A 107140-nucleotide genomic window follows, 5' to 3' on the forward strand; every position below is an offset into this window, starting at 1 on the left:
AATTTAAGGTGTTGACATGACACCTTATTTTTTATTTTTTATTCTTTATTCTTTTTTGTCATTTTTTTTCAAAATTTTATATTTTAATTAGATAGATTTGTTAAGAAATCCAATGAAGGTGTCAACGTGACACTCCAATTTATTTTTTTTATCTTTTTTTAGTTACATAAATTTTGCAATAAATGAACCAATGAATTTGGCTTTTTTCTCTATTTCATCTCTTGTTTGTATATTCTAATTAAAAAAATTTTATAATAAATTGTGTAATTGATAGAGATGACAACAATTCATATCTAATAAATTTTGATCCATCATAATCTGTTAATGAATGATTTTTTAAATTAAGATTAAGTTGAGATAGATCAAGTTTTTTATAAGATACAATATTGGACGGATGCCTGTTTAGGGTGTTTTGTCCAAATTCATTTAAAAAAATATATAAAAAATATATTTTATTATTATTTTAATTTTTTATTTATATATTTATATTATATTAATAAAATTATTATTTGATATTTTAATTTTAAAAATTAATATTTTAAACTCAATTGGAGTGTCTTTGCAATACTTTTTATGAACGCTTTTTTTTATATTCATATATCATTTTTATATAATTTTTTTATTTTTGTCTTTTTTTCATTTAGATAAATTTTACAAAAAATATTGATAAATAAAAATGACAAATAAAAAAAAATTTTGACCCGTGATAACATACAAATATCCATCTAATCTAATATATGAATGTTGTATATTTTTACTTTATAGGTGTCAATCCCATTAAACTCCTTTTTCTTCCTTTCCTTTTCTTCTTCCCTTCTCGATATCCATCTCTTCCCTGTAAAAAAATTTTAAAGTCCTTATCACACCCATCTACGTACCCTTCCACCCACAAACACCATTATCACCCTTATCACTTTTTAATATAAATGCTGAATTAAGGCAATTTTTTTGGTCCCAATCTAGTTCTGATCGTGGCTGGAGACTGGAGTGAATATATGGCAACAGGACCACGTGAATGTTCCAGTAGATGCATGTGCTTTCGCGTGAACCTGATATCAAATTATAACTACTCAAAGCATCAACCGACATAGCAAGAGCTCAATATCCAAGACATTAATATACATTTTATCTTCAACCATAGGAAGCAAGATACGTAGCACGTTATCATTTATCTTATACCACATATCAGATACTATAGCATTTTAGTTTTAGGGCACAATTTTTTCTTTTTTACAAGATGGAGTGCTACGGTTGGAATATATATGTATTTGATTAATATCACTTAAGCTAAATCGAAATGACTGTTTTAGGGCACAAAAAAGGAAGGACAAAACTTAGATGAAATTTTTTAGTGAAGTTTATGAAATTTTTTTAAAATAATTATTTAATAAAAATTTTAATATTAAATTTAAATTGATAAATTGATAGAATTCAATATAAAGATTAATAATTCAATAACATTTTTACTAAAAATATATATTTAAAAATTTTAATTTTTTTTAAAATTTTACACATTTAATCTATATAACAAAAACTTTCACTTTATCAATTTTAATTTTAATTTTAATTTTATTTAATCGGTTTTAATAAAAAAAAACTTCATGAATTTCGTCTAAAAAACTGTCTAATTCTTTTCTCATAAGGAAATCAGTTGCCAACGACTCTGACCTTTTTTAACCTACAAGTGCTGAAAAGCAATACAATTAGTAGCATTGCTAATGGTATAACTTGTTTTCTTTTTTTTTTTTAATTACTAATTTATTATTATAATTTTTTATATTCATAATATTTTTCCATGGTTCATTGTGAAGATTAAAAGTTAAATGTTTGTACCTGTACGCATATTAATTACAATAATAAAAGTTTTATTACAAGAACAAGACCAGTCAAGAAACATATATAATAATCAATAAATGGAATTGTAAACACTTAAAAACCTATTAGCAAAGCAATGGCAAAAACATCTCAACTACCGAACTAACGCTCTTAAAAAGGGATAGGCTAGAATAAGTTTTACTAATTTTGACAATTAGTATAGTAACGATTTTCAGGGCCGTTAGACGAATTTAAAAACAAAAAAAAAAAGTGTTATCAATCTTTTTTGATTAGGTGCAATTAGTCACCTATTAAAATTTATCTTTTTAATAAACTTTTAAAATTAATTAAAATTTTATCAAAAAATTTAATTTTTGGGTCTGCAAAATAATTTGGGTTCGAGAATCAATTATGTATAGAGAAGAATTAACACTCCCACGATGTCCGTTTAAAACGGTATCAATTAATTATGTGTTATCATTTAATTGTGACTAAAATGATCTTAGTTTTGGTATTTAAAATTAAATTTTCTTATTTTTTATTGAAAAAAACATATTTATTTTCTTAATATTTTTTTATTTTTAAAAAATAAATAAGAACCTTACGTATTGAAAATTTTTCAAAAACATTCCAATACTTTAGTAATATTAAGAGAAATTTTCTCACCTAAGGAAATTTTAAGAATCGTTACTCAAAATTCTTAAAATTCCTATCAATGATGGCTCATGTTTATTTTCAATATTTATAAAAAAAATAAAAAATATAATATCTATAATTTAAAATCAAATAATATTTTTTAAAATTATCTTTTATACTAAGAAAAGAAATCGTTCTCAAAAATTAACCTAAATGCTCCAATACATTAGCCATATTTTAAATAAGTTTTCTTATCTAAAGATTCCTAAAGAATCATTATTCGAACTTCTTTATAATCATATCCTCGGAGATTTCATATTTTTTTATAAACATTACAATTTAAAATCATGTAATAATATAATTATTTATAAATAAGTTTATTTCCTAAAAAATGTACTCTTATAAATCTTTTAAATATATTTTATCTCTTTTTTTTTAAAGAAAATTATTCAAATTAAAGAAAATAAAAATAAAAATCTTTGTATTGAAAAGATTTTCTAAATATTCTAATACTTTGGTAATTTTTAAAAGTCTTTGCTTACCTAGGGAATTTTCAAGAATCACTACTCGGACTTTCTGGAATCCCATCATCGAAAATTTTTATTTATTATTATTATTATTATTATTTAGTTTTTATGCATGCAATAATGCAAGAATGATGATAAAAATAAATTTACAACTTTTAAAATTTCTCAAACATTTGAATTTTCGTATCATATTTCTTTTTATTTTCATCATTTAATCATAGTGACAATACTTATCTTAAAATATACCTATTTGGTTGTTTAAGATTTTATATAAATATGTATGCAATTAAAAGAACATAAAAAGAAAAGTAAGAGATTTATCAAAGTATTGGACTTGACCCTTTGAAGAAAAAGGCCCAGGATTGTTCAAGGCAAATCTGAAGTAGGCTAGCTGGTTTGGTAGATCCAGCCCCAGAACGAGTTCGAGTCGGGTCGAACCGCTTTTTTAGTCAAGCCGAATTGATCCACTTGGATTTTTTTTAAACTCAATATTTTTAATTTATTTTCAATCTATTCCTTAAAAAAAAAAACATTTCTTTTTCATAAAAAATGAGCCGTCCCTTTCAAAAACTCACACCCAAATTTCAGCAATTTCGCTATCGCTCCTCTTCCCCACTGTCGCCATTCATTTTCCTCTTTAGTCTTTCCCTTTATCCTCTTCCTAAATCTAGCCTCTATTTTTCATTTTTTGTTTTTTTTTTATAAATTGAAATTGACCTTTTTTATTTTTTTTTTTTGCAATGTGGCGTTGATGTTAAGTTTCTCCAGGGGAGGATTGTAGCTCCTTTTTTTTTCTTTTTATTTTTGGCTTTGAATAGTTGTAAATGGGTTTTTTTTTTTTGTTTAGACTGGCGTTAGGTTGGTAAATGTGGTATTTCAAGGTTGTGATTATTCCAAAGAAGGGGCTTCGAAAAGATAATAGAGGTGGTTGGTGAATGGACTATGCTTGGTATTTTGGGTTTGGTTGTGGGTCAACGTTGGTGATACGATGATGGATTTTTTGTGGTTTAATTGGGTATAACAGTGGGTTTTTCTTGGCAGAGTGTCTTTTAATAATGTTGCAAAGGTTACAGCTGGGGCTGGTACGTGCGCTTGGTGGTCAGTAGAGGCTAGTAGAGAGGTCGATCGATTTTGGTAAGTGCCAACTGGAGCTTGAAAATGGTTTAGCATGGGCCAAGGCTGGGGGGTTTTGAGACTTTGTGCAAGGTTAAGACTTATGCCGAGGGGTTTAAGGACCCGGTGCAAGGCTACAACTTGTGCTGGGGGTTTAGGTATGGAGCCGGGTGCTTTGTGCTTTTGTAGATAGCCCTTTTCGTCTGTACTTACACAACATTTCTTGATTTTTTATTATCAGGCTTGAAAGAGACCTCTTAGGCCTTTTAGGTTTTGGGTAGGCTTACCCTAGTGGATGATTTAGATTTTGAGCCCAACTGAGAGCTTATGTTGTTTGGCTTTTGAACCAAAACCTGTGACTTACTCTAATATGGGCTACAACCCAGTTTTAATTGTTATTATAATTTTCATTTTTTTATTTTTTTATTATTTTTTTTATAAAAATAATTTAAAAAATGACCAAAAAAAAAGAAAGAGAAATGAAATAAAAATTTTTTTGGTTAATCCTGAAATCATGCTCGTAAAAAGTTAAAGATTAGAAACAAAATGCCTTAGATCAAATCACGTTTTTAAAAAGGCCAATGAATCAATAAATTAAATCTTATCAAACTATTGAAAGATTTAATATATTTTTTAAAATAATTTTACAATAAAATCTTACTAAACTATTGAGAGATCTGCATCAAAGTAAATCTTATCAAATTATTAGAGGATTTTACTAATTATTTTTTTAGATAAAATATATTAATGAATCTGACGATGGGACCTTTTTAAAGTGAGCCACTAGTCTTCATGAATATTCTCAAAGTGAGAAAATTAATTTAAATTGCTACCAAACTATTAGAGTAATTTCAAGATCAATTTTTAATATTAAATATTTTGGTAAATCATAAATATGGTTAAGGCTTGGATAATTTGAATCAAATTGGTACCATTTTTTAAATGGGTGCTGTAAAGGTACCATAACCTTCCTCACATGTAATTGTATTTCTGAACCATAAATCTGGTTTCATAGATCAAAATCTACAATTTAAAGATAACTCCTCTTTAAATGGGACAATATCAGTTAGGTGATCAATTGCACCTAAACAAAAAAGATTGGTGCTAACTTCTAAGTCTATATCTAACAATAAGTTCATGGACCTTTACATTATGACAGCTTCATTCCGGGGCTCCTGAAGGCTGTGCACTGAGACTAAAAGATGAAGGTATGGAGGGACTGGCTTGTTGTAGGGTTGAGAGATTGTGAAGGGCACAAAAAGGTGTAAAGGGTGCTGATGAGGGGTTGACAGGGTTTTGGCAAGGTTAAGATGGTGCGAGCTATTTGGGGCTCTATTGGTGTGGGTTGGTCAAGACTGTGATTGTTAGGTTTTGGGATGGTGTAATGGGTACTGGGTATGGCCTTGTGTGGTGGAGGTAGGGGTTGTGAATGCTAGGTAAGTTCTGGTGAAAGTGAAAAGGAAAGGTTGTGGCCGTTGGCTTAGGTAAGGTCTATATTTGCAACTATATGCACATTAATTACAATAAAAGTTTATTACATGCTAATATTGTTTTTGAGTGTTGGAGAGAAATGGTCTTGTGACTATGTGTAAGAAAGCTTAAACCAGCAACAAAAAAATACATCAAGGGATACGTTGATTCTTTAAAATGTGTTTTGATGTTTAAGTCAGTAAAATGTCATATAAGAAAATTCATTTTTATCAACACTTATAAGTGCTAGTAAAAAATTAAAAAAAGCTTCGATATTATTGTCATCAACAATTTTTTAACCTTCGATTGATCGACTGTTAGGAAAGTGTTAGTGATAACTTTTTGACACTCAAGCTACTAGTGCTAGAGTTACACATTTATTTGATGATTGAATTTTTTTTCGATATTTTAAACTATCATTATAAGTAAAAACTTTCAAAGATATTTTAAAATCTCCGTAAAAGTCACATTTTATTTAAAATTTTTATATTTATTGAGTGAGTTATATTAAAACTTAAAATTAACCTTAAAAGTCTTATTTTATTTTTTAAAATAATTTTCATATTTCTAATGTTTGTACCCAGTAAAATTAAAAAACAATTCATAACAATTAGCAGAGAATAAAGGTATGAGAAATGAAGGTCTGCAAGTCCCAACTTTTGCAATTTCTAGCAAAAGAACATTTTTAGATTATGTATTTCCCAAATTTTGCTTTCCTAACTACAAAAAAATAATTAGCTAACATGTGTATCACACTTGAAGTATTCAAGCATAGTTAAATAAAGATAAAAACCTTCCAAATTTCATATCAATAGAGTGATAATATCATGATTCATAAGTATTAACATCAACAAAATTTAGTAGCAGTGCCATTTGTCAATGTTTACAAACTGTTAAGAACATCAAATAACCATCAAAATTAAATTGCAAACTGATACCAATACCATTACAAATAGAAAAACTACAGGGCTTAGCATCTAAATCAAAATTTTCTATTGAAAGGATTTAGGGATAGTGATTTGTGCCTGATACATGGTCAACAGAAAAAACTATATCAAGGGGAAAAAATATAGCTATAGATGATCACAACGAAATTTATATATATATAAAAAAAAAAAAAAACAATGGGTTCTGGACATATCTTGGTTATAAATTACATACTTGGTAATCTTAATAGTCTAATTTATTGACCAATCATAATTTTCTGTAAAATCATAAGAACCTATATCAACTCTAATAAAAGCATTTACATTTACCTAGAATTTAAATGTTAATGATCCTAACATAAGTTAGTTTAAATTTATATTATATCCTATAGTTGAGATTAATACTACCAGTAGTTATGACTAGAAAGTAGAAACCAAAAACCTCTAAAAAATTTGGATATCTTGTCATTAACACAGCAAAAATCCATTAAAAATAGGCATGTTGGACTTTAAAGCTCCTTACCAAATGTGTAAGGGATAGGTTTTTTGTCATGAAAGGAGCATCCTAAAATAATCCTATCAACAACCAAGAAGTTATCAAGAAGAAAAGCTTGCCTATGTTGTTTTTTCAGTAACTTCTCTTTCCTTTAAGTAAAAGAAAGAATAAGATTAAGAGAGATTTTACTTTAAGATAAGGGTAACAATTCTGAGGTGTTGGTTAATGAGACCAAGAAACTTTTAGGTACCTTATGTTCTTTTTTAATCTCAAGAAGCATGTCATTCTTTAACTTCTTCCCTAGTGAAGCCTCTGTTTTATTTTTACTAGCAAAAGTTTCACTTATAGTAGCAAATGGACAAGATAATATGAATAATAGATCAAATAAAAACTAAAAAATCTTTGCATTTCTAGCAAATAGCAACCATTTTTCAAGTCTTATAAGCAAAAATCAGTCTCTCTATCAACAGTAGATGGATGGAATATCTTCTTCTTTCAAAGTTTCATATGTCAATAAACTTTACATGAATGACCACATAATAACAAATATGATTAATTTCCAAACACCACTAAAGTTTATGCTAATGATAATAATCTAAGATTATAACTTGAAGGTCTTGACAAGGTGATAGGCAAAGCAAGCTATTCCAAAGACTAGACTTATTATCTCAAAAAAAATCATTTTGTTATGATCCTCCCTCTAAAAAATGCTAAGGTATAATACATTGGGAACTCAGCATTGCTGAAATGCATGGATCAGAACTAGACAATGTCAACTTTAACTATAGACATATACTCTAACAATAATCCTTATCTATTAGATAAACAAGAATGAATTTCTCAACGAATTTCATACAAGTAAGCAAGGTAGTAACTCATCAACTTAAATTTCTTGTAGATCAGTATGCTATCATCCTTATGTTTGTTATTGCCTTCAAGAAAGGCAACAAGAGATAAGGAAAAAACAAAGAGCCATAGCAAACATGCCTAAAAACAACATCACCTAAAATCATCTGTGGCCTGTTTCCTACTTTATATCTAACTTTAGAAGTAAGAAGAATCACAAACATACTCTTCTAAAGCCTATGCAAACTACTGAACACCTAGTGCCCTGCTCCATAAAGTTAATACCATACTTTAAACCATCATCCATCTCTTTTGACTATTTCTTAGCTCTAGTGAACTCCAAACCACTTCAATTCAAGGTTAGTAGGTTCAAAATTTTCAATCTAAATTAAAATGACTAACATCATGGCTTTTGAAATAACAATTTTTCAACAATAATTTTGTCGCACAATTACAACTCCAAACTAAAATCTAAATATAAAAAATGTTCTTTCATTATCACTTATCAGTAATGTTTTAAGAGTAATAAATTTATGCCAAACTTTAAAAAAAAATTAGCTTATTAGTTCAATTGATTAGAGCATTATGAAGGTCATAAGTACAAGACCTGCATACTAATAAATCAATACAAACTTTTAATACAAACTTGTATACTGATAAATCAATATAAACTTTTAACACAAAAACTTATTCACTAAACCAAAAGAATTCTAAATAAATAAATGTGGTGATTCAATTCAAATGTTAGACAATATCATTTCAAATCCAGTAGTGTTCCTTGAATCAATTAATTAAACAATAGGAATATTCTAATTGCTAATTATATATATCCAGCCTTTTTGTTATAAACAGATAGCTTCTGAAGCTTCTTAGTAATGGTATTTTGCTATACTACATACAGTGATCATCAATTTCAGTGCACATAAAAATCAATTTTATTTTCTTTTTTTCATTAAATGGTCAAAAAAGAAGATGTATTTTATAAAAAGGTGTATGTGAACTTAATTCAACTTCAAATCATCACAAAAATCGTCAAAATGGCTCTATTGAGGTTATGTAAAGTTTTCATATCTATAATGCAAGATTAAGCATTCAGACATCTCCAAGTATAAAGTAAATTAAAATCTTGAGTTTGAAAAGACCATAACATAGAAGAAAAACATTTCATAAATAGATTACTCCATTATAGGTAACTCCACAAGAAAATCAAAAACTAACTTGTATCAAGTCAAGCATAGCTAGTTCAGTTTCAGAACTATCAAATACAAAGATAAAGTAAATAGTAGTAAAACGCTTGTATACAAGGCGCGACTGTCCTATAAGCAGAATTCAAAAACAATTTAATAGAGTCTATAACAAGCAAAAGTCAAAGAAAAATGTGGAAGTTATTAACAAGATTCAAACAACAAGTTTAAATCAAGAGGAGAAAGTTATGAAAATTAATCGATTTCTAACCTTAAATGAAAAGGAAATAAAAATTTAAATTAGTAATAAAAAAAAGAAAAAAAAAGAAATTACCCGACCAAAAATTGCTTCATCCTCTATGAAATTGCTTCCATTCTTAACTCTATTAGACAAGACTATTAAAAGATTAAACTCGAAAATGAAATCACAAATCACAACTCTATAGAAATTTATTAGTAAGACATATGGACCGTCAATTCCAAATCACAATCAAAATGAGAAGAGAGATTGATTTTAGTGATACATGTTTCGAAATGACATTGACGAAGAAGATGACAACGATTAAGCTGAGAAGAAAAATCAAGGATTTTAAAAATAAAAAACGCAAAGGTTCAGCAAAGAGCTTTAAACCCATTAGAAAAACAAAAATAGTAAGAACATAGTGATTCGACAATACCTAGCTAAATAAATTGAAGAAATTGTAGCAGAGGAAATTGTAATGACATTGACAATGATGGTGACAATGGTGGCAAAGATTGGTAGTGTTGATAGTAATGGAGATTTTAAGGAAATTTGAAAAAGAAAGAATGGTGAGAGTGATAGAGATTTCAAAAAATTAGAGGTGGTGAGATTGCTAGGGATAAGAGCAGGGAGATAAAAGCAAACATAAAAAAAGGGGGGGGGGAGCGGGGAGAAAGTGGATTCACAAGGATAAAAGTTTAGAGCGGACAGTTGGATAAAATCACAAAGTAAATTTTTAAAATATTCTATGTGATTAACGTTTAAACGAAAGTATCCTCTTATGTTTAAAATATGATATTTAATTTAATTTTATTATTTACCCAAAATTGTTACTTTTTTAGTTTTTTTTTTCTTCATCTAAATTCATATTCTCTTTCTAAAAATTTATATTTTCTCTCTAAAAATTTATTTTCTTTCCCTAAAACTAAATTAATTCTCTCTCTAAACCCAGACTAATCTATAAATAACAATTTTTCAAATCATCAAAAACTTCACACCACCACAATCATTACAAGTTCACATCACAACCAATCTTCACGTAGGTGATCACTTCAATTTTGCTTATTTTTTAGCCTTAAAACGGCACGATTTTATGGAGACTTAAAGCTTCAAAATCCATATCCTTCTGTTTTAAGCTTTTCTTTCTACAGTTAAAATTTCAATTTCTTTCTAATTCTCAACTTTCAATAGACAAGAACAAACTTAGCAATCGATAGCTTTTTGCCCTTATCACATCCATATGAAATTGTCGGCCATCACCTATCACCATCGGCCACCTCTTACAACACTGAAACTCTTCACATCCCTCTCTCTTTAAACTTTCAAACCTTAAACAAAAAAATTAATGACCCAAAAATTGGTGTCGATCTACCGCCCACCTCCTACTGCCCACTTCATGCGCGTTATTCAACAGTTTTTAAAAACCCAAAGCAAATCCTCTTCTTCTTCATTTAAAATTTCCTAAGTCTCCAGCACAAGCATAGATCAAAGCACTAAATAAAAATTGCAACCATTTTAGAATTTTCTTGCCTAGGTGGTAATTTCTGATTTCTGTGATTGAATTTCTAATTATGGATTTTTCTCTAAGGTTGTTTGCTAGAATTCTGGTTTTATTTCTAAGTTGTTCTATTGATGAATTCTTTACTTATTTTTATTGTGGGATTTGGCTTTCTGGATTGATTTAATTCTTAACAACTTCCTTTTTGATGGTAGCAAAATGGATATTTTCTTATGGTTTGAAAGTTATTGTTTATGAATTGATCTAGGTTTAGAGAGAGAATTGATTTGGTTTTAGAGATAACGTATGAATTTTTAAAGAGAGTATATGAATTCAAATGAAGAAGAAGGAAAAAAATAAAAAAACAAATTGTAAGGTAGATAAGTGTTACATTTTAAACCTTAGGGACACTTTCATTTCAGTGTTAATCACAGGGTATATTTCTAAACTTAGCCCTAAAAATTAAGTTATTATGAGCTGTTTTAATTAGGTCAATAAAATAAAAATAAAAATAAAATTATTGGCACTTTTATAAACTCTCACAATTTTAATGCTCCTAAAATTAAGAATTTTTCTAATGTGTTTAAAGATTTAATAAGAAAGAACGTATAAAGTAAATACTAAGGAAGTTTCAAGAGGAAGAATACTTAGTTTATACCTTAAACCTTCTTTTATCTTATATATGAGAGAGAGAGCAGCGATAGGACTAAAATAATTGACAGTTGATAGTAAGTTTATGTGGAGCTTGACGTGGGCGATTATTTAATGATTTTAAGCAAGAGTGTGTTGCATTTATTAATCCTAGGTAAGTTGAAGGGTAATCGGTTCTATTTTGAAGTGATGCCTTGATGAGACATTAGTGAAAATAGTTGGGCAAATTTGGGGATATCAATGGATAGGGTATGAGTAAGGTAAAGCATTCTCTATTCCTATCATTAGATTTTATATTATATACATCCTCGTACTTAGACCGAACAAATGTTTTAAATTTATCTTATCTCCATCCCCGTAGATATTTAATAGGTAAGAGTAATCCCTATACCCATAACTTAAAAAAAATAAAAACTAATTTTTTTTAATTTTTTAATTTTTATCTTGTGTATTTAGGTAATTTTTGTAAATATATATTAATATATATTTTTTCAATAAAAATATATTAATTCTAATTAATCTAAAATAATAATTTATATTATGTAATAAAAAATTTATTTACTAAATATATATATAAATATATATGTAGAGTACGGGTTTAAGGTAGGTATTATATTACCTGTCCTTAATAAAAATTTAAAATAATACTCATTCCCATAATATAATACCAATCTCTATCTCCATTCGGATAAAAAATTAGATTCCTCATTAAATATTGATAAAATTGACATCCCTAGACAAGTCCCTCCATAGCAAAGACAAACTTATTCTATAGCGACGAGTCTAGATATCAACCATCATGTGTGGTGAACAATCAGGTGTGCGCTGACTTAAACAATCATAAAAGTTAACCTTGTGGAAGTAAATAGACAACATTGCAAAAAGAAAAAGAATCAAGATAAAGAGATAATAATCAATAAATGAAATTGTACACTTAAAAACCTATCAGCAAAGCAACAGAGACAACATTACAAATACCAAACTAACGCTCCAAAAAAAAGGAGACTAGAATAAGTTTTAATAATTTTAACAATTAGAAATTTTCATCTATTTTCTCAATTTAATAGACATAATAATAATATTTAAAAAATCATTACTTTACTTTCATAGAAGATAAAATCGATAATTTATTTACATTTTTAATAAAATTCACTGGCTTTTTGAGTACTAATCCACTTTTTATTTAGTGTAGAAAATAAAATTGAAAAAAAAAATATCTCCAAAATCGGCAAATAAGATTTGATGATCGTTTAATGGTAGTTTTATTTTTTTAAAAAAATTTAAATTAGCTAAATATACCAACAACTAAGATTTGATTTAGCAGCTATTACCTTATTTTTGAACGATTAATTCCAAGATTCGAATAATATATATATATATATAGAAAGAAGATAAAAACCACTACCATATATTATTGAGTTAATTCAAATATAATAATTTCAATTTATTGAATAACTTTGCTAGATTAATAAATTTAGTCTCATTACATATTAAATATTACCTATTTTAATGTTCTTATGAAGTCATGTTTGGTACACAAGATTATAATAATATATAGTACGATGATATTATGAATAAAATTAGATTAAATAATATTATTTTATTTTATATTTTATGTGTGCAAAGATTAAAATAAGATAATTTATTTATTAATCAAAATTAGTTTTCTTTAAAATTTATACAATTTAAATTATTGATATAATTTTTAAGGATATAATAAGATATGTAAGTTTAAAATTATAGATTAAAAATAATCATCTCCACTTTAAGAGGATTGAATCATCTTATATCAAAAGGATAATAATCCTCATTGTAATTCTATCCCTTTCAATTAGATATAAATAAACATAATAAAAAATGATTATATATTATTTTATCTATCATTCCATGTATCAAATACCATAATGTGTTATATGCTGCAATTTCGACATGAAATTTTATGAAATTTCTCTAATTAATCCCTCAATAAAGTAAACAAAAAAAGAAAAACGATAGTAAATATTTGCTTTCTTTTCATTGACAAGTTTGGTAGGAAGATGGAAGAGTGGAAGGAAGAATCATTTTCTTTCTTTCATTGTTTGTTAAGTTAAAATATTGAAAAAAAAAAAAAGTAGAATATATATTACTTTGCTATTTCATCCTTTGTAAATTAAGAAAAAATAAAAAATAATGAATAATCTCGTAAATATATATACATGATTCACATCTTCCTTTTTCTTCCCATTAATATTTTTAATTTGGAATAAATTATTTTTTAAATAAAAATGACAATTTTTTATTTTTTCTTTCAATTTTTCTCTTTTACAAAGCATTAATAAGAATATTTCCTTTTTATTTTCTTACCCATCTCGACCCATCATTTTGCTTTTGCACCTTAACAAGCAAACTTTAATAGTTCGTTTGAATGATAAATTTTAAATTTTCAAAGAATTTACAAATGCATCATTTCAAAATATTGGATAAATTTTTTAGAAGCAAATTTTAAATATATAAATTTGATTAGATAAAAAAACTTAAATGGTGATAAGCATAAACATAGAAAAAAATCGAGAAAAATATACAATATGAATATCATTAAATTTATTAAAGTCTATAAATATTGCAAATTATATGAAAAGAAAAAAAAATGAAATAATTTTTTGTGATTAATATTAAAAAAAAATAAAAGTAGCACAAAAAAGGAAACACAATAAATTTTACTATCTTATTGAAAATCAAAGAATCCATAAATTTTACCTTTTCAAGTAAAATTTGAAAAGAAATTCTAAACCTTCCAAAAGTAATGTTATGTTAGATCAAATGTTGAAAATGTTAAATTCATTATTCAAAATGAAAATAAAATTGTAATTTCAAATTCAGTATATTAATCTTAACAAACCCATATATTGAAATAAGTCTTTTTTTTTAATCAAGTAAAATTTTTAGCTTCGAATATTTAGGGACAGAGTATATAACTGACGATGTCGTATCTTTCTCAAAACTGGAAGAAAGTAAATTGTTTAATCTCCAAAAGTTATGGATATATTATTTGTGAAATAAATATAAAATTTTCTAAAGAAATTCACATTCCTCTAACCCTCAGTCCAAAAAGGAAGAAATACACAAAAACAAAAACTTCGTTTCATATTAAACAAATAAAAAAAATCTAAAAACGTCAGTCCAGGGAAATGAGAAAATAAAACTAATAAAATTCACTCGGTAAGGGATCAAATATGCAGTTATTAAATACAAAAATGGCGCATACGGTGATTTCTAACCTTTCTATGATCTATCAGTTGTTCACCCGAACATACATAACTCATTTACACAAACTTATTTTTTTCTCATGAAAAAATAACTCATCTTCTATCATTGTCCTCCCCAGATTCTAAATTTGGATTTTCGTCTTGGCCGTTAGGTGATTTCAAGTTCTCACTGTCCTGAATATTGATCTTATTCCCTTCAGTCTTCACCAGCTTCCATATTAGCTTCCTATTTCGTTTTGGCTTCATTACCAGAAAGCTCTTCAGGAGTTTGAGCATCAACTTTGTTATCAGTACTCTCCATTCGGTGCTTATGATCCTCGATTACATCGACTGATCCTTCAGCATCTTCACTATGTCAAGGTTCAGTTGACGCTACTGGGTTGTCCCTTCTCTGCTTATCGTCCTCCATCTCTACAGATGATTCTTTCACCTCTTCAACAACTTGAAGATCAGACAATATCTTCTCCTTGTCGTTAATCATAGCACCTGTCACTTCACTCTCTAAGCTCGATACTAGTTCCTCTTCTCCTTCTTGATCTTGATTTTCATGAGGGTCAGTAACAGGGTTTGATATAGCATCAAGTAGCTCCGTCTTTCCTCTATCACCTGTACCATCAGATATTATTTCAGTTGCAACCTGTGGATGCTCTGCATTTGCTATATACATATCATTGGGATTTTCTGAAGACGAATATTGTTGAAAGTCAACAATAGCGATTTCAGAAGCAGCAGATATGTTCTCATCAGGGTCTGGTTCTTTTGCAACATTCTCAACTACAGAATCATTTTCAGCTGTATTCTTTGAGGCCGGAAAAGATTGGAAGGTGTCCCAATCATCTTCATCCTCTTCACCTTCTATGTCATCATTATTGGAGCTTATGGGGGTGGCTGATGGAGATAAATCTCCTGTTTCACTTAGCTGTTCAAGCTTTACTTGAGTGGCTGATGATAGGGCATTGTCCTCTCTTCTCCCTACCAATGGCACTGGTAGTTTAATCTCTAATGCTGGTGCTATGGATTTTGGTTGTGCTACACTGTGGTCCTGTGTTACAGAAGCACGAATAACCCCCTGAAACAAGAATGGTGATTGTCAAATGGATTATTCCTTCATTAAACATCAATACTTTCCAAACAAATTCAGCAATGTAACTTTACAATTATAATAGAAATTAAAAACTGCAATATCAAACAAAATTTAGGGCAACAAAGACTAAAATTGCTGGGTGAAATCCAAAAACCCCCCTTCATATTATCCTTAAAAGACACAAACCCCCCTCTTGTTTCAAAATGTAAACTCCCCCCCCCCCCCCCTTGTTGACCATCCTTTTCGTTAGTCAACATTAGTTCTTTGAGGTCCATTATAAGCTCATTTAAGAAGAAAGCAAATTAACTCTTTTTAAACTAAAATGCTGTCGTTTTTCATGAGCTTGTAAAAATTTGTAAATTTAAAGAAAAAGAAAATTTTTTTCTTTCAAGTCTTGACTCTTAATGTCACAAAGAAGATTATGTAACATTTTTTTTTAACACCAAAAATGGTTTAAAAATAAAATATAAACAAACCCATTAGTGAAGAACTACATTTTTTTTTTTTTTTTGCAAAAGTTTTGATAGCCAAACAAAATTAACAAGTTAAGCAATCAAATAACATTGGATTCAATTACATCAACCCTAAATTAAGCATAAGTAAATCTGCCATAGAATTAAAAAATAGAGCATAATATATAAGTAATATAAAAGCAATTTTAAAATCTTTTTTCCAATATCAAGTCGCATCACATAATTTAGGCAATCATAACTACCAATATTCATTTTCTTGACCAAAATATTCGTCTTATGGGAGTTTGCTATAGATGCAAACCCATTATAATTTTTAGCCATCAAGCAAGTCATAGCCAAAAGTTCAGATCCATCTTATCCAGATGAGGGACAAAGACAACTAGTTTTTATTGTTTACACGAATTATCATTTATTGAAATTTATGTATCAGATCATGAAAAGTTTATTATTGAAATAAAGATCATGAAAATAAATAAGAAAAGCTTCAAGAAAACTCATGTTAGAGAGAGAAAGCCATTATGAACATGATGAGGCAAGGAAGGAGGGAAAGAAAATGAAATTGATAGGTGGTAATACATACATAGGAAGCGAGATGAACTATGATGGGCAAATTGAGTTAAAAGAGAAGTTCTCTTGGTAATGGATGAAGAGATGAAGATTGAAGAGAGATAAACAACGAAATGTTAGATGAGTGAAAGAGAAAAGAAAAGCAAATAAAGTTATTTAATATTTTAAAAATAATAATTTTAGGTTTTTTTGTAAAGAGAAACAGGGGCAATTTTAGTCCAAAAACAAAGAACTCAGTTTCATCTTAAATGAATTAGCTGTAAGCCATACAAAAGGCAACGGTTAACTAACAAAGAGAGATGGTCAAGGGGGGAAATATGCATTTTGAAACAAGAGGTTGGGGGGGGGGGGGGGGGGGGTGTTTGTCTTTTGAGGATAATGTTAAGGGGTTTTTTGGATTTCACCCTTAAATTGTCTATTTCTATCAATAATGTAATTTAGACTTGAGGTAATTCTTTAATATTCTGAATCCATTGCTCTACCAGAAACATGTTGAGAAAATGTTTTGGTGCAAAAAGCCATCTGGTTCGAACTAACTAGACAATTAACCAAGTTGAGCAAAGTTGAAATTTCAGCTAAACGTCAGAACTGCTCTCATTTTCCGTTTCTTTCAAATGCCATAGACAAACTTGTCATCTATATAGAAGAAAATAGCAAGAAAAGCACCTGGAGTTGCTGTCTATGCATCTCAGGCATTGCTACCAAGACATCCTTGAGATGACCAGCAGAAGATGGAATTTGAGCAAGACGAGAAACAATCCTCACAGCAGTGTTTCTTATGTCATTGACTTCCTGCCAACATAATCATAAATAAAAGATTGTTTGAAACAACAATGGAACTAGCATTTCAGATGTTAAAGGCTCTCAAAAAATATTACCAGAGAACATTTATCCTCTGATGCTGAGAAGATCATAACAATAGTTTCCAGAAGGAGACTCATGAACCCTCTCTGGGATTCGCACCCTTTTGACACTGTTTGGAGAAGCATTAGGACTTGTAAGCACTCCCCAGCAATAGTAACTGATTCTTTAGTCATGGGGTTCTGTCACCAAATGACACAAATCATCAGCACACTTATTAGCAAGTAGCAACACGGTTTAAATTTTCGGAAAAGAATAAAGGGTGCACCATTAATGTGTTTTGGATTATGGTGAGAATCTCCCCAACCAGCTCTCCAATAATGAATATAATGTAACTGTGGCCTTCCATAGTGCTGTTTTTCTGCACCACGCTTTTAAGCACCTGCAACCCAATAGCCTGTACCTGTGCCCCAAAAGTTTTTGATTATCAGTCTTCCACTCTTTTGCAAATAAAAACAGGCATGTAGACCTAGATGTTTAAAAGGTTACATTACCTGTAAATTTGAGTCAGTTAGTATAGATTGCATACAATTAGTGCAAAATTTAAACACCGAAAAATAGATAGGATCACTATCTTTGTTGCCTTCTAGACATTGAATTTCATGCATTATCTTGGGCAACATAATGATCTGTTCAATAGAGAATGCAAGCTTCAATAGCAATAGCTTGCGTAAGTCAGATCTCTTATTCTGCAGCAGATGAATGCCTGCAATGCAATCCTTGGTCAAACCAGCAATCTCATTTAGAGAAGTGCATAAAATATTTCTCAGGTGGACAATGGCGTCATCACCAAGGTTAGGAGCATCTGCAATATAAAATTCAATTAGCCTCCATGCGGCTATATATGAGTCAACAGCCTAAAGACAAAATCATTTATGATATATGTCACAATGTTATTAATCTAACCAAATTGTCACTCCTATTTGATATATGTGACAATGCTATTAATATAACCAGAACATTGTGCTCCTTTTCAAGAATATTTGTGGAAAAACAAAGAATCAAATGAAATGCGGTATTCTTCAATCAACCAGATGATTAATATTGGTAAGCAATAGATACAGCATAAGCACAGAAAAGTTTTTATTCTTTAATTATTGCTAATTCCATGGGCTTACATATTCAACATGATTCTTTGAATATCACTGACCATTCTTCTTACTTCTATACAATTTTCCCTTTCACCTAAAATATTTACAGCATGACAACGCATTAGTTACAAAACTACTACGTGGTAGCAGTATAGTTTTCTCTTTTCAATCCTGAGACTTCGTAGAATCCCATTTGAGAACTTTATTAGCAGCAATTCAAATGCCGGTAACTTTAAGAAACCCCAGAATGATAGATTCGCAAATCCCCCTCTCCAGCAATCCACCCAAAAAAAAAAAAAAACAAACAAACTACAACAACAACAAAAAACCTTTTCAGCCCTAGAAAGGATAAATATTTTCCTGGTACATTGATGGGTGGTACAATCAAAATTCGAATATCTAAGCACCCAAATCAATTATCCACATAACATGATTTGATGTGTGGATCCTAGCTTAGTTTTACGAGACAACTAATGTTTAATTTCAAAGAAGTAACAAAAATATTCACCAATAAATCTAATGAATATTAGATATTAATTTCTAATACCATAATTAAATCATCTTAATGACCCATGAAGAAACGGGTTCAAAATGTAGGTGTATATCTTAGAAATGTGAGCAGAAAAAACAGGAAATTGCTCACCATCGATGAGTTTCTTCAACAAAGAATTGACACTCTTCACAAAATCAGTAACTTTTGATAGGGATAGCTCAGTTGAAGCTTGTCTTATGAATTTGTAACCAACCATCAGAAATGCCAATGCTACTAAATTCAGTTGCTTCTGCATCTTCACACAATGTGATTCAGTGCTGAGATGACTTAGCAATTAAATATAAAATAACCAACAAAAGTGGCATAACACCAAAGATAAATATCAATAAAGAAACGAGCAAAAATTTTATCATAAGACGAAATCATATGGCATACTAGAAATGTGAACAAGGACGCCAAACGCACTTTTGGTTCAAAACGCGTCATTATTGTCTTTGCAGCAATAAATAGTGGTGATATTAAATCCTCCCAGTTGGCTTGATCAGGTGAGATTGCACTAGCACTGAATGCAGAAAAGAAGAAAATGATTGCCCAAGGTTACAATTGTGAATGTGTTTCACTAGCCATCTACTAAATTACTTAAGAATTAAGATACCGTGGTAAATGTTATACCAGAGAAAAACTCTAAAAAGGCAACCCAAACAAAGTTCCACCACCAGATAAGCAAAATTTTCTGCTTCAAGGAAATCTTCAGGGCAGTTGTGCACAATCTATTGAAAGAAATAGAAAATTGAACTCTCAGCATTACCCTATAATAATTAAGCATTTAAACTTATCCAACTAATTTCTGAGAAACTAACATATCGGCATTGGTTACACAAAACAAACAAACTTTGAAACCTGATAATAGAAGGCAATTCTAATTATGTCAAGGAAGGAATTCAGTAATGTAAGTACCAAAATGCAGATTAAAAAGGAATTACAAAAAATTAACATTAAATAGTTTTTAGCAAAATATCTCTTCAAGAAGATTGAATTTATGCATGACAGTAAAGAAATGGGAATTTAATAAGGAAAACACATCCTCATAAGTCAACCAAGAGTCATATATTTGACCACTTGCATAAAATGATTACGGGCTCATTTCAGTTTGGTGAATGCTTTTATCCAACATGACTACCCCAAAAAATTAAATAAATAAATAAAAAAACAGGGAAGCCTTTATGATCATCAAATTTGACGCAAAAACTTGAGTTGCTTTCAATTGAACTGAGGGTTACCTGGGATAGAACAGATATTGCTAGACTGTTCCATGAATTATCCATGTAGATAGAATAAGAGAAAACCTGCTTGGATTGGATATGACAAAATTGTTAGTAAAATTATTTGCCAACCTTCATAGAAGGAATCATCATACCACAATGGTCATGGTTAAACTGAAATTAGAGCAGCCCAAACTAAGTATCTTGTTTGACATTGCAATGCAGATTTTGAATAACTGATAGATACCTTTTGCCTTCATATATAAACAAATATACATACAAACAAACACACACACATATTGGTTTTTAAGCCTAAATTGATCTGATACCATATTGTTTGGGAAAAAGTACAGAGTCTACCAATGTGGTAGTCTCTCATGTATTTTTATTAGAACATTAAATAGTACAAATGATTAATATACCCATTAACCTAAATACTTAGCATATGAAAACTATCACACAATGTCTAATGCAGCTCCTCAATTTTTATTTGGTGTAATGTGATCTTCAAACATGCACAATAGGAGTAAATGCTGTCTACTAGATGTCACTAGTGATGCTAATTTGTAAGCTATCTACTTTTTTTTTATGTGAAACTGCCAATTTTTTCTTTTGGTTTTCCATTTCTTTTCTTCAGGGTAAAGCTAGCCCTCTCCTTTTCTGTAATTCTGTCATAGTCAAAAAATTATAAATCGAGTCATGCAATCTCAAAGGACCAGTCACCATCTATGAGGCACCCTTATTGGTAAAAGAACTATCAAAGCCCTTACTGTCATCAAAATTATCAAAACCCAAAAACAAATACCACCATCATCCTTGCATACCCATGAAAATAAGTCAAAACTATGTCGTAACAATTAATCTATGGAAATGATAAACAATAATAAATCATCTTGATATACATAATTTCTCTTAGGATAGTTGTAACGTCAGCACAGAATAAATTCAAAAGAATATAGGCTAAACCAATTGCATTGGCACCCAAAACAATTTCCATCAAAATGTTGCAACTTGAAAGCAAGCTTATAGAATAAAAGACTGTTTTAAGTAGCACAATACATTTTCCAAGAATTTGAAGTGGGAAGCAAAATAAATGCATCGTCAGAATTCCGTTTATTTAATCTAGAAACTGACTAATAAACAGATAAATAAACTACGAAACCATAATGTAAAAAAGCACCAAGTAAATGCTATCAAAAATGAAAATAAACAGGAAATGGAGAGAGAGAGAACACAACCTGGAGCAGTTCTTCACAGATATTCACAGTAAGAAAACCAGCCAAGAAAAACTTCTGAGTTAAAAGAAACTGGAACACTGGCAAAACAATTTCATAAAACTTCAAGCCTGGAGAAGTCATGTCCTCAGCTGGAGAATCTCCATCATGTTTTGCTCTACTTGAGGCTAATGGTATAACTTGTTTACAAAGGGCTGGATTTTGTCCCTGAAATAGAACAAGCAAGGCAAAGCCCCACAGAAACTGGTATTCTTCAGATTCCAGTTCAACCATACTGTAGCCAGATACTAAGCTATTTATTGATATATTTTCAGTGCCAGCTTCTGAGTTTCCTTTCCTATCAACATTCTTTGGAACTGCATCCAGAGCAAGTGCCTGCAAAATAACAGGCCAAACTTCTTCCAAACAAGGCTGCAGCTTTGATGAGATCAGAAGTGATTGAATTGCATCAAGCAATGAATTCCACTAAAAGAAGTGAGCAAGAAAACAAAATGTTAAAAAGCTATATTTATTATATATTACACAATGTGTGTGTGTGTCTGTGTATGTATTCTACATCCGTCAAAATTAACAGGTTCACAACCAATTCAGCTTACATTTCTTTTGAGATTTAAGTGCAAGCATATACAGCAATAGTCCTTCAAAAGCCAGATCCAGTACTTCCCCAGAATGCTTGAACTTCTTGAAAACAATGGTAATAATGCTAGATACTCATCAGGAACCCCAGCTTGGTGTCTCCTCAAGAATGCATAAGTATAACACTTGAGAGAGGCATGAGCAGCTAGAAGTCTTACCTTGATCTATTTTAAATTTGGTAAATTAGTAAGAGCTTCATCTTAGTAAACAGCCATACTACAAGCATAAAAAGCAAAAAAAAAAAAAAAAAAAAAAAAAAGGAAGAAGAAGAATAGAGGACCTCCATTCTCTACGAGTACTAATAATGTCAGAAGGATCTTTTGTAGAAAGTGAATTCATCTTTCTGCAACCAGCATACCTTACATGAGACCCATTCTGCAAATGAAGGATAATATAGGTCCTTGAAGTCATCCAGTGGACGTGATATTAGTGAAAATATGCGTTTTACTGCAGCTTGATCACCGCTAATTATTCCACTTGTCATTATCTGAATTTGCAACATGTCACCACATCCATATTTATGTCCATAATATATTTTTGCAAATAATAAAGTAAATCTGCAAATGCTCTCACCTTAGTAGCCAGCATCAGACCTGCCTCCAAAAGAATAGGGCCAGATGATGTATCCAGTGCAGTGCGAACAGCAGATAATAGTTGTGCCTTAATTTCATAAAGATTTAAATAATTACTAATCCCCGAAATTCAACTCATTTAAACATACACATTGCATGATATAATAGCACACTGAGATCTGACATCCTTAGAGAAGATACTAAACACTGCAACTCAATGAGCTTACTTGATACTGTTCTAGTAGAACGTGTCCTGGAAGCTCAGGGTCAGGAACTGTTTCAAACTGAGAAAAAAAAAAGGTCAAATAACTGAAACAAATTAACATTGAGCATTCAATAACTTATCCCTTGGCAATCCTTAAAATTTGAACCCCGAGAACTCCGAATCAAAAGTTATGAGTTCTAAATGCATCCATTGCTACTTTACATATTTGGAGACTCTTCAAAAATTAATGCCAAAAGAAGTACTGGTTCGGAGAACAAATAAAAAGAGAATATTTGTCAGTACAAATAAAGTAAGACATATTACTTAGCGAAATAAAATGTAAATGAGGAATATTGATATAGCTCAAAGTGTATCTATTTTATGGCACTAAATATATATTCAAGAGCTCAAACTGGTATTTAACAGAAGAAAATTAACTAATTAAATGTTAGAACTAGCATTCACCAAACTTACCTTGTCTACAACAGAACTTAGAAGTCTGACACCAATTGGTCGCATGTTTTCAAACTGAATTGTGCTTATCTATGAAAAATAACATATAGAAAAATAAAATGTCAGCTTTCAGACAAATTTCATGACATTACTGACAAGATGTCTACAAGCTAATGATTTTTTATTTAGAACCTGATAAGCAACCGATATTAGCTCTTGAACTTGGAGGACTAGCCAATCACCAGAGGCTTGTCCATTTGCAACTTTTATCCTTGCTAAAGAGAGATCAAAATGAGCAGGATTCTTTCCCACAGCTTCCGGTAGATAACTCAAGCACCTATAAACCAACAAGTTATTTAACTAAAAAGATCTTATTACTGATACAAAGCCAATCAGAAAAATGGCATTTTGTTCAATATATTACAGATGCATTTTGCAGGTTTTATGGGCTTACACATTCATGTTTGGTTTAAAGTTATGGCCCAGATTATAACTTCAAAACTTTTTTTTCCATAGAAATCATATCATTTGGGTTCCATGCTGAAAGCAAAGAACTTTAGAAGATATAGTCTACTTTAATAGATTTTTACAATGAGACGGCTTAAAGGCAACAGAATAAATTCCATTTTGGATCCTTTAAAAATATCTATGGTATTATTTCTCACCTAAATACTATATTTTCATTCAGCATAAACATAAACCATTGGTTAGAATAATGACATTCTGCAAGCATATATATTTTGAGAGCTGGGTATCTTTCAAGAGCTTTGCCTAGATATATGGTTTTGAACTTTTAGATGAAAGCAGTACAGGACAACAGCTGTGTGGTCTGTCAGTAGAGTGTTGGACTCTTAGTTCCAATACCAAGGTTTAATCCCAGGCAGCCTCCTCAACTATGAGAGAGAGAGAGAGAGAGAGAGAGAGAGAACAAGCGGAATTAAAACTAGACCAATTACTTGGTTCAGAATGCATTGACAATCAGAGAATCATGGCAGGGAAAAAAAGATTAGCAAAATGTACAGATAAAGAAGATTCACATACTCGGCAGCGAAAACTCTGGTTCGGTATCTGAGGTGCTTTTCTCTATTACGACCAACAATAGAAATTTCAAATGCGTGACCTTGAACAGACATGTTCTTAGAGTCAGAGACCATGTTTTCATCATCATCTCCAAAATTCAATCTTGAGTCACCATTAACAGAATCATTTGCAGAACTAATCTCAGCAGTTGCTCTTGTTGACATAGCAAGGACCTGGGCAAAGTAAGAAAATGAATTCTTCTGGTACTACTTTACAGAAACAACTTAAAAAAGAACAAAAGACAAAATATGCGAACAGCTCATCAACTTTCATATACCAAAGAAATAGCAATCATTCAACATGTCACAAACTCTTTGCAAACACCGTCATTCAACACAATGGGATACCACAAGAGGGCATATACATGCAAGACAAGTTTCTCTTTACCTTTTTCAACAAACATCAAACTCATTATTCCATGACAAGAATCTTTAAACTTGGCTCCAAAACTTACACAGGCTAAAAAGATTTCTTTTTTTTTTTTTGGTTTCCAAAAGGGACCACATAACCTGTGATTAACAGAAATCCCTCCCACAAGAAAGTAATACTATGTTGGAAGAAGGCATTTTCAGGCCTTAAGAAACATATGGCTAAATGCCTCACATATCATACAACCAAGCCATCTGACTTACACCCTCCCAACTTTGTTTTAAAGCACCAATTGCCTGAAATAACTGATGACAAAAGTGAAAGTTCAACTTAAGTTCCACATATTGCCAACTTTGACTCACTTTTTTGATAAGTGAATAAAACAAAATCACTAATTAGCTCAAGGGCAAGCCAAGTACAAGGAATATTTTTACAGTACACAACACAATAAATTCTAATGCACTCTGTACCACCAAGCACCATTGCCAATCAAACAACCCACTTTTTCTTAAAAGCACTTTATAGCAATCCCTCCGTACAAACGCCCCCCCCCCCCCCCCCGAAAAAAAAAAAGAGAGTACAGTAAACTTAATCAATTTTCTCCTACCTGTACAAGAATATACACCCTTCCAAGCCATGATACCTTCTCATAGAGCCTGTTAAGACCCAAGAGATATTGGCATCACAAAATCAGGCAACCAAATCTTTTTTGCCCAAGAATAACTTAAAGATGGAGATGACTGATTTAGCTGCAGCCTTACTCAGAAAGCATGTATTTGGATGAATTTTTCCCCTTTTTGAAGATTATCAAGGGTCAAAATTCTTAACAATGCTTCCTATGCAAAAAAGGCTACCTTGGTAATGGCTTGTCCTCCAATCTGCTTTCCAAGGGAAATTTTCTCCACTCTTGAATTCTCCTCATCAATTCCTATACAAGATTTTCACCCTCAAAGAATCTTCTACTGTTAAGTCTCCAATCCATCTAGTGCATATCTTCCAGGAAAAACCCCACCTTGTTGCAGAGCAATTCAAAAGAACTTAGAAAAAGCCTCCAGTTCCCAACCTTCTGTTTTTCTCAAGAAATTCACATTCTAAGCCAGCCTACCATTAGACTTGAAGAACAAAAACACAGAAAAGTGCTCTTATCCTCTTGAAAATTGATCAGAGGCCATCAGATTTTTAGTCTTACTGACACTTGATCAAAAACCATCAGATAGCCAATGTTCAAATAATATCTAAGAAAGCTGCATTTTTCAACAGGGACAACAATTGACAAATGAACAAGGACAACCTCAGTTTAGATTATGCTAACAATTTGCACAGCTAACATATAAAATCAAGTAACTGCTAACTCAGGTATGAGCTTAACAGTTCAAGTTTCCTTTCCTAGCTAACCCACTATAGTAATTTTTCCAAATTCATTGAACAAATTTCACTAAATTTACAACAGCACCAGTTATTTAAAACCTAATTTATATTACAACTTTTACAAGCAATTAAATGCAGATATAGAAAACCAATCACAATGGATACAGTTATTGCATCAGAGTGCCTTAAGCATCTTTCTCCTCCAGCAGTGTTAGACAAACTTATGTATATATACAAAGATGCCATTAGCATGCAGCCACAATGTGCGGACTTGCAGCCAGAGATAGCACCAAGCAGAGTTGGAGGAGAATGCCAATAGGACAAAACTCAAAAAATGGCTTCAAAATACAACCACAACCAATCTCAGGTTAGTAAATTCCATCTATCCATAAATTGATATAATTCAATTCTATAAGTTTGCAATGAATATTATAATTACAATAGAAAAATAAAATTTCTCTATACCAAGTTTTCCTGAATAACTGAAGAAATGACCAAAATCAACTCTCCAACAAACACTTGATGAAGTAGTGAAGACTCAGGAAAGCATCTGAACCTTGTAGGCATTTAACACAAAAATTGCATAGTAGCACTAATTTAGTCCCTCACATCAGGATAAACTGCAATGATCTGCTAAGCTTTAGTTTGTGTAACTACTCACCGGATTGGTGATTGAATGGATGGTACCATCTTTCATCCTAAACATAAGGGAAAATCCTATTAAGTTCTTTTGTACTTACATGAAGAAAGGAAACCTCTGTCTTAATTATTGATATTCATCTGACAGAGAGAGAGAGAGACCACAAGAGAGGCAATGAAGTTGCCCAAAAAATAAAATAAAAGCAAAAAATTGACAAGAAAAAGCATATCACCATAGCACCAATCAACTTTACCAAGATGAACCACACCCGCCTATTGACTACCCCATGGCATCCTACTTCAAATGCTAATATGACACACCTTTTCCATACACATCTTCAAGATCTATATCAACATCCAAGAAAAACCTCCAGAAAGAAGAAAATACTCTAAAGAGGATCTCACAACCGTTATATGTATTCATATCTTAGATAATATGGATATAGAATTTTAATTGCTATTAGCTAAGTTATTAGAAGAATAAAATTAAACAAGCATTTAAAAATCCCCTTAAGCATCGACAGAAATATAAATATCAGTGGTTAAAAAAACTAATGAAAATGAATAGAAATCTGGTAATCGTGCTTCTGGAACCAGACAAACATCCCTTTAACCTTAACATGGAGAACAACGATAACAACACATAGTTCTGTATCAGAAGATATTAATGCAGCAGAGAAATATTGCATCAATTAAACGCATAGCATTCATTTTGGGTTGGATATGGCAAAATATTTGGAAGAGCAAAGAACTTACCATGTTACGACATATTGATATCCAACGAGAAGGACGTGAAGGGCAACATACATAAAGAAGTCGCATGATTGTACCATGGATTAAATTCCCTATCCTACAAAAAAAAGAAAGAAAATAATAAGAAAATGAAGCAACTCAAAAACTGAAGCCTTACATAAATGAAAATACTATGTTACAATGGCATTGAAAACTAACTATTGTCCCCTCCCAACCGCCCACCCTCTTTTCTTGTTGCTTTGTCCAAAACCATGAATAAATAAATGAAACAAGCAAATGTGCTCACCCATTGACACATGCTCACATACACAACACAAAACAAATAGCTAGATAATCTTTCTATTCCTAGCAAAAGGAGAAATTTCAAACAGCATCATTGGCACAGCTTGATGATTGAAAGTGGTACTATCACCTTATATTTGAGAGGGCAATAGTTTACTATATAAAAATAACTGACACATTACAAACGCAGTACACTTTTTTTGCACATTTTAGAAGGTAAAATGGTTCATAGATCAATTTCACAGATTAACACATCTGTTAAAAAGTTTTCTGCCCTTTCAGGTGGGATTTAGATCACCTTTCAAGGCAATCATCTAAACAATCTTGGTCATCTAAGATCATCTAAACAATCTTGGTCATCTAATATCATCGTCATGTAAGATCATCAAGTTCCTACCAAATGGTGATTTAATCACCGATTATAGATCACCTTGGAATTTGGGGTGATCACCTCATACCAAAGACCACAGACCGCCGAAGAGAAATCAAAAGCCACTGGCTAGATCCTTTCTACCAAAGTTCTCTGGTTTTCTCTTCGGTCCATTCATATGACCCTCTTATTCATTTTGCTACTTCAAGAGAAAAACTAGTTCATAGCAAATTCAATGGATATTTAGAATGTTATGCATACTATATTCTTTGTCTTGCAGCATGTGTTAACAAACTATATCTTGAAAAAAAAAGATGCAATGAACAGGAAAGATGATAACAAGGAAATCTCATTAATAAAAAAGATAATGAGAAATAACAGAAACTTTGCTAATGGAAGACATGTAACATATAAGTGAGAATAAATATGAAGGAAGTTCCTGAGTTGAATAAGAGTCCAACTCATTCGAAACATGTAGATGTAAGATCGACTCATTGGGAAACCAACTTAAACTCTCATGTTAGACAAAAGGTATAAAGAGAGGAAAATACAGGAAAAGTAAACCATTTTTAAAGCAATTAACACATTTAAAAGTAGATAGAGAAGAAAATTGCAATAGCATGTTGAGAATACTAACAAAGAAAAAGAAAACAACATAAATAAACACGTTACAAACATTAGAAAAATATAGGCTCTACCATTCATGCCATTTCAAAATTCTGATAATCAAAAACCAAATTAATATTTAAATGGGTATTCTTGACATACTCTGAATCAGTTTCTTCATCTAGCATTTGAAATAGATTATCTTCTATTTGTTCATCAATGATAGAAACCTACAAAGGATCCCATAAACACAAAAATTCAAATAAAAAAATACAAAAAACAAAAAAAGAGACGAGGCATTAGCAAATGAAAATATAAAAATGGGGAGACACATGACTTCACTACTCACAGGGTCTTTCTCAATGAGATGTCGTAGGGTGGAGACTGCAAGATGCCTTAATGTAGGCTGTTTCAAAGAAAACCTGTTTTTAATAGCAGATTGGACAAAAAACCTAAGCTATTTCCTTGAGAACTATCCATGTAAAGAGGAAAGCACCTGTCTTGATGACAGAGTTAGCAGAAGAGTTTGGACATGGGAGTGCACTGAAGCAGCAAGTGGAGCAAAAAGGACAAGCTGTTGTGTAAAACGAACACTCCTGTAAGATTGATAGCCTATTAATTATCATCCATTACGAAAGTAGAACATAAAATTCTACCAAATGTCTAAATCAACCCAAGCAATGAATGCACGGTAGAAAACTGAAAGAGCAAACATAGATATAGGAAAATTTTCAGGACATACTCAAGTAATGTAGCTATTTCTTGTGAGGAACTAATCTCTGCAACAACAGACTGAAAAAAAATTCATCATATGTTCATCATAAGTTCGAGATTAAATGGAGGGATGCAATTATGTACTGATCTAATTCAAGCATACGGTAGTCTACCAAAATGTAAGCCCTATCAAAACGGAATTTCAGAGATGAAAATACCCTGCAGCGTGAAAAGAAAATGCTACCAGGGGCAAGCTCAGGGCCAAGAACGGCAACAATTGCATTTATAAGGCGTCCCACACCTTGCTGGAGATCAACCCTACCATTCTCCTCAGACAACAAAATCTCCAAAGCAAGGCCAAGTGTTGCCTGCAAATTAAGAGGGAAAGCTAACAATGTGGGAAGAGCAAGAGAACATTGTGAATCAATGAAAATATCTGCCGAAATCCCACTGCTAATCATCTATTTAAAACCAATTGGAAATAGGTGGATAGACCAATATGAATATACAAGGCCATAGCAGACTTTAAATTTACACAATTTGGGATAACACAACTTAATACTCTGCTTCATGTCCAGCCTGATACTAACAACTAAAACAAATGAATTTAACAAGTGTGGAAAAAATAAGGGGCAATAAACAACCTAAAACATATGTAAGGGCAAGAAATTTCATGCTTCAATCAAAACGTATATAAAAAAATAGTTTAAGAGGTTTTCGTACACTGAGGCTTTCAACAAATATTACCACACCTAACTCTAAGACACCTCCTAAACTATGGGTAAAAGATATTGCAAACGGCACGGGTTCCCATCAATATCTGCTTTTTTGGAGTCACTCAAGAATCAAGAGTCATGAATTTGATTACCTGGACATGAGATACAAAGGACAAGCCAGCAGCTTCAATAGTCAAAAGAAGTCCATGCAAAGACCAGATCTGTAAGCCAGGGATTGCACTTTTAGCCAGCAAAGAAATTGAGCTTACAGTTGTAGGCACTAAAGTTGAAAGTGCCATCCCTCCAGCACTGCAACAAAGCTAAAAAATTGAGTAAGAGCATAAACCCCTCTATATTTAAGATATTGCAAACTTCCACATAAACCGTCATCAAAGATAATAAAAAATGGTAAAATAAGATTAACAAGCCTCTAACTATGGCATTCTATCTAAAGTACAAAATGGAAACAACTGTGAAATGTGGCAATACCCCAAGTGATGATTAATAAAGGAAACCACTTCAAACAAGAAATGAAAAACTAAAACAGTTTCTAACAAGCTAAACCACAGATAATGCAACTCATTAAACAGTTTTACCACAAGCAAAACAATTTCTGAACTTGAACCATTATACAAAAATCAAATCACTAATTCCCACAATATAGGTAGCAACCAAGTTGACAAAGCTAAGCATGAACCTCATTTTAGGCATCCATTAAACACTATCACCACCAGCAAAGGTATTGTGCAATACATCGTTATTCTTTCACGCCCCAACGGATGCAGCGACTGACATTCAATTGTAAAACCTTAATTTGGATTCAATAGGAACCATAAATTGATTACTAACATTGGATTAAATGAAGTTAGACCATACAATGCTAATACACTAGACTTCCAAATTGACAACAAGAAATCAAGCAAATTAAGATGATTAAATTTAATGATTAATGGAAGTTTTTGTAACATAATACAATTTAAAATCAGTAGTAGGGACTCAATTGAAGAAAAAAAGAACTGTGAAACAATAACAAATATACTCCAAGAATTATTAGTGGAGCTGAGATAAAAAATAATAATGGGGCTAAAAGTGGAATTAACCAGACTTGAAAACAAGAGTTTCTAACAAGCCAATCCGAAAAAGCAACCCTAGAGCTATAAGTTTGCCTTCCCTCAAAATCAAGTCACGTTCAACCCTATGTGCATAATTTGGGATCTCATCCAGATCATATTTTGTAACCCAATGACTTTCTAGTACAATCTCAAAATTTTCAAAAAAAAAAAAAATTGCAGTTCAAAAAATTTAAACTCGGTTAGATATAAAAATTTAAATTTTATACTCTTTAAATTAGAGCCATTGTCTCCTTGAGAATTTCACTTTGAGTCCACTGCCCAGTGCCCACTTCCATTAAAATTTTATTTTGTGGATGATAAATTTAAAATTAAACAAATAAACCTTACACCTATCTTCACTTTTCAGTTAGAACCTACAACCCACTTTTTGGACAAAGAACTCAGACATAAAAACACTCGTTTGCAATCAAAACGCTACCAAGCGTATGAAAATAATGATTGAGACAAAGTTCTATAAGGAACAGATACAAAGAACAAAGGCAAAACGTTTTTATATTTCACCTGTGATGAATACATCCAAGGGAAAGGGCAATTGAGCCAGCATAATTTGAATCTGTTATACCATTTAGCTCTCCAAGCAACAATCGAGTCTGCATATCAACAAAAATAAACCAATTAATTGCTTAGTTACTTTCATCCTCTAACATTCAAGTCAAATCAAAAGGCTACTGAATCCAATTAGATTGAACAATTCAATGAGTCCTACAATTTTGGCAACTGTGAGTATTAGGTGTTACTAAAGTCAAAAGCTTTTCTTATTGGCCAAAAAAAAAAAAAAAATCAAATGCAATGTTCTCAGTATCTCACTTTTAACAAAAGAATACAGCAAAACATGGCATGAATATCACAATAAAGAACTGACCATCCTGGCTGTAAAGATATCATTTCCAAGGCGAGCTAAAAGACCAAGACCCTCTGATGATGCCCTACGTTGTGATGCACAAATGTCCCCCTCCATTAGTATACCCTATCAAATCAAAACAAGGCACAACAAAATGGAACCAACGCTCAACAATGCAATCAAAATCAGTATTTCTGACAAGAGATTTGTACCTTAAAAATAGCTTGAGCCAAATTTAATATCTCTAACTCCAATGAGTGCAGACGTAATGCCAGCAAAGCCTGAGGTTAGTTAATATATCTAAGGTCATATCCCCAAAAAGTGTTTTCTACACATAACATACAAGAATAGCAAGCACCTTCAACCCAGCAAGTAACCCCACACATATGTTGGTTATGCTTGCAGCATGCCATGGTTGCTTTTTCCCAGCTTTTAGACACTGGTCCATCATTCCAAGAAGTGACAGCATACCACCACTATCCTGCCATTTGACAGTCCAACTTATGTTGAAATAATTTGAAGAACCAGAGTTTCAAGTGAAACAAATAAAATAAAACACCAAACGATAGTATAATTTTAACTGAAACAAAGAAAAGTAAACACCAAAAAACTTAGTATAATCTTGCCTGAGCAGCAAATATGATTCCAAAGCATAGAAGCATTTGATTCACCAACATCTTGTTTATGGTCTCCGGCTACCCAAAAAATTAAATTGAAAAAACACCCAAAACAATGTTAGCAAGTATTAAATCACTGCTGATGGAGAAAACATGTAGGCCATCTTAATTGAAGGAAAAGTAAAAGCTTAGTCTGAAAACAAAAAATTGCTTGTACATAAGCATGATTCATAAGTTATATTCAAAAAGATAGTCATACAGGTTGAATAATTGTAGAAATCTGATTCTCCTACATTGGTGCAGCTTGATTTCCTAATTTATTTTGAGAATATTTCTCATTTACTCTTCTGATTTAATCAACTATTCTGATTGTCAAGGTTTTAAGGATTTATTTCTATTCTAGAATAGAATAACTTTCCTTCCTTTTATTATTTTTTATTTTATATTTCATGTAAGTTGTTTCCTAATAAGGAACTTCACTATTCCTATTTATTTAGATGTACTCCTTCATTGCAGATTGAATAAAAAGAAATAAGGAAAATTGTTCTTTAAGTTTTCTACATGGTATCAGAGCAAGTCGGCCTGAACCATTAGATTGTAACCACACGAGTTTTCATTATGGCTAGCAGGAGTGAGAACTCTTCTTCAGAGATATGGCATGAGGAAAGTCACAAAGAGGTGATGCTCCAACAAACCCTTCAAAACAAGTCTGGAACTTTTGGAACTAGTTTACTAGCACAAAAAGGTAATTTCTTAAATGCCTGAAGTGTTCAATGGGGAAATACACAATCTTGGATTCAGGAGCATCAGATCACATGACTGGAGATGCATCCTTATTCAACACATACAGACCTTAGTTTTGCTATAAAAATTGTTGATGGCTCTCTCTTAAAGGTGGCAGGAACAGGTTCTATTATAGTTTCGAAAGATATAACACTCGACTTTGTCCTCCATGTCCCTAATTTAAGCTGTAACCTACTTTCCATTAGTAAGCTTACGAAGGTAGATGTTGTGTCACTAAATTTTTTCCTAACTTGTGTGAATTTCAGGAATTGGGCTCGGGGAGGATTATTGGTAGTGCTAGGATGTGTGCAGAGCTCTACCTTCTACAAGATGATGCACTTGAGAGACCACAAAACTCTTTAACAGCCTGAGCCCCTAAGACTAGTAAGGATGACCTTATCATGTTATGACATTATAAATTAGGACATCCAAATATTTCATACCTGAAAAGGCTATTTCCCTCATTATTCAATAACATCTCTAAATATTTTCAATATGAAATTTGTCAACTTTCCAAGCACATTCAAAATACCTACCCTAGCGTTTCTTATAAATCATCTCAACCTTTCTCAATGATTCAAAGTAACATTTGGAGCCCATCAAGAGTTAACAATATCACAAGTTCTAGGTGATTTGTTACATTCATCAATTATCATACTCGACTCACTTGGGTATTCCTTACGAAAGAAAAATCCAAGGTTAGCCAAATCTTTCAAAACTTCAATAGCATGGTACAAACCCAATTCCAAGCCAAAATCCAAGTCCTAAAAACTGACAATGGAAGGGAATACTTCAACTCTGTTCTCGGCCCTTACCTCACCAATCATGGCATTATCCATCAAAGCTCTTGCATTGACACTCCACAACAAAATGGGGTTGCCGAACGCAAAAACAGACATTTAATAGAAGTGATCAGATCCCTCTTGTTGAGCTCCAATGTGCCTAAATATTTTTGGCGAGAAGCTATCCTCACTGCAACCTATTTGGTTAACCGAATGCCTTCTCGAGTTATTGGCTTTAAAACACCTTGTCAAACTTCCTTGCTTCCTACCCACAAACTCGATTGATCTCTTCCATTCCCATCAAACTCTTTGGCTACATTGCCTTTGTTCATATTAGCCAACAAAACCGCAGCAAGCTTGCTCCCAAAGCCTTAAAATGTATATTCCTTGGTTATTCCCCAAACCAAAAGGGCTACAGGTGTTACTCACCCATCACAAAAAAAATTCTATAGCTCTATAGATGTCACCTTCTTTGAGAATCCTCCATACTACAGCAAGAATGATATTCAGGGGGAGAATACTACTCAGGAATATCAATTCTTAGCTATTGACTTGCCAATTTCCCAGCCAACCCCTTCAAAACCAGATTCCCAACCAGCCCCTTCAAAACTAGAATCTCAACCTACCCAACCTATCAGCCATGCAAATTCTGAAACCCAACCTATTCAAACAACTCGACTCTACAAACCCTAAGGTTATGCAAAAAAAAAAAAAAATCAAAACAAAAAAACAAAACTTATAGTCTACTCAAGGAAGCAAAAACCACAGGAAGAACTAGACAACCGTACACAGCCCAACACTAAAAATCAACCTAATTAGAGTCTCCAAGAACCTGAAACCAACACAGGTAATGTCCCTACTGAATCTGAAACTGAAACTTGTGAGCCAACTAGTGACCTTGACATTCCTATTGCATTAAGAAAAGGTGTGAGATCATGCACCCGGTACCCTATCTGCAAGTACATCTCATATGACTAGGTTAAATCCAAACTTTCGACACTTTACTACTAACCTTGACTATGTGCAAATTTCAAAAAATATTTAGGAAGCCCTCAATGAACCAGATTGGAAGGCAGCAGTACTTCAAGAAATCAAGGCACTAGGGAAAAATGGGACATAGGAAATTTCAAATTTGCCCAAAGGAAAAAACCCGATTGGATGTAAGTAGATTTTCACAATGAAGCACAATGCAGATGGAAGTATAAACAAGTTCAAAGCTAGACTTGTTGCAAAGGGATTCACTCAATCCTATGGGATAGACTATAAGGAGACATTTGCTCCCGTACCCAAGCTCAATTCAATTAAAGTTCTATTGTCACTAGCAACCAACCTGGATTGGCCTCTCCACCAACTTGATATCAAGAATGCATTCTTAAATGGTGACTTGGAAAAGGATGTCTACATGGAAATTTCCCCTGGTTTCGAAAGGCAAGAGAACATGGGCAAAGTGTGCAAACTTCGGAAATCTTTGTATGGACTTAAACAATCTCCTCTGGCTTGGTTTGAAGGTTGACCAAGGAAATGAAGAGGTATGGATTCCTTCAATGTCAATCTGATCATACTATGTTTTTAAGTTCACTAATGAAGGAAAAAGAGTTATTCTTATTGTTTATGCAGATGATATCATAATCACCGGAGACCACAAGGAAGGAATAGATGATTTGAAGAAACTCCTTGCAAAGGAGTTTGAAATAAAGGACTTGGGATTCCTTAAATATTTCCTTAGGATGGAAGTGGCTCAGTCTAAGAATGAAATATCAGTGTCTCAACGTAAGTATGTACTTGATCTACTCAAAGAAACCGGCATGATTGGATGCAAACCTGCCGATAAGCCCATGGACTCAACTAATAAAATTAGAAGTGAAAATGGAAACTCTCTCACTGACAAAGGGCGATACCAAAGACTAGTTGGGAAGCTTATTTACCTCTCCCACACACGACCTAATATCGGGTTTGCAGTAGGAATGGTGAGTGGATACATGAATAATCCAACCAATGAGCATCTTAAGGCTGTTTATTGCATCCTACAGTACTTAAAGAAGAGTCCTGATGGAGGTCTATATTTTAAGAAGTTAATGGACAGGGCGGTCGAGGTGTACACAGATGTTGACTGGGCTGGATCAGTAACGGATAGAAGGTCCACTACTGGATATTGCACTTATGTTTGGGGAAATTTGGTCACTTGAAGAAGTAAAAAGCAAGCTGTTGCATCTAGAAGCAGTGCTGAGGCTGAGTTTAGAGCAATGTCCCATGGTATTTGTGAAGGAATTTGGCTGATGAGGTTACTTGGAGAATTAAAAGTTCAAACTGTGACATCTATAACACTGTTTTGAGACAATAAGGCTACCATAAGTATTGCCAAAAATCCTGTTTATCATGATAGGACCAAGCACATAGAGCTAGACTAACATTTCATAAAGGAAAAGATAGAAAATGGGTCAGTCAAACTGGCCTATACCTCTACAAATTCACAAATTGCAGATATTCTAACTAAAGCTCTTCCTAGAAGCATTTTTTATGGCTTGAAATCCAAGTTGAGTATGATTAACATTCATAACCAAACTTGAAGGGGAGTGTAGAACTCTGATTCTCCTACATTAGTGCAGATCCGATTCTCTTAAATTAGTGCAGCTTGATTTCCTAATTTATTTTGGGAATATTTCTCATTTACTCTTCTAATTTAGTCAACTATTCTGATTGTTAAGTTTTTAGGGATTTGTTTCTATTCTATAATAGAATAATTTTCCTTCCTTTTATTATTTTTTATTTTCTGTTTCATGCAAGTTGTTTCCTAATAAGGAACTTCATTGTTCCTATTTATTTAGATGTACTCCTTCATTGTAGATTGAATAAGAAGAAATAAAGACAATTGTTCTTTAAGTTTTCTACAATAATTAAGAAAGAAAAAATTTTCTCTGCTGCATAATTGGAAAATTAAAGCAGAGAGGGGAGGTTTGAGAGATTAAGATTTCCAATGCAAAAGAAAGTCTGAAGGACTACTAAATTCTTTAGAAGCTCAAGCTATGGGGTGTTGTTTTCTGCTTACTTCCAACCATTCTATTAATTAAAGAGCATTCCCAGAAAACTAGGGTATCATACTATCATAATGACATAGCCAAAAAGAAGAAGCAATTAATGAAGAGGTAAAAAATAAGGTATCATACAAGAAGGTAGCAGAAACAGTACGCACTGAAGCTTGCAAGCCATAATAGATATATGAGCTAAGATTCTTTACCATGTGGATCACAAACAGAAGATGGTAGCAGATGGAAACAAAGGATACAGAGGACGAATACATTGCATACTTTCTCTGCTCCTATCAAAATGATCTCAGCACTCCCTAATTACCAAAGCTGAGGCACAAAAAAATAACTAATTACCTGAGGAAAACTCGAAAATTCATTATCCCATACACAAGGCATGAGCCCATCTTTTCCACCTTGAAATGCACGAAGTTCATCTTCAAACCAGTCCCTGAAAAAAGACAAGGAGGAAAACTCTTAAATTTTCAAAATGAATAAATAAATTCAACTCAAAAAAATGCTGAAGGTAAAAATAGATACAAAATTACATATTCTCGAGCTACCTAAAACGTTGAAAGGATGTGAAGAAGCTTAACCGACAGATACTACAATAGCTGAAAAAGTTTAACAAAAAAGAAAAATTCTCACAAAAAGAAAAAATTCAGACACCTGCCAGGAATCCAAGGGCCCAACCATGCATCTCTTTTGTCTAACAGGAACCTCAAGCATGAGCTTTCCTCGCATCCAGAAGCATTTCTTTGTCATAGAACAAAATAAAGGACCAAACAGCCAAATCAATCATTCATGTTATCAACAGAAAATGATATCTAAATTTTCATCATTTCAAAAAAAATAAGAGTGAAAAGATGGGGTGAAAATAAGTAACATGGCATAAGAGTTGAGTGATAATTACCTATAGGGAATTGTGCATAGTTGAATAATCCGAGAATGGTCACTCTTATAGGCCATAGGATCAGGGAGGGATTGGTAGGCCATTAATGTTCTGATGATGAATATGTCCATTGCAGGCTTAATATTTGGTTGTTCTTTGGCTGCCAACAGAGAGATATAGGACAAAGCCCTGCTTTGCAATGGATATTATAAATTTTTTTCCGTATGTGTAGCACAAAAGAACTCAAATTCCACACTATAATAATACGTTATACTAGAATCAGATAAAAGTGGGGATGAGGGATTTGTTGGACAAAAAATAACATATTATACCACACCTATTGAGATATAGCATCACTGGTTGAAGTAAAATCCCACTAGTTGTCAAATTGGATGAAACAAAGCATCGTACAAACGATGTAAGTGCATCAATTGCTGCAGACCACACACTAGAAAAGGAAGGGGAGAAAAAGATAATAACCAATTATGCATTGAGTTATCCATAGGAAAAACCATAATAATATACCTTACAATAAAAATAATAATCTATCATTTAAGAATAGTTGAATGAATACATTTCTCATTCAAAAAAGAAAACAAAAAGAAGGAAAAGGAGAGTCAGTGAATCCTGTACAAGTGACATGATGGAATGAATTTCATTCAGATTCTTTAGGATAAAACAGGTGACGGAACAGCAAAAAGTTTCATCACCCTGCCAAGTTGGCCCCAAGTTTTTCTTCTTTCTATTTTATAACAATTTTTATATGTCCCACGAAGGCTGCCAATCACGAGCCTGACAGCAAACGATGAGCCCAAAAATAGGGGTGAATGAAACCAAAACAAGAAGTAAAATCTCAAAAGCTGCAAGAAGAACATAAGGAAGAGCTAGTGTTGGGTGGGATGGCAAAGTTTCAAGAATTCCAAATTCTAGCTAAATGTCAAAACCTAATAGTATCAAGACTCTTGTAATTGGTGATACTTCAAATTAGAAAGAAATTATATTTTTCGAATTCTGGACACATATAGCCAGATACTTAACTCCTTGTCAGATTAATCTAGAAATGGAAAAAGAAAGAAAGGCTTTACTGCAAATCTAACCTAACCCTAACCAACTGGAGCAAGCCATATACCACCATGTTGATGCTCACACTTCAAAGCCTAAAGCATTCTTAGAGAAGTCTTCTCATGATATAGTTAACAATCAGGATAGCTATAGCTTCTCCCAAATTTAATGTTCTTGTCTCCTTTCAATTCTCAAAATAATGACCTGTTTTCTTATTGGACATCAAATTTTGTAACTTATGGTTTTATTTTCTTTCTAATTTTTCACTCTTTCTAGGCATTTGAAGATTAAAAATAACCTAATTAAGTATAAAATAAAATCTATTAGGGACAAAGTAATGAAGTATATTGCAACGAAACATATTACTATAATATGAGTTTGTTACTTTATCTGATGATAGTCTGACAAGCTACCATAGTAAAATCTGGGTTAGCATCAAACTATTAAGAGTAATAAGGATAAAAGCCATGAGGTACAGCTCAAGCATAAGAGTCCCAACTAATCATAGCAAATAAATAAGCCAGTATACAGTACCACACTTATCCACAGGCTTACCATATCCTAGATTGTAGATCTCCACTTTGTCTAATTACATCTTCAGGGTTGTGACTGACAAGGTCAGCCCACAATGAGAGAATATCAAACACCTGATCCTCAAGCTCCTGCATGCATCAAAAATAGTTTCATAAGATACTAATTACAGAAAATCACTATACACTTATCCAGGTAACAGAAAGGAAAAGGAAACAGAAAAAAAAAAAGGAAGAAAATGACCGGCATTGAAATAACTCTATACCTCCTTCGGCATAGAAGAAAGTAATGATGATAACAGTAACCAACCAGCTTCTTCTTCCACCATGGCAGTAACAGCATTTCTACTAGATTCTGTCAGCAATTTCTTTGAAACTTCAAGAACTGACTTGGGCAATCTAGGGGCAATAACACAAAAATTTACTTCCAAGTTAATTTACCCAAAAGAGTGGGAACCAAACAATGATGTCAATATCTTATTTTTTACCAATGCCTCAAGAAGTATAACTTGACAATTTAGGAAAACATAGAAAGTATACTGTCATAAATGAACATTACCTGGCTGGATAACCAAGAGGTAATTTTCGTGAAATGGAAACTAAAGCAGCCAAAACTATTGCTTGCCCATGCAAAGAATCAAGCTCAACTTGCAAATTGCTTCCCTGAACACAATGGACTATAATACTTAATAAAATACATTTTAAAATGATCCCCCAAAAAAATTGCAATATGTGAAAAACAGAAAACAACAACAAACTAAGCCTTATATCCCATAACTCTGGAGTCGACTATATGAAAGGCCAAAAAAAGGAATCATGTTAGGTTGTAGTTTTGAATCTTCTTAAGCCACTCATTTCTATCAAAAACAACATTTTCATCTACTTCCTTAACCCTCATATCATTTCTTATTACTTACATCCACGTTTTTCGTGGTCTACCTCTAGAAGTTTTAGTCTCTCCCAAGTCCAAGAGCTCATTTCTCCTAACTGGTGCACCGATAGGCTGACGGTTCACATGTTCAAACCATCTCAAACGGCCTTCTCTCATCTTTCCCTCAATTCGAACTACCCCTAATTTTCCCCGAATCTCTTCATTTCTGATTTTGTCTCTTCTAGTCTTACCACACAGCCAAGCATCCTCATCTTAGCTGCACTCATTTTCTTCTTATGTTGTTTCTTGACAGCCCAACACTAAATCCCATATAACAATGCAGGCCTTACAGTTGTTTTATACAACTTCGCCTTTAACTTTAAAGGCATGTAGCAATCACACAACACATCCGACGCACTTCGCCACCTCATCCATCCTGCTTGATTCCTATGATTTACATCCCTTTCTATCTCAGCATTGCTTTGAATAATTAATCCTAAATGTCGAAAATGACAACTCTTTGGTAATACATCACCATCTAACTTAATCACACTAGCACTTGCTTCCCTATTACTACTAAACTTACATTCGATATATTCAGTTTTAGATCTACTCAATATAAAGCCTTGAGACTCTAGCGTATGCCTCCATAATTCTAATTTTGCATTAAGATCATCACTAGTTTCAGCAACTAAGATTATATTATAAGCAAATAACATACACCATGGCACCTTGTCTTGGATATGTACAGTAAGCACATCTATAACTAATGCAAAAAGAAATGGACTCTATTGAGCCTTGATGCAATCCTGAGGTAATGAGAAAGCTATAAGTCAAGCCCCCAAACATCCTCACATTCATTACAACTCCTCCATACATATCTTTAACTATGTGAAAAACAAAAAAGAAAATCAAAGTTTAACAGTAACAGCATAGCACCATTTAGATGGGTGGTCAATGCGGCACCCACTACACTGGCCCCCAATAATGAGCAAATGGAGAAACAGAAAAGGATAAAAAAGAAAAGAATCAATATTATGAAAAAAACTGTAACTTCCCATTGGTTGGAGGATAGCTCACAAAAAGAAGAGCATTAATAAAATAGCTTACAAAGAGTTGCAAAACAGGTAGAGAAAAACACTCCTCTTTTCACATAAAAAAACCAATTTACACTCTGATACTCACCTAAAATAGTATATCTATTGGACAAGGTATGTATCACATTTTTTTGTATTTTTCATCAACAAAAGGTTTTAAGCATTGGGAAAATATTTTCCTTCCTCTCTCTAACAATATAGTGACTTACAACTCAAATTAGTTAAAACCACCAAGAGCAAGAGTTTTCTCTTGTTGCTTAATTAAAGAAAAAGAAATAACTGCAGAGACAAATAGAAAAGGACAAGAGTGAAAGGGAAAGATGAGAGAGTTGGAACCCAGGAAGCTTAGAGTTAGCTGACACGAGTTCTTTTTTACAATGAAACTTTGTAAAAGCTTTATTAGAGACAAGAAGTGGGGATAATTTTTCCTCAAAATTTGGGGGTACTTGCTGACCTTCAGACATTATGCACAATAACAGCCAGTAATAACTAATAGAAATAATACAATAAATAAAATCAGAAAAACATGCTAGCATGGTATCATGCTAAGGTAAACTTATGTTTTATTCATGGTCCTACCACCATGCAGCAACCTTATTTGTTGTAATCAATATACATCACACTTTCAAAAACAAAGAAGGATGTTAAATTATTTCAATTCCAGCTTTTTTTCTTTTCAGTTGCAATTATCACCAAGGTTTAACAACAAATAATTAATCCTAATCAATGCCGTGGATACCTTCAACCAAAAGAGAACCACAGAGCTAATAGACATGAACACAACTAATATCCTAAGAACCTTAAAAGTTAGAAAATGTCTGGTTATATATGAAAGATCATATGTCATTCCATCCTAATGAGTACCAAGTTAGTTTTCAAAATGAAGATATGTGACAGGAGGATAGCTGTATTTGAATTTAGAAGATGAGATAACATATGTTTATCAACATAAAACCACAGTCATGGTGCATCACAATGCATAAAATATTAGATTCTTGTTACAAATTTACATCCTCTACATGCAACTGGTTAGCAAAATACTAAGCAGCAATTTCAGAATTCCAAAACTAGGTTATTGATACATGATCATTTTAGATGTAGAAACATTGCGTGCAACAATGAGATAACAATGACCATCTATTGAAGTAGAACAAAATAATGCTATGTTAAATTGATCATTCTAGCCATATTGATGGACAGAGTTTTAGGTTTTGCTATCCTGACAACATACCGTGAGACCCTGACAGTTCCATTTATCCAGTACATAGACCTTAACATTTGCTATAATATATGTATATCACACTATTATTCACAATTAATCAACATAGTAACTACAAATCATGATCCCTGGTTATTGATGTCAAAACAATTCATAATGGCATGCCTATAGCTAAATGCACTTAAAGCATAGAAGTTGTAAACATAATAATGAGTTCACTACTTGGGATTAAAATATTTTTCATTTGAAAGGAGTAACAAGAGCTTCTAAGGTGAAGTGTTTCAATATCAAAAATTATAATGCAAGGCCCACACTGTCAACACCATAAAGGAGAACATAGAAGAAAATGCTCAAATTTGTTATCAATAAGAATATGAAATTAGGATAATTTGATACAGCATTACTGATTAAACCAAAAGGAATATATTTACTGACCTCCATAAACTTAAGCAGATCAGGAGAGATCCTAGACTGAACAAGGGAAACATAATAAATGGGGAAAATTATACTTTATTCCTAGTGATTTAGGCAAAACTCAGTTTACACCATTTGGTTTCAAAAGTGCCACAGAACTCATTATGATTCAATCTGCTATTAAAGGAGGCTACACCATTAGACCTTCAAGTAAAATGAGATTTCATATAACCTTAAACTTTTTCTTTCTACACCTCTTAACGTATAAAAATAGTTACATCAGTGAAACAATTAAGTTAAGGTTGGGATTTCATATGACCTTTTTGTTCTACTTAAATTAAGATTTAAAAAGATTTTATGAATGCAAAGCACGGCAATTTAGTCAACTTGGGTTAAATTTTAACCAAAACAAATGTTTAATAAACAAATATAAACTGCAAGGAGTAAAACAAAACATTTCAAACCATGGGGATTGAAATGATTTTCAATGAACAACAGCGAAATACAAACGAACAACAACAGCCCAAAATAATAGATGCTTTGATGCCAAATACCAAAATTACCTTTTCAAAGGAAACACTTTCCCTCAAAGCATTTAGTGTGGTCACTCCATATGATATCAAACCACCAACACAAGTGGGATCAACCTCAGCTAATGCACGCAACGTCAGAGCAGCCTCGACACGTACCTATCCATAAATTTCCAAACAATATTATATTATACTGATACAGTACATTGTAAAAATGACAAGCAAAAGGTTAGAACAATATTGTAATTTTACAAAATAGGATTTAGTTTCCCATGCATAAATCTAATGCCAAAGTCAAAGTCACTTTTTAAGATGTATGCTTGTCTATGAGATTTTCTTTCTAACAATTTCAATAATATGCATAAAAAAATAAAACCAAGTACAAATTCAAAACTTATAAGAACTGCTGAATGCAACCAAATATGTTTAAACTTCTGTAAAATGTAAGAGACATAATAAAGAGCTTACAAGCTGGGACAAGTGAGACACTGCTGCAACAACTGTGTTATCAAACACCTCCTTGAATTCATGTGGAACCTACAAAAAGAAATATCAGATTCACAATGTTAACATGGTTATGCATACAAACAGACCTAATATCAGATTTTCTTAAGTTCTATTACGTCAAAATTATTGTTCATAATCAACAAATGACCAACTACATAATCATACAGAGAAGCAAACCTTTTTCATGAATCAACATAGAAAAGCCAAATGAATTAGGCATATTAGCATATCTGTGCACCTCGAGAAAACAAATAAGTCATGTATTCCTCACTTCCCATAGTTTATTGCCAAGATTAGAATCAAATTTCAACAGGTAGCTAGCATCTAGCTACAATTCAGTCAACAGAATTGCAATAAGGGCAATTCAATTTCAATCAACTTCATCTTGAGAGCTTCACAGTTAGCTTGAGCACAAGAATCACTTTAGAGAGGAAATTAAAAGCCATATACAATCTATGAGGATGTTCCAGCATTTCATTATACTTCCTTTTACCTTACCATCCGCAACCTTAAAAGGCAATTTAAACAAATATAACTCTAAACACATTCCCTTCCCATGGCATTCTCAAGCTAGAAAGAAATAGATTTGGGTCATAATCACCTACTTAGCAATGACCCTTTCCATTTAGCCACATTGGCAAAGCCTGAAAAATACATGGATGTTCATAGATATAGGAATTAAGCAGCTAAACTGCTCAACCCAGACAAGTATAATAATTTTAAAATTTTTTACTTTGCAATTCATGTCTCTGGTAAATTTTTGTATAGATATTAGATTAGTAGACAATCCAGAAACATGAAGAACATTTTTGAGAACAAACGGGGGATTAACTTGAACATCTCCTAATCCTGCCACTGTAGTAAGTAAACCATCTGCAACAACAATTTTCTTATTACTAGGACACAGGTTATATGTACTAAACTTTTGTGAAGAATGTGTCATATGGTCTGTGGCTCCTGAGTCAATGACCCAAGAACTCGTAATAGGCTTAACCGAGACATTTAATCCATGAGAACCAGAAGCTTTACCTGAACTAGAAATCTTACCCAAAGAACATAACACAATAGGCTTTTCAAGGATTTTCAATAAGTTTTTCAGTTTTTCAATATCTTTCCTGTCGAACTCTCCTTGTTTTTGAGACATCTGTAATACTCCAATGATTTTTCCAGTTGAAATTTCCTCAAATTGGGTGGTAGTGATATCTTTCTTTGAAAGGGTTTGGTAATGAAGGCCTAAACAAGATTCGGCAATGAAGGCTTAAAATAGAAGTCAGCAATGAAGGCTGAAAATTTTGCTTCCCAAGAAGAGCCTAAAGCTCTGATACCATGTAGAAAAACTAAGAAATAAATCAGTGTAAAAACTGAATGTATATTGAAAAACTGCTCATTAAGAATTATACAAGAATCTTAGGTTTATATACAACTAACTAGGGGTTAATCTAGGAAACTAAATCTTCCTTAATTCTAGGGATATAAATACTTAATTCTAGAGATACAAATATAAATATACAGATTACAAGATTACAACCAACTATAAATAAGTGTTTTCCCACAATAACATCAGGATGACAACTACAATAACAGTAATTACTAATTAAATAACCAACTCAAATCTATCTTGGCTAGAAAAGGCTGGACTAAACTAGAACGACCTGCCCAAAACCAAAACTGTAATAAACTTAGAAAATAAACAATCCAAAGCCAAACTTAAACAGAACTCAATTGCCATTAGCTTCAAACGCATAAGTAGAAAAAGCTTATTAGAACCCAAAACACAAACCCATTACGCCTGCAACGTGATCTCCACCAACCAGAAACCTAAAAAAGCCAAAAAGCACATAATCATACAACAAACTAAGCCTTATATCTCATAACTCTGGGATCGACTGTATGAAAGGCCAAAAAAAAGGAATCATGTTAGGTCATAGTTTTGAAAGCCCAAAATCATGAAAACCAAAAATAATTTATCCCAAACCCCATACTACCTACCTGATTGCTATCTCTGGCTGTCAAATATTCCTCAAGAAACACAAGTTCTCTAATTGAAACAATACTCTGTCAACAATGATGGTTTGGCAACAAATACCATGTCGTGTCTCTCACATTAGCGGGGAACTTGACACAATAACATACTTGTTTGCAATGTTTGTAGTTGCAACACAAGTTACTTCAACAAAAAGTGCCAAGTCCATGTAACAAATATGAAAGATAATTTGTTACAAGATAAATGTCAGAAGTTTTGTTTTCCATATGTATATCTCCACAAGTTATACCAATACAATCTATCCATATAGATCATATCTCTATTTCATGGTAGTAAATTTCATTTTCCAAAAATCTTCACCTAAACTTACAGAGCATGTATCAAGCTTAGAGAAATTGATGATGAAAGCAAGTTTGCACCTAAACAGATGCTAGGAATGCATAAAAAGCAATTACATTTCAAACTTTATGACAAATATTAATGTTTTTTAAATCATGTGGTATGATGTAGAACAGAGAATGAATTCAACTAACAACTTTTGAAACAATAAATATGCACACATCATGATCAATATGGAGACTTCATTCTATAAGAGAACTAGATAATCATCTATTAAGAAACTCATTACCCTAAATAGAAAAACAAAATGCTGGAAGAAAGAAGAAAAATTTTGCATTAACAATATACCTCTCCTAGAGTTTTCAAAGTATATGACAGGGTGCGTAGAGCAGCAATTTTCATTGAAGGGCTGGCTTCTGGAGATTGAAGCTGCAAGGTTCCACCACCACCACCAAAAAAAAAATTAAACATCACCTTTATAATGGATACTAAAATAACAGCAGGGAAACTTTGAAAAAAAATAGAAAACAACTTCATGAAGACTGTAGACAGAATATGAATCAATTCTAGCAAACCTGCTTTCCAAGGAAGACTGTAAAGCTCCTTTGAGTAGGTTCTGTCATCTGATCAGTTACGCCAACGCGTAGGATATAGAGAACACATGCCTTCAGTAAAACGGTAACATTCATTAGCTTTTGAAGGAAAACACAATAATAGATCATCATTCTGTTTGATTAACTTAGTACAAGTCAAAACTGAGCAATGCTTCAACCTTTTATAATTTTATTCCGACAAAACAAAACACAAAGCATTCATTGTCCAAAGAAATAAGGACTCCATAAGGCATTTCTGAAATTTACCAAAAGCTTAGATATGATGTTACACCAGATTATCAGCATTGACTGCCAGAACCTATCCCCAAAACATAATGAAAGAAATTTGGAATAGGCATTTTCTCTAGAACAAAAAAATTCACAAACATCAGATTTGAACAATGATAAAAGATTTCAATGGTTTCTTTAACATGCTTAAGTCTTCCCTCAAATGGACCTCTATAAGACAAGCATGAGTTAATTTTAATTTATGTACTTTAACATAATACAAATTCGGAAATGAGAAAATGTCAGACAGAAAGACAGATACACTAAATTTGGTATGAGAAAACGATAAAGATAAAACAGAGAATTAGCCACTTTTCAATTTGGTTTTCCTTATTCTCTCAAGTTTTCTTTCTGTTCCAATCTATCACTAAATAAAATAATGTAAAAATATGATAATGAGTTATCTCTGAGTCAAGCATATCATATCCAATAAATTACTAAGAATAATATAAAAGTCTATTAAATCCAATTTTCTCAACTACATACCAGTGCATGGGCATCAAAAGGTGTATCCATGCGAAGCATGTCCATAATGTTCAAAGCATAATTTTGAAGCTCAATATCTGGATGTAGATACTTCAAACGAATTGCCTGCAATATTGAACTCAAAGAGTAAACTATTACCTCAAATCATCATAATTTTTAAGCTCATAAAATAGGAAAATATAGTAGGCATGCTACTTATTTGATTCTAACTGTTCATTTATTCTAATTGAACAATATTGAAAGCCAGGGCAAAAGTACATGCATTTTAAGAGGGAAATGGAGCAAGACAAATGATTGTGAGTAGTATACCTGTAAAAAAAACACCCAAGATAAGGTTAGGCCCACTCGAATGTCCTTTGACCGAGCACCACTTGCTGCAAATTAAGCAATTTGTAAGAAATGCGGATGTTACTGGAGAACGTCTATTAACAATTCAAAGGTTATGATTTTATGAGAAAGAAACAATGATAAGAATAAGCAAAGCTTCTCATCTACAGCACCGGCTTTTAAAATCATCAACTGTTAATATCCTTAACCAATTACTCAAACATCAAAAGGTGCTATAATGGAAGCTAACCAAGACTAACTGACTCAAAAATACCTAATAACAGTGACATGATAAACAATGTAAGGCTAATAATAGAGGTCTGAATCACAGCCAAACAAACAAGAGCATACCTTTGGTGAAGGGCAAAGCCAGATGCCTCTGCAAACCACCTTCTAGTTTCTTCACTGGAGGAAAAGGGCCTTTTCCCCTTGGTTGAACCTAGTAATTGTTATGATAATAGTTTGAATAAACTCAAAAAGGAAAAGAACAAATAAAAAGCTGACGAGTCTATACTTGTGCCTCAGGATTCATTCCAAGAGCAATTAATGAGCCCAAAGCTTCAGCGAATGCATCCCGAACAGAAGTTACAGAATCCTCAAGAGCCTAGTGAGAACAGCAGTAATAACAACAGATAAATTTACAACCCCAGCTTCTATGAGATCAAAAAACTAATATAAGAAAAAGTGCAACAAGAAGAAGATAACAAAGAAGAACACCCGCCTTGATGCAATTTGAGGCTAAACTGTCAAGTTCTCCAACCCCTAGACCAGGTCCCCCTATGTTGGCAAAAGCCTTCAGACAACGTGCTGCAGCTATTCTAACAACAAATGCTTTGTCTCCAATAGCAAATCTTGTAATGAGACGGAATGCCTCGGTATATGCTGGAGCAGCAGCACTACCACCAGAGCCTTCCAAAGCATTCTGAAGCATGAGCAAAGCCTCTTGTCTTACAAAGTCCTGAAATTCAAGATATAAAGATTAAGGCCACAGGCATACATGCAGTAAAAACATTAAGACCAACCAATTTTCAACAAGCAAGTTCCGGATAGCACTGAAGCAGAAAAAATAACAAACAAATACCATGGTAACCTTGCCATCCGAACACATTTCCACCCCACTCTCCAAATAAACCATTTCTTTTGGCCAAAATAACACTTAGATACCATAGATGTCAGCATCTTTCACCCAGTGTTATCAAGGGGGCAAGGTGCTAGAACCCTTATATTGCTTGAGGTGCAAGATGCCAAAAAAAAAAAAAAAAACCACGCACGCCTAAGTGAAGAAGGGTCCAATATGTATGTGTATGTATATACATAAAACAAGCCTAAGATAAATAATTATGTTAACGTATATATATAAAATAAGCGTAAGATATATAATTACCTAACTCTAAAGAGTGGTCCACTTTTATCCTACAAAACATGCAAAATTTCCCTTTTCTTTTCTTGACCAAAATGCACAATTTCATAATGGTTCCAAGTTTGTTGTTGAATACTCAAACATTGAGAAGCAGAGAGTTTGATATTGTCCCTTTTTTACTGTTAAAGGTACAGTTAATGGAAAAAAAATAAAAATAAATGAAATGCAAGAGAAATTCAATCAGGCAGTCTTTTTGTGCCAACCACCTTACAAAAGCACACCTAGGTACACCAGGTGCATGCCTAATCAAATGTACATCAACCAAAAGGGTTTGAGGCACTTTCATTAGCAGGGGTTGCACCTTAGCGCCTGGGCCGCAGCTTGACAACACTGCTTTTGCCTAAATTGGAAGAGAAGAAAAACTTTTTGTAGAAGAATTAAAAAAGGGAAATTCCCCTTCTCAATCATTTCTCTGGTATTTCCACATAAATTTTAAGACTTACAGTTGATAAATTATAGAAATCAAAATGCATATTAAAAGAATATACCTCAAGAAATTTCATGAGTTTTGTAGCAATAATAGTTGTTTCAAGCAAACCCGAAGTTATTCTTCTTCCAAAATGTCGATATAACTCGCCCAAGCATTGTGCAGCACCTACAAATTTAAATCAAACACTCATAACACAAGAAAACAATTCGAAAGACTTAAAAGCTATAAAAAAATAAATAAAAAAAAACTCTTGAGGATATGAGAAGCAGACTTTTAATGAGAAAATCCACCACCACTCACCCCAAAAAAAGGGGGGCAAAGTTATTGATTATGAGCATTATCTTACAATCAAAGGAGCAACATCAGAAGCAGAAACACAAACTAAGATATATATATTACACACACAAAAATTAATGAGTCAGTGGGTAAGTCTTCATTAGTATTCAAATTTTATGATATGAGAAGCAGACTTTTAATGAGAAAATCCACCAACACTACCCCAAAAAAAGGGGGGCAAAGTTATTGATTATGAGCATTATCTTACAATCAAAGGAGCAACATCAGAAGCAGAAACACAAACTAAGATATATATATTACACACACAAAAATTAATGAGTCAGTGGGTAAGTCTTCATTAGTATTCAAATTTTATGATATAGATGCAATATAAATTCTGAAATCTATATAAACAACCTTACAAATAACAGAAGTCAAGGAATTTGACACCTCTACTTGAACCAGCCATCATCCTCACCACCCAAAAGTATTCTAAGAGAAACCTCCACTATCATATTCATTTGACACTAAAAGGATTATTTCCTTGGTTAGATCCCTCATAAAAATAAGATCATTATGCAAAGGATCCTCTCATGGGCAGGTTTTATTCATTTTCCACGATGCAACAGTTAAGATAAAAGTATGTGTGATCCCAACATACAAGGGTATTTTCATCACCCAACTATAGCATAAAGGAAAAAAAAAGAAAAAAAAAACCCTCAAGATAAAATTGCAAAATAAAAGTAAGGGGTCCAATATGTTTGGCCTACTGGACCCCTTGATTTTGTACACCTACAGTGTGGTTGGGTAGCCCATCCGTGCTGCACATTGCCTTGCCGAACGGCAAGGTTGGGAACATGGACATTTTGGGTGCTAACCACACCACAATAGGCATGCCAAACATAGTCTATGTAGAACAGATGACAAAAATCTGGCATGTCCAAGAGGAGCTTTATGGAAAATAGGAGTGATATGACATGAAAATTTATTGCTTCCTATCAGGTATAATATCTACAAATGTTAATGAACTATAAAGCCCTTGAAAGGGTGGAATACTCACTTATTAACTTGGGATGAAAATATCAATGACATACCTTTTCCTTCATTGAGTTTTAGGATTCTTTCTTCGATTTCTTAGATGCTACTAGCTTCTTTGTTTTTGTTGAAAAGTATTCTTGAATCAAGGCAATATTGTCGAGTTGAGCCAAGGTTGTAGGTTTGTCTACACAATGAAATGGCTAGTTCGACCAAGGTTGTACATGAGTCTACAGAATGAAAGTTCATTCTTATGGCATGGTGATTCAATTAAAAGCTTGCATTGTGACTTAAAGATAAACTCATATGTATGGCTTAAACCATACAAAGACATTCCCACCAATGGCCAAGTTTAAACACATTCATTATCTATCTCTTGCTGCCATTTTAACCAACCCTTAAATGAATTAGATGTTGAACCACATTCTTATGCAGGGGGCCTTTAAGAGGAAGGTCTATGTGGAACAACCTCCTAGGTTTGTTCCTCAAGGCAGTGTGGGTTGGTTTGTTGTCTAAAGAAGCCTTTACATGGTTTGAAACGATCTCCTAAGAGCATGTTTTAAATATATAGTGGAGTACTAATGGAATTTAGCCTTCAGAGATGTGTTCTAGATCATTTTGTGTCGTATCATCATGCTAAAGCAGCTAAAAAATAAACAATTGTATGTGCTGATGATATAGTTATTATAGGTGATATAGCAAAATGATTCAAAATTTGAAAGTGTTTCTTATATAGTAACTTTCAAACTGAAATTAAGGGTAGCTACAGGATTTTTTGGAATCAAGGTAGCCAACCCATGTGAAGGTACCTTTTTTGTCAAAGAATATATGTGCTTCACTAATACAACTATTAGAGGGTGAATTATGTCAAAAGTGTAATGCATCTTTATGCGTATGATTTCTTTGTATTAACCCAAGAGGAATGTTCAATCAAAAAAAAAAAAACACAAAAGGAACTTTAGGTAACTCTTTAATCTTCCTGACTATCTCTACAAACCAAGCACATTGAAGTGAATGTCATTCATTTAAAAAGAGACTCTTGGAGAATGAAATCTGCACAAGATCAATATAGTGTATAAATTAGCTATCAAACTTGTTCACAAAACCTTTGGGTAATTCAAGCATTACCTAGGTAGTGTTTGGTTTTAGAAAACATAGGCCTTCTTTGTTTTCATTTTATTAGTAAATGAAAATTAAAAGTAAAAACACGTTTGGTAATTGAAAATGAAAGCAAGTTTTTAGAAAACAAAATTGCAAATAGATTTAAATATGAAAACAAAAAAAAAAAAAAAACGTTTTCAATTATCAAAACACGGGATATCCATTACATTTTTGTTTTGTGTTTTGTAAGTTAAGAAGTTGACCTATATTTGAACACTTTTTTAAGTCATTAATTAACAAATATTAGATATTTATAAGTAGAAGCTATTAATATTAATTATTTCCATAACCATTAGTTTTTCTTTTATTTTTTGTCATTAGATATACTTCACATCTTGAATTATTTATAATCCCTTTTGTCTTTTTGCACTCAAATCCCTTTTACAACAGTTTTAGAAATTAGTAAACAAAGTAGAGAAGTTTGAAATCAGAGATAACATCATTGAATATTTTATTATTTCTTTAATCATTCTTTTTTCAAAAAAAAACATTGTACAGTGATATCAAACATATTTCACTATTTTGCATTTTTAGAAAACAACTTTTTTTTCATTCACCAAATACATTTTCTAGAAAACAAAAAAAAAAAGAAACCAAAAACTGTTTTCCAGAAAATGAGAATCAAAAATAAAAACAAAAAATACATTTTCTCAAACCAAATAGAGCCTTATATTTGCAACAATTTTGAAGCATTTGCAACCATACACCTACTAGAGGGTGACTGTTATGGATCGTATAATGTGGGAAGGATATGACCATCCTTTTGTACATTATCTCTTAGTATAAATACAGGAGGCTACCACAACGTTAAACAGCTCTTGCATTTTCCATTTTATCTCTTTCTCTCTATTGACAACAACTAAGATTCAAACCTTTCATACCCCCTTGGATCCCAAGAGTAAACATGTGAAAATCAAAGTGAAGTTTGCAACGTGTGGTTACTCACTTCTTAGACTCACCATTAAAGACTGACCAGTATCTATTCTTTGGGATGCAATTGTATGTATTCTGATATATCTTAAAGGTGAACAACCTCAAGGTCCACTTTGACAAGATTGCAAAATTTCAGGAATTGAAGGCTTGGTTCTCCATTAGACAAGATCCACTACAAAGTATTATATCATCGTTGGTGTGCACCAAAAATATTGGAACAGTAAAAAAACTGAGGCGGCTAGTCTAGAACTAAATTTGACTGCTATAGCTTTGTTCATACGGCTTTTAGGTTGGTTTAATGAAGAATATGCCAAAAGAGCTTGGAGTTGAACATTTGCAACCCACTGACTTAAGGTTTGATGATTAGGCAACTATTCATGTTGCATCTAAACCAATATTTCATGAGAGGAAAAAATATATAATGCTTAATTATTATATCATTCATATAAACCCTTTAAAATGTCACGAGAACCATTCCCATTAATTAGAAAATCAACTTTCAGATTTGTTTCCCAAACTGTTTGAGAGTACCTGACTCAAATTTATTTGTATCAAGTTATGATCATATATATATATATATATATATATATATATATACACACTCAATGATATAAAGAGAGATGGCTAAGATTTAGCAGGTTTGAGTTTCTTCTATTTTTCTGTGTTTCATTAAGAAATTCTATTCTCCCGTTAGTTTTTGGTGCATATCATTTATGCACCTCCCTCTTTTGGCCTTTTGTTATAACATTAAAAAGACAATGATATATGCATGGTACAAGTTCGTTATAGATTCAACTAACCAGCAATTCTCTGTGGCTCACTCCGCTTCCCATCAGAAAGAAACCCTTGGAAACTACTAGCTCTTGAGTATATTGAAATGCTATCTCCTTTAGATATTATCCTCGCCATTGCTACCGATGCCAAATGTCGCACAGGTCGTTTAGCACCAAGAATAAGCAAGGAATATAATGCATCCTCACATTTTCTTTGCCATAACAAGATAGATTCCTGAAATTTAATGTTTTCAAGTCAAAAAATCAAAATTTACTCTTTGTTAAAAAAGAATGAACTTTCCTAACATAATAGAGGAAAATCCACCAGAAAAGAATAAATTTTCAAAATCATTAAAATCTTAAGACAAAATTCTTGAACTCATATGTCTGACACCTTCTACTACATTTACATTGAACTTGAAACTACTAAACACTTCATCAGAGCAAGTGATTGATCTCTACATTAATCTGTATAATCCAATCCATTTTCATAATAAAGCCAACAACTAACCAGTAATAAATGGGAATCCTCAGCAAGATTTCAAACCAGAACTAAATCAATTCTGATCAAATTAACATAAGCAACCACGTGAACATTACTTTTTAAGAAATTGTGAATCAAATCTTTAGATACAAATTTCACCAAACATATTCAAATTCAACCACCAAGCAAAACAGCACAAATAACTAAAAGGGAAGACAATGAGACAAAATTCTCCAATTAAATTGTAGAATGATATAGTAAAAGGTATAGATCTGTAGAAAGAAGGACCTTAGGCTCGTCGTCGAGGGCGGAGAGGAGATCGGAGAGGAGATCGAAGCAAAGGAGAGGGTCGGGAGATTTCTGCGTCGCGGAAGCAACGATGGACTCGAGCTGAGCTACCAAGACGCCGAAGCGTGAGAGAGGAACGTTCTCTCTCACGAAATTCCTCCTCGCCATTTTTTTTCAAGGAAGCCAATATTGAATCTAATGGAAACTAAAATTCACTCCAATGCCTACAGGTTTTTTTTTTTTCCTTTTCTTTTTGTCTTTTTTTTTTTTTTAATGAAGGGAACGATTTTAATTTTCCCAAATTGAATGAAACAATGAAGTGGAAATAAGGGTTGAAACCGTGCTTTTGGGCTTGCCAATACCAAATCCGGCTTCGTTTAACCTTTAATGTTTTTATTTACTTTTGCCTTTTTTTATATTTAATAAATATATTTTATATTTACTTTTTTGATATTTAATAAATATTTTTATATTTTAATTTTTTAACCCATTTGATATTATTAGAATACTTAAATCTTGTACAAGTACAGTGCTTTTGGTTTACCACGTTTCAAATCCTTTTTTTTTATTTTTATATTTTTATTTACTTTTTAAAATATTTAATAAATATATTTTATATTTATTTTTTCATATTTAATAAATATTTTTATATTTTAATTTTTTTAAACCCATTTGATATTATTGATAGCAAATTTTAGGGTGTTACCTTGTTCGGATATATATATAGATATAATTTATTATTTATCTAATTTTATATTATATATATTATATATATAAATTATTATTTAATATTTTAATTTAATAAGTGTACGTGGTATTTTCTTTTGGCTTTTTTTTCACCATTTTTTTTTAATTTTTAATTTTTTTAATTAAATAAATTTTTTAAAAAGTCAATAGACGTAGACATGATAAAATAATACATATCTCATGAGTTTCGATTTGCTCTTATCTAATATGTGCAAGGTTTTAAAAAATTCAAGATTGAGTCAAGGTTTTACTTTTTAAAATTAAGATCAAGTTAAAAATGAGTTTAAAGTGTTTCATCTTATCTTGATCTGATAAAAGATGATTTTTTAAAATCATGAGCGAGTTTTTTGTAAGAGAAATGAGATAAAGGCATAAGAATGTTTGGAGTACTCTATTCGAACCCATTTTAAGGTATATAAAAAGTATATATTTTATTATTAATTTAATTTTATACTTATATACATCTCTCATATTAATAAAAGTTATTATTAGATACTTTAATTTAAGAAATTAATATTTTATACTCAATGGGTAATTCATTAAGGGTGTAAATAATATATTAGTAATCGTAAGTTATTTAGGTTTAATTCAAATAAAACTTGAATTTAACTATATAATTGTTAAGTCAAGCTCGAACAGCTTGACTTATTAAACAAACCGAATTCAAGTATTCTAATACCTAACTTGAGTAACTCACGAGCTTAATCAAATTTTTATATTTTAATATATTTTAATTATTTTAATTAATAATTCACCATTTTACCCTTAATATACTTAACCTAGAAAACCCTAATGCATTTTTCATTTGTTCTTTCTTTCTCAGTTTCACTCTCGAGTCCTGAATTTCCTAAGCGATGCCTACTTTCCTCTCTTTGCCAATCCCAAAAAATCCCAAGCCAGCAACGCTTGTTTCCTCTCTTTGCCAATGAATATCTTATGCCCTAATAATATATTAGTAACATCATCTGAGTTTGTGAACCACGCTTGGATAAATCTCTATAAGTTTCTCTTATGGGTTTTTTTTTAAAGGAGCCAGGGTTTATCTTTGTCTGGCACTAACCATTTTAGTTCAAGGGCCTAAACCCCCTATCTTTTAGTTTAGAACTTTTTAAAGCTTATCATTTTTGTTGATTTTTCTTTATTTGTTGTCTACTATGTATGAAAGGGGAATAGCTGGTGAACTCTACTTAATTTCTTTGTTGTAAGTAATTAATTACAACTTTTTCTTTTAACTTTCTTGTAGTTTCCGCGAAGACGAGGATTCTTTTTATAATATTCTAAGAAATATTACTTTTCTTTGGATTTGATTGAAAATTCTATATTTTGTGCTTTTCTCTTTTAGAATCATCTTATACATTATTGTTCTTAATAAAGACTATTACTTTTTCTCCCATTGGTTTGGTACATTGCTAGTGCTTGCCTACTTGGTTTAAAATTTTAAAATTCTATGCTTTATTTTTGTTGCTGCTGGTTCATAGTTATATTTGAATCATTTGGTAAGTTGTTATTGGTATTGTTGTTGTTGTTGTTGTTATTATTATTATTATTATTATGAAAATATAATATTCATTAAGTTTGATAAAAAAATTAGCTGTAAAAAAATCTCAAACTTATGCTCAAGCTCAAGTACAAATAATCGAGTTTTTGTCAAGTATAAGATCAAGCTTATTTGTACATGTTAAGTGAATCTAATCGAGTGAGTTCAAGTAACTCAATTTCTATCTCGAGTCAAGCTCAACCTAAAAAAAAAACTTGATCAAGTTCAAACCGAGTTTCGAGCCTCAAATTTAAAGGCAAGCTTGAGCTTGGTATTATATCAACTTGAACTTAATCAATTACACCCATATTGATCATATGGCACCCTTTATTAAATTTTTTTTTCATTTTTTTTATTTTTAACTTTTTTAGTTGTTGTTTTTAGTTATTAAAAATTTATTAGATAAATTTTGTGAGAAAATGAGACCAATTGATGTATCTACGTGTCACCCCATTTGGCTTTTTTTACCTTTCACATTTTTTATTTTTTAAATAGTTAAAATTTTAAAATAACTGATGACTAAAGATGACAAAACAAAAAATTTTTGACTCACAATAACGCATGGATATCCACCTAGAAATATATAAATTAAGATAACAGTAAATTAAAAAAAATATATTTTTAAGCATTTTTAATCTAGTATCCATATATTTTTATCGACAAACAATTATTTGGGTGACACCTGTACTCTTAAAGACATAAGGAAAAATATTTAGTTTGTCAAAGTTATTTATAACTTTTTACCCTCAAGAAATAAAATCAATATAATAAAAATTTTATACTTTTAAGCAAAAAAAAAAAAAAAAAACTATATGCGTGACAACTTAGTTTTTTCTCTCTTTTATTATTTTTTTATTTTTTTTTATTTTTTAACTATTTTGATTTTAAAAAAGATTAAAGAATAGATGACGTTTGCATTATATAAATGTTGTTTTATTTTTAATTGATAAACAAAATTACAACATTTGTCATTTAGTTAGAAAATAAATAATGTTTGAGAAAGTAATCGCTGTTTATAATCATAATAAATGATGTTTGAGAAAGTAAACGTGGTTTATTATCATAATAGATGTCACTTGAGTTCAATAAACATTATTTATTATTGATTTGGATTTTTTATTTAACATCCATCTTTTCATTAAAGATTTTAGATTTTGGAGAATACCGAGATGTCCATGTGGCAACCTTCAGCTCCTCTTTGTTTTATTCTCTTTAATGTCATTTATCATATATATATTATATTACAATATACATAATTATCATATGAAATTTACTAATGTGGACATTTATGTGGATAGCTTTTTTTTACATTAAAAAATTCTTAAAATTTCTCTTTATAAAGATACATAAGATATTTCTTAATTTTAAACTATTTATCAAAAAAATATTTTAAAAATTATTGAATTATCCAAAATTTTTAAAATTTAAATGAAAAACCAATTTTAAAATGCATGCTCACCTTTACCTCTAGTGAAAGTCTCTTCTATCATACATCACCTCATCTCTCATCACATTTAACATATGTCATATGCCTCTAAGGTCTTAGGATCCGTAAAATTATCAAAATTCAATATAGACAAGCCAAAAAAAGGGGCATAACCTAATGTATCTCAAATCTTAGGTTTACTAAGTAATCAATAGCATAAGAAGTTTGTATATGCACTGTGCCCTATCCATAAATTTCCATTCCAAATCTTTTGCAGCTTCTCTATAGTTAAAAATTTTAAAATAGCTTATCTTTTTAGTTTATTTACAGTTGAAAATTTTAAAGTAGTTTATCAAAATTTAAATGAAAAATCAATTAAAATTTAAAATAATTAAATAGATAAAATTATTATTTTTTGTAAGATTTTATTTAAATGCAATTATGGATTAAATAAATGTATTTAAAAAACTATTGGTTATTCAAATCTTTTCAAGATATATTCAAATTTTTTAATTATCCAAACCTTTAGATATATTATCATTATGTATATCAACACTAGAAGGCCTTCACAAAGAGCTTGATTATTCACTAGTTTCCCATTCAACTTATTTCCCAAACAATATCTTAACTCTTCACAAACTTAATAACATTAGTATTATTCTTTTGATTCCTCTTCCCTTCCATTATTGGCAAATTAAACCTAAATTTCCATTTAGGCTTTGGACTTATTTATTTTTTCTAGGTTGTTTAGGTAAGCTCTATGTTTAACTTTGACTTTTTTTTTCTTATATTATAGTGTACAAAATTACAAAAACACATGTATTCTTATATTTTTATTAATGTTGTATGCAGGCCTTTTATCTTTATATTTTACTTTTCACTCAATTAGGTAAATTTTTTTGTCTTTCAACTGACTATTTACGTTTACTTTGATTATAATTATTTAAACCTGCTATTTATGTTAAAACATTGTTACAAACTAAAATTCAATTTGAAATTTATGGTTTCTATAAATCAAAAACTACTTATTAAAACTAATGATGATTACACTATAAAATACTTGAAAGATCCAATCTCATTGCCTCATTAATTAGAAAAGAGCAAGGAAGAAAATAAGGTAATATAACTTTTTGTTTATTCATTATTTTCTTTTTTATTTGAGACTATTTGGCCATCGAATATAATGCCTCTGTTTGTAACATAAATTTTGTTGAAATATATGGCCTTACTATTGTTTTTCTCTCCCATTTTGCTTGCAACTGTGTGTTAAATTTGCAATGAAATTGTTAACTTTTAAATAATAGTGATGTAAATTTTTTTTAATCAAAATTTTAGATTTAGCAACAACACCATCACCTTAGTTTTTATTTTTATTGGATGATTTTTTTAAAGTTTAGTAAAATGACAAAGATGATAGGAATAAAGGATTTTTTTATATAAATTTCTTTGATTTTTTAAATTTCCTTTCTTATTATTCTAGCAAAGGCTTAAACTTAAAACTCATCTTTTTTCAACAACTACCCTTCTACGCCATATATTTTACTGTACTCATTCTGCTTTAACTTTTCTTGATAGTTATATGAGAGGCGATCATGGCTAATGGGGTGGCTTTTTTGGGCTAGCCATCATCACCTATCTCAAAATTTTTCACCAAACTTTTGGTTTCGTAATTGTATCTGAACTTATCTTCTTTCAAATCCACAAGAGTGTCACATTTTATTTTACCACACTAATCCTTTTTTATACTTCTGTTTTTCTTGATAGTTTCATGAAAAAGGCAACCATGATTGATGGGAGGCTCTTTTAGATTAGCACCACCATTAACTGTCTCAAAAATTTCCACCAAATGTTTGGTTCCCACATGTCCAAACTCATCTTCCTTCAAATTCACAAGAATGCCAAAAATTGCTCTTCCACACCCTTTATCTCCACATTGATCCCCTTTTCTACTTTTGCTTTTCTTTTCCTACCTCAAATAACTCTTATTTTTCTATATCTATCTATCTGATCTCCATTCCCTAACCAAACTTTTTTTTTTGTATTTTAAAATTTTTCACTCTTCTTTTAATATATTATATTTTGAATCTATACTAAAACAATAATGCATAAAATCATAAATCTAATCTATTACCAACTAACAAAGATGCCCACTTCCAAGATAGTCCATTTCCTTGTACCATGACTTATGTAAAAAGAATTATCTATATTTCTCGTACCAATACTAATACATTTTCTTATACCACTCCCCACATCGTATAGGTCCTAGTATAAGTTAAAAGCTTTTATAAAATTCTTGCACCTAATTAGCAAACTATTCAAATGAACAACCAACGAACATGCCATTTCCTTTGCTGAAATTTTGAAAAACATTCATAATCAAACATGCAATATGAATTTAAAAAATATGTATTTTTTAATTTATTTTAATTAGTTTAACTAAATTAAATTTATTTAGCTAACTATCAAATTATATGTATTTATATTAATTAGTTTAATTGAATTCAATTTATTTTAATTAGTTTTTTTTAATTAAATTTATTTTTTCAATTTCAAGCATAAATTTAAAAATTATCTTACGTGTGCCCATAAAGATAATTTTTTTTACAATCATAAGTTATTTATGTTTATCTTATTAAATAGATAACAAATAACTGAATTAAATGATAAGTAGTTTTTAACTTGCTACATCACATATTAAATCTCTTCTAAAAAGAAAGATAAAGTTTTAATTGCGATTTGAAAATAATTGATTAGAAGATAATGAAATGGAATCTAATAAAACTTCTTCATTGTCCTTTTTTTTATTTATATTTAACTATTATTCTTATTAATAAAGTTTTCCTTTTAACTCATTATTATTCTTGAATAAATTATTTATGAATAATTCTATCAAAGAAGTTGTTATCATGTGATCTTTTGTGCTTGTAATTAACCAAAATTATAGTTGCTCCATAAATCAATAAACCATTTTTTTGTTCCTTTTTTATCAATGCATAACAAAAAATCATGACAATTATTTTTAAGAATCCCATCGTTATGAAGACCGAGGCACATTTTTTTAAAGCCATAAGAATAATGACGGAATTATCACAATATTGAATGGATTAAAACGATAATGATATTGTGAAACATATCATTAAGGTCAATCGCATGATTTAGGAATTGATATGGTTTGGATGTATGCTCATTAGGAAAGATAAGAACAAATAGCAATTGTTGAAAGATACACTTTTAATTCCTATACAAAAGAATCTTTTATAGGAGATTTGGACATATAAAATAACGCATCCCAAATATAAAACATTGATTAAGAAATTTGTGAAAGATTATGTAAGAATTAGTGTAAGGAGGAGTGCAACCCTTTCTATCTGTTCGAACATTTGTAATGGAGAAAAACAAAATTCTTAGATCTCATGGATAAGAAATGTGAATGTAAAACTATCAAAGGAATTTTTAGATTTTATTCCCATCATTAGACAAGTGATACGTACTAATTAGAAACAAAGTTTAATAAATATTTAGTGTGATTGATTATGAAATTTGTTTATGGATTCAATATTGATATTCCATGTTTTAAATATATGTGTGATAAGTTTTGAATTTTTTTTATTCCTCAAATATTGTTTATTTTATTTTTTGAATTTTATCAAAATTTTTAATTAAAAACTTTAATTTTATTAAGTGGATCATTATAAAATGATTCATCAATGATGAACATAACCTACCAATATGTTCCATCTACCAGAAAGAAGGCTAACTTTAGTGGTCTTACCCATTGTCAAATAAAATGAAACGAGCCCTTTTGTTTGAGACACGCCACTATATCAAAGCAGTAGCTTCTCACCTCCTTCATTTCTACTACATCATTCGATAAGAAGTTCCTTTCCATTTTCTAAAGGTTAAAATGTGTCATAAGTCTCTATACTTTTCGATTTTTAAGAATTTCATCCCTATAATATTATTTAAAGGAATTTAGTCATTGTAATATTATTTTAAAAAATTTAGTCATTATAGTATTATTTTTTTAAAGAATTTAGTCCTTGTGCATTGTTAATGATTGAATTGAAATTCTTAGAAAATAATACTACAATGACTAAATTCCTTTAAATAATACTAGAGGGATTAAATTCCTAAAAATAGAAGAATACAAGGACCTATGGCACATTTTAACATTTTCTAAATATGATTGGCAACAAATAAGCACTAATACTTAAGATACGACTTATAGGCTGAGAATATTAAAATTAAAATTTATTTTATCTTAAAGATACCTCAGTACCATATATATATTTTTAATAGAACATAAAAGTTCCCCTAAAATTTATGGTACAAGATCCTTGGAAACTTAACTTCAAATTGATCTCAATAAATTTGTTCATCTTTCATTGTTTATAATTATCATGAAAAAACCATCATTGAATTTTTCATGAATATATTGTTTAAACCATATATACGTATAAATTTTTCAATAAAATACAATCTTATTTCTTGATATTATGCTTGCACTACTAGATAATTCCTAAGTTAATGTTATTTATCAACTAAATATATAGTTATTATTAATTATCTAAAATTAATTTTCTAATAATCATATATATATAATCTAATATAAATCTACTTACCTTTCAAAATTAATTTTTTAATAATTTTATTGTATTTATCAAATAATTAAACGTATTTAAAAATGATTTCTTATTCAAACTAATTTTCTAATAATTTAAATAATTTAATTTAAATATATATAATTTATCTTTTAAAATTAATCAAATAACTAAATATTTAAAAATGATTAGCTATCCACAATTAATTTTCTAATAATTTACATATATATAATTTAAATATATACTTTTTTGTCTTTTAAAATTAAGATTTTAAAAATTTTATGGTATTTATCAAATAAATAAACATATTTAAAAATCATTAGCTATCCAAAATTAATTTTCTAATTATTTAGATGATATCCCTTTAAAATTTTAAAATATCAAGTGTAGTTTTATCTTAATATATTTCATAGTAATCTTTTATTATCCAAAAAGATGAAATTTAATCTTTTATTAATTATATATATGTCTCTTTTAAAAATAAGTTATTCTTTAATGTCAATTTTATTTGGTGTTTAGTTCTTCGCCTGTGTGTCTTTTCTTTCTATATTACAAAATGTAAGTCACATAAATATTTTTTTTCTAGATGTTTACAGTAGATCATTTGTTTTTAACTTTAAGCTTTTTTCATATGTTACAAAGTGTTAAAGTTACAGCAACAATTATTCTTATATTTTGCAAGTTATGTAAGTAAGCCTTTTACCTTTCTATTTGACTTTCAATCAATCAGGTAATATTGTTTTTCTTTCAATTTATCTTTAACTTTTACTTTTTAAAATTATTGTAAATCTACCTATAACTTACCTATGGTATTGTTCTTTTATTATAATTTAAAAACAATCTAGAAATTAATCTCAATAAATTTGTTTATTTTAAAGATGGTAGGCCACTTGCTACTTACTAAATTGCAAATCAAATCTGCTAAAAAAAGTTTCAATAGTGATTGAAAAATAATTAATAGTGTGTAAAAAAAACTAAGATATTTGAAGATTGTAGTTTTCCTACATTTATAGAACTTAAAGCAATAATTAAAAGGGTAAAATAAGAATCCACTTCATGCTAGGGCACTTAAAGATTGAACTTTATTTTCTTGTGCCTATCCACAAACTTGACTTCTAAGATTATTTTTGTTTGCAATTACCAAAAAGTTAAGCCATGAGAAAATTTTCAGAGTTTTCTACACCAAAAAGAGGGAAAATTATAGGGACAAATGAGGTGTTATGTTTTTTTCCCAAAAAAATGGTGTTTTTTAAATGTTTCATTGACTTTTGATGTTTAGTTGAAGGACTTATGATTGGCTTGTAGATTTTTTTTTGTATGTGTCTTCTTATGATTTGATATGCTTATTGCCTGCTATGTGGTAGTGAAAAATGAAAATTTTTTAATATATAATATGATTTCATTTCCCCGAAAGTTTTTAAATTACTTATTATCTATTTATTTTTCATTAGTTGTCATTAGTTTTTAGAAATCTTTTTTTTTTGTTTGGATAAACTAGTTTTCATAAGTTTATAAAATAAAAGACCAAACTATAGCACTCACCTTTTATGTTATCACTTATTCATCCGTCACCCAATTGCCTCACTTGTTAACACTTGTTCATCCATCATTCTTCCATCAGTATTCCATTGTAAGAATTGAGATATTTTTATTTTATTTTTCTTTTAAGAGGCATTTGCTTCGGGAGAATCAACACATTTTTCCTTGAAATCTTTTATTGGTATTTGATTCCAACGTTTGATTTAGAATAATCTGATTTTAGGGAAAATTGACAAATTTTCAACAGTACCCAAAGTCCCATAATAAAAAATCCACATCTCCCTATGGTATTCTAGGATTCCGATGGGGGAATTAACGTTATTTTCAAATTTGACCTAACTAAAAAATTATGAAATAGCCGTTACAATTTTGAAAAGCATGTCTGAAAATGAATACAAGTCAATTGTAGATTTTTGCTGGTAAAAAATTGGTTTATATATGGTGTTTGGCATGAAAAATGCCTTCAATAATCCCTTTTAACTTTTATGAATAGATTATTCAAGGCGTTTTTGGAATAATTGCCAAAAACGCATTGAATAATCTCTAGGAGTGAGCAAAAGTTAGTTTGAACTAACTAGACCAACCAAAACCGAGTGAATTCAGTTGAATCGATTTGGTTTATTCGGTTTTAGTTATAATCAATTTTTTAAATCGGTTAAATTGGTTAATTCGATCAATTTTCAGTTTTTAAAATTGATAATCGAACGATCAAATTAATCAACTTTCTAATAAGTAAAAGTAAAAAGAATTGAGATAAATATTTTTATTTATTTTTTTCTTGTAAAATATTGTTGAAATTATTAAATTCTTTAGTCATTTAGTTTGAATGATACTTGAGTTTGAATTTTATAAAATTGAATTTGTGATTAAATAATTATTCATAATAGGAAGAAAAATGATAAAAAAAAGTCAGTTATTTAACTAAACCGACTAAATCGACCCGATTTTAATCGGTTTGGTTATGATCGGTTATTTAATAATATTCGATCAGTTCAGTTATTTGTTAAATGAAAGTCGGTTAAGTCGGTTATTGATTTTTTCAAATCGAACTGATTGATTACTCACCCATAATAATCCCCTCTTCAATGCGTTTTTGGCAAAAAATATCTGGAATAATCCATTTATAAAATTTGAATGGGATTATTCAAGACATTTTAGGCCAAAAACGTCTTGACTAACCCTATTAAATTTTTTCTAAGGGATTATTCAAGGTGTTTTTTTTAAAAAAAGAAGGGGATTATTTAAGACATTTTATGGACAAAAACAGCTTATATAATCCCTAAAAAAAATTTAGAAAGGATTATTCAAGGAGTTTTTGGCTAGAAACACTTTGACTAACCCCTTTCAGTTTTTCTAAGGGATTATTCAAGGTGTTTTTTCTCAAAAAAATAAAAAAGGATTATTCAAAGTGTTTTTTTTGGGCAAAAACACCTTGAGTAATCTCTTTTTTTGGAGGGGATTATTCAAGATATTTTTGGCCAAAAATGCATTCAATAATCCCCTTCAATGATTATTCAAGGCATTTTTGACAAAAAATGCCTTGAATAACTTCATTCAATTTTGTGTGAGGGATTATTCAAGGCATTTTCTGGCAAAAAATACCTTAAATAATCCCTAAAAAAATGAAAGGGGATTATGGAAGGCATTTTTGGTTAGAAACGCCTTGACTAATCCCATTCAATTTTTTTAAGGGATTATTCAAGGAGTTTTTTTTCTAAAAAAATGAGAAGGGATTATTCAAGGTATTTTTTGGACAAAAACACCTTGAGTAATCCCTTACACAAAATTAAATGGGGTTATTCAAGATATTTCTAGTAAAAAATGCCTTGAATAATCATTGAAAAGGATTATTGAAGGTGTTTTTGACAGAAAATATCTTGAATAATCCCCTCTAAAAAAGTAGAGAAAATTATGAAAAGCGTTTTTGCCAAAAACGCCTTCAATAATCCCCTTATAAAAATTAAATGGATAATTTAAGGCGATTTTGGATACAAACGTCTTAAATAGCTCCATTCAATTTTTTATAAGGATTATTCAAGGTGTTTTCTGCCAAAAAATACATTGAATAATCCCTTTCAATTAAAAATTAGATTATTTAAGTTACCATCACATATGCCAAAGAGATTATAGTAATTATTTAGAATTTAATATATATGGACTCTCTCTAATCAAACGAGTGAATTTGAACATTAGATGCTTTGAAAATGAAAAAAAAATATCGAGTATCGTCTTTTCCTAGGGATCACATTTTTTTCCAAAATCTACAATTCTACGAACTAAATGCCCTATTATTATCATATTTTTATAAGATTTGTTTTAAATAATTTGGTGTTTTTACATATTGTTTTAGTGAATTAGAAACATGTCAAATAAAAGGGAGATTGTGATTCCAATGATTAACTCAACTAAGGATGAAGCTAAAAAAAAATCTTCATAAACAAGGTAACAAATCTTAAGTATGAGATCATTTTTTTTTTTTTTACTTTTGCTAAGCCAATACTTTATTAATTGGTAAAAAAAAAATGTTACAACCAAGGAATCATACTACTCAAAATTTCTATAGCTTGTAACAAGAAAAAATAGAAGAAAAACATCCCAAAATCCATATACATGTTAAAAAAAAGGCCATTTAATCACCAAATTACAAGCATTTCAACTTTATCCACTACTACCTTAGCTCAATCATCAACCATCCGATTATCTTCTTTAAAAATCTTTTAAAATCACCATGTCTCCAGACTTTTCAAAAATCTCCAAAACATCTTTACAATTTGATTATCTTATAACACCAAGCACTTTCAAACAAGGAATCAATTTTGGAAAAGACATTCAATGGTCACCATGGTCAATTTCAACCTTGTTAGATCAATTAGCAACAATCTTGTAATCAAATTCATTTGTTGATTTTATTCTTTCAATCCATTTGCATGTAACCTTCAAAGAAACTTAATGGCTAATAGTCCAGCTAACATTGTAATCTTTAACTCCCACCAAACTAAATAATCGAGCCAGATATTAATGTCAGCATTCATTGACATCCCATCACAAATAGCTAGCCTTGGTTTACCCTTAGTTAATCTTTTTTTTTTTAAGCTTTAGAAAAAAAAAGTGAGAATAACAAGGTAGACAAGAGCCTTTCAGGATCTCAGCATTACAACAAAGACATGACCCTCATAAAAGTAGAATATTGAACCCCTAATTGATGCTCTGATCAAAATTTATAAAAAAAAGTTGTAAACTAGCCATTATCAAAACAATACAGAACAACAGATAATAGCCTACTAAAAGAATCAGGTACCTAATTAGAAATTTCTAACTTTTGTTCATCTTGTTACATCTTGGTCCTTAAAATCAGAACTTGACCTTTAAGAATTGGACCAGAGGAAACCACCAAATCCATTTTCATCTTTTTGGTCAACGAAATCCTAAATGATCATATCCTAAAAATTTTATAGGAAGCAAATAAATTCCAAATAAGCATTAAATCCCACCACTCCACAAGTATCTAGAAAACATCTATTCCTTTGCAAAGTTATACAAACTGAACTAAAATCCCCTGCCTCACACCATCTTCCCTTAAACATAAAAATATCATACAAACATAAAAGTTACATTCTTTCAATGGACTGATACCAATACCAATCCAAAGATTTAATCCTTATCTCAACATAGCTCTTTTTAATTTTAAGCCATCAATTTCTTCAATCTTTCCACAACCAGCTGGTCATCACAATTAGTAGAGAAGCCTAGTAGTTTACCTATATTCCATGTATCCTGTGCTTACTTAGTAATCACATTATTTCTATTTAAAATATCACCATCCCAAAAAGACTCATTAGCATAACCCCTACCCTGATTCAACCTATTCTTTTGTTGAGTTTTCTTATGTTTTTGACTCTTTTTTTTTACTCTTATGTGAGATTTTGTTTAGACTTTTATTTTCAACATCTTTTAGTGTTCTTGTATTGGTCGATGATACTAGTGGCTAACGTTTACTACTTGTTAATGGGTTTTCACTACACTTCTTAATACCAACCCACCTTCCATAGAACCAATTGCATTCTCGATAACATCCCTATTTTCTAATCCCACAACATTGTTCTCATTAAAAGCTCCTTTTTTGAAATCCCATGAATTGACTCTTTTTTACTAGAACACTCTAAAAATATGTCAAGCCCATAGTATCTATTAGGTTTTGGGTTCTTAATCGGTGCCAGTGTATTTAGCATCTTCTCATTATTCCCAACCACCATATTCTAATGATGTCATTTCATTAGAATAATGAATCCTGAAACTGGACAATATGACAAAAACTAGGAAATTTTGTAGATGATTATTATGGATGAATAACCCGTTTTATAGTAAAAAGAATTTAGAGTTATGTTTGGTGTATAATATGATAGATATATAAGATAGTATGATAATCATTTTATATTATATTTTATTTTTATATAATTGACAGGGATATGATTACAAGAAAGATTATTATCCTCTTGATATAAAATGATTCAATCTTCCTAAAGTGGAAAGAATTGTTTTTAATAAATGGGAATAAACTTAAATATTTTATTCTACCTTTAAAAATTACATCAATAATTTAAATTGTATAAACTTTGAGAAAGGATAATTTTGGCCAATAAATAAATTATCTTATCTTAATCTTGCATACATTAAACATAAAATAGGATTACATTATTTAATCTAATTTTATTTATAATATCATCTTATCCTATTCTATCATAAATTTATATATTAAACACGACTTAGGTATTTTACATAATATTAACCTCTAATTTTTCATTTCATTTTGTTTGTAGATATTAGTATTATAATTGAAGCTGGATCTATGGCATTTGATGCAACAATAACTGAACTAAATTCATATATAGGTATGAAAATAATTTTTTTTTCAATATATAATTTAGTTTTTATCTTTTTTGTTTTTGTATTTTATTAATATTATTAATTTGTTTTTGCTTGTATCGGCTAGTAAAATGTGTACTACAAGTACAATGTTTGAATTCAAAGACATTTCTTTTTATAAACTTGTGGATGTATTCATGTTAAATTTTGTAATATTTAATTTTAATGTGGATTATAATATAAATTCATGTATTTGGATTATGTAATTGTAATTTTTTAATTATATTAAAAATTATTATTTAATAAATAAAAAAATTAGGACTGATCTTGGACATCACTGATCCAACCCTGCTTGGGTTGTCCGTAGTCTTATAAAATTATGGACTGGTCCATACATGGTCCAAAAATTTTAAGACCAATCTTGTATGGGTGATATATGGTCATATATTCCTTTATTTTGCTATTTTTTAGATGATGAAGCATAGTTGCTAACTGACTAGTTTTAATTGAGAAATTTGGATCGAGTGAAAGTTGTTAGTATGTGTGATAATTGAAGTTTAAGACTCGTTATTTGATGTTCATGAATAAGTGTTGGAGATAATAAATTGTTGCATTGAGATTCAAAACTTTGGAAACTATATGAATTATGTTATGTTATTTGTATGAGATTTTATTTCAAATATCATTTGGAAATTAAGTAATTTATTGAAATATAAAAAGTTTAGAATATGTGTCTTTACATATCTGCAAAGGTATGTGGTGGCTATCACATCCTAAACTTTGGTCAGGGTGTGACACATTAGCAATGAAATCTTGAAGTGTTGAAGAGAGATTTGAGATAGAAGTTAGAACAATGCCTTCAATGGAGTGGATAATATTTGTAAGAACCTTAGATTCCTATGCATTGCCAATGAAGAAAGAAAGTTCCATTTATGAGTTGGACTTTTCGTGGTTAAAATGTTTGACCATAGCCTCGAGGAAAGTCAAATTACCAAGTGTATCCCGAATATGGCCAAAGAAGGAGTTTCAATGCAGTTCTAGAGTTCTAAACTTAAAAGCATTAAAGATAGTTAGTAATATTTCCATTGAGATTATTTATTACCAACTCCTTGATATTTGAAGCCAAAGATCTACCGTCCATTTTCTACGAATTTAAAATTATTTTTTATTTTATTGATTTTTATATTATTTGGATTTAATTTGGGTCTAAACTTAAAAATTCAATTTTTTTATTATTTGTTTTCATTTATCTTTATAAGTTATTTATCTTCATTAATAATTTTTATTTAATGATTTATTTCTTATATTTTTTTATTTCTTAATTATCTTTCCTTTCTTTTATATTTTTTTAAACAAAAATAAAATAAAATAAAAAAAGGATTTGGAAAAAGGGTGTGGATGAGGTTGAATTCTTTTAAGGATAAGAACTCATTCAATTTAAGGGTTTTATATTAAGAACAATTTCTTGTTTAGATACACAATGTGCTGATAAAATCTAAAGAGTTTGATTTTAGAAAAAATGGATGAGGATGTGGATAAAATTTTAAGATTATTTTGAAGATAATTTTTAAAATAATCTTTGATTGAGTTGGAGTCCTTATTAAGTTAGCAATAGACTCCTATATATACCATGTAAGTTTTCACAATCAAATAATCACATAGGAGAATTTGATGGCAAAAACGTTTTAGGCAATTTAAGCTCAAATTTTTGGCTTTTTTTAGTTCTTGATAATTTTCTGACGAGATTCGTAAGTTCTGACAAGATCTTCAGATTGCGATGACATTTAAAAGTTCCCGATGAAGATTTTAATGATACTTCCAAATTCTGATGACGATTCCTAGTTTCCCAAGTATCAACTTGATTCGATCCATATCATAAGTTCTACCTTTTTTTGTTTATTTTTATTTATTATGTTTTAATTAGTTTATTTTATGTTATTTTTATCATATTTTACTTAGGGTAGAGATTTTTAGGATTAGGTAAAATTATTATTTGATTAATAAAAATAAATCATAATAAATTAAAGGTAAGATAAAACTTTAACAAAATCTTGAAAAATAAATGGTACTTATCCAAAGATGAAATTTGTAAAAATTATAAATAGATAATTTCTAAGAAATTTCTAGGTGAGAGATTTTTTTAAATTTGACTCAATTGGAGGAAAATTTTAGATAAAATTTCAATGACAATAATTAGTATTTATTTTCAAAGTAAAATAATAATAATAATAAACTTTATAAATTATGGGAGTGAATAACAATTGTCAAATAATAAGATTTTTAGAAATTTCAAATGATTAAATTTTTGAGAAATTTTTATATGAGAAAATATTTCAAAATTTTACTCAAATGATGAAAATTTAGATAATAAAAAAAAATAAATGATTAAACTTTTTTTTTATAACAAAGCCTTTTTAAGAAAATAAATGGGACATTTGAATACTGTTGAAGTGAGAAAGTATTTTTAGAAATTTTATCAGACTGATAGAAAAATCTTAGAAGTTATTTACAGTATTTAGACATTAAAATTTAACAAAAAATCATTAGAACCAAAATCCTTTTGATAATTTGAAATTAAGTGATACTGTTTTTTGGACAGACGTATGGAAATGTTATAACTTTTTTCATACGGAATTGAACTCCCAAACTTAATTTTGAAATGCAAATAAGAGTTTATCTTTTTAAAAGTCTTTGTCAAGCTTAGGATCTCTATAAAAAGATAGATTCATTAAGTGACCAATCACATATATATAAGATTAACGAAGACTCCTAAAGTTGTATTTAACGATAGATTTATGGACCTATGCGGTTGACAATTTGGCGATTCCATTAGAGAATACTAATAGAGTTGAGTCATTAAATTTTAAATTTATCCTAATATTTGGTTTAATGGTCTTAAATTGTAATGGTTATTTTATCTGTTTACTAACCTTTTTTTCTTTATTTTTCATGTTTGCATAATTTAGAGAGAATTGAGGTTGAAACTATATATGTTCCTTCATACACAATATCACATTTATTTACATTATATGAGCTATATACTTGGCTTTATCCCTTTTAGGACCAAGTAAAGTACATACGTTTTTGTGATATGATAATTTTTGCAATGGTTAGCGGAATATTCAACACTGAAATTGAATTTTTTCCATTGGCAGCCTGTGATGGGTGAGAATTGGAATGCTTAACTAGTCCATCATAGACGATAGTAGGGAACAATTTAGGTATCTTTAGTTTGGGCCAACATCCTAAAAAGCATATAGTGAACTTAGAGAACTCAAGCTTAGGCTATGTCGATCCCTTGGGCAGAACATGTTTTCGAGTTGATTTTATCTTTGTTTATATTTTTGTTTTTAGTTGTGATAACTTTTATAATTTAAATTTATGAAAAATTTTTAAGAAAGAATTTTTTTTTTTACTTTAAAAAGGAAATATGTGAGATTTTGAGTTAAATTTTTATTTTTATTTGCATTAGATGATCTTGTTTCATTACGTTCATGCATTTATACATACATCATTTACTTGTCCATGTATATAAGAAAATGATGTGGATCATCAATCAAGGCAACTCTACCTTTTTGTAGTTTTAATTTATTTGAAAATGAATCTTATTCTTAATTATATATATATTATTCATTTGCTCTGATCAATTTTGGTATATAATTTTGAATATGAATTTTTTTATTTTCATTATATAATGGATAAATGTGTTTTTATTTATGGAAGCATCTTTGTATGTATATTATTTTATTTGTCTAGGACAATTTTTGCTCTCTTTACCTTTGTACACAATTATAAACAAACAATTGTTTGGCATACATGTAATTGTACATGCATCTTTTCATCCATATAAACATTTTTATATGTACATAATTTTATTTATCTAGGGCAATCTTTGCTCTCTTTACTTTCATACATAATTGGAAATATTGAACCATTGTTTGGCATACTTTAAATTGTACATACATTTTTTCATCCATGTAAACATTTTATTATGTACTTCATTTCATTTTTTTGGGTAATTTTTGCTCTTTTTAGGACACATAGTCTAATTGAACATGAATTTTTGCATTGTATAGGTGCATTTGTACATATATTTTTTTTATCCATGTAATTATCTTTGTATGTACATTATTTTGGGCAATTTTGTTTTCTTCAATCCTGTACAAAGTCTAGTTGGAAATGAATTCTTGTTTTTTGTTATGTATTACACACATGTAATTGTATATAAATTTTTTTCATCTGTGTAAACATTTTTGTATGTGTATTATTTCATTATTTGGGACAATCGTTGCTTTTGTACATAGTTTAGAATAAACTCTGCTTTATTTGTTTGAAAAAGCTATTGAGCTTTACAACATGTTGGTATGAACTGGAAGGGATTTGTAAATATTGAAAATTCATTTCTTTCATCTTTTGAGTTTAGAATTGTTTGATAATGGTAATTCATGATTTTTTCCTTGATTAAGGAAAATGACTTTTTAAAAGAAAGGAAAAATTTTGTGATATCAATCTTATGAGAATTTGTGATTGCTATTAAGAATGAATATACCAATTCATGGGAGATTTTCTTACCTTTTTCCTCTATGATTTTCCTAGCTTACTTATGTTTAGTTGAACTTTATTTCAAGCTTTAATTTTCATACTTTTCATGAGAAAATATTATTTTAGCTGAGTAGTACTTTGTCACATTTGTAGTAATTTTGCATGTGCTAGTTTGGTGATTATTATATTGGTACGGTTTGAAGCCATTTTTAGATACAAGAATTTTCCAAAATTTTTCATAGACAAATTGGCAACTAAATGGTTTTCATTTAGCTAGAATTTGAAAGAGTAAGTTAGTTACAATTTGGCACAAAAAAGGAAAGCAAAGGAATTCAATGCAAGCTGTGTGATGGACTTGTGTGATGATCAAGTTTATGGTGCAAAGCCTTAGATTCAAAGAGAGAGCAAATGGGCTGCTTAGTTGGCAATTTGGAAGCTTCTCATTAGACATAATTCTTACTTTTTAGAGCTTAGAGGATTAAGGAAAGAAGCTTGAAGAGAAGTGAAGTGAAGCAAACAAGGAAGTTAAAGAAGCTATATAGATGACTTGGAAGACTCTAGAAGATGTGGCATATTAGTTAGAATTTTTTGGCCATTTTATTGGTTGAACCACCTCATCCTTGGCCTATAAATAAGAAGGTTGGCTTGCCATTAGAGGAGACTTTTCCAGATTTTTCATTTTTTAGTTACCTGTATTTTACTTTATTTTCTTTCCAAACAATTTCCTTTTTGTTCTTTTAAAGGGCTGTGTGGGAGAAAATTGCTTGAATTTTCTAGTAAAATTTACTTTCTTACCTTTATTTAGGAATCTTTTAATAAAAGTTCATGTTCTTTAAGATTTCAAGTTCAATTTCTTACAATTTCTATTAAATCTCAAATCTTTTTGGCTAGTTTTGCATCTGAGTAACTTACAGTTTTTCCATTGGATCTCAATCAATTCTTGAGAGATTTAATACAAAATTTTATTATGGATTCTTGATTCATATCTCTATAAATTGAAAATGATAACATTCAAATTCGTTTTACAAATTTTCAGAAAATTCTTAAAAATTTTAGTTAGATCTAAAAGCAGAGTTGAAGCTTGAGTGAGTGATAGCACTTCAAGACTCTTTTTTCCTAGCTGGGTGATTGGTTTACTCTTTTCTCACTTTACACTCTTTAATTCATGTGTTTACTTGCTTAGATTCATTTACTTGCTTTTAATTTCATGAATTTCAATTCTATTTGGATAATTTTTTTTTATAATTGCTCTATTTTTGTTCATCATGATAAATGGTTCTTGATCTAGTTCATTGAGCTGGGCATTTGATTGTTCCTTATGATTTATGTTAGCTCAATTTAAGTTCATTCAACTTGTAGAAGTGTAGATCTAAGTTTTTTCTCTAGATTTGCAAATTTCTAAATTTCAAGTTCATTTTTGATTGTCACTTCTTTTGTGGATTTTTGAAATTTTATTTCTTTAATTACACTTTAATTCTATTTAGATCTTAGTTTACTTACTGCTTTTGCAATTTTGAAGTTATTTGGACCAATTTCTATTAAGTTTCTAGATCTTTCTCTTGTTAGAAGTTAATAGGTAGTTAAGGTAGTTATTTTCAATTACTAGTTAGTTATTTTCAGTTTATCCTTTTAAGCTATTGTTTGGTTATTACTTGAACTTTCTATTTTTGATTTCTTAGATTAGAATCATATTCAAAGCATGTTAGATTCAAATCAAGTTACTTTAGTTATTGTTTTAGTTAATTTTTCTAGTTTACATGTTATAGATTTACTTTTTGTTCGAAAATTGTACTGCTTATGGTTTCATTCACTTGTTCTTTTTAGCTTGGCCTTGTATACACCTTTCGATTGAATCAACTTTAGAGGGAGTGTGGGAATAATAGCTATTTAATCCCTAAGGGATGATATCTTAACCTTAGGTCAGTATTATCACTTAAACAGTCTGTACACTTGCAGAAATGACCAATCAAGTTTTTATACCATTGTCGAGGATTAGAAGTCAAGAGTTTTAGGCTAATATCGTGCTTTACCATGCTTTTCTATAGATTGGTTCACCCTTAGTGTACATATGCTAGGCTTTTTTTTAGGTGGTCTGGGTTTTGTATGCTTAAGGCATGCATAGTCTACTGTGCACTATTGTTCATTTCTTGTAATTGTACACACTTAGATTTTTCATTTAAAAGATTTTCAATTGGCCTAGTTGTTCTTGTGACCAATGTATGCACTGAACTAAGAGATGTGAGTTGATTCCTCTAGATCTCAAGCTTGAAAACACAATTAGGAAACTTAGAAAGGAAAGACAACTTGATGTTACCACCATGGTCGAACAAGACAATAGAGCCCTTAGAGATTAGGAGGCCAGTCATTCAAGCTAATAACTTCAAAATTAAACCTACAATTATCCAAATTATTCAATAGTCAGTGTAATTTAATGGTCATACGAGTAAAGACCCTAATGCTCATTTATGGGATTTTTTGGAGATATGTGATACTTTCAAACATAATGGTGTTATTGAAGATGCCATTAAGCTTAGGTTATTTACTTTTTCCCTCAAAGATAGAGCCAAGAGTTGGTTAGCCTCGATGCCATCACTTGGGATGATTTAGTTAAGAAGTTTATGGCTAAGTTTTTTCCTCTAGCCAAGACAACCAAGTTTGGGAATGAGATCACTAACTTTACCCAGTATGACTTGGAGACTTTATATAAGGTATAAAAAGATACAAAGAGCTTCTAAGGAGTGTCCACACCATAGACTACCTAAATGGCTAGAGATTCAGATTTTTCATAATGGGTTGATATTGAATACAAGGACCATCATAAAGTTATAGTAAGAGGCACCTTCATGAGTAAGACTTTTGATATTGCTTATGATTTGATTAAGGACATGGCCATGAATAACTGCCAGTGATCTAATGATAGACAGCATCCTAAGAAAGCTTCAAGAGTGTATGAACTTAGTGACCTTTCTACTTTAAGTGCTAACGTAGATTTTCTAGCCAAATTTTTAGAGTCTTTAAATCAAAATGTTACATTTTTTGAGTTGAGTCTTCATCAGCATAGGTCTACCCATAGTTGGGTTTTTTATTGCAAAGTCTGTAAGGTAGGTTATCCAAGTGATTCTTGTCCTAGTCAAATTAATAGTGTCCAGTACTAAGGACAAAACCTTAGGCGACCCAACAACCCCTATGCTTTCATTTATAACCCTAGTTGGAGGAATAACCCTATCTTTTCATAGATTCAATAGTAGAATATGTATCTTCTTCCTATTTAGCCTAACCATGTACCATAGCAACTTCATTTTACAAAACCATAAAACCATTAGGTTTTCATCAAATTTCGTATCAACAGCAGTACCCACATTCATATACCTCTCAATATCAACCTATGCCACCTTCTGAGAAGAAATCCTTAATTAAGGATCTTTTGAATTCCTTTGTCAAAGCCTAGGTATAGACACCCTATTTCATCTCAGGTTATCCATGAATCTTGAGTTAGTTTGAATTGAGTTTTGGACCTAACCTATTTGGATTTGGATTTATTATTTGAGTAGTAGACTCATATTATATTTTGGACTAAATACTAGTCCATTTATTTTATTGTCTTACTTATTTATTTTTACTTTTATCATTATTTTAAAAATAAATAAAAAGATAAAAAAAAGGAAATAAAACGAGTGATAAGATTTGGTGGATTAATTTTTGAAATTCAATTGCTCATGGAAATTAAAATTCATATTAAAGGGGATATGATGCTCAGTTTTTAAACTAAAATCTTATTTTCATCATCTTTATTTAAACTATTGTGCAAAGTGGAAATCATACAAAAAAATTAAAGGAAAATAAAGAAAGTAACTACCAAATTCTCCAAATTCTCAATTGTCAAGCAAAACTACCAAATTCTCCAAATTCGAACCTCTTTTCTACCATCGCAAACACCATTTGTATCAGTACCACACTACTATCTCTGCCTAAGCCAAACTTCCACCATTACTGCCAAAACCACTATCTTTATCCATAACCAATCCTTACATAGTTCATCATTTAGCATGAAGCTACTCATCAGCCAAAGTCCTAGTTTCTAGCCATTTCAATCTCTTGGAGTTTTTTTATCACACAATAAACATATAAAACTACAAAGGTAGAACCCAACACCCAAGCCTATTATAGAAAAATCCCTACTCAACTTTCACTAAATGTACTCTACAAGCACCAGCATAGGGAATCAATCCACAATGACCTAATCGCCAATAATAAACAGATAAAAAGCCACAAGAAACATAAAGAAAACAATTACTTAAGAAATAACATTGGCATTGTTGAAAGCTTTTTCCTCCATTCGAGCCACCATTTCACCACCAAAATCCAACACTGCCATTGTTGAAACTCAGCTACCAACCCCTATTTCACAAACAACAAACACCCACAGTCACCAGACCAAACCTGATATCTATGTGGTAATAAAGGAAAAGTTCAGCACAAGAAAATAGAAAAAGAAGAAAACTTCTCCCTTTTAGGTTTCAAATCCAAGATGTTTTAGAGAGCTTTAAATTTTCAAGTTTGGTTAAAAGGAAGACTCAATAGATAAGAGAAGCATACCCAAATTTGGTGGCCATCAGAATAGTAGAAAAAAGGAACAAAACCATAACTTCAAGCTTAGATTGACAAAAACCCAGCAAGCTTTTGAAAAAGTTGATTGTACCACGTGAAAGAAAAGGTCGAAACAAGTTTTTAGGTGAAATTTAGGCCTCAACAGTGGTCGATCGATGACTGATGGTAATGGTGAATAGTGACATAATTAAAGCTTTGGCGTCAGTTTATGGAGACAGCTTGAAGCCAGGCTTGCATTCTTAAAGTTCATTTTATTTTTTGGAAAACCTTTTAGAGAGAGAATGAAAGAATTAAAATGAAGAGAAAGAAAAAAAATAAAAAATGAAAGAAGAATGATTTTTTTGGCTTTTATAAGATCGATAAACGGCATTGTCTAAAAACAAGAAAAATCTGGTTTCTTTTTGACCTATTTCAAGGACCCGCATGTCTATCGATGGAAGATTAGATCTATGTGTGACCCATTTCCCTTGTTGAGCCATCGAGCTAAGCCTACTAGTTGAGCTACCAAGCATCTGAGCCATCTTTGTGCTTATAGCCACCTCTTAAGTCATCAAGTCGAGTTGCATTTGTTTTTGGTTTTTTTTTTTGTTATTTTCTTATTATTTTTTTGAATGAATTTTTTTAAAAAAATAAAAATAAAAATATTTGCAAGAATGATGAAAATTTTAGAATATCCATTTTCTTAAAAAAAATATTTCAAAAAAATTATTTTAAAGAAATGTTGAAGTATCAATTTTTCTTAAAATAAATATAATTTCAAAAATTTTTGAAGAAAGAGTTGAAATATCAATCTAAATCTGTGGACCTATTGTTAGATATCTATTAGGGAAGTCACCACCAATCTTTTTTATTTAGGTGTGATTGGTCACTTGATTGAATCTGTCCAATTAAAAAAGAGTCTCAAGATTGGCTTAGGTATCTTTACATAGTAGATTCTGATCCACAAAATCATATTTTAGGTTCGAAAGTACGGTTACATGTGAGGAAGATTATAGTATCCCTACAGTGCCCATTCAAAAGATGATACGAGTTTGATTTCAAATTATTCAAGCCTTGAATATGTTTATAATTTACCATAATATTTAATGTTAAAAATTAATCTTAAAATTACTCCAATAGTTTGATAGCAATTTAAGATAATTCTCTCACCTTAGGAGAATTCATGAAGACTAGTGTCTCACCCTGAAGAGGCTTTGTCGTCGGATTTATTAATGTATTTTATTTAAAAAAATTAGTAAAGTCCTCCGATAGTTTGGTAGGATTAAAAATTATTTTTTATTATTTTTTGAAATTTATTTATAAAATTTTCCAATAATTTAGTGGATTCTATAAAATTTAAATTCATGAAAATTTTTCAATAGTTTAGTTGAATTCATGAATTTATTTGAAAAGATTTTTTTATTTTATTTTTTTAGAAATAAAAAAAGAATTTTTATAAAATATTTGATAAAAAAATCAGCAAAATAAAATAAAAAATAAAAATAAAATAAAATATAAAATCTAAATATAAAATGATAAAATAAAAATAAAAATAAAATAGAAAAAAAACCTGTGATCGGGTCAGGTTGAACCATGGGTGGCACGTGGATCATATTCGGGTTCACGTAGATCCTGGGTATGTAGAAATGGTGTCATTTTGGAATCCTATAAAAGCCAAGCCTTTTGTTTTTGCTTCAGAATCCTCGATGCTCTCTCTCTCTAGCCTTGAAAATCCTTTGCCTTCTCTTTAAATTGACCTAAGAACACCCACCAAAAATAAAAAAAATCCATCAATTTCTAGAAAACTAGCTAGAATCTCAAGGGAAAATTCAAACCTTGCAGAAAAATTCATCAAAAAATTCAAACATTCAACCTTGAAACCCAAATTTTTCCAAGAATTTCTAGAAATTTCTAAAAATATAACCTTAATCTCGAAAATCTAAAATCTTAATCCCAACACTCCAGAACAAAAACCAGAAACTCAAACTCCTCTCAAACACTGAAACTTCGAATTTAGAAACTCCAAAACCAAAATTTCAAAAACCTAGTCCCTAGAGGAACTCTCCAGAATTTTAAACATAAAGCCCATTTTCTCTAAAAATCAATCATGTATTGTTCTGTAGTATTCTATTTATTTTATAAGAAGTATCTAGTAGAAATTCTAGGGATCGGATAAAACCAATCCAAGCTTGAATCCTGGGATTGGATTCTGTCCAAGCATGATTTTAGGCCTTTATCCTTGTTGATTTATTTGGATCAAATTAAAAGCCCTATGATTTGATTCTACATTAAGATCCTTAACCAAGCAACTTGGATCCCTTTGATTCAATTGGTTGTAGATTCAATTACCTTATTTAATTTCAGATTAGGAAGAAAAGAAAAGAACAAAAATAAAGATAAAATAATAATAATAATAATAATAATAATAATAATAATGATAATATGATGTAATATATTATAATATAATAATATAATATAATATAATATAATATAACATAATATGATATCAATAATACCAACAATAACAAATAATAATATTAATAACAAAATAATAATAGTAATAGTAATAATAAAAATCGACTTTGATTAACCCTAGGCATATATGGATGTCTACAGCTGCCCTTCTTTACACATCTTTGCTAGACAAAGATGATACAAAGACCTAGACATCCACTCTATTCTAATCTTAAAATAAGAGTTAAGTAAAAATGATCGAGACTGAGCCTCGCGTCTAGACAAATGATCTGGACTGAGCCAAAATCAAATGACTGGGATTAAATTACAAGTTTAGACAAACAATTTGGACTGAACTGAGATCAAACGACTAGGATTGGACTAGAAGTCTTGAAAGCTAACCTGAACTGAGTTAAGGTTGAAGATAGGTGATCATAGTCGAACCATGGTTAAAAGATGATCTGGATAGAGCCGAGATTGAATGATCATGATTGAACCATAAGTTTAGAAGACGATTAAATCGAGCCAAGATTGAACAACCAGATAGAACCGTAAGTTTAGAAAGTTGACCTGGACCAAGTTGAGGTTAAAGATAGGTGATCGTGGTCAAATCATGGTCAAAAGATGATCTAGATAGAGTTGAGATTGAATGACCAAGATTAAACCGTAAGTTTGAAAGATGATCTGGATCGAGTCAAGATCGAATGATCGAGATTGAATCACAAGTCAAAAAGATAATCTAGATTAAGTCGAGATCAAAACAAGTGATGAATGATAATGTAATGATGCAAGTGCATACCCTATCTAAGATGCAAATGAAATATCAATCATGGTACTAAGGCTTCAATCGCTTTCTTTCACATTTTTATTTTTATATATTTCTCACAAGAAGATTACAAACCTTTCTTTGTTACTCAAGATAAGCATTTATCTTCGTCTCTAGGGTAATTTTCAAAATTAATGACCTTATCACACTTTAAAGATTTTATCCTTGTCCTTCATCCTTTTTAATTCTCTCAAAATAATAAACAATTTCTTATGACATTACTCAATTATTAATCATTACCTTATTTTCAAAATATAAGATGCAAGTTATGCACTTTTTCTATTCATGATAAGGTAAAAAAAGGTAAATATTAAAAGTGAAACATGAATATCATTTATTTAGAGAAGAAGCAAATTACAAAAATGGTAAAAGAATAGACTAAAGGTGTACAAGAATGGCTATTCGGGGTAGCGATGCCCCAAGATAAACAATCAAATAATCATGATAGCAAATCTTATATTTTTTTCAAAAACTCAACTATATAATGCCCCAACACTACAGAGCTCTTTGAAATTCATTGACTTTGGTATGCCTCTCAAGTGATGTCATATCTTCCATATCCAAGTCATCTTTGTAGGTTTTCAACTCAAACAACTCCTCTTAGTTTAAGCCACCTTTTTAATATTTCAACTTGAACTTTTTTTTCTATTTTTGGCTCAAACCGTTCTTTTAAGTTTTCAACTTGAACTCTCTTTTTTTTTTTGCTCAAGTATTTTTTTTTATAACATCAAAATTTATAGTATTAGGAAATCATCTCTACCATCTTTGACAAAATTAAAGCTCCCTCTAAAGAAGTTTTTTTTACAAGATATGGTCATTCCCAATTAGAGTCCACTTCCTCTATCATCATGTTAATTTAGGAGAATTCTTTTCAATACCAGTCACCTTCTCGAAATTAATGAGGTCGAACCTTTTTTTCATAAGCTCTCATCATTCTTTGTTGGTACAATTAGCCATAGCAGAGTGCTGCTAATCTCTTTTTCTCAATGAAGTTCAATTGCTCATAGCGCTCTTGATTCTATTTCGCTTATTCTAACCCTACTTCTCTTAGGACCTTTAGAGTTGAGATTTTTACTTTTATCAACAATATGGTTTCCATCCCATAAACTAGGAAAAATAAAATTACCTTGGTGGAGGTACGTATAGATATCCGATAAGTATGTAGGACAAAAGGTAATTTTTCATGTCAATTTTTGTATGTTTCAGTTATCTTTTCTAGAATCCTCTTGACATTCTTATTAATAACCTCTACTACGTCATTCATTTTTGGGTGATATAAAGCTGAATGTGGTGTTTAATTTTAAATTGAGGACATATTTTTTTCATCATCTTGCTGTTTAAGTTCTCAGCTTTATTTAAAATGATCTTTTTTTAGAGTCCGTATTTGTAGATTATTTCTTTCTTGATGAACTTGCAAACTACTGATCGAGTTATAGTTGTGAAGAAAGCAGCTTTGACCCATTTAGTGAAGTAATCAATTATTACAAAAATGAATTTATTCCCATTTGATGCCTTCAGGGTGATGAAACTAATAACATCCATTCTCCACATAAATAATGATCAAAGTGGTGCCATAACATGTAAAGTAGTGGGTGAAGCATAATCTTATTGGTATAAATCAAGCATTTGTGACACTTTCGAGCATAATCAAAGTAATTTCTTTCCATTGTTAACCAGTGATAACCGACTCTCATAATCTATCTTACCATCATATGTCTATTTCCATGTGCTCCACATATACTATTATGCACATCACCAACGATCTTTTTAGCCTCAGAAGTGCCTACACAATGCAATAACATTTATTCTCTGCTTTTCTTATACAAAACTTCCTTATCTAAAAGGAATTTCATAGTCAATCTCCTCAGAACTCTCTTATCATTTTTTATTGCTGGGTTTGGGTACTGTTAATCCTTTATATATCACATAATGTCATAATACCAAGGATTTACATCTTCTTCCTCTTTTAGACTGGCACGATGCACTGGCATATCCCTAACATCTAACTTGAAAAGCTAAATTTTAATAGTATTACTGATTCATACCATTACAGCTAAAGTGGCCAAAACATCTGCGATCTAATTTTTTTCACAAGGTAAATGTTCAAAATGGATGATCTCGAATTGCTTGCATAACTTTAAGATATATTTATGGTAAGGGATGAGTTTTGAGTTCCTTGTTTCCCATTCTCCATTCAATTGATATATAATCAAGGCTGAATCTCTGAACACCTTTAATTCTTCAAATTTTTATCCAAAGCAACATGCAATCTCATAACACAGACCTTATATTCAGTCATATTATTAGTGTAGTTGAAGTTTAACCTTGCCGTAATAGAGTAGTATTGTCCTATTAAAAATATTAAAACTGCTCTAATCCCATGCCCCACGGTATTAATAGTCTCATCAAAATATATTCTCCATGACTTGTCATCGTTATTAGCTTCTTCTAATTCTGAAATGACCATTAAATTTTTTTCTAAAAAATCATGTTTCATTAGTTCATAATCGTCAGTGGCTCGGTCAATAAGAAATTTAGCAATGGCATTTTTTTTTATTACCTTTTGGTTTACATACACTATGTTATACTCTGAAAACATCACTTGCCATCTTGTAATCTTTTCTGACAATTATGGTTTCTAAAAATATACTTGATTAGGTCTAGTTTATTTATGAGTCAAGTTGTGTGATGGAGCATATACTGTTTAAGTCTTTTAGTTGTTCAAGCTAAAGTACAACACATCTTTTTTAGTGATAAATACTTAAACTCGTATTTTGTAAACTTCTTACTCAAGTAGTAGATAGCTCTTTCTTTCTTGCCAGACTCTTCTTGTTGTCTTAGCACATATCCTATCAACTTTTCATGCACCACTATGTATAAAATCAATGATCTTCTCAAAACAGGTAGTGCCAATATTAAAAGATTTGATAGGTATTGCTTAACCTTATCAAAAGTGGCTTGACATTCCATATTCCATTCATTAAGATTATTTTTTCAAAGGAGTTTAAAAATTGGGTCACATTTAAAAGTAAGTTGGGAAATGAATCGAGTGATGTAATTCAATTGACCTAAAAAACCTCAAATTTTTGTAAGTGTACTTAGCAGGGATAAATTTTGAATTGTTCGAATGTTGTCCGGGTCAACTTCTATTTCTCTTTCACTGACTACAAAACCTAATAATTTCCCTGAGTTAGCTCTGAACGTGCATTTGGATGAGTTTAACTTAAGCTAAAATTTTTTTAACCTCTCAAACAACTTTTTAAGTTTAACTATATGGTCTTTTCCTTTTCAAGATTTTGTAATCATGTCATTTGTATATACCTCAATTTTTTTATGCATCATATCATGAAAAAATGTCACCATAGCCCTTTGATAAGTTACCCTAGCATTTTTCAATCTAAAGGGCTTGACCTTGTAATAGAAGGTTCCTCACATAGTTATGAATATGGTATTTCCATATCATCTTGAGCTATTTTTATCTGATTATAACTAGAGAATCCATCCATAAAAGAGAACACTATATGTCAGGCTGTATTGTCTACTAATGTATCAATGTAAGGCAGAAAAAAATTATCTTTTGGGCTAGCTCTATTTAAATCATGGTAATCCACGCATATTCATACTTTTTCATCCTTCTTGGAGATAGTTACTATATTAGTCACCCATTCTGGATATTTAGCCACTTGCAAAAAACCTGTATCAAATTGCTTTTTCACTTTTTTTAAATTTCAACAACATTTTCAGTTTCATTCTTTGTAACTTTTTTTGGGCCAACTTACATCAAGCTTCAAGGGTAACCTATGTTCTACTATTTCAGTGCTGAGCCCAAGCATATCTTGGTAGGACCAAGTAAATACATCTATTAATTCTTGAAATAGATCCTCAATCATTGTCTATCAACTGCTGGGAATGAGGTACCAACCTTGACTTCTTTTTTATTCTCAGCATCACCTAGATTGATCATCTTAGTAACTTTCTAATGAGGCTCAATAGATTTATTCTCCTGTTCAATTAATCTCATTAAATGTAAAAGCAAAGTGTATTCTTCAGAATCTTCTTCAGTGTCAAGTTCATCAGTATTAATTAAGTTTTCAAAATTAAATCCGTGATCATTGTCATGATTACCTTCCTATTCATTTTGACACCTGAAATTAAATGAAATAGGAAATGTTAGAAAGATGCTTTGATGAAAAAAATGGATTGAATAGAAGAAATGGATAAAATGCATGCTTCTATCTTTATTGAAATAATGAAAAATAAAAAGCTTAAACATAAGAGGTCATCCTAATGCCTTTGGGCATAAGTAATTAGGAGTTGTAGTTCATTGAAAAAAAATAAAAAATAGCAAACATCTGAATAACACTCTAATTTTTTAGTTCATAGTCTGGTGGGTATAGGTAAACCAACATTTCCTTCTTTCAGCTATTTTCGCCTACCACATGGATAGACAATTCAACAAAAACTTTTTCCCACCTTGGTTTTTTTCTAGTATTCTTCTCAACTCCCAGGTACATATATCCTCTAAGGTTAAATGTTTTATTTAGATGGGGAATAACCATTGGCCTATTCCTTGCCCTCCTGCTATTGTCTTGTGTTTTTTCCATTTCATAACCTTGACCTAGCCTTTTGATGTTATCTTTAATCTTTGGCAGTTCTCTTATCCCTTACTAATTTTTGCTTAAATTGACTCTAATATTTCAACCTTTATTGATCATTTGATTGATCACAATTTTACTAAATTTAAGTCCTTCACTTATTGCATTGATAGGTTTAAAAGATCGGTAATTGCATTCCAATGACTTTTTTGTAGCTTCCAAATATGGGGTATTTTAGGCTGAGTTACTAGTAAATCCTCTTCTTTAGCCACAATTACCAATTGGCCTTTCATATCAAATTTGATTTTTTGATGTAATGAGGAAATAATAGCACTTACCATGTGAATCCATGGTCTTTCCAATAAACAACTGTAAGATAGAGAGATATCTATGACCTAGAACTTTATGTTAAAAACGTATGGCCTAATCAACATGGGTAACTTAATGTCTCCCAATACGTCACGTTTGGTCCTATCAAATGCTCAAACCACCATATGACTGCTTGGATGTGGGACATATGAAAATGTAGTCTGGTTAGAATAGACATAGGCATGACATTAATAACCTATCTATTATCAATAAAGACTTTGGCTATTATGTTGCTTTTGCATTTAACAGTGATATACAAAGCCTTAGTACTTCCTCTACCTTCGAGTGAAATCTCATCATCACTAAAAAATATATGATGTGGTACCACTAAGTTCCTTGCCAAATGGTTTACATATTCTACAGACACATTATATGTCATATAAGCCTGATTCAATATGTTTAGTAAGGCATTACAAAGTGATAGCGAAGAGATTCAGGCTGGCATCTTGTTTAATTACTCCACCATAAAGTATTCACTATGCTTCACCAACTTAAAAAACTCACAGGCCTTTTTTTAGCATAAACTTTAAAATGTCTCTATCTGGAATCTACTCTGGCTCAATATATTTTTCCATCACCTTTCTTATTTTCTTTAAGGTTTTCGGAGTATAACATCTTTCACTTCTAGTCATGCCACCTACACTTATTATTTTGATAATATTAAATTTTGGTATAACTTTTTCTTGCCCTTAGATTGTTCCCTCATAACCATTTTTTCAAGATACAGCCTTCACATCTTTGTAGGGGAATGGGCTTAGGACTTTGAAGACTATTGGTTTGGGAATAAGCTTATTCCTAACTAAATTTGGCTTTTCATTACAACTGATGGTGATAGGCTTTGGCACCCATTTATCTGTCATGGCTACTTTAATATTTTTCAATGCTTTTAACTCCTCATACAACTCTATCTAGTAAAACTCTATTAATTTTTGTACCTCATCATAAAACTATCGGTGCATCTCAATAGAATGCCTTGAAGCCCCATTATGATACTTGCATCTTTGGTTCGGGACACATCTCCCACGATAGGTGCATAGAGCCACTAGTGGTATTAATCCGACCTCATATAGAGTATCTATAATTGTCCGAATAACATATTGATCTCTTATACTCTTTTTTTTATATGCCTGTTATCTGCATTTAAGGTATTGACTATGTGTTTAAGTAAGGGATTTTTGTGACATTGGGTGTTGAATTTTTATTGGTATCAAAGCTTATCAACCTTTTTTTTAATTAGATTTTGCACCATATATTTTAAAAAAGTGCAATTCTCAGTAGAATACCCAACGACCCCATAATGGTAGTCACAATAAGTAGTGGAATCATACCATTTAGGATAAGAAGGTTCAAGCTGTTTCGCAGGGATAAGAGTAATCAAGTGGTTCTTGTAAAGCTCTTAGAACAGTTAGGTGTAGCTTATAGGAATGGGATCAAATGTAGGTCTTTCCTAGGTTCATGATTCCTACACAACACTTGTTGGGTTGGCTAAGTGAGCAGAGGGCCTCATTGTGGTTGGATAAGATGGTCGTATAGTTGGTTAGTAAGGTGTAACAGAAGCATGACATATAGTATGGTGATATGTGGGATAGGTTGGCCGATGATAATTTATAAATTACTGTCCTTCGAAACTCATAGCTTGAACATCACTTTCTTTCTTTCTAGGAACTCTTTTAATAGTAAAAGATTCTCCTCCTTCAAGTTTACCATTTTTAATGGCATTTTCTATGATCTCTCTTGAAATCACTACATCAGTAAAATTTTTAATCGTATTCCCTATCATTTTCTCATAGTATGATGATTTTAGAATGCTTACAAATAATACAGTGGTTTTTTTTAGTTAATGGTGGCTATACCTGAGCAATGACATCCCGTCACCTTAAGGTATATTCTTTGAAAGACTTAGATGCTTTGTTTTTCATTCCTTTCAATGGAAAGCGATCAAAAGCCATATCAATGATGTGCTAATATCGATTGATAAAAGATCGAGTCTAATCTTTTCACAATCTTATGTGAGTCTTGTCCAACTTAATATACCATATTGCAGTAGATCTGGTTAAGTTGTCCTAAAAAAATGTATGAACAGCTTCTCATTACTAGCATGTGCTACCATATTATGACAGTAAATTGTGACATGTGTAATGCGACACTTAGTACCGTCATGCTTCTCAAATTTTGGTATTTTAAACATGGGTGGTATCATTACATCTGGTACCAAACAAAGTCCCACAGCATCCATGGATCCATAGAAATTAATACCTTTTATAGCTCGTAATCTTTCCTCAATCATGCTTATAGCTTGGTCAGTCTTAGAATCTTTTAAAGGCGTATCCGTCTGCAACTTCACTTTTTCTTTGGTCTCATCCATATTAGGAATTTGGATGGGCTCAACTACCTTTTTAACGAAAACATGATTAGTGTAACTCTGGTTGACTGCGTATATAAGGCATTTTTGGGTACCTGTAATTTGGAAACGTGGTTTATTGTGATTGAAAGTTTGGAGTGGTTTAGTTTTGACGTGGATCAAAACTTGAAGGATACAATGATTCAGTAACTTCATATGAGATATCTTTTTTTACTACTTTCTCTTTGTTTATCTTTTCTAGAGCTTTAAGAATCTTACTTAGTTTTTCCTCAATTATCTCCTGAGCCGTTTCTAACCTTTCAAAATGGTTTGTATTATCTTGTTCCATCTTCTTGGTTTTAGCCTGGGTGTTATATGAATGTTGAGTTATTCTTACACTTTAGTACCATAATTCAAAATTAGTGATCATGATATAATAATGAATGCATGTGATGTATTGCATGAAAAAAAAAAGAAAAATATTTGCCCTTTTAAATATTTCAACAAAAATGAACTTTTATTTATTCCACAGAAGTCTATTTTACATCAAAGTCTAATACTTTTCCTCTGTAAAAGTGCCAACTTGCTTGTACTGATCCTTAGCTTCTTCAATGAAGTTCAACAATCGCTGTCTATGCTCCCTTATTGGCATGACCAAAGCTCTCAATGACTCAGCCTCCTTACCATTTCACCTACCTTACTTAGGTTGTAAGATGCTTTGTGTATCTTTATCTTCCCAACCCTTATCTTTTGTTGAACTACACCTGATAAGATAATTTCTTGTGCTTTTTTGTGAGTGCTATGATGTGATTTTTTTACTCATTTAACTTTTGCTTCAGTTTTTAGATATACTTTCTAAGCATTTCATTTTCATGCTGAGCTTCGACATAATCATCTTTTATTTGGGAATATTCTCTTTTTAGCTTTTCATTCTCACAAGTCAAATATGTGTTGTTTATTTCTTTAGCTACACCTATATGCACATTCTCTTGTGTTCTTGTCACAACTCTATTAGCTCATTAAAAGCATCATCTCATTCTTTGATAATCTTTTGAGTCTTATTGCATTCTTTAGAAATCTTGTGGACTTGGACTTTTAATTTTTCTACTTTATTTATTTACTATTCTGTTTCTTCTTGAACCCTTAGAATTTCTTATTTTAGTTTCTCTTTCTCCATTTCAAGTTCCTTCTTTACAAGTTTTGACCCTAGAGGCGTATTGTCCAACTCTTCGTTCCCTGACTAGCAATGGCCCTTAGACATAGGCGTAACTTCTTAGCTCTTTTTAGCTCTCTAAATCAAATATCCTTGAGTGGTTTTATTAATAAATGGTCCAGGGCTCACCCTTTTAGGCTTCTTTCAGGCTTTGATTTTACTGTCAATCCTCTAAAAAGTTCCAGGCTCTTTATACGAACAGTCAAATTGGCTAAGCTTGTATGTAGTGGGAATAAATTATTCAGCTCTATACTATCTCCTTACCATCAATGGTGCATAACTTGTTGACCCTTATAAACTTAAGAGTGGAACCCCTATATTATCTTCACATTGATATAGCATAGGTTCCCGATTCATCCATAATGTTAATCATTTTACTTGACTAGCTGTAAGCTTTTATAGTAGACATTTTTTTTTTTTGGATTTTTGCTTCTAACCATTCACTCTCACAAATTCTTTAACTAGATTTTGACTGCGAAAATAAAGTTTGGAGAAAACACTCTTTTTGCATTCAAGATGACTTTTCATCCATAGATACAGTAGTGGTATGCATCCTAGAAAACATGCTTTGTCATTTTGCCTACAAAAGTTTAAAAATCTGATGGTTTTGGCCAATATAGCCGGTGAAGGATTGCACCCTTTTTCAATTTGTTCGAATAAATCCACCACTTCTATCTCAATGTGGCTGAAGACCTTGAGGAAAATAACCATCCAATATATGGCTAGAGTGAACACCCTTATTCTTTGATCGTCATATAGATGTTTGACAATGAAATCTTGGAAACATTTTATGGAATACCCTTTTTCTTTCCCTTTTCTTAAAAATATAAGTTTGTGAGCTCCTTTTTGACCCCTAAAATTCCTTGATTTATGCTTCTTCACATACACTCTATTGGAATACTGAAGATACATACCCACCAATGTCGAACACTCCTCTATTATTGGTACCAAATCAACCTCATTAAAGATGAAACAATGATAAAAAAGATCCTAAAATTGTACCATCACCTTAACAAGTGAGTTATCAACTTTTACTAATAAGGGATGTGCAATATGCCCAAAGTTCTAACAAAAAGCCTATTGTCTTGAGGGAGCCATATTATTCCCTATATCTAATAGGCTTTTCAAATCATTCTGTTTGAGGAGCAAATGAACCTCTTTTGATAAAATAGAGACATAACCGGACAATAAACAATCTCTTTTTTCTTGTTGCTATTTTTTTTTACTTTATCTTCACATCTATGGGTGAGTCACATTTGAAGTGTATAAATAAGGCACAAACTTGACATTTTGTAGGTTTCATAAAAGCTTTTGTTGAAAGTATTTTCAAGGCATGAACAATATGTAATCTGCACGTATGTTTATGAATATGCATAAAAAGAAAAGAAATAAAAGAAGACAAGAAAATCAATTAGTCATCTTAATAGAAAATACAGAATAAGCACTATAAGCAAGTAAAGTAGCAACATGACTTTAAATTTTGGGTTAACTATTGAGGGTGGAAAGTCATGGCTTTACCTATGGTTAGGTTTTTATAGTTAACTATATGTGGATTGGACCATTTCTAAAAGGTTTCCAAATTATTCTTTACATCATTGTCCATCACAAATCAGTAAAGCACCGTGATCCTCGTTCATTATAGACTACAAACGAAAATGGTTCAATTTGAGTGAGAATGTTTCGTAGGCCCAAACGGAGACATAAAATATCATGAAGGCATATGTACTTCACTCCTTCCTAAGGGTAGAGCTCGAGTGGAGAGCCTTATGTTATGCACATGTGAATGAATGATAAATATATACAATAAATAAATGAATAACTAAGCAAATATAAGCAATGAAAAGAAATAAATAGGAAAGAAAGAAAATAATCTTGAATTTATTAAGCAAGGCTTGGATAATAAGAAATCATTTACTAGCTTGACCCTTGAGTTCCCTAGTGGAATTGCCAAGCTATCATAACATATAGATCTGTGGACCTATCACTAGACATTGATTAGGGGAGTCGCCACCAATCTTTTTTGTTTAGGTCTGATTGGTCATCTGATCAAATTTGTCCAACTTAAAAAGGAGTCCTAAGATTGGCTTAGGTATCTTTAAATAGTAGATTCTGATCCACGAAACTAGATTTTGGTTCGAGAGTATGCTTACGTGCGATGAAGGTTATAGTACCCCCATAGCGCCCATCCAAATGATGGTCAATTTGATTCCAAATTATCCAAGCCTTGAATTTATTTATAATTTACCAAAATATTTAATATTAAAAATTAATCCTAAAATTACTCTAATAATTTGATAGCAATTTAAGATAATTTTCTCATCTTATGAGTATTCATAGAGACTAGTGTCCCATTTTGAAGATGCTCCGTCATCGAATATATTAATATATTTTATTTAAAAAAATTAGTAGAGTCTTTCAATAGTTTGATAGGATTTACTTTGATGCAGATCTCTCAATAATTTGATAAAATTTTATTGTAAAATATTTATAAAATTTTATTTTTGAGAAAATTCATTAAATCCTCAAATAGTTTGATAAGATTTAACTTGAAATGCAATCCTCTAATAGTTTGGTAGGATAAAAATTATTTTTTTATTTTTTCAAAATTTATTTATGAAATTTCCCAATAGTTTGGTGGATTCCATAAAATTTAAATTCATGAAAATTCTTCAATAGTTTAGCAGGATTCATGAATTTATTTGAAAAGATTTTTTTATTTTATTTTTTTTAGAAATAAAAAATAATTTTTATAAAATATTTGATAAAAAATCAACAAAATAAAATAAATAATAAAAATAAAAGAAAATAAAAACTTAAAATATAAAATGATAAAATAAAAATAAAAATAAAATCAAAAAATAAAAATAAAATAGAAAAAGCAAAACATGTGATTGGGTCGGGTCGAACCTTGGGTGGTGCACGGATCCTATTCGGGTTCACACGGATCTTGGGTATGTAGAAATGGTGTCATTTTGGAACCTATAAAAGCTAAGCCTTTCATTTTTGCTTTAGAAGCCTTAGTGCTTTCTCTCTAGCCTAGAAAATCCTCTACCTTCTCTCTAAAATGACTTAAAAACGCCCACTAGAAACTGAAAAAATTCATCGATTTTTGGAAAACTAGTCAAATCTTGTCAAAAATTTAAACATCATTGAAAAATTCGTTGAAAAATTCAAACATTCAACCTCAAAACCTAAATTTTTCTAGAAAATTTTTGAAATTTCCACAAATCTAACCTTGATCCCAAAAATCTAAAACCTCAATCCCAACACTCCATAACAAAAACTAGAAACCCAAACCCCTTTCAAGCACCGAAACTTCGAATCCAGAAACTCCAAAACCAAAATTTTAGAAACCCAGTACCCAGCGAAATTCTCCAGAATTTCAAACACAAAGCCCTTTTTCTCCAAAAATCAATGGTGTATTGTTTTGTGGTATTCTGTCCAATTTATAGGCAGTATCCAGTAGAAATTCTAAGGAACGAACAGAACCAATCCAAGCTTGAATCTTGGGATTGGATTCTGCCCCATAATGATTTTAGGTCTTTGTCCTTGCTGATTTATCTGAATCGAATTAAAAGCCCTGTGATTTGATTCTACATTAAGATCCTTGATAGAGCAACTTGGATCCCTCTAATTTAGTTGGTTATCGATTCAATTGCCTTATTCGATTGCAGATTAGGAAGAAAAGGAAAGAAGAAAAATAATGATAAAATAATAATAATAATAACGACAACAACAATAATATAATATAATAATAATATAATATACTATAATATAATAATATAATATGATGTAATATACTATAATATGATAATAATAATATAATAAGATATAAGATATTATAATAATATAATATGATATGATATCAATAATACCAACAATAACAAATAATAGCATTAATAACAAAATAATAATAGTAATAGGAATGATAAAAATTAACTTTGATTGACCCCGGACATGGATGTGTATCTATAGTACATACTTAAAATTTTCTTTTAAAAGATTTTCATTTGGTCTAGTTATTCTTGTGACCAATGTATGCACTCAACTAGGAGATGTGAGTTGATCGTTTTAGATCTCGAGTATGAAAACACACTTAAGAAACTTAAAAAGAAGAGACAACCTGATTTTGCCACCATGGTCGAACAATACACTAGAGCCTTTAGAGATTAGGAGGCCAGCCATTCAAGCAAATAACTTCAAAATTAAACCTACAATTATCCAGATGATTCAATAGTTAGTGCAATTTAATGGTCATATGAGTAAAGACCCCAATGCTCATTTATGGGATTTCTTGGAGATATGTGATACTTTCAACATAATGGTGTTATTGAAGATGCCATTGAGCTTAGGTTATTTACATTTTCCCTTAAAGATAGAGCCAAGAGTTAGTTAGCCTCGATGTCACCATATTTTATTACCGCTTAGGATGATTAGTTAAGAAGTTTATGGCTAAGTTTTTTTCTTCGGCCAAAACTGCCAGTTTAGGAATGAGATCACTAACTTTACAAGGTATGGAAAAGATACTACACCATGGATACCTAAATGGTAGGAGATTCAGATTTTTCATAATGGGTTGATACCGAACACTAGGACCATTTCAAAGCTATAACAAAAGGCACCCTTATGAGTAAGACTTATGATATTGCTTATAATTTGATTAAAGACATTGCCACGAATAATTGTTAGTGGTCTAATGATAGATGGCATCCTAAGAGAGCTGTAAGAGTGTACGTATTTAGTGACCTTTCTGCTTTGAGTGCTAAGGTAGATTTCTTAGCCAAATCCTTAGAGTCTCTGAATCATAATGTTACATTTTTTAAGTCGAGTCTCAATTAGCACAGGTCTACCCATAGTTTGGTTTTTTATTACAAAGTCTATGGGCTAGGTTCTCCAAGTGATTCTTGTCCTAGTTAAATTGAGAGTGTCCAGTATTTAAGATAGAAACTTAGGAAACCCAACAATCCCTATGCTTTCACTTATAACCTTGATTAGAGAAATAACCTTATCTTTTCAAAAATTCAATAGTAAAACAAGAATCTTGTTCCTATTCAGCTTAACCATGTACCATAGCTGCTTTATTTTACAAAACCATAAACCCTTGAGTTTTCATCAAATTCCATATCAATAATAGTACCTATATCTATACATCTCTCAATGTCAACCTATGCCACATTTTGAGAAGAAATCCTCAATTAAGGATCTTTTGAATTCCTTAGTTAAAGCCTAGGTGTAGACACCTTATTTCATCTTGGGTTATCCTTGAATCTTGAGTTAGTTTGAATTAAGTTTTGGACCTAACCTATTTGGATTTGGATTTATCATTTAGGTATTAGACTTATATTATATTTTGGACTCAATGCAAGCCCATTTGTTTTATTATTTTACTTATTTATTTTTGCTTTTATCATTATTCTAGAAATAAATAAAAAGATAAAAAAAAGGATAAAATGAGTGATAAGATTTGGTGGATTAAATTTTTAAAATTCAATTGCTCATGAAAATTAAAATTCAAATTAAAGGGGATATGATGCTTAGTTTTTGAATTGAAATCCTATTTTCATCATATTTATTTAAACTATTGTGCAAAGTGGAAACCATACAGAAAAATTAAGAGAAAATAGAGAAAATCACAAAAAAAAATAGAAAAAAAAAGTACCACCACAAGCACCATTTGTATCAGTACCGCACTACCATATCCGCCTAAGACAAACTTCCACCATTACTGCTAGAACCACTAACTGTCTTTATCCATATTCGATCCCTACATTGTTCATCCTTTAGCCCGAAGCTACTCATTAGCCAAAGTTCTAGTTTCTAGCCATTTCAATCTCTTGGAGTTTTTCAGTCACAAAATAAACATATAAAATTACAAAGGTAGAAGAACCCAACACCCAAGCTTATTACAGAAAAAACCCTAATTGACTTTCACTAAATGTACTCCACAATCACCAACACAGGGAATCAATCGACAATGACCTAATCGTCTGTAATAAATAGATAAAAAGCCATAAGAAACATAAAAAATAATTACATAGATAACAACACTGCCATTGTTGAAAGCTTTTTCCTTCATTTGAGCACCATTTCATCGCTAAAATCCAACACTGCCATTGTTGAAACTCAGCTACCAACCCTTCATTTCATGAACAACAAACACCCACAGTCACCAGACCAAACCTGAGATCTACGTGGCAATAAAAAAAAAGGTTTAGCACAAGAAAATAGAAAAAGAAGAGAACTTGTCTCCCTTAGGTTTTGAATCTAAGGTATTTTAAAGAGCTTTAAATCTTCAAGTCTAGTTAAAAAGAAGACTTAACATAGAAAAAAAGCATACCTAAATTTGGTGGCCATCAGACCAACAAAGAAAGGGAACAAAATCGTAACTTCAAGCTCAAATTGACAAAAACCTAGCAAGCTTTTGAAAAAATTGATTGTACCACATAAAAGAAAAGGTCGAAATGAGTTTCTGAACAAAATTTGGGCCTCAACGATGGTCGACTAATCGTTGACAATGACACAATTAAAGCTCTGATGTTAGTTTCTGGAAAAGGTTTGAAGCCAGGCCTACATTCTTGAAGTTCATTTTAGTTTATGGAAAACCTTTTAGAGAGAGAATAAGAGAATTAAAAGAAAGAGAGAGAAGCAAAAATAAAAAATGAAAAAAGAATATTTTTTTGGCCTTTACAGAATCAGTAAATGTCACTGTTTAAGGATAAAAAAATTGGTTTTTTTTTACCCATTCAAAGATCTACGTGTCTACCTAAGGCAGATTTGATCTGCGTGTGACCCATTTCCTTTGTTGAGCCACTGAGCCGAGTCACCAAACATCTAAGCCATCCTTATGCTTGTAGCCATCTCCCAAACTGTCAAGCCAAGTTGTGTTTGTTTTTGGTTTTTTTTTCTTTTTGTTATTTTGCTTATTATTTTTTAAAATGAATTTTTTTAAAGAATAAAATAAAAATATTTCCAAGAATGATGAAAATTTTGGAATATCAATTTTCTTAAAATAAAAAAAATATTTCAAAAAAATATTTTAAAGAAAAGTTGAAGTATCAATTTTTCTTAAAACAAAAATAATTTCAAAAAAATTGAAGAAAGAATTGAAATATCAATATTTCCTTCAATGAAAATTTTCAAGAATTTGAGGAAATAGTTGAAGTATCAAATTTTCCTTGAAATTTAGTTTTTTAAGAATTTCAAAAAAAATAAAATAAAATTAAATGATTTAATGACAGAGCCTTTATAAGAGAAATAGTAGTTTTCTTGTGTACTTTTGAGGTGTGAAATTTTTTTTAATTTTCTACCAAAATATTAGAGTCAATTAAGAATAATTCTCAATAATTAACTATTTGATAAGATTTTTTATGGCTTAATGGATAACATAAAATTAAGTCGGTGCCATTCTTTGATGGGCATTGTGAGGGTACTATAACATTCATCACACATAGTCGTACTCCTAGGCCTAGTTTTGGTTTCATAGATATTGAATCTACCTTTTAAAGATACTTGAGTCAGACTTAAAAATTCTCTTTAAAATGGGACAAATTTAGTTGGCCAATCTCACCTAAACAAAAAAGATTGGTGATGACTCTTTTAAATCAATGTCTAGCGATAGGTCCATGAATCTATATGTTATGACACCATGCTTCTTTTATATAAACATTGAACATTATGTTTCAAAATCAGACTATATTTATTAAGAGCCTAGATACCTAGATAGGCCAGTTAGCTACTATTCTTAGTACCTGACCTTAGGGCACATTACCCAGTAACATACAAGTTAACCTTGGAAGGGAGGGAAAAAAGTAAATCAAAGTAATCACCCTTAAGAGTGGTAGATAAATAGCTAGTGTCCTTATCCAAGTTGTTCCTAAGGATGCAGTAGAAGAGTCTAAGGATTTGATAAAGGAATTCGTAGTCTAAAAAGGAAAAAAAGATAAAAAGGTTGATGAAATGGTAATACCTACCCAGATACCCTAGACACCTACTTAGCCTTTAGTTCCTAGTTCTTTTAGGCTTGTTCTTCCTAGAGTTAAGCCACCTAGGCTTTACATTCATTTCCCTCATTAATTTCAAAAGTAAAAAAAAGGTAAGCAATTCTTCAAGCTTTTAAAGTTGTTTAAAAAGTTGTATATTAACATCCATTTTACAGATGCATTAGAGTAGATACACAATTATGCTAAGTTTATGTAAAGCATTATCTTTAGAAAAAATAGTTTAGAAGATTATGAGATAATGGCATTCACCAGTGAATATAGTTTATTGATTCAAAAAGGATTACCTAAAAAATTGAAGAACCCTAGTAGTTTTATTATTTTTTACACCATAGGTAGTATGTCCTTTGATAGAGCCTTATGTGTTTTAGGTGTCTGTATTAATTTGATGCCTTGATTTATTTTTAAGAAGCTTACAATAAGTAAGGTGAGGCTTACCTTTATTACTCTACAATTGGTAGATCATTCAATAAAATATCCTTGAAGGATTGTAAATGATGTCTTGGTTAGGGTAGACAAATTTATTTTGCCTACTAACTTTATGATTCTAGACATAGAAGTAGATAGAAAGATGCTTTGATTTTAGGGAGACTTTTTCTCTCTACAAGAAAAACACGTATAGATGTTTAGAAAGGAGAGTTGTTTATGAAAGTTAGGGATAAGAAAGTCACCTTTAATATTTTCAAAGCTTTGCAATTCCATGATGACTTCAATAAATGTTCTAAAGTGGATGCACTTGATAAAGTGATTGATAATGTTTTTAACAATGAACACTTTAGAGATACTTTCCTGAACCTCTTTGATGATAAGCACACAGGGGAGAATTTAGAGTTTGTTCATGTTGTGCACACATATATATCTTCATTAAAGCTTCCTAGTAGCCTTTAGCCATTACATGAGTCATTATCTTCTTTTGAGGTTTTCAATCTTTTTGCTAGTACACCACTTGTGTATGCAATGTCATTGAATGATAAATTGATAAGGAAGAAATTTTTTGAAGAAATTATTAAGAGTGATGATGATGGGAAGAGAAAGAAAGTGTTAGTTAAAAAACAAGCCATTGGGGTAGATACCTTAGCGCATTTAAAGTCTATACCTTCAGCTACTGCACTTTTTACTCTTGACAAAACCATGGATATTCTAAGTTCTCTTAAGATTCAACCTACACTTACCTATCTTAGTCCATCTAAGAAAGAGGGTGATAGGTTAGTGGTTAATTATGAGTATCCATGTTGATTGGCTTACTAATTATCAAGAAATCTCAACTTAATCAAGCTTATCATAATCGTTCTATGGGGGAAAATATAAAAATGATGCAAGGAGGATATGATATAACTAATGTTGATACATACCGATTGATTGAAGGTTGAAACTGAAACTCACTTCTCATAGTTCCTCAGATGTGAGGTTAAAGATTTTGGTGATAAATTCACTTTTTCTTCTACTGCCCACATGATCTACCATTAGACCTTATTTTGGATGAGACGATTAAAAGAGATGTCTTTAAATGGTTAGTTTAGCAATCAAGTGTGGAGTGATCACTATGAATATATAGTATTGAGCTTGTTTTGAAAGTCTAAGCTTTTGATTTAAAAGAAAGCATTGCTTGGGAAGCAATCCAAGTTTTATTTTTCTTGTTATTTTTTTTATATATATTTACATATTATGATTGTTTTCATTTGCTTATTTTGTTGTTTTGTTTATGTTTTCTTTGTACATATTAATGTTGTTTCTTTGTGTAGTTGTTTTCTTTGTTTTGTAGAATGAATAAAAGCTTGAAAAAGGATGCACAAGTTTTGGCCCAAGTTTTATTGTCCATTCGGCCACCATACTCCAAGATGATGGAGAGTTTTCTTGTTCCTTTTTATATTTTTATTTTTTTTTGCTTACACATTAATGACAACATGTTCTTTAAGTGTGGGGTATAGAAAAATTGTTCAAAATTTTAGCAAATTTTTTTTTAATTTTCCTTAAGTTTTTACCTTGAAATTGAGCTTGACTTGTTGTAGCTTGAATCATTAGCATGCTTTTTGTAATTAGTTTTTCACGAAGCCAAAGATAAGTTGAGATTGAGAATGAATATAGCTTTGGGAAAAAGATTGAATACTGTTGAAATATGAGATAATGCTTAGGTTTAGTGACTTCTTGAGTATAAGTTTTTTTTAAGTTAATACTTTGATCATTGGATTATATTTTTTATCTAGTGATTGATTATGGGAGCATGAAATATTTTTTCATTGGTCTTTGAAGTTGTGTTTCATGTTCTAAAGTTTGTTTTGATCATTTCTTGAGGCAAAATATTAGAGTACACATTATTAAAAAAATTTAAGGATTAGATGAGGGCAAGTTAAAAAAAAAAGATCTCATCAAGATGGCATTAGATCCTATGTTAAGGGTAAGAAATAATTCCTTATGTTAAATGACAAGTTTGAAGTAAGTTGAGTTCAAAAAGTTTTGAACTCATCTTATCAAAGCTAGAAATATGTAAGAAAAAAAAAGAAAGAGAATTGAAAAGTGAAAAGAAATGTTTTGAAAAAAAGAAAGATATCCTTTGAAAAAGAAATGATCCTTGGTTTGATAATTTTTAAACACATTTTAGGCTTATTACTTTTTTTTTCTAAATTTCAAACCCTAGCCTACATCACCTTTCAAAAAGTCTATTTTGATCATATGTGGATACCTAGGTTAGAAAGTTTGTTCATTGGGAAATCATTATTATTTGGTTTTGGATGAATTTCAGTTATCAAATGCATTTGGAACAATCAACGAAAAAAATTAAAGAAAAAAAAGAAGAATGAAGCTTTAGGGTGAAAACTCAAAAGGACAATCTAGAGTGAGATGAAAGCTCTGAAAGTAACTTATGACTTTTCATGCATTAAGAATGAAGTAAAAAGAACCAAGAGGAAGACATTTTAAATAAACCAAAGGACATTAAAGCCTTTTTAAAAGCCTAAAGAGATCAACCTCACTTGAAGATTCTCTCTAAAATTTAAGCCATATTCTTCTTTCATACATAAAATTTTGAGCCTATTGTAGTTGGTTTTGATATTTGTTAAAACACAGCATATTAAGAACTTAAAAGAGTGCCAAACTAAATTGTTCTTTAAAAAAGAACTTTCATTTATGAGCCTAGATAAAGAGATGTTTCCTTTTTCATTTAATGACTAAGTCTCCTTTGATAACTAAGATCTTGATATGCCAAACCATTTCATCATTTGAGAATGACCAAGTTGTGATTCACCCCTTTCATTATAGGTAATAATCACTAGTTTTCAAGAGATTTGATCACTTATTTTTAAAATGAAGGGTTGATTCATTTTCATCTTGATTATGAAAAATAGTTATATGGGGCAAATATTTGTTGTCATTCGATAAGCCTATAATTTTATTATGAACATTTTAAAGGAAAGATTCGTTTGATTTTTTTTTTTGGCTAATTGTTATTGCCATTCTTTTGGGAGTTTGAAAACCATTCAAATTTGAATTCTTGCATATGGGGCTTTTGATAGATGAAAAAAAAAGAGATGATTTTCAAACCAATATAACAAGAGTAACTTTTCTGGAGCAAGTAGAATCATTGTTTTGAATGTTACATTTGCATAATTGTTTGCACATACATTTACATTAAGTATATAAATTATTGTTTTGAGTATTACATTTGCGTTATTATTTAAACCATGCATTTGTAATATTAGTGAGTATATGGATTATTATTTTGAGTATTGCACTTGTATCATGATTTGAAGATGCATTTGCATCACTTAGCGAACATTTCAATAATTGTTTTGATAATTGCATTTGCATCATGATTTGGACATACATCTATATCACTTAACAAACATTTGAATTATTATTTTGAATATTGCATTTGTATTATTGCTTGAACCACACATCTACATCATTGGTGAGCACATAAATTTTAGATGTGATTATTGCATTTGCATTATTGTTTAGAACATGCATTTGCATCCTATAGTGAGAATCCAAATTATTAATTAGATTATTGCATTTTCATCATTTAGATTGCATTTATATCATTATCATGACATTTATTGCATACAAAATTTTAACTTTGGTGGGAAGAATTTGGATTAGTCAACTCTCGAATAAGGAAAACTTTTATAATTAAGATAATTTTATTTCTTCTCGGGTAAGGAGAAATTTTTTCAAAATTTAAAGTTATTGAGTCGTTGTTTAAAGGAGTTTTCTTTATGATAAGAATGATCAGTAAGACGTCTGGGCATGATTTTCAAAACCTTCGGGTACCTTTTTCAAATTTTAAAATTATGGAGCCTTTATTTTAATGAAACATTTTCAATGATAAGAATGATTTGCAAGATCTTCCTATATAATCATTAAAACTTTCAGATGCGAATTTTTAGAATTTTGGATGTAAATCTCTAAAATTTTTCGAATGTGAATATTTGAATTTTGGATGTAAATTTCTAAAATTTTCAAATATGCATCTTTAAAGTTTGGATAAGAATATCTAAAATTTTTTAATGTGAATATTTGAATTTTGGTTGTGAACCTTTAAAATTTTCTAATGTGAATCTTTAAATTTTGGATGTGAATCTCTAAAGTTTTGAATATGCTCTTTGAAGTTTAGATGTGAATCTCTAAAATTGTCGAATTTGAATATTTAAATTTTGAATGTAAACTTTGAAATTTTGAATGTGAATTTCTAAATTTTTCGAATGAAAATCTTAAAATTTTTCAAATATGAATCTTTGAAATTTTGAATGCGAATTTCCAAAATTTTTTCAATGTGAATTTTTGAAATTTCAGGTGTGAAAATCTAAAAATTTTCGAATTAGAATCTTTAACAATTTTCAAAGATGAATTTTTGAAATTTTGAATGTAAATCTTAAAATTTTTTTGAATATAAATTTTTGAATTTTAGATGTGAAGTTTTAAATTTTCATTAGTGAATTTTCATAATTATTTGCGAATCTTTATAAATGCAAAATTTTGAAGTTATTTATGAATCTTTATAATTGCAAAATTTTAAAATTACAATTGTGAATCTCAAATTTTTGTGAATATTTAAAATTTGCTAATTTTTGAATTCTTGCAAATTTTTTAAATTTATGAATTTGTGAATTCTTTTGAATTTTTGAATCTTACGAATTTTTGAATTCTTATGAATCTTTGAGCCTTGCAAATCTTTGAATCTTTGAATTCTTATGAATTTTTCAATTCTTACGAATATTTAAATTCTTATGAATTTTTGAATTATTATGAATCTTTAAAATCTTATGAATCTTTGATTTTTGACGAATCTTTAAGCCATTTTGTGAATATTTAAATTATTTTTAATTTTTAAATTCTTGTGAATATTTGATTTCTTGCAAATCTTTGGTCTTTTGTGAATCTTTAAATATTTGTGAATCTTTGATTTCTTACGAATCTTTGGTTTTTTGCAAATTTTTGAAGCTTTTAGAAACCTTAAAACCTTTTAAGAATCTTTGATGTGAATCTTTGAATATTTTGCGAATATTTGAATTTATTTGCAAACCTTTGAATTTAATTATGAATCATTGAATTCCTAATTGAGAGATTTAGAAATTCAAATTTTGGACCTTTGAACTTCAAATTGCAAATCCTTTAATTTCAATTATGAATATTTGAATTTTCAATTGAGAATCTTTGACTTTTAGTATGTGAAATTTAAAAAATTTTGCTCATAGTCAAATTACAAATTTTTATTTCAGATGAGAATCTTTGAAATATTATTCAATCATACCTGGATGTAATGGATATCTATATTTGTACATTATTCTTGTTTCATAGAAAAAGCACAAAGAGGGGTATCTGTAGATACCACATTTTGTCTGAATTTAAAAATTCTAACTTACATTTGGGACATGTTGATTTTTTATATTATTTGGACCAATTTGGGTCTAAATTTAAAAACTCAATTTTTTTATTATTTTAATTTTTTTATTTAGTTTCATTTATCTTTATGCGTTATTTATCTTCATTAGTAATTTTTATTTAGTGATTTATTTCCTAAATATCTTTATTTATATCTTAATTATCTTTGCTTTGTTTTATCTTTTTTTTTTAAACAAAAAATAAAATTAAAAATGAAAAGAGTTGTAAAAGGGTGTGTATGAGATTGACTTCTTGGAAGATAAGAATTCATTCAATTCAAGAGTTTTGTTTCGAAATCAATATCTTTGTCAGATACATAATGTATTGATAAAATGTAAAGAGTTTGATTTTGAAAAAAAAAAATGGGGTAAGGATATGGCTAAAACTTTAAGATTCTTTTAAAGATAATTTTTAAAATAATCTTTGATTGAGTTAGAGTCCTTATCAAGTTGGGACTAGGCTCCTATATATACCATGCAAGTTTACACAATTAACATACAACAATCACAAAGGATAATTTGAGAGAAAAAGTTGTAGGCAATTCAAATTCAAAATTTAGGCTTTTTTTAGTTTCCGATAATTTTTCAACGAGATTTTTAGACTTTGACAAGATTTTTAGATTATGGTGACATTTAAAAGTTCCCCACAAGGATTCCTATGATACTTCCAGATTTTGATGATGATTCTCAATTTTTCAAGCATCAACCTGATCCAATCCATACCGTAGGTTATGCTTTTTTTGTTTATTTTTATTTTATATGTTTACTTGGTTTATTTTATGTTATTTTTATCATATTTTACTTAGGCTAGGAATTTTTATAATTAGGTAAAATTATTAATTTGATTAATAAAAATAAATCTAAATAAATTAAAGGTAAAATAAAACTTTAACAAAATCTTGAAAAATAAATGGTAATTATCAAAAAATAAAATTCTTAGAAATTAGAAATGGATAATTTCTAAGAAATTTCTAGGTGATATTTTTTTTTAAAATTTGACCCAAACTGTGAAAAATTTTAGATAAAATTTCAACAATAATAATTAGTATTCATTTTCAAAATTAAAAAATAATAACAATAAACTTTATACAATTTTGAGAATAAATAACAATTATCCAATGATGAAAATTTAAAAATTTTAAATGGTTAATTTTTTTGAAAAATTTTTAAGTGAGAAAATATTTCTAAATTTGGCATAAATAATGGAAAATTTATATATATATTTTGATAAAGCAAATCTTAATAAAGACATAAATGATTGAACCATTTTCTCAACAACAAAGCCTATTTAAAAAAAATAAATAGGATTCTTAAATACTTTTAAGAGATGAGAAAGTATTTTTAAAAATTCTATCAAATTAATGAAGAAATCTTGAAAGTTATTTCCAATATTTAGGCATTAAAATTTAACAAAAGACCATTAGAACAAAAATCCTTAAGATAATTTGAAATTAAGTTGTACTTTATTTTAGATAGACGTGTGGAGGTAATATAACTTTCTCCATACGTAACTAAACTCCTGAATTTAGTTTTGAAACACAAATCAGAACATATTCTTTTAAAAGCGTTAATCAAGCTTAAGATATCTATAAAATGATAGATTCATTAGATAACTAATCACATTTATTTATTTAAATAAAAAAGATTGATGATAACTTCTAAAGTTATGTCTAACGATATATTTATGAACTTATATGTTATGACAATCATCAGTGATAATTTACTTGAAAATAAATAAATGAATAAATATATGCATGTTTATTTGAATTATTCCATAAATTTTTTTTTTCTTTTGAAATTTTACATGTTTCTATTGAAAAAGTTATAACTAACATATATCTATAAAAACCATAAAGGCAATCTCCTGCCTCTATTTTGCTATACACGTTTTTTAAGTCTTAAAAAAATTAAAGGTTAAATTTGGACCATAAAAATTTACACTTATTTATTTATATAAAAAAGATTAGTGAGAATTCTTAAAATTGAGTCTAACTATATATTTATAAACTTATATGTTATGGCAATCATCAGT

General features: G+C 30.4%; 1 protein-coding gene across 12 annotated transcripts; it reads right to left on the reverse strand.

Annotated features, from left to right (window-relative positions):
- Positions 1 to 14501: 14501 nt before the first annotated feature.
- SWEETIE (HEAT repeat-containing protein) lies at positions 14502 to 55952 on the reverse strand. 12 transcript variants are annotated; one of them, XM_089752163.1, is made up of 48 exons: positions 55596 to 55952; positions 54851 to 55058; positions 50704 to 50810; positions 49517 to 49753; positions 49310 to 49399; positions 49147 to 49234; positions 48778 to 48842; positions 48469 to 48573; positions 47677 to 47766; positions 47450 to 47530; positions 44740 to 44808; positions 44305 to 44430; positions 40700 to 40803; positions 40407 to 40539; positions 40166 to 40272; positions 38886 to 38996; positions 38570 to 38737; positions 38326 to 38412; positions 38014 to 38107; positions 33078 to 33146; positions 32810 to 32932; positions 32664 to 32732; positions 32473 to 32577; positions 32112 to 32200; positions 30630 to 30786; positions 29980 to 30129; positions 29790 to 29839; positions 29544 to 29643; positions 29397 to 29453; positions 29210 to 29277; positions 27793 to 27886; positions 24622 to 24833; positions 23773 to 23917; positions 23602 to 23670; positions 23150 to 23206; positions 22924 to 23010; positions 22709 to 22837; positions 22311 to 22514; positions 21718 to 22179; positions 20498 to 20563; positions 19890 to 19987; positions 19653 to 19779; positions 19368 to 19506; positions 18128 to 18438; positions 17902 to 18036; positions 17651 to 17815; positions 17439 to 17564; positions 14502 to 15717 (listed from the first exon to the last, which is right to left on the reverse strand). In XM_089752163.1, exons 1-48 carry the CDS (start codon positions 55761 to 55763, stop codon positions 15004 to 15006), a joined length of 6615 nt encoding a protein of 2204 aa, XP_089608289.1. In that variant the 5' UTR covers positions 55764 to 55952; the 3' UTR covers positions 14502 to 15003. The 12 variants fall into 12 exon arrangements, 11 of the variants coding, with proteins under 11 accessions (XP_089608289.1, XP_022772080.1, XP_089608291.1 ...); XM_022916345.2 differs by having other exon boundaries at positions 19683 to 19779; positions 55596 to 55911; XM_089752165.1 differs by having other exon boundaries at positions 19368 to 19512; positions 19683 to 19779; positions 55596 to 55894.
- Between the last annotated feature and the right edge of the window lie 51188 nt (positions 55953 to 107140).

This window comes from Durio zibethinus, chromosome 23 (assembly GCF_047325235.1).
Source record: "Durio zibethinus cultivar Kanyao isolate XHJ-2024 chromosome 23, ASM4732523v1, whole genome shotgun sequence".
In the NCBI taxonomy this organism is placed as follows: Eukaryota; Viridiplantae; Streptophyta; class Magnoliopsida; order Malvales; family Malvaceae; genus Durio; species Durio zibethinus.

What these genes read in the sequence shown, in the direction of transcription:
- SWEETIE (XM_022916342.2), bottom strand. Translation starts at nt 55,763, where the DNA reads ATGGCGAGGAGGAATTTCGTGAGAGAGAACGTTCCTCTCTCACGCTTC. An exon ending in AATTTTCGAGTTTTCCTCAG is followed by an intron (nt 33,147 to 38,013) that starts GTAATTAGTTAT and finishes TTTTTTGGGTAG; the next exon opens with CCGGAGACCATAAACAAGAT. An exon ending in TAACTGACTCAAATTTACAG is followed by an intron (nt 18,037 to 18,127) that starts GTAATGTAACCT and finishes TTTGGGGCACAG; the next exon opens with GTACAGGCTATTGGGTTGCA.